Genomic DNA, 118,871 nt, shown 5'->3' with positions numbered 1-118,871 from the left:
ATTTACACCAACGGTTTTGAATACCAGTAGTTTCATCTTCAGCAAACCTGTACAATCAAATTCATACTTGGTACGAGTGCATGTCGTTTTGAGTTTAATCATTTAACAACAATTTTTAAAAAATGCATGGATCTAGTTTTTTCTTACATATACACTGATATAAACAAATGATTCACCTATTCTATCTTCTGCTTAAAGACATATTACACTGTGCTTTTATTTTATATCTCTGAAATCAACCCCCCTCCAAAATTAATTTAAATGAATGATAAAAAAACATAAACACAGTAAATGCAGCAAAAACATCTAAAACACTGTAAAAAGTAACCACAAAATATATATATATTTTTTTTTTTTGATGAATGGACGGACCAATTTATTATGTTCCGTCTTCCTGCCCCAGGTTCTAAATCAGTGTGTCTCAAATGTTCCAAAAACATAGCTCAAAAGCCACAATATGACTTGGAATTTGGTACTTGGCTGGTTGGAAAATTTAAGCAAATTGACCTATACTAAAAGAAGAAGAAACACCTTTATTGATTCCCATAGGGAAATTGCTTCTCTGCATTTGGCCCATCCATGGTAGTGAACTCACAAACAGTAGGGGCAGTGAACACACACATAGCCACAACCAGAGCAGGAGGCTGCCAACCACCTCGGCGCCCTTGCTCAAGGACACTTCAGCCGTAAATTAATTTTTCCTTGCCAGTCCCAGGAATTAAATCGGAAACCCTCCGGCCTTAAGCTAACTTCTTTAATATCAAAGCCATGGCTGCCCTGCTTTAATATTCCTACATAATACCTAATATCCCTGGTTTATGCTTAGCTGAATGCACTATTAACAGATTAACTTATGGATCTTCAAAAAATAAGGGGAATTATCAGTAGTGTGTCTCCCTCCACTCCACTCTTGAGCTCTACTCTTCTGGGAAGGTTTTACACTGAGTTTTGGGACAATGCTGTGAGGATTTGATGCATTCAATCACAGGAACTTCAGTGAAGTCAGGTACTGATGAAACTCCAACTCATCCCTAAGTCAGTGCTATATAATTCCAAGGAACATAGTTCCCAGTGCCTTATAACTGAGACTTACAACATGGTGGACTTAGATTCATGTACAGCTGTTCCAGAGACCACATTCATTTGCTTTAAATGCATTCTGAGATTATGTAAAAGTGTCTTTTCTCAGGTGAATACCTTATATTTTACTGAATTACCTCAGTTTACTTAGAATTAATTTATAACAGTTTGGAGGTGCAAACTGTTGGAAAAGAGTATGATGTCTCTCTCATTTAGAGCATAGCATGGTATACTTGGTGCTCACATAATCACGTTTCCATGCTCTTTTGCATTTAAACTATTTTTTTTATTCTGTAACCTGTTCAGAGGTTATCTGTGGTGTTATTAGTTATTTTTTGTTTGGGTATATGTGGTATATTGGTGGTGATATGTGATTGTGTGTGTTTCGGGCTTGATGTGTGGAGACTGCTGTGGGCACAGCTTTACCCTCCGTCAGCAAGATGTGAGTGACAGTGGGTAAGGGTTCTGCCAGTTTTGCTATACACCAAGCCAACAATACTGCTGTGTTTACTTGTTCTTGTTCACTACACCCTTGATAGTACATATAATAAAGAGCATTAAATGCAGTATGGCTGTGTCTCATTTCTCCACCTCTTCTGACTTCAAAATAATGTAATACTAAGTGTGTAAACCTGTGTAAAGGCAATTTTTCCCCACTTTTAGGTATTTTTATTGAATATAAGTTATATATTTAGAAGTCTTTCAGAAGGGTAATATATACATCTAGCAGAAATGCTGTAAACACATATGTGGGATGGAATTACAAATACTGCTCATTTGGTTTACTTATTGTGTCAGTTTTGGGCCTGTAATTTTATTTCAGTTGAGTAAAGTGCATATTAGTCAAATGAAAGAAAAAAAAATTAACCATATAAAGCCTGACACGAAATAATAATAAAATAAAACGTGTTATTTTATCATTATGTGGCCCTTTAACTATAAATCTAACTGTTAAGTAATAATTTTGGGTCATGTACTTTCTGGATGCATCATATTTATGCATTTACCAATATTTCTCTAATTTTTCTTTAATTGGTCTTTCATTTAGTTCACTGCATCAGTTAAAACAGTTCTTCAGACTTTTTTAAAAGAAATTCTTAATTTAGATTAATTTCAGTTAAAGTATAGCAAATGTTTGTCTCAGTTCTTCAGAACTAATCAGGAAAACGTAACATTGAGCCGATGAGAAACACTGCTCCAGAAGTCCTTCACCTATGAGTACTCTATTCTGTTTTGTGGAAGTGCACAACCGTTTTTCCATATTTAGAGGAACTACAGTTGTTTCTGTTACTGTCTGAACCTCGGCTTGAGGTATTTAACAGACCTCCAACACTCACCTGTATCTTCATCTTCCTCTGAATCTTACAAAATCTATGTCACCAACTGAGCCAACACATTTTGCACACAAAGGCTTTTGGAAAACTAAAAATACCTTTTTGTTAAATAAAAATACTTTGTAAAATGGTCTAAATGTGTCTTGCTGCTGTAAAGAACAAACTGGATCTTCTAAATATTATAAATAATGAGCATTTGACAGGTAGAATACACTACATCTAGGAAATGGAAAATGCTTAGTTTTACTAAAAGTATTCATTCATTCATTATCTGTACCACTTATCCAATTCAGGGTCACAGTAGGTCCAGAGCCTACCTGGAATCAATACACCCTGGAGTGGGCGCCAGTTCTTCACAGGGCAACACACACACACATTCACTCACACCTACAGACTATTTTGAGTCGTCAATCCACCTGCAACGTGTGTTTTAAAGGGGAGAACACACCAGCTCCTCACAGACAGTCACCCGGAGAGGGAATCGAACCCACAACCTCCAGGTCCCTGGAGCTGTGTGACTGCAACATTACCTGCTGCGCCACTGTGCCACCCTACTACAAGTAACATCATACAAATCACACATGGAATTGCTTCAGTTTGGCAAAAAATTAGTCTTAAAAATTTCTTGTGTTTTCATAAAGATAGCAGTAATTTTGTAATGGTTTGGTAATGGTTTGTAATGGAAATGTTACCACCTCATTCATAGTTCAGTAGGTAACTCAGTACACTTGCCCCAAGAGGATGGAAGTTTGTTTCTGTATTTCTTTTCTTTAGATGATGACAGAGCCACCTCTAAAGATCATGTATCATATTTGATACGTTTGGCTTCATAGGGTTAATTTATAAATAGATACGTTTTGCAGATGACAATGCTGATTTCCCCTAACAATAGTAAAAAATAACAGTAGACTTAACAGTGGGTATTTTTTATTATTTATGTTTTTCTAATATATAAAAAGTTAAAATCTGAAATAATTTGTACTCTCATTATATATATATATATATATATATATATATATATATATATATATATATATATATATATATGTGTGTGTGTGTGTGTGTGTGTGTTTTATGTCAATGTTATAACATCAAATGTTTGAGTAATTTATATTTATTTAATACAATTACTAATTTGTATAATTAACATTCATTCATTGCCTGTAACTGTTTATCCAGTTCAGGGTTGTGGTGGATCTGGTCCAGGAACCGTGGTCCATTACCATGTATGTTAGTTTAACATTGGGGGGTTAAGAGCCATTAATTCATTAAGTCATTATCATTTATACATAAAATAAAATCTATTATAAAAAACAGCTCTCTTGGAAAAGATATCTAAGGGAACTTAAAGTTTCAACACTTAAATTTTCTCTATTATTACATGCACTAAACTTAACTATTCATCAAAGTACATTTGTAGCAATTATTATACACTATATTCTAAAGTGAGAGTACAGGTATTTCAAATTATTTATCTTCAGCTACAGTTTGAAATACCACAGACACTCGTCTGTAAATTGAGTTGTTTAGTTTTGTAGAACTTTCGGTTATGCAGTGAGAACTCTCCTGTATTTAGAGTCAGTTGCATACACAGCAAAAATACTTCAATATTTCCCACGTATGGAGCAGGAATACAGCAATATGCTCATCTCTGTTCATGCTTTACAATCTTTGGTTTACTGCCAAAACCTACAAAACCTCCATGCAGTTTTTTTTTGCCATGAGCAGAGAAAGAGGAAATCTAGCCTACTGGACAGAGACACTTTTTTACTCATTTACAGACACTGGGGCTTCCTAAACACATTATACCAGTTTTGAGCATGCAAACAGACTGGAGAGCAGCAAATGGCTAATTTAAAAAAAGTGTTTGTTGATTAAAATCATGAATTTCAGCAAAACTATATTTCTTTACTCATTTCCATTGAATGATCAGTACCATATTGTGTGTGGTTGCTAATATCCCAGTCCTAATTACATAAATGTTACAATAATAAGTCAAACTTATAGTGTCACACATAAGGACATGTTCAACCTGATTTATTTTGCAGTATGTCCCAGGTTCCTCCTTGCATGTGAGGGCCCTTCATACCCATGTGACGGGGGACCTTACCACTCATCTGTCTACAGTCCACATGTAGATTTATGAATTAGGAATAATCTACGAAGTCTACTATCAATCTGACATTACTTGCAATATGTCTTTTTGTCCTAAATCCAAACTGTGTCACAGCTATAATGTAAACAAGAGGTTTTTTTTTTTTCCAAACACAAATTTCTTGTATTTTAATTATTATAAAGTAAACCAATATGATGCCAGTTATCAGTAACACTAATTAATTTTTAATACGTTTTTAAACAAGTCTAAACAGGGCGGCACAGTGGCGCAGCAGGTAGTGTCGCAGTCACAAAGCTCCAGTCCGGGTGATTGTCTGTGAGGAGTTGGTGTGTTCTCCCCGTGTCCGCGTGGTTTTCCTCCGGGGGCTCCGGTTTCCTCCCACAGTCCAAAAACACACGTTGGTAGGTGGATTGGTGACTCAAAAGTGTCCGTAGGTGTGTGTGTGTGTGTGTGTGTCTGTGTTGCCCTGTGAAGGACTGGCGCCCCCTCCAAGGTGTATTCCTGCCTTGCGCCCAATGATTCCAGGTAGGCTCTGGACCCATCTCGACCCTGAATTGGATAAGCGGTTACAGATAATGAATGAATTAATAAGTCTAAACATCCCCTGAGTTAAAGTTGGTGGGAGAACCCAAGAATGTAAACTTAATTTATAAAAACTCAGTAATGTGACCATTTTTAATATTTCTGAACTGATTCCATAAATTCCAGGGGACTAGTTACTTTTAAGATTTTTAACAGAGTCAAGTATTTCATTAGCTCAGCAAACCTAACACACTGTCCTTGTGCACATGTGGGTCAGTTTAGGAATGTGATCTGTTCAGACTGATATTAGATACAGGTCACATTATATAGATAGTGTTTAGCTTCCAACATAAGGCATAAAAGACAAAAAAGTGTTAATTTAAAAAAAAAGCAAGCATATTAACAGACATCAGTTATTAACACTGTTAAAGCTCTTAAAATATTATCATTCTTTCATTCTTTGAGAAAACATCCTATTTTTTTGTCTCTGTCTTGGTCTTGTGCTTTCTGTTTTGTTTCCTTAGTGGGTTTTCTGCCTCAATGTAATCTCTTTCCACAACTTACACTTGCATTACATGTCTAGTTTATGTAGTTTTGTTCTGTTTATTAGGATGTGTTCAGAGCAACACATCTTAATAAACACTGACAACTAATTAATCAGAATGAAGAAGGATTCAAACTGTGATTACACACATACTTTATGTACTAGATAACCTCATAATGTGACCAGTGAGAGGAAGTACAATACACAGTGTTGGAATATGAGAAGGGAGAAGTGTGAGAGGTGTTGGAAATTATATGGTGTGGTTGTTAACATTCATTATTTCGTAACTCAATGCCTTGTCTTGATGTGGGTGTGGAGAGGGTATTGGGTGTACAAGAATATACAGTCCATTTGACTTTCCTTCAAAAACTCCACCAGCACACATTTACATTCAGTTTAACAAACCCTAAAGACCCATACCTGAACCTACACTTTTATGCTTCACTTTTGTAATTGCATTCCTAACTCACCTAGAGCTTGTCCTGTCACATGTTGGAATTCTATGAGCAAAAATGTCAGTTAACATCATGCAACTGAGTGAAAAGCTGCACTCATTGGTTATTAACTTATCCCTTAAATTTATTCCATTATTTTTTAAATTTGAAAATGATTATATTCATTCATTGTCTGTAACTGCATGTCTAGTTCAGGTTTGGTGTCGTGGTGGGTGCGAAGCTTACCCAGAATCACTGGACGTAAGGCAGGGACACTCCTTGGACAGAATAAATTTGAATTAGTATAATAAACCATTTTAAATCAACTAAATTTATGTCAAGTTGATTTTATTAGGCAGTGTGTTTTGTACAGTTTCACTTTTTTGTACAAGTTCAATTTTATTTAGGTTTAAACTGTTCAGGTTTTATGTAGTATGCATTTTATGTATTATGTATTATACTTATCCAGTTCATGGTCATGGTGGGTCTGGAGAGTACCTGGAATCACAGGGGCGCAAGCCAGAAGCACACACTAGAGGGGGCGCCAGTCCTTCACAGGGCAACACACACTCACACCTACAGACACATTTGAGTCACCAATCCACCTACCAACTTGTGTTTTTGGACCGTGGGTGGGAAACCAACATGGACACAGGGAGAACACACCAAACTCCTCACAGACAGTCACCCGGAGCGGGACTTGAACCCACAACCTCCAGATTCCCGGAGCTGTGTAACTGTGACACTACTTGCTGAGCTACCATGACAACTAATACCTGTTAGTTAGTTCAATATGGCTAAACAACTAAAAAAAGAATTTATGTCTCTTTGAAAAGGGTGGTTTTCTCAAAATTGTGTTCATTAAATTTGTTCCTTCTCAAAAACTATTATGTCTGATTAACATAATTAAATAATCAGGTATGCTGTGACTGCTTCCTGGCAGGTGCTTGGTGGGTTTAACTCAGAAACCTATTTAAAAACAAATGGTAAAATTCAAATTGAAAAACACAAAATTTTCTTTTAAATATTTAAGAATTTAACTTTAATCAAACTCCTGTGGAATGCTTCTTTAGATCGTCACTTCCGCTTGTCACTTCCACTTGGAAATAACTCAATTTCAGAGTTCCTATTTTTAAGCTAATAAGTCAATCACTTTGGTTAAGCTGAAACGCACTGGAAAACACAAACAGTTTCTAAATGCACAAGCAACAGTTTTAGGTTTTAGTTTTGTTTCCTCAGTTATCACTGCAGTCATGCACTGATTCATACCTTATCTTTATTTATATATAAACTATAGCTGCATTCTTCAGCTGTTACATTATTGTAGTTTGTGTCAGTTTGAATGCCCCTTCATATGCAGCCCTTGTTTTGAGAATCTTTCACATCTTGCACTGACACACAGTTCATATCACATGTATGTCATAGAGCGAAACAAAAAATCTGCTCCTGTGCACTTTAAAATGGGAATCTGAATCCTATCAAGACATACAAAAATAAAACGTGAAATAAAACACCCAGTCAGTTTCTGTGATCTGTTTAAATCTGAAAATGTGATTAAATTATTTGTTCTGATTTCTGCTGCATCTTCTGTAATGTGTAGACACTGTAGAATTGTTCCACCTCCAGGTTGTTGTCTCTCCAATCACAGAGCTGGACCTGTGTTTACAGGAAAGTGCAAATACGAAGCTAAACAGAGCAAAACAAACACAACCAGCACAGAGTAATACAAGTACTAATTAAATGTAATGAAAACCAGAATGAAGAAATAGAACGAAGTGAATATTACTAAAAACCAGAGCTTCTGTTTGTTGCTTCTCACTCCTGGCCTGTCGCAGGAGTTGCTCCACATGAATGGACACAAGCAGAAACTCCATAGTTACGTCATTTGTCTCTCCCACCTTCTGGACACTGACAATGCAATCAGACCGCGAACAAAACTGTTCATTCCGATTCGTCCTCACCTTTATTTTACGGAATTGTGGGTAATAGGTTTTCCCTGAGCTCACATCCATGTAGTTCTCACTTAAGGCCTCACATTCTGTGCATACAAACCCAAATTTGGACTGACAAACAGTAACAGCACAAACTGGGCTTGGCATGAGTCTTCAGAGGAGTGTCTAACTGAGGCTGCTGTCTAGGCTTTTAGAAATACCCTAAACATCGAGACATTGTGAATTAGAAGCTGCAGAGAAAAACAAAGAAGCTGGCTTCGGAATTAAACAAATATTTTTTTTTTTAACTTTTTTTTTTTTTTTACTTTTTTTTTTAAAAAAGTTGCAGAGATTTATGCACTGCACTGATGTTCAAGTGAAAAGTAAAGAGCAGTACTTACATCCTGGAAAATTCCTAACCTGTGCATGGGGGTGGGAGTCTGGTAAAAGTCCATTTAATATATGTTTGAAACTTCCAGTTTCAGATTTACTGTTGATGAGGAACTGGTTCCATATAAATAATACAAGACGGTTCAATTTCAGTTCGTTCACATTTTCACATCAGGAAGTTGAATACAAAGAGGTGAGTAGCATTGATTGCTAACATTCCTATAATTTGACAGAAGTAAAATATATATTGAAGCTGATATTTTTGTTTTTATAAGTTTTATATTTTATTCTCTCTCACAACTGTCACCAGCATTTGTTTTTCTTGACCATGGAGAATGACCAAAGTAGTGTTGAAGATGTCGATGACTCTTTTTCTGTTGAAAACTGGTGGGTATACTTTAATTTGCTCAAGAACCAGAATTGTAAATTCTCATTTCCAAAATTTGTCAAGCATACAATTAAATGCCCTTTCCTCGTTGACAGTAAACATGCACTGGAAGGAGTGTTCCACAGCCATTTAGAGGAGAGAGTTCGTCCTTACATCGACCTGATTGACTCTCTGAGACTGATAGGTATTGATGACGATTTAGCTCTTCCAACTATAGCAGTGATTGGAGATCAGAGCTCAGGGAAAAGCTCAGTGTTGGAGGCGCTGTCTGGAGTGGCATTACCCAGAGGGAGTGGTGAGTAGCTTTCCAATTTCCTTTTTTAATTTAACATAATAATACAACTCAAGAAAGGATCAGTAACATCAAAATGATTACAATTTTTAAATATCTGTTTTATCTGTATTAAAATTTCTTTTAATTAATTAAAAAAATAAATAATGAATGAATGAAAAGTCTTATTCAGACATGTCATCTCAAGCCTTTCATGCCTACATACTTTTTGATACAAATTTCTGATACAAAATAAAATTTTATCAATAAAATCTGATACTGTCCAGGCACCCCTGAACAAATGACAAGATTAGAAAGAGATAAACACAACCTCTGCAGCAAAATAACATATGCCTGCTATTTTATATTTGATGAAATTAATTGTAATTTAGACAATATTTTAGACTCCCTTCTAAGTGTTTAGTAACTGGACATTTTCACATCTTGTAAATGCTTTTTGTGGTAAGCTAGAAATATTTCACTTCTTGTTTCATCCATTTTAGCTTACTGACTTATATCTTGCAGAATACTTTTAGTTCTGCATGATGATCAAATCAAAGAAACTTGAGGACCTTTGTGTCAAACAAAAATTCCTATTAATACTACTTGTTTATTATTCTGACTTAATAAGTAAATGTGGTAAATGTGGTATTTCACACTTAAACAATTGACTTTTGTAATGGAGTCTCAGGAAATGTTCCTTCTTATAAGTTTCCATCCAAATTATGCTTATGAAAGCAATTCGGTACAGTAGTACAGTTTGTGACTACTCCTTTGTCATGAACTGTACTACTGCTTTTAAAAAGCAAAGAAATCAGAATAGAAAAGTCATGAGGTACAGTTCATGACTACTCCTTTGTCAGCTAAAACTTACTTCAGGTTTTTTGCGGTTATAAAAACATCACTTATATAGCAATGAAGGTCTCTTTAAAATTCCAATATACACCTCCACGCCAACAAAATATTCGCACATGCATGTCATCCATGCCATCGGCACTGATGCACCCCAAACCAAGACAGATGTTGGCATTTGCACATATCACTGATAATAGTCTGGATGGTGCCTTTTTGCTGGACACAGAGGTGACATCTATATTCCCCAAAAACACACTGGATATTGGAATCTTTTTTTCTTGTCTTCTGAACCATCTGAGATATGCTTGAATCCAGAAACATGCTAGCGTTTCTGCATAAGATTGATGTATGACATTTTCCTTCCATAATATTCAGGTCACATTTTTGAATGCAGCAACAACAAGACAACAGATTCCCAAAGTACTCTCTAGCCCTTGTGAACATATTTATTACAGTACCACGATGGTTTCTCTTGCAGTGCTATCTGAGGGCTAGAAGGTCATGGTCATTCCACAGTCCTTTCTAGCCTTTACCTACATGGATAGTTAATTACCCAGATTTCATTAATTTTTCAAAAAAGTAGTTAAAGTATATATTCAAATTCAAATTCTTTGCAGTCTTGCATTGAAAATTGTATTTGAAATGTGCAACAATTTTCCCAAGACGATTGGCATGAAATGATGAGCCATGAACTATCTATACTTTTATATCTATCTGCATATAGTGGGATGTTTTCAGTCTTTTGCTGCCCAAGTCCCAGTTTATTACCATTTTATTTGGTTTATTGTAAAAAGAAATATATTTAAAAATAACAATGCATTACATTTTATAGAATGTGTTTGTTTCTTTTTGCTTCACTATTGATCCAAATAAATCAGTAGGCAAGAGACTTCCACAATCCGAATCACAGGTTTTTTTGATGTTGTCTGTCCACTGTAGGTATTGTTACCAGATGTCCTCTGGAGCTTAAGCTGAGGAAAATCAAGGGTGGGGTTCAATGGCGAGCGGTCATATCTTACAAAGAGAGATACATTGAGTTTGATGACCCCTCACTAGTTGAAGCTTATGTGGAGAATGGTAGGTATCAGTGGTTGGTTACTAAACAAGAAACAATTTTGCTATTTATGTTATAGTTAAACTGAGAAACTGTACTTTCAGCTATAAAGTTTTTCAGTTACATAAGCATAAATCTGCTCTTCAATGAATAAACACAATAAAATTCTTCAATTTTTCATGTGTCTAACAGCTCAGAACGAATTGGCTGGAGATGGGGTTGGAATATGTGATGATCTCATCACTCTGGAGATCATGTCTCCTGAAGTGTGTGACCTCACACTGATCGATCTGCCTGGAATCGCCAGAGTTCCTGTGAAAGGTCAACCTGAGGATATTGGAGAACAGGTGAGTGTAAAACTAGAACTTTAATTAGAGCTGGAAGATGTGGCCAAAATTGATATCACAATATATTTCTTAATTTCAGTAAATGTGATTTAATTCCAATATTGATATGAACAATAAATAAGCTACAGAAAATCTGCCAAGAACTGGAAGGAAGATGACATCACCATCAAACAAAAACCTCTTGGCTTTGTCAATATTAATATTTTTTAAATAACTTTAAAATTATGTGCAGTGAACTGATGGTAATGAGACCAGAGTCTCAAGAGTCAAAGAGAGATTCTGTAAATAACATACAGAAATATTGAAAATGTGTATAAATGTTTAATTGTGATCAAAACATTTTATAATTTGATATATATTGATATTGAATTACTGACCAGCCCCAACTTTAATATTTTAAACTTAAATGAGGGTTTGCTTGTTTATTCCTGTCATGAAGATTAAATATCTAATTCGGAGCTTCATTGAGAAAGACGAAACCATCAATTTGGTTGTTGTCCCATGCAACGTTGACATTGCAACAACAGAGGCACTGAAAATGGCCCAAGAAGTGGACCCTGAAGGGAAAAGAACTCTGGGTAAAGAACAATTCAATAAAAGCAACATATAGCGTAACATATGTGTAAGATTAATTCAATACAATATTTAAAATATACAAATGTGTTTTCCCTATCAGCTATTCTTACTAAGCCAGACCTTGTTGACAGAGGAACAGAGAGAAACATACTTGATGTCGTCAGAAATCAGGTAATTCCCTTAAGCAAAGGATACATCGTTGTTAAATGCCGTGGCCAGCAGCAAATTGATAATAAAATCTCTTTGGAAGAAGCTACTCGAGTTGAGAGAGACTTCTTCAAACGACATGAATACTTCAGGTAAGCTTCATATGACCAAATCGTCTGTATAGGATAGATTAATTACTATTTATAAAGTTTAACCCACTCATAAGGTGTCTTTTTTGTCAGTTGCCTTTTGAATGAGGACAAAGCAACTATTCAGTGCCTTGCCACCAAACTAACCCAAGATTTGGTTGACCACATCAAAGTATGTATTCATTTACTATACTCTACATTTCCTTTTTCTGAACATGGTAAAAAGTTGTTTTTTAAGTATTCAAAATATGTGTTTACAGTCATGCTTATGTCAGTCAGTAACATCAACGGCTATTCTACCAACATATAGGAATTACTCGATTATTCAGAGAGGTTTTTTCAGTTTTTGCGGTGGTTTGTGATCATATCTCCATACTAAAAGCTTCACTTTCTGGCCAAACACAGACTTGCCCATACTGCACAACTAACACAAACTCACAACAGTCATATACTCACAACAGCTATAGTAGACACAACACGAGGAATCATAAAATTGTCCAAACATTCATACCTCATGGATTCTTTTCCTTTCAGAAATCACTGCCTCTGCTCTCAGAGCAGATAAAGAAGCAGCTGTGGGACTTGAGAAAGGAGTTGGGGGAGTATGATGCTGGACCACCACTGGATCCAGTGATGAGAAAAGAGTTTTTCATTACTGTGAGTGACCACTTCTTGTTCTCAAAATTCAGTTTATTAACTTTAAATCACCTTGGACCAACTGATACTGGCCATTTTATCAGAACCCCCTACCATATAGGTATTTAGGTTTACTGCTACTAACTGTGGCACAATTCTTTATTCCATTTGTACCCATCGGTCAAATTACTACCATGGGTCTATTTGGGTGGTGAAGCACTATAGCATGGTACTATGTGTGGTTTTGGTACAGTTAAATCAGACAGCACAATAGCTGGGTTTGGAATCTCTCCTTGCCATTTTTATTGTTTTGTTCGAATTCTTCCTACAGTACAATATGAAAAGGCTCTAAACGCATTGCAAATTACAATGTACAGGCCATGTTCCCGACACAACATAAATATTCAATATTCAAAGCAGTAGGTGAATTACTAAGAGTTTTTTTATGCAAACAACTGAGTTCATGAACCAGTCATTTTTAATATAGTGTCAAGTTTTTTTAAGCCATTTTCCCGTTTAGTCTTAGTCTGATTATTATGTAGCAAACACTATGTAGTGAAGAGTGGAACACAGCTAATCAGAACAACATCCAGTGATATAGTGATAAAAGGTGGTTAACCCCAAACTCTCATTGCTAATTCATTTTTAAAAAGGAATTTATGTGATTTTAAGCTCCACAGCATTTTGTTATTTTATTTCTTTTCCCCCTTGATATTATTCCACTGTTGCTAAGGAGATGGTTAGCCTAGCAGGCTAAATCCACACAATAGACATATTTGCTTTAATTGTTCATTTTTTCAAAGTGAAGCTGTAGTAATCTTACGTAAATTCAGATTAAACACCACTTTACTGCAGATTTTCTTGGTAGACTTTTTAGTCCCCTCTCTGGTGAGCGATTTAAACCCTTTAAAACTCATCTCAGTTTATCAAAATCACATTCATAGAAGATATTACATACCTCCACCCCTTCAAATTAATTCATAAAAAATATTGACTTAACCACCATGTCTAAACCACTTACCCCTCCACCCAACACATGCAGCTTAAAAGCCCTGCCAACTTAGTGTGCACGCTTACATGATTAAATCCTGTGATACTGGTCCTTGTTTTTGCAGACATTGATGAAGTTCAATGACACGATCAATCGCTTGGCAACAGGGGCAGTGGGCGATGAGGACAACTTGTTTGTTGAGCTTCGGTCAGAATTCAAAAAGTGGAAAGGCCACCTAGACAGCACAAAGTCATCATGTAAGTAAAGGCTCAACATGCAGAGAAGTAGGCAAAATATATTTTTTTCTTTTTGGCTTAGTATTAAAGAGGTTTTGCATGAATTTGCATAAAATAAACAGAGGTTCTGAGTAGTGGAAATGTAAAATTTATAATAAAGCATAGCTTGTCAGGAACCAAAGTAATTTCAGTATTTAATACCACACAGTTCATGAAACGGTCCAGGCTGTGATGCAGGAATACGATGTGAAATACAGAGGAAGGGAGCTGCCTGGCTTCAGTGATTACAGTGTTTTTGAGATGGTGGTTCAGAGGCTTGTGATCCAGCTGAAGGGACCAGCCATAGAAACACTCAGGGTCATAAGAGGTATGTTTACACCTCATACAAGGTCTCTATTGCTTAACATGTAAATTGACAGGTTATTAGGTAACCTTGTGTCCATACTAATTCTCCATTTTAACAGAAACAGACTTTATGATTCTAATATGTAGACACACCGTGTGGGTTGTTTTTTATGTGCGTATCAGGATCAGTTTAACTGCTGAGACTTGTGAACAGTTCAACAGAATAGTCTCTGCTCCAAAAGTAAAATCAACTACTGGTTCTTGAAAGCTAGGGACTGACACAAACTGTGAATGAAATATGGTAAATGTAAATACATTACAGCACATTACGGCTGTACTGAGAATGGTCCACCAAATAAAATCACAACTATATATAATAATAAGATATATTGGACCTTTTGCACAGTAGCTCTCTATAAAGCCATTGATAAAACATCACTGCCTGACCAGTTCTTCTCAGTTCTATATTTGTAGAGAGCCACAGAGTAACTGTGGTCTAGGGTTCCTCAGTCCTGGTACAAGAGTAAGACTGTCCTGCAAAGTTTCTCCAGTTCCCAACATACCTACGCATTTATGAGTGAGTTTTTTTATGAGCAGGTAGTGTCACAGTTACACAGCTCCAGGGACCTGGAGGTCGTGGGTTCAAGTCCCACTCTGGGTGACTGTCTGTGAGGAGATTGGTGTGTTCTCCCTGTGTCCGCATGGGTTTCCTCCCACGGTCCTAAAAACACACATTTGCCCCCTCCAGGGTGTGTGACCCTAAACTGGATAAACAGTTACAGACAATGAAGGAATTCATTAATTAATTCTATGATGAATGAACTGTGATATGGGCCCTAAATAAAGCATTCACACCATAGTTTCCCCTGTTATTGCTTACATAAATTATAAATGGAGTCAGGTTTGATTTAATTTAGCTTTTGACAAAAAAGTAAAAAAAAACTAAACTTTAATGAAATTTCAAAATGAAAACATATTTCTAATAATTAATGTTGATTAATTAAAACTTACTATTTTAAAAAGTGATAAATGTTAAATAAGATTGATGTATTAGAAAAATATTTTCCACTTACTATGAATACAATGAGCTCTACATAAACCCATCTGAAGCTTAAATTATCTGTATATTTCCATTTAACTTGGTAATAGTATATCACACAGTATCAGAAGGCAGAGTAACAAATCGGTCTGAAATGATTTCACAACTTCATGTGGTGACTGTCAGGCTGAGGTAGAAACTTCCATTATTCAGACACCAAACATGTCTTCAGGGTCACTACATGCGGCTTGTGGACAATTTTGAAAATTTAATTTGTTTGTCAGAGTATCGGTTTGAAGGCTTTGATCACAGTTCATAATTATTCATGCATTTCAGCGACCATACAGAAGCAGTTCTCTGATGTGTCCAGATCCTGTTTCCTCACTTATCCCTTCCTCCAGTGTGTTGCCGCGGTAAATATTTTTAGAATATGAATGAAAATATAGAATACAATATTTAACTCTTCAACTTAATTTGGGTATAAGAATATTAAAGCAGCTCTGGTAACACTCCGTTAAAGCTAGTCTTACAATTTCTACATCAGAACAAGATCGACAACATTCAGTCAAAACAAGAATCCAAAGTGGAGCAGAGGATCTTGGAGCAGTTTGAGATGGAGCAACTGGTCTACACTCAAGATGGAATCTACTTCAAATCCTTGAGAGAAACTGGGGATGGAGAAAAAGTGTCAGAGGATAACTTCACTGTACTGGACACCAGGAGCAAGTATCCTGAAATGTTGAAGGCTTATTATGAGGTATATACTAGTCCAGTGACAAATTGAAGTCATTATTGCTCATGAGTTGTAAGATAATTCAAGTAAAATCTCAAATAATTTCCCAGGCAATACAGGGAAAACTTAAGCGCAGTACCCAAGTTAGCCGTTAGATGTCATTATAGATATTTTGAAGTTGGCCTCAATATATATATATATATATAAATTTTTTAATTGTTCGCTAACCGTTATCGATGTTCTATTCCACGACACCATGAAACACAAAGAAAGATAAAAGTGAATGTGACACGCTTAATCATCATTGTACAACCGTAACAACAAATTTTACCCTGCGTTTAACTCATCTGTGTCAGGGAACACACACACACACTAGTGATTGGGGCAGTGAACACACACAGAACAGTGGCCAGCCTTCCTCGACGGCCGGGGATCATATTTGGGTTTAGGTGCCTTGCTCAAATATGTTCCTGTTGGTCCTGGGAAGTAAACCGGTAGTTTCGCACAGAGAGTTGTGCTACCTTGTCAAAATGTGTTGCCACGGTATACTTTTGTACTTACAGTTGTTTAACTAAAATAGTAGGTAAGCTAAATTAAACGTATCAGGAGACGCTGCCTACAGAAGTATAAGCAGGAGATATGCACAGCCCAAACCCTCTTATTAAATGAATTATACGATTACTACGGTCATGAAAAAATGGTTTTATTGTTGTTGTTTTTTGTTATTATTATTATTACATGATTTGGCACACTCAAGCAAATAACAGTGAACTACGATTGTGTAATGCACCGGAGAAAAACATATTTAACACGAGAAACGCAAGTTAACGTTAAAAAATTTGTTCTGAGCATGCGCAGAGCTGCAAAGTAGCACGTTTCGACAAGGTAGCACAACTTGTCAGAACACCAGTGTTATGCCAAATTCTGTGTTCGTCTAGTTCTGTGACCCTAAAGCGACCTACTTCATAACCTTGGCATAGGGGGTTACAATTTCTGACAGCTGCCGTCAGAATTTGTGACCCCACTGAATATTCATATAAAGCTTACAAACATTCAGGTTTAAGATTTATGTAATTAATATTCAGTGGGGTCGCAAATTCTAACGGCAGCTGTCAGAAACTGTGACCCCTATGTTGGACATGAATTAGCGCCCTCTATGGTCACGGAACTCGACGCTCACAGAATTCGGTGTTACACCTGCTCCTCTAAGCGTTAGGACACGGCAGCCCCTAATGAATGGCGTATTGGTACCATCTACCGGCCAGTGTAGGTAATAAATGTTTTCCCTATTATTGCCAAGACATTACCTGAGAATATTTGTATTATGTCGAGATAAATACCCCGAGATCTCGAAATAATTGCTTTGAGGGGGGAAAAATATTTTTTTCCCATGTCACCTTAGTTCTTCATAATTATGTATGAAGAAAAATATCTTGTAATTTCCCTTTTTTTAACACCATTGCCCTTTGAGGCACAGTCACTAACGTAGGATAAATTGTACCTTGACTTTGTTAAGGATCGACAAATATAATGTAATATTTTCTCTGTTACCAGATCGTTGTGCAGCGTTTGGCGGACCAGGTGCCGATGCTAATCCGTTACTTCATGCTGAAGGAGTCTGCTCATCTGCTCTGCAGAGAGATGCTGGGATTATTGGATGGTGCTAATGTAGCTGAGGCCCTCCGGGAAGAGTCAGACGTCAGCAGACGACGTGTCAATGTGCAGAACCGTGTTGATCGTCTCACCCTCGCTCAAGAGAAGCTCAGCAACTTTGCTTGAAGGAAGAGACCCTGGATCTTAGCAAATTTCATAGATACTAACAAAAACCCGATTTAAGTTTTGTTCACTTTGTAGCTAATTTTATTTTTAAATATTATATATTCATCTTGTAACTTTGTGATTATATTTCTGAAGATCCACTTTAACGTTTAGCCGATGGTGACAGATAATCCAGTTATTTTTATTTTAATCAGATTTTGGTTTAAATTATTGCCTAAATCTAAACTTTCCTAAGTAACGTATACAAACTCATTGACATAGAATAGTTTATGGTCTCTTGTTCCCGGCATTTCTGACAGCTAGTGAACCGATTATCCTCCTTAAGTTGAATTTGTGTTCAAGCAGAGTACACTACAGTAATTTAGACAGTGACACTCTGGGACCAGAACCAAAAAACTGGCCTACTGTTATACACTGACCATTTTAAAGAGACATTTAAAAAATAAAAAATTGGGGTGTGGGTTTGGTTTGCAAACAGTATAAATGCTAATATAGGGCATATAAATAAAAAACTGCAATAAAACTAGGCATTTATGTTTAAATAAGTTTTTAAATAATTGCAAATCTAGGCCTAAACCAAAGAAAGTCATCAATCACAAAGGCTCAGATTTGTAGCATATTCTTAAATTCAAACAGAGCAGAAACCAATACCTCAGAACTGGTGCATTTTAACTGAAAACCTGCAACCACATGGCAGTACATTCCAAACAAGTGATCAAGGACAGACTTCAAAATGATACTCTTATTTAACTCATTTACCTCAATCTGATTTAGGCCTCTTTTAGCATGTTCATGTTAAATGGAGCTTGTCATGTTCTCATACATTTTAAAGATTACCTGTAATGAATGTTAAATTTTACAGATCCTTATTTTCTGTGGTTTTTTGTCTGTTCCAAGGGAACTGGGCCAATGGCATATTTAGATTTTCCATGTGTGTTTATTCAGAAATCTTGGAATATTTCCTAAGCATTAAGGTTTAGCTGTGGTTATGTTTTATGTTTAGATTGACAAATTAAATGTTTTACAACTTCCATATATATTTAATGATTTAAAAACACTTAAGTGGTTCTGGAATAAATACTTGTAATTACTGATGCAACACAATGTTCAAACATGAATTGGGGAAAAAAAAAAAAAGGCAGCAAAATGTTTCGGTGATTATTTTATTTGTACACAAACACCAGACAAATTTAGCGCTTGCCACCAACACGAGGAGCGCTAACTTTCATGGGCTTAGCGATCTTCTGTTTGGGTGCAGCCTTGGCAGGGGCCTAAAGTGAAAGAAAACGACAGTTTAGTGCATGATCACCTCAGGTGTACAGACTTCATATTCATGGAAAACAAAAACTGCAGTATATTACATTTCAAAGTGATTTGAAATCAGTGCTGTCTGGAAAAACCTAGATTTCAACTTTGCACATTAGAACACACAAACCAGCCCTTCCTTCACATTAAACTACAGGAACAATTTAGAATATAATCCCAAAAGCAAAACTTGTAGGACTATATAGACACCGAAAACCCATGTATAAGTGGGTACTTGGCGTAAACATAGTACTTTTATTCTATGCCACCTTATGACACAGTAATGACAGAAGTCAAAACTGCAACGCCTCAAGGGGCAATAATGAAATCATCAGAAACAGAAATCATTATCAGACACACTGATAACATTTTTTATCCCTAACAACGCTACATCAAAACCAACTTCACAAGCACTGAAGTGCAACATTGATTCATAATACTAAACTAACAGGATCATCAGTTCTCTAAATCACATTCATCAGGATCCAGAAATTGTTTGCCACCAATCTAATGCCTCTTTCACACATGAATTCCAGAGAATTTATAGAGAAACAGCATCAGGTCTGTCAGTGCTTGTGCAGAAGAAACTCTAGAACATTTCCCATGCCGTTCTCACATGTACTGATTTCAACCAGAGACTTTACAAAGGCGCAATGAGTGTAAGGTAATGGGTGGACACATTTACACAAACATCTCTGGGTAAAGGCCGGGACATTTCTGGATTAGTGTGCATGTGTGAACAGGGCATTAAAGAGTAACTTTAACATCATTAAACACATTCCGTTCATTAGCTAATTAAGAAAAATTACCTTTGTAAATTTAGAGAAACAAAGTTCCACAAAATTTTCCCAAAACAGAAATCCAAGGTGAAGATTTGCTTTTTACCTTGGTGCTCTGAGTGGAAACCTTCTTGGTTGCCTGCTTTGCCTTCTTGGCCTCCTTGGCAGCCCTAGAGTACAAAAAACACATTGATTTTAAATAAAAAGTCACTCAAACAACATGATCAGAAGCAGCACTAGCTTGTGCCCTCAGCTCTCCATATCAGTGGATTCTGCATTTTTACTTTGAGGTACCGGGTGCTGAATTTGCCTAAATATGACATTAAACTGCAGCTTCGTGCCCCTGTGCAAGAGATTTCTAATCAGCTGGTTTACTATGTCAATGAGCAATTTGGCCAATTTAACATGAAATATATACACCGTATGTGGATAATGTCCATAATATTTACAAGTCCAATTCAAGGATCTATTCAATTGTGATGTAGCCCTGTGCACTGGCCACAGCTTCCTGACCACATAAATTAGCTCCAACCAGTTCATATTTTAATATCATTCTTGTTTGTCAATTTGTGGCATGTGCATCAGCATATGAACACAAAATGCACACATTTCATATTGCCCTTTTTTGCGCTTCAGTTGTAGCAGCTAAGGGAACACAGACAACACCCTGTACCACACCTATATAACATTATAACAAAGAGAAATATCTCTGTTCAAGCCCCTTTATCAGACAGATAGACTGAACTGTGAAAGATATATAGATCCTGAAGGAAACTTCAGGAAGCACAGAGCTACTGGAAAGGCCGCACCACACAGCACTTTTCCTCCAACAAGGAACCGGAATGGTTCGACAAACTGGTCTGCGAACCAAAAAAGTTCTTTCCCAACTTTAACCAAAGAGGAGTAGGCTTTTCAGCACAAACTGTGACGTTGTCCATGGGCACATCAAGGTTCAGTAACCCAAGAAAGTGCTCAGAGCTTCAAATACAGTGTTATCACGCAGTGGAGCTGGACTGGGTATTTGACAATGTTCCATATAAATAAATAATAGGAAATAAAACAGGAACATACTCTGTTTGTGTGCATCTCTGGTACAATACCAATGCGCGTTGCTCAGAGCCACAGCTCTTGGTTACATTTCTCTGTTGTTCACAAGCTCAACAGGACGGCTCTGAACTCAGCAACATTTACTGTTCTGACACCATGGTTAAAAAAATAAATAAATAAAAAATAAAATAAAATAAAAACTAAATGACACCATGGCTCTGGTGCTGTATTCAGCCAAAGCGATGCTGGCCGCTGGTAACGTATTCCTGGTTCCCCTCTAAATGTCTAGAAATGCGGGCTGATTCACTGGAAAGAACCAAGGTTCCAAGAATCAGGAACAGAACCGGTTCAAGAACCAGAGTTCCTTTGGTGGAAAAGCGCCAACAGTGACATTGAATGCAGGTAACGCTCTGTACAACATAACATTATAGCACAAAAGAGAATGGCCAATGTTCAAGCCCCTTTACTAACCCAAACAAAACTTTACTACCAAAGATGTGGGATGAATTCCTAGCAAGTTGCAGAAGCTACATTTGAAAAAGCCAAGTGTCCCATCAACACAATCAGATCACCGTTCAGAACGGCTCACACACAACCTCAAATCACACAGGATAAATAGCAACGTGGTGATTTATAGAGATAAACAATTCCATTTAGCTTGTACAATAATTAGAAATACCCATGTGGAGGAAAAATTAACAAATCTGTCTGTTCTACTCACTAGCAGCTACTGAATAGTGGGGGGCACGAATATGGCCCAAATTCTCAACTACACTTACAAGTAAATAATCAGAAAAATGAACAAATTCTGAATTCTAGAAATGCATTTTAGCACTAACCTGATGGCCTGCTCCCTCTGGGCCTTGCGCACTTCAGGTTTCTGGTTCCTCTTGGCCAGGATTTCAGCCAGAGAAGCACCAGTGATGGCCCTCTGGAATTTGACAGCACGGCGGGCACGTTTCTTTGTCACTTCTTCCTGTAAGAGGAAAAAATAAATAGGTATCAAGAAATTACTAAAGTCTTCTGGCACTTCCAACAAGGTATATTAAAAGTAGAAATACTATGTCAAAACATGTCAAGTTAGAAATTAGTACATCTGACATTATGTAACATGACTGAAGAGAACTCAAACGAAATCAGCTTTAAGGTCTGTGGGACTATAATGACTCTGAGAACCCACTGTATAGAGTCCTAGGTGTAAACATAGCTCTATAATTTATGCCACCTTTTGACACAAAAACGACACATCAGCCGCATTGCAACGCCTATAGGGGCAACTTACTAAACAGATAAAACTGCTTAGCTTATGTACACTGTATCATAGCAGTCAGCCATCTTTGACTCAACTCTTATTTGAGAGAAAATAAGAAAGAACTTACAGACTGGCCCTTCTTGTGCTTGCGCCTGTACAGAACGGTCCAGTTGATCTGTCTGGGATTCCTTTTGGTCAGGAAAGCAGACTCACACTTGGCATTCAGAAACTGGAATACCTGAAACAGAAAGAGAGTCAATACTGCAGATTGAAATATCAATATCAAGTTTTTTCATTAGGTTTTGATTAATTACTGCAACAGGATTTTGCAGTGTAAAGTGACTTGCTCAAAACACTTAGTGGTGGTTGTGGTCTTTCCCAGAGACACATGGATTTCTGAAGTGTTCCTTCCCAAGCAGGGAATCAAACCTTGGTCTACCTGAACGGCAGTAACTTTACCTACTACAACATGCTGAGTTTTTTTACGTGTTAAATGCCATCAATTGAAGTTTTGCTCCCATTCCAATTATATCATTTATGGAACCCTTATGAACGGTCTAGAAAAATCTAACTAGCATCACATTAAGTAAAACATTTCAAAAGTATACTATACAATAGCCCGCTGGGAGCCACTAGGAGACTCCAATTGCGGCTTTAAGGCACAATACATTGTATTTCTGTATAAGACACCATTTATTTCAGTCCTAAATCCACAGAGAGCTGCTTTAACGGGTGAAGGCTTCACCAGGAGAACAGGCCGAGGCTAAGTGCTTTACTAACATTGACAATACACCGCCAAAGTTTAATACTACCCTCTACAGAGCAACAACACCACGCCGCTAACAAAGCAGAGACTTGGACAAATACACCACATTGAGAGTGTCAAATCTCGGATAAAGAGCAGCGTATTACCTTTCCGTCGATTCTGGCATATCGCCGGCCATGGCCGGGATAGATTTTGTAGCCACTAAAACTGCACAACTCGACCCTGCAAGTCACAAATAACAAAAGACAATGTACATAACATATTTAATTCACATTTCTAATATAGTTACGGGTATAAATGAATGATATAAAGGCAGATGTTTGTTGATAAACCAGGACTACGCTTACTTCATGGCGGCGAGTCAGCTAGAAAAGAGGAAAAGGAATTGTGGGTAGGCGGGTTTTAAAGTGAGACGTTTAATGAAGACGTCACATTTTCGCAAATGTTTAATACTATCGGGGTTATGTTTTGAAGTAGGACCTGGAAAAAATATCCAAAAATTATTTTTAAATTATTTAAAAATAATTTTAAGTTAATTATATTACTGGCCCAATCAGATTGGTCGGCTGGTTGCCCGGCGGTGAGAGGAGCGGGAGACATGGCGGCGGTGGGAGAGAGCTGTTTCAATACAGAAGACTCTCAATTCACTGGTTACAGAGGTATGGAGAGTCTGCTTCTGATTTTTTTATACGACTTTCTGAGTAATTATTTCTTCACCACTGTGGCAGAAGGGGGGAAAGTGTCAGCTGCTCTCTTTAATGGTGGTGAGGATCCTTTACGGCTCCTTCACTACAGCTGCTTGCCTCTATTTGTCTCTAACGTCAACATTCAGCACAACCTCTGTTACTGTGTTACCGATTACACTATGTTTACGCATATAATCAGGTTCTGACGAGATATACTTCACTTCTCGTGGTTTATTAGACCGTGCCTCCAATAAATATTTTTCTGCCTACCGCGTAGAACTCCTTTCTGTTATCGGTCATTGTCAGGGTCTTTTCTGTTGAACGTTATTCAGCTGAAGAAAGTTGCTGAGACCTTACTGGACTGCTATTGTCTGGCCGATGGTTGAGAAAAGAAAGCAGCAGATTAACCTATACACTATGTTGTGGTTTCCCAGACAGGGATTAAGTCTAGTTCTGAACCACACAGCGTTTTGAATTGTGATTTTACACTGAAAGGAGGAACCCCCTTCTAATGACTAATTTTAGATCCAGGGTAGATAATTTGTAGTTCAAGTTTTAAGTGGTCTTAGTATCATTCCTCAATATGCCTTGTATACTTGGAACAACAAGTCATTCTTCAAGCCCATGGTGCACGACACTACAGTCCACCACAGTGTGAAACAAGTGTAGAAGATACAATAGATACACCATACAATAAGCATATAATAGTAAATATACATGAGAGTGACAAGAAAAACATTGTAAAGACATAATACATAACCAGATTATGTATTTGAGTACTGATGCTATGCCCTTAAAACCCCACTCTGATCGTCAATTTAACTCCTTAAATGTCATCTCGGTTCATCAGTGTGACATATTTTTAAGTCATTCATCAGTATAACTTATTGTTCCAATGCTTTAAAGTTGTTTCCAAGAAAATAACATGATAAAGTGATGTGTTATCATCATTGGTTCCTTAGGTTCATGATATAGGAATCTCTGACAGTTTGAATGATCCTATTTGATGATGGATGTTATTTGGAACACTGCAGTTTCAAAGTGGAAATGCACAGCCATGCTTATTATATATATTTTCTAGCAAGTAAAAAAACCCTATATGGTGTCCAGTGTAAAAACATAATTTTCAAGGGAGGGGGGTTTTAAGGTAGAAATGAGTAATATGACTTTTTTTCTCTCCCTCCTCTCAACTCAAGTGTCAAGTGGTCTTCAATAGCATTCCTCGTTATTTAATGGTATTGCTCATTTTAGAGCAAAATGTCCTTCTTCAGGGCAATGGTGAAACATCAACGTGATACACGTATTACAATGGTGAAGCATCAACATTTTACACAGAACTAAGTTAGATACCCCACAGTGTGGAACAAGTGCAGGGAATATAATAAATACACTATAAAATGGACAAAGAACTATACATAGACAGGAGAGGAAATAAAGATTGACAAGATAGATTTTGTCAATATAAACCATGATAGCCCATTCTTAAGGAACACTGACCAAATTAATTTAAGTAGCATAAACAGTCAGCTGCCTATTACTTTCCAATTGAGCTCTTTTAATTCTCATTATTTAAACTGACAACTGATATGTCACTGACATTGATTTTGCTGCATTAAAGACACATTATTAATATTTTTTTTGTAAACTGGCTTATAGAAAGAGTTTTTGACGTGTTACAGTTTGCTGTTTTTCATTGACGGCTACTGTCCTGTTTTCAATTTTGGTGCAATAAACTATAATATAGGGCGGCATTGGTGGCACAGCAGGTAGTGTCGCAGTCATACAGCTCCAGAATCCTGGGGTTGTGGGTTCCAGTCCCAGTCTGGGTGACTGTCTGTGAGGAGTTTGTTGTGTTCTCCCCGTGGGTTTCCTCCCGGTAGTCTGGTTTCTTCCCATGGTCCAAAAACACACATTGGTAGGTGGATTGACGACTCAAAAGTGTCTGTAGGTGTGTTGCCCTGTGAAGGACTGGCGCCCAGTGATTCCGGATAGGCTCTGGACCCACCGCAACCCTGAACTGTATAAGTGGTTACAGACAATGAATGAATGAATGAATGAATGAATGAATCTGTAATATTTTTTTCCTTACTCCAAAAGTTCTCTGATGAGAAAGCATTAATAAAAAGCCACAGTCTAGTGTAAACCCTTCCAATAAAGTAGAGACTGCTATTGCAACAAAGAAGAGACAAACCTCATATTAATATTTTTAATATCGGGTATGTGCATAGCTTTTGAACATAAGTGTGTGTGCTGATTTGCTTATATTGTACATGTCTGTTTAGCAGACTGAGGCAGTTTACTGAAAAGGCAATGCACTTCCTGCCTATTGACCACTGTTAATTGGTGTTTTTTGTTTTACAGGTCCTGATTTAGTTGACTTTTCAAATCAGGACCTTCACAAGCTGGATGCAAATTTCTCCTGTTCACCGGATGCCCACACTCTCATCTTAGACCAGAACCACATCATCAAACTCGAACATTTGGAGAAATATGGAGCACTTCAGCAGGTAACTTTTTAATATGTATTTTTCTACTCGGCTGTGTGTGTTGCTGGATATTCATGAGTTAAATGCATTTTCATTACTCTAGTCTTCTACATGGTCTGACCTCTTTTAAATTTCCTCCCTATGAACAGTTGTCTGTTGCCTGTAATCGTCTAGTTCGCATGATGGGGGTGTCAAAGCTCACAGAATTAAGGGTCTTGAACCTGCCTAACAACAGCATTGGCTACATAGAGGGACTAAAAGACTTGGTGCATCTGGAGTGGCTAAACCTGGCAGGCAACAACATAAAGGTATATATTTTAAATACCAGTTGTGGAAGAATAATCTGGTGACAGTTTGTGGTCTCTAATCCTACAAGTCTGTATTCTTTAAGGTGATAGAGCAGCTGAACAGCTGTGTGGCTCTCAAACATCTGGATCTTTCTGACAACAACATTTCTAACACAGGAGACCTCTCAAAGCTGACTGCCTTAAAGGTGGGTCACAGATATTATACTGTAAAAGTACTGTTATAAAATATTGGAGGTTTGACACATTCTATTATGTAACATTTAAAACTTTGCAGAATGATAATGGAGTATAATGCTAATTAAAGAAGGGATATTTTAGACATCATAAGAATTTAATTGTACATCCCTTCCAGACACTCCTTCTCCAAGGGAACATCATCACAACCCTTCGCACTGTCCCTGCCCATTTCCCTCCAAACCTAACTGTTCTCTCACTGGCTGAAAATGAAATTCGAGACCTTAGTGAGGTAGCTATCTTATCCACTAATGTATATTCTTTAAGTGTGTCATATATCCTATGTGTACTAAGGGTATTTCTCTCTCAGGTGTCCTATTTAACACCTCTACATGACCTTGAGCAGTTGTCTATCATGAGTAACCCATGTGTGATGGCTACACCCTCCTTGCCTGGGTTCGATTATCGTCCATATGTTGTGAGCTGGTGTCTCAGTTTGAAGGTGCTTGATGGATATGTGGTGTCTCAGAAAGAAGGGTGAGTGGAAGACACATTGAAATGCAATACAAATCAGTCCTAAACATACCACTGTCTGTCAATATATTCTAAAACTACATTGCTCTATATAAAATTTTAAAGCTGAAACATTTTTAAAGCTTTATAAATCTTCTTGACTTCTAGTAACTACACTAAGTTTTGTTGTAGCTTTCTTAATGCTAGTTTATTCAGGCTCCTTTAACTCATTCCTATCTTTGATCTTAACTCTAGGCTTAAGGCAGAGTGGCTTTACAGCCAGGGTAAAGGCCGAACCTATCGTCCTGGGCAACACTTGCAGCTTGTACAATACCTAGCTTCCACATGCCCTTTGACTTCCACAGCAGCACTACAGTCTGCAGAGGATGCCAAGCTGGAGAAGATTCTCAACAAACAGAGGTGCCTCAGGGACCCATCTTACAATATATATATATATATATATATATATATATATATATATATATAAACACTAAGCTAATAAAGCTGTCAACTGTTTGTTTTTGTTTTTTTGTAAGCAACATGAAATTTTCTGTTTAAACTCAACTTTTTAAAATTGAAACTGTATTAAAAATTCCTATAAAAAAAGTCATATAACTGTACTTTTTCACCAATGTGGTCTCACAGGCAACATCAGAGACAGCTGCTTGAGGCAGGTAACATTGGCTCTGCAAGTCCTCCTCGGCCAACACATCTGAACATGGAAAAGCACTTACCTGATCCAGTTAAAAATGGAGTGGCCCCAGTTGAGGCTCTTACTGCCATCAGTCAATCCGGTTGGTAGCATTTCAGATTAATATAAACTTTGGGTCTTAGTTGTCTTTTATTTTATTTCTTTTCTGACCATAATATAGATATTTTACATTATATATATATATATATATATAGATAGATAGATAGATAGATAGATAGATAGATAGATATAATGTAAAATATCTATATTTTATATATATATATATATATATATATATATATATATATATATATATATATATATATATATATATATCAGCATTGCACAATGGCAGGGATCTGTGTAATTAATCTCTTATGACTCACACTGTCAACACTTTTCCACATGGGAAAGATTGTTTTCACAGCTACCATGATGCAGCATTTAAGTAACATGAAAAGCAATACAAAAATGACTAGGAATGTGGGATATATTGGGAAATAATTGATTTAAAATAATTAAATGTTTTAAAATTTAACCAGACATTTATTTAGATGTTTTCACTATCTCAAACGAGTATTTGACAACATATGTTATACTTCGGACAACCAGCATTTAGGCAATTTTGTTCAACTCTGCTAATATGTTTGCAGTTCATTTATTTAATTTTGCATATATCTGAAATTTATTTGTAATGAAAATCCACATAGAGTTGTTCTCAGTTGATATCAGTTTTTTATGTAAAATAATTTGTAATATAAATTAATTTTTATATAAAAAAAACATTTGCACTCCCAGAAATGATCACTATCATGATCAGCCCACAGTTCCCATTTTAGTGTGTCCTTACAAATGACAGTACATTTTGTTAATGATGCATGGAAAAAAATCACAAATATTGACTGAAACATACAACTTGGTTGTAGAAGCACAGTTCAAATGCCAGCATCTGGAATGGTATGGTGTACATAATTTCACATGGTATGTGAAGGCACTGTTAATGCTGAATGATAGGTACAGTTTTGGAGAAACATATACTGCCATCCAGATAATGTCCTTTTTTCAGAGAATACCTTGCTTATTTTAGCAAGACATTACCAAATCACATTCTGTTAACATTGGCTTTATGATCTAACATGAAATGTCAAGTATAGTGCCCTTTCATTGTAAGATATCTTTACTGTACGCTGAATCTCTTTTCTGTACCTTATTTGTTGTGACAGAACCCTCTGAACCAGTTCTTCGGGTGAACACTTGGATGGGCTATGCATCCTCAACCAAATTTACTGCTGTTCAGGCCCCTACTTCTGGTGAAGTAAGTCTGTTTCTAGAGGACGTGCAGACAGATGAAGAGAAACTACATGGCAGCCTACTCTCCTCAGAGTCCTCTTTTCTTCCTGTCAACTCGGCGGTACACTCACCACCACCTCCTGACAGTGAAGAAGAAGAAGAGCTGGATGAACCTGATTCGCTGGCTCCTCCGAATCCCACCCACTCCCACCACCCCAAGGTGGAAAAAAACTCTCAGGTGAAAGTCAATGAAACTCTGAAGAACAGAAGCGAACATCCATCACCTGAAGCACAAACTGATGGTTTCCATTTGAAAATTAACAAATTTCAAAGCTGTCTCCATAATGGAGAGTCTGTGATACAGAACGGCACAGAGGTGGACACTGAGCAGATGAAGCAGCCCGTTAAGATTGTGCGTTGTCAGCCAAGTGAAGCAGCTGTGAAGATTCAGGCATGGTGGCGAGGGCACTGGACTCGACAGCGGCACCCACAGGCCAAAGAGGTTCGCTCCGAGATTCGCCTGCGCAGGATGCAGGATCATATCCTCTTCTTGACCAGTGAACTGGAGAGGTAAAAAAATAGATTTTTTTAAATCCCTTTTAAAGGTGAATTCATTTCATTCTCACAAGGTTTTAAAATATATTTTCTCAGTGACTGGATGTGTGAATGCAGTGAATAATATTGTTTTGCTATTGAGCATCTTTGAGCTCTGTCATTAATAATGGGGAATAAAGCCTAGGAATACAGAGTTATAAGCTGTGCTGTTTTTGATACTGAGTGCCTTTCATCTGCCATGCATTCAATTAATTCTTGCTGAACACAAAAATTTTAATTAATAAGTAAAACTGCCATAACTTCTTCTTCTGAATAATCTTTAATGAAGATGTTTTGGTCCACTTTAAAATTTACTTATTACTTTTTCAAACACGATACTTACAATTTACAATACTTGACTTTTGTATTGTATTCAGTAGGTCTATGTACCCAGAAAACTGCAGTGAATTAAAAAAAAAAAGATTTAAGACAAACATTTGGACAGGAAAAAACTAAAGATATCTTCCTCTCTTGTTTGTATTCTTACATGTGTTTGTTTAGGGTGCGGAAGCAGCAAGAGGAGGATAAATTGCAGAGGATGGTTCAGGAAGAAGCTGTAAAGTTCCTCTGGAAGCAAGTTAGTGATAGCATATCTTCAAATACAGACATGGTTTCTCTTTTAACTCTTTGTTTAGTGAAATCTAAGCCCAAGCTCAATTAATGAGTTACTGTTAGCAACCACAGTCAGATCTGTGATCATTTCCTGGAAAGGAGTAAACACTGACTGCAGAACTGTGGCCTAGCAACCACCATTATCTTCGTTTACTGGCCGTCACTAAGTATTCGGACAGCTGCAGTAACATTGAATGGTGGTGAACTGCTCACGTTTACCAAGAGGGTTACCTGCCAACGTTTTCTATGATGAAGTGATTACAGAAATATTTTTATGTCGTTATTCTTAAATAACTTATGGTAAAAATAGTAAAAAGTACTTTCCACACATTAGTCTGTGTTAGTGAAATTATATTAGTCACAGTAATTTTCATGATGTAAATGTGGTGAGGCAAGTTACATAGTCACGGTCAATTAGAATGTTGTATAACCTTTTAAAAATATTCAGTCACACTAGACTCACAAAACCACGATTAACGTGACAAGAGGAACATTTTATGCAGTATAGGACAGCAGAGACTGCAGTGAACTGTCTGAATTTCTGACGTTGCCCTTCCACTTTGTCTGTCCCTTTGCCTGTGGTTGTTTTCCCTCCGTTTAAAAAAAAGTCATTAAAAACAATAACCTATATGGTGCATCCATTCGTTTTCAAAACACTGTTAAGCATAAACCAGAACCTGTTACTCACTAGTATTAACTTTTCTTCTTACAGCTTCAGTCCGTGGTGGAGTGGCAGTCTTCGGTGAAAGAGCAGCTCAGCTGTTTGTCCCATTCGCAGAGCCCTGTCGTGGGTCCTGCTCACTCTGTCCCTAAAGGAACAGGCTCAGCACCTCCTATGCGCAGTGAGCTGTCCATCCCCGAATCAGGCTTCCACTCCCCGGGGGAACGGCAGGGGGCGCTGGAGGACAGTCTAAGCAGCACGGCCACAGCAGGCTCTCCTGAAACAGTGCGGTCAGCAGGAGTTACCCGTTCTCCCGGAGTAGTTAGGGACAGTCAGGACGGCAGTTTGCTGGAGCAGTATCTGTCATCTGTGCAGCGTCAGGAGGAAGAAGAAGACGAGGCCGAAGAGGAAAGGGCATCTGACAGGACAGAAACCCCACTGGACAATTCAGTCCTCTCTCCACTTAGAGGATCTGATCTCTACGCTTCTCCTGATGCAGAGGCTGAAACTAGTGGCCCCTGCTGAAGACGGACTTGTATAAACAGAAGGAAAGTGCAAAATTAATTTTTTGTAAAGAATACTCCAGCATATTTTTTTTTCACCCTAATCAAGTCTACCACATCTGTCCCATTAAACTTTGACAAAAATAAAACACTTACAGAAGCTGTTAGGAAGTTGATTCAGTTTATCAATAAACTACATAATACAGGTTAACAACAAATTACACTGGAAAAAAGATCTCATGATGATTAAAAATATTATAAGTTTATTTACCTTTACATCCAGGCAATTACTTAAACCTAGTAAAATGTTATTTCATAATATTCTACCAGTTATTACAGAAATATGAGAAAATTAATTGTTTCAAGTTTAGACAAATCTCCCAAAACCGCCTTGATATTTTGCACTATAGTCACATTTGTGTTTATATACAGGATTCAATAACTGCCGAATCATTAGCTCCTGTAATTAGCAAGTTTAAAATACTTTTCTGCTTATAAGAAAAAACTTTTTTTTTTTTTGGGTCAGTGGTACCCAGACATGGTTAGGTTGGATATAGCTGGAATGTTCCTTTAAGTTTGTCCTGTCCTGGCGGCATTTAAAGTCATACTCCACCCTGAAGAAGCTCAAATCACAAACACTGAAATCTATGATGGGGTAAAAAGTTTTGTGTCAAATGTTCCTTGGTGATTCTGTCATTGAATCCATGACCACATCTGCTTTATTAAAAAGCTGAGATTGTGAGTGAAAATACACAAATGGATTTCTTGACATTTGGTGACAGTCCTAGTTGCCAAAACAGATGCCCATTTGCTCTTACATTGAAGGTGCTTGCATCAGCAAATGAAGGTAGTTGAAAGATAACATTACAATATTTCCAAATATTTTTTAAAATAAACCTAGCCTTCTCTTCACCACCAAGCCAAGAAATTCACCAAGCATAGCCTTGACCTTCAGTCAGACAAGTCTACATTTTTTGTTTAAATATTGGCTTAGTAATACAATCTAGTGAATGTAGAATGACAACTTTTTTTTATCCAAATATACCTTTGTACAGACACATAAATTTAGCAAGTTATCAAAAAATATGCCTAATCACTTCAAGCCACACATTTTAATCAGTGACATACATAGCACCCTTGAAAATTGCCAAATCCTTGTAGCATATTTTCTGCATAAAGTTTTCCCTTGCTGTGACTTGCAAAAGCTACATTGCTGTGAATAAACTTTAAAAGGATGCTGTAGGAATGTAACTTTGAAAATATTTTTCGTTCTTGCAGACTCCGAATATTGAGATACATTTGAAATGCCTTCATTGTACATATTGGTTTTGTGTAAAATCAGTTGTTTACCACAATAGATCAGCTAAATGGTATGTCCACCCTTTTGAATCAGTTTTTATTTATATCAGATGTTTTTTTTATGTTTTATGAATGCACTTTTGAAAATAAAATGTTTTGCCAAGCAGTTTCTTGGTTACTTAAGTTTTTGTCACTAAATAGAATTTAAAAGTGAGTTGCATCTGTATTTTTCCTACATATTTAAATCATTGAGCTGTAAACAAGTTTCAGAGGATTTTGATATGATTTAGTGTACAGAAATATGTCACAGAGGTCTTGTTCTCCCTTTTACAGGTCGGCGGAGCATCAATGATTTTGAAGTTGTAATTTTAAGGTACAAAAATACTACATGATGTTGCTTTAATACCCAAAAAGTGCTGGTGATTCTACATTTTCTTTCTCCTTTCCAATTTGTAAAACAGTTAACAGTTGTGTACCCAACTCAGCCACAGGATCGCTAGCTCTTCACAGGAGTTGTCAGGTAGGCACCTTCCCTGGCACCATTAACGCATGTTCCTTGTACTCATAACACATTTACAGTGTATTTCCCCAACTATTCTGTGCTCTGGCTATTCACATCCACTGTGACCTTTCAGCTACTTTTGGTAACTAGTTATCATTCACTTTCTTTCTGGCAATGTGACCTTACCAAATACTTTCAGCGAATCACCTGACCCAAGATCTGCTGTTCTGCATTGCACTTGGCCACATTCCTTAGTAATAATGGCCTACTAGCTACCTGCACTGCCACTCACTGCTTCCACTTCCTCCTTTTGTGACTGGTGCTGCTGCTTTTACCAGTTCATCTTTAGATTCTGACCCATCTTCGCACATTTGAATTCCTCAACTAAACTTGCCACACTACTTACACTTAGTGGCAATCCTAGCTACATCTTTATTCATGAGCTTTGTTCATGACTCTTTCCATCCAGGCAACAAGCCAAACAGCAGACACCACAGTTTCAGCTTCCATGGCAAACATGATCTATCAATGCCCTCACCGGTTCGGCCTTTAGGCACACGGCTTGCTCTATATCATTTAGTGCTGCACTGTATCATATACCCAATCTCTTCACTGGTCTCTCCAAAAACAGAAGGCATCAGCACTCCTTCCATTAAAATCTATCGAAAAACTTCTAACATAGACTAATAAATTATTGGTTTGTAGTTCCTACATGAAGGTCTTTGTCAGAAATGTATTTAAATCAATTTTAGGCCCAGGGCTTATCTCATATTATTATAACTATTATTTTATTATTATAATTATTATATCTCAAACTATTATAAAAATTCACCTTATAAAAATCACCTTTAAACTTTATGGATGTTGACTTTTACAGGAATTTCTTTACTTTACAGGTCTCTGCTTTGTAACATCACCACAGTAAACAATTCTGAGCATTTTACATCAAATAAGTGCTTGACTTGTTTACATCATATCTACAGAATTATGCAAACCTATTGATAATTTTGGTGAAAAATCATTCATCCATCTATAAAACTAGCTAACACATCAAGGTGGAACACTAATGTTACTGATAACTGAAGGTGGAATAGAAAGTGGGGGTTTTAAAGGAATTGAAATGCAAAAGCATGCCCATTGTGTCAGATGTGTTAACATATGTTAAACATAAATAAATCCATTTATAGAACATAGAATGACACTCCCAGCATTTCACACGTGAAATCTTTTATCAAAAGATATTCCGATTGACTTCTTGTTTGATGGGGGCCTAGGGACTTCCCTGCAGAAAGTTCCTGAATAACCAGGCAAACTATCCAAAGTTGACTCATTAAATTACGAAGTGTCATTTCTTCTCAGATGTTCTCTCGGTTCTGTGCTAATAATTTTGGACCTATTGTAAGAGGATTTTAAGCTGAAAATGGCATTAATCTTGAACAGAGCCCAAGCATAAGCCTTCAGGTAGGCCTTACACACCTGTTCTTCTATTAAAAGTTCTATGATTTCAGATGCAAAACAAGTGGTCAATTGTGACCAGAAGTCAGTAATGACAGCTTTGTTTGGCAAATGTCAGAATTTGCATAGATGCCAACAAACATAGTATTGACTTGCCATAAACCATCTGAGAGTATCGCGTTATTATTTATTACATGTCAAAAATAATAGGTTTAATAAATCCTGCTACCATCACTGATCCTGGAGGGCATATGTGGGACCAGCATTTACCCGCATGGGCAACGTTTCCTGTGAAAAACGTTGTGAAAAAAAAGCTGTGAGACCATTCAGACTACTCAGTCTCAAATTCAACACTCATACTCATGAGATTTGAGTTTGAGACTGAGTGAATCCGAAAGACAGCGGTGTGAAGAAATGACCGAATATCAAAAAAGGAAACCCTCCAGCTGAATCACTGCCTTGTAGAGAATGTGAGAATCGGTCTTTTGAATCAGTTCTGCTCTATAAATTACCCGAACACATTCTAAACTGAATCTAAACGATAAAGATTTAGGTAAACGAAAGAGTTGGAATAATAACCACCCGTTAATGTCACAGTCCGCACATTGTCATGAATTAGCTCAAAATGTGTAAGATGTACTGTTCTTTCTATAGACATTTCTCTCTTGTAGACTCGTGTCTAGTGAGTCATCCCGTGGAATCAGTTCTGTTCTATAAATCACTCGATCAAACTCACACGTGAATTCAAGTATTTTGTATTGATTGTAGACGTTGTAAAGCGTTTTTGAATTTTGAATAGAACTAATAGAACTCTCTCACATATTACCGTCTTAAATTCACAACCTAACAATTCAATCCCCAAACTGAAACTCAACCCCAATTGTCAATTGTGAAGGGGTTCGTTTAAAAAAACAACAGTCCACTTTCAATCATGTTTCCAAACGGTTATATATGGTGTTCGTTTATATTTCGCCTAAACATGCGATCTTGTAATGGTAAATGGTTCAATATCTTAATAGAAATTAACACAAATGAAACCGTCAGCAGCCTGACACTGTTAGCTGTTTCTTCTGCTTGCTTCTGTTTTGTGTATTTTGAGCGTTCTGGGTCGAAGTATATTAGTGAGTAGCCACTCGTTGAGTCATTGTCTCATTCTTATTAAGGAGAATTTAGAAACAAGTCAATCACTGAATCATAGCGGACCGTTCATACAAATCGCTGATGGTTGAACACAGTGGGTGTGTCGTCAGCACTAGGCGGAGTAACCTGTAATTTCTATTGGCCAACAATGCTGTCAGTTACTCAACTCGCGTCTCCCATTGGTGAACTCTTGTAGGCGGGTTGTCTATGAGACGTGTACCTGTCTTTTTGACTGAGGTACGTTTTCCTTTCGCTGTAGTTCGTGTTGAGTTTAGAAGAGTTGTGTGTCTGTGCTATAAAAATGATTATTGACCGTATTTCCGAGGGCTATTCTGGCCTGTGGGACAAAGATTCAGATGTAATGACCAGTCCTTTGCACCTTTGGTCATTTTACGGCAGCTGTTCTCCGGACGGAGGAAACGGGCAGCAGGCTGTCGTCTCTCCGGCGGGGAGTGAAGGAACCTGGGACACGGGAGCGGAGAGCCCGCCGCTGTCGTTCAGCGATAACGGTAAAGAAACTGGGCTTTTATACTCGCATACACCTATACACCGCAGAACAGAGTTAGGTCGTAAATATAGTATAAATAATATTAATAAATCGCGTGGTTGGAGTAGCATTAAACTTAAAAAGTGGAACTCTAAATCAGGCGTTAAAAGATAACTTTAAGAACCATATGAACACGAATGTTCATTACATTATTTATTTTTTTTTTGTATAAAATAAGTTAATAAATATATCCCAAATTCCACTATTCAAATCTATCAACTGTGTGTAACAACAATAATAAATATTAATATCAAAAACCAAATTTTTATTGTTGATTGATTTAAATAATACAATTATAAAAACAACGATAATTATTAACCATAACTAACATTTATAAATGGAGTTATAAAAAGCCAAACATAATTTCACCCACTTTCAACAACTTTTTTAAATTGTCATAATTTTAACTAATGAAATTTTATCAAGTGAACAAATGAATATAGAAATGTGGACAGAACCAGATTTTGTGTAGAGAACTACAGATTACTCTTATCGTGATTGTGGTGTATGGCCATGTATAAAGAAATTATATTTCAGCTACTTATGGTGATGTGTCCTGTTTGCTCTGCAGTGGAGGCTATCCAGGACGGTTCACGGAGTCGGTACCAAGGCGTACGAGTTAAAAACACAGTCAAGGAGCTCATTATGCAGAAACGGCACAATGAAATACAGGTATGTACAGTGTCTAAATTAAAGCAACATTCGGTTTCTCATCAGAGCACAGGCCTCTTCTTAAATTCAGTGTCCCATATTTGGACCCTAAAACACACACATTGAAACACAATTTAGTTATTACTAGAAATGTAGTATGTCTCACCTTGTCAGAAAGTTGCTTGTTGTCGAATGTTCCTTGTATCTTTTCAAAATCAAATTTTATCTTTTTACAGGTACAACAGCATAAAAATGAAATTGAATTCCCAGGTAATTGTTTATAACACAAACCACATTATTACTCTAAAGAAACTGTGAAGATGCTGAATAGAGTATATTAATAATATGAAAGCTAACATGGTGGTTTTTATTGTGTTTTTAGCAATCACTTCTTTGCTCCAGTGTAGAAAAAGGACTTCTGAGATTTCATCGCCTCAGCCTGTGGCTAAAAGGCCTGCTGTTGAATACAACAATGTCCTGGTAAATATTTCTATTAGACATTAGGTGTAGCTCTTCATTTTCAACATTTTACATGGACATCAATCACTAGTTGACAGATGTAATTTTTGCCTTGGTGAAAAATACACGCTACCGACGATCATTTTTTAGCAAAGTATGTCTTTCCTGTGGACATTTGTGCAAAATATAACAAAACATTTCTTGGCATGCCTTCTCTAGTCTTCATGCTGTGGAAACATCCTAAAAGAGCAAAGCACCTGTGACGGCCTCGGTGACCTCTTCCTCAATGGAGGGCTATCTATTGAGTCTGTGAAAATACATGACAGCTCACCCCCACCTCTAGAGCCACAGGAGCCCATGTCCACACTTTATACTTCAACACCCAGCCCCGTTTACCCCAGCTGCCACCTCTCTCAGGTTCCAGATAGCCCCTACATGTCCCCATTCCAAAGTCTGAGTCCACAGCATGGATTTGGGCCTATTGGGACAACATCCTCTCCAGTTTCTTTCTTCCAGTGGCAGATCCAGCAAGAGGAGAAGAAGCTGGCTGGTTTGACCTCCCTGGATCTCAGTTCCATGGATAGTGATGGAGACACGTGAGTTGCAGAACTAACCATTAAAGCTTGATAGTTTTACCTAAGCACTTACAAATGTTCAAATTTTTTACCATTAATAAAGGAGAAACCTGGTACTTAGAGAGAAATAAACATATGGAAACTAATGGTGAAAATTGTACTTATATTGAAACTACTGTGATTTTCAGGTTCCTTCACATTGCAGTGGCCCAGGGGAGAAGAGCTCTGACCTATGTCCTTGCTAAGAAAATGTCTGAGATTGGCATGCTTGACCTGAAGGAGCATAACAATCAGGTACTTAATTACATCTTTTCAAAGAAGATGTCTTGATTTTCCCCTCACCTTTCAAGCTTTAAACGGGTTGCTGAACTCACAAACAGACAGTAGTTCTGTTGTGTCTGATCCACTTATACCAGCATAACAAACACTAACACACCACCATTAAGTCAGTGTCACTGCACCATTGAGAACCGTCCTCCAACCAAATTATACCTGCTGTGTGGAGGTCCTGAGCATTGAACAATAAGGTGAAGGGGGGGGGGGGAGTATGCAGAGCAACAGGTGGACTACTATCTGTAATTGTAGAACTACAAAGTGCTCCTGTATGGACTGTGATTGTAAAAACAAGGATGTGGTCATAATGTTATACACCAAATTTGTGTTTGTGCACATCTCTATCTTTGTTTTGGATACTACAGCACCTTTAGAGGGCAGTGGTGTTTATTATTTGTTTACTTGAGCTTGAACTGTTTCAGCAGCATCAACCATAACAACGCAAGCCAGTCGATTTCCCTACTTTAGACTTTCAAAAATAGACGTATTTACTTGATAATTAATAATCAGTTACAAAACATCCCAGGCCTAATGTACAATATGGTGGCAATTTTTAATCTCACATTGAGTTAGATTTAAGTGCTAAATCACTAGTGACCTAAGGAACATGAATGGTTGATAGAGGAACTCATAAAGTGTTGAAATACACACACCCACACACACATCTTTTTGTGATACACAATTTAGCTTAAAGCGGGCATTACAGGAAAAGGCTTAACTGGATGTAATGGTTTTAAATGTATTGACGTCTTTGTATTTTTTTTAATCACAGAGTGCATTCCAAGTAAGTGTGGCAGCCAACCAGCACCTGATTGCTCAAGACCTCCTGTCTCTGGGAGCCCAGGTGAACACTGTAGACTGCTGGGGCCGATCCCCTCTGCATGTGTGTGCCGAGAAAGGCCACACCCTAACCTTACAGGTGAGGCTTTTTTACACTAGTATAAAAATGGACTGTATTGGAAAAATAAAATAAAACTTTTTGGGGTATCAATATTTTTATATATTGATACATATTCCGTATTATTTATGTTTGTGTAAACGCTCTTTTTCGTGAAACTCAAATACAATTCAGTAAACCCCCATCCTCCCATTTCCTTAGTCTTCTTTTCTCTGAATCATCAGTCTGTGAGTCAGCATTACTTCCCACCCTGTCTGTTTTCAATATCTAATCATATACACTGTTAAGAGACTTTACTAAGCATTCAGGGTATGTATTTAATGTCACATTTCTCTCTATTTCTCTATTTGTCCATCAATTTGTCTCTTTCTCTGTCTTGTGTCTCTCCCATACACTTTCCCTCATTCCTCATGAATCAAACACCATGAAAACCCACCATATTCTGTATATGTTATATTCAAATAATACAGAACAAATATTCTGACATCTGCCAGCTCAGGTAACATGTAAACATAAGGACAGCATGAGAAATATAATACATGGAAATATCACACTATGGTATTAAAATAGTGTAATGTATAAAAATATTAAAATTTATTTTAAAATATTTAAAATAACTTATTACTTTATATAAAACATGGCAGTGTGAAAAGTTCTTTCAATTAATACAAACCAATTTTCTTGTGGACACGTATAAAATGATTGTAAGAAGCTTTCAAGCAGTTTATCTGGAAACCGTATAGAAGGGAATTCCATAATAATTTAGAAAATTTTATGTTCTCAACAATTCATTTATATGTAAATTAATTCATACATTACCTCATGTTAAAGTGAGGTTCATAGATATTTTATGTTAAGGACGACTATATTTAATTTCCTTTCACATTTGTTTTGTTTGTCTAGTTTGTCTAGTAAAAACCTTTTTATTACATTTAATCACATTTATATTATTATTATATGAGAAATAAATTTTGATTATAGTAATATCTTTAGGAGTAAAGAAATAACATGTGAAACTGAACAATATGTAATTAAAAATGATATTATTTACATTTTCAGTTAGTATTCTTAATATGGGATACACCTCAGCAGACAGTATCTAAAATAAAGACCCTTTGTCTCAGCAGGACACAATGGTTGCCTTTTGTTCGGCATGCAAATCTTTACTGTTGAATAAAAGGATGATTAAGTGCTACAACTTTGAGTGTGTTTACATGCACTTAAAAATCCGATAAGATTTTGCCAGCTGCAAACTGCTTATAAACTGTTGCCCCAAACATATTCCATGAGCCCAATTTTAAATGTTTTTATTTAAAGTTTAAATTATATAACCTGAAATAGTCCCAACTACGCCTGTATCCAAAACACGTTTAAAAATATTTATAAAATAAGTGGTTTGAGATGTTAAACCCATAAATATATTAATGTATTTTGCTTTCTCTCTCTCTCTCTCTCTCTCTCTCTCTCTCTCTCTCTCTCTCTCTCTCTCTCTCTCTCTCTATGCCATTTACTTTACTTTATCAACATTTTATCGCTGTTTTTTTACCATCCCAAAAATAACTTCCTCATAACTGCTAACTTGAGTTCATTTCCTCAAAGCAGCAGTTTGAAAATCCCCTCATCCTGTAAAACGAGTTCCACAACACAACTCCCTTTCATACAGCTCAGAGACAAACATCTCCAGAGCTATCAACTATTAACTGTGTGCTGAACTTGGCACGCAAGCTCTACTCCTAATCATTAACTCTTTTTTGTTTGCCCAATTTGCTAAAACAACAAAAAGTAAAATTCCCACTGTTACATGTTTTGTTTTTGTTATTAAATTTGTACCATTCTGTAATTTATATTACAATATTTTAACATATTGGTTTACTTTACTATACTTTTATGCCATTTCTCATTCTGATAAAGTGTATTTTAGTTGGAATTGAGTGAATTCGATGTTGCTTTTCATAATGAAGTTTTGCGATTAGTCAATCTCAGACAGTCTTATGTCATACACTGTTACAATGATTCAGTCATTAGACTTTCAAAAGTGTTCATATCCTACCTGGAAATGTAGTCATATCTTCATGATTGTGTCTCCCCAGGCCATTCAAAAATCTGTGGAGAATAATGGGCAGAAGGTGAATGTTGAGGCAGTCGACTATGATGGTACGTAATTAGGTTAAGCCCATGCAATATACTGTAATCTGTATTAAGATGAAAATAATTTCTTGAAAAAAGCAGTTGTCAAATTGGTAGAACTTCATTTATCTACTTGAGTTTTGCAGATTACTGACCAACTTCAATTTTTTTATTATTATTTTAGGCCTCACCCCTCTACACATTGCTGTCCTCTCCCACAATGCAGTGGTGCAGGAGCTGAGTCACATTGGGGCATCCCAGTCCCCACAAATGACAGCCCTTATGCAAAAACGAAAACTTCTTGGAGAGTGTATCAACATTCTGCTGCAGATGGGTGCCTCCTGTGGCACAACGGTAAGAAATGCTTCATCGGTGTGAGCTAATTAAACTCTTAACAGCATGAACTCAAGAGAATGGTGTAAAATTATAAAATATGTCAAATGTTCACTGTTAATTTAATATTGTTTTCTTGTTCAGATTGGTAGTTTTATATATCTCAAACTCATTTCTGTTCAAACTAATATTCTTTGCTTAACAAATCATTGCAAGGGCAGTGTTCAGAAATTTTGACATGAATGAAATGGTATCAATTAAAAAGCACAAACGGCCATTTTTGATCCTGTATTAGGATAGCTTTAAAAACAAAATGCTGTGCCAGTTGCCTTTAACTCAGTATTTGTGTTTCCAACAGGATCGTAAAAGTGGACGCACCGCCCTGCACATGGCTGCCGAGGAAGCAAACATTGAGCTACTGCGCCTTTTCCTGGATCAGCCGAACTCGTTCTCTGTTATCAATGCCAAGGTGAAGCAGCATTATGATGTTAAGATATGAAGACGTTTGGTTATTTGGTGCTCCTTTAGCTGTGATAGCATAAATGTATTGTAAACTTGGAAATGTTGATCTTCTCAGGCCTACAATGGGAACACGGTGCTCCATGTGGCTGCTGCACAGCAGGATCGACAGGCACAGGTGCATGCGGTGCAACTGCTGATGAGGAGAGGAGCTGACCCCAGCTCCAAGAACCTCGAGAATGAGCAGCCCATTCAGTTGGTGCCCGAAGGACCCATGGGGGATCAGGTGAGACCCGGCACCAGCTTTGCATCTATGTTATAGAACATAATACACATAATAGACATTTGTTTTTCAAATATTTTTTCGTGAGCAAAATGGTTGACACCTTTTTTAGCTATTTGTACTAGATTTGATGGACAATATATAAAAAAAATAATATGATGGGCAGTGTGTCTGAGGACTAATCATTTCCCCTCTTTTGTTGTTTCATCCTTCAGGTGCGTCGGATCTTGAAAGGCCGCGTCGCTCAGCCCCGCTCTTGTCTGCTGTAGTAAGGAGCCGACTTCATGATCCCTTTCGTCAGAAACACTGTCAGTCAGGCAGTCCAATCAGTGTACAGTTTCATTTGCCGGTATAAGGCAGATGTCAGTTGTTTCTATGAAACAATTACATTCGTTCACTACCATGTAGTTGAAGGAAAAGTGAGGTTGAGCTCAGCGCTTAAGCGATGGGCTCCAGTCAGTATAGGTTTGTTTTGTATTGTGTTCGTTTTGTATTCTTAGCTCTGACATATAGTTCTGTATATATCTTTGGATATTTTGGTTTTGTTTTGTTTTGAATTGAGTTAAGGCAGGAGAAGGAAAGGGAAGTTTGAACATTAAAAGGTCAGGGTTGTTGCCATGATCACACCACTTCTGCCCAGACACTTTCTGCTTGTCATCAGATATGGGCAATGTGCCAACTTCTTACTTTTATTTATCTGCTGAAGTCTCATCTTGTTTTGTAAAGAATTTTCAAGCAATTCTGGATGCCTCTCAAACAAGAAAAATGCTTTATGCAACCAGATGTTTTTGTGTCTTTGGCAACACCATGAATCAGTCTGGAATGTAAGCAGATAAGCTTGAATGTTAAGTATGGGGATGGCAATTGCTCATCTCTCGGCTCCAGACCAATTGTTATTTTCCTAATTTTGTATTACATTTTAAGTTTAATGAGTTCTCACATTTAATTAGGTTCTGTGGAGTTGAATTTAAGGCTATTTTAATAGCCAGGGTCCACTGTGTGTTAGGCAAAGTGACTACTGTTTATAAATACTGTATAGGAGTAATTCTTAAAGGGCAATTCTCGAAATAGTGATGAATATTTATTTACATTATATTTTTTTGCATGTACTTATTGAATTATGAATATTAAGGTGCACTTCATGTCTTGCAAAGCTCAGGTTAATTATACTTCATCTAGAATGTGTTTGAAATACTTATTTTATGCAAGGTGAAGGGAATATTTACAGGGTTTATATTGTACATCATATCTAAATGCATGAATAATATGACTAAACTGAAATGTCCTACTTAAACTGTTAGTGAAGTGTGACGTATGTCTAATAGACAGAGATTTAAATGTCAGACAGTTTTTTGTTGTCTTGCTGATTCTTCCCATGTATAAACAATCGTTTGTATACTGTTAATTAAGGGTGAATAAAGGCCACATTAAATTACATCATCTGCCTCCCTGTGGTTTAGCTGAAAACAAAGACCCCCTGCATTCAAAGACCCCCTGCATTCATAGATGTTTAATAGGTTAACTCCTCTTGGGTAATAATAATTAAAAAAAGAATACTTTGCATTGATATGGTGTTTTTCAGTTACACTAATGTGCTTACATAATCAGAACACAAATCAGAGTATATACAAACGAAAAAGTACAATATAGTAACAGAACCATGAAGATACACATGATGAGCAAACCGAAGAGAGATATAAAGATAGATTATAAAAAATAGTTAATATTAATGATATAAACTGGTGTTCTTTTAGAAGCACAATCCATGTTTTTCACTGAAAACCATATTAGTGAGTTTACATTTTGATATTTCCTTTATCCAGATTGTATTTAGATTTACTATTGCATGGATTCATTTAACATTGTTCACAAAAATGCAAGCATCTGCTTCAGTGCAGGAGAATGCTTTGTTTGGCAGCTGCTGTCATTTCTACAGTGCTCAGCACTACTACAGTCCAGTGAAAGTGTTGGGATATTACAGCAGCCAGGACAGGTGGGGGAGAATTGTGGTTGGTTTCGCAGTACACTTGTTATTTTTTCTCACACAACGCCAGACATCCTGTTGAACTGGTAGGAAAGCTGCAATGCAAGAATGATCTTTTCTCCTCTCTGCCCTACGTTTTGGTGTAAACAGAATTGGGCAATTAGAATTCTCCACATGTAATGTTCAAGTATATAAAGATAAAGCATGTAGGGTAACTGAGTGAGACAGACATTAGATTCACATGTGGGAGAATGGATTCTTAACAGCAGTAACTTTCCTAAAAAGGCACTAAACCAGATGGTGGAACATTTCTGTTAGGACATGATTTCATTCAGCCATAGACATTGACATAGATCAAGTGCATATGCTGGATAATTACTTCTGGATCACAAATGCCACTGTAACTCTAATTCTGTACAAATGTGACTCAAGAGAATGCCGTTTAATTTGCTGAAACTAATGCTGGGTGGGGGTGGTGGTGGGGGGGGGGGGTTGTTTATAGCCCTCTAGCTGTTGCTTGGTATTGTGCAAGCTAACCTTTGCTTCATTTGGCAGCTCCAGAGCATTGCTTTACAGTTCATCTTGCTCCACATTTACAAACATCATGTTTGTTTCATTATATGTTTTACAAACAGCCAGAGGCCTAGAACATGAAGAGGAGCTGGCTGGTTTATTTTTCAAAGAGGAAATTAAATTACAGAAATACCCTGCTCTGATTGGTCAAAAAGCTGGTTCTGATCTACAAATGTGTATTTAAACAGAAAACAGCCTGGGAGCATACTGGGTGTGCAGCATAAATTACCGTATTAATGAGTAATCCAATGTCAATCCATCCAAAGTGAGGTTAGATTAAACCAAGTGTAAACTTGCTAAAGAGTACATCCTGCTTTTTTGAAACAGGTCCATGCACCTGTGTCTTTTCTATGTGCTGTTTTGTTTGTTTACTTTATTATTATTTTTTAGTTTCTGTTTTTTCTGTTCATCAGGTACATGCAACCAGTAAATTCCAATATGTCATATGGCAAGTGAATATCATGAGTTATATAAATGTGATAGACCTGCATTTTATATCAGTGTTCAACTGAGCATTGAGTATAATGCTCAAAACAGTCTGACACCTGACATTCAAGTTCTAGCATTTCCCAAATAGCTGCCACCCTGGGCTGTTCCATTTCCATTTGAGGTGTGTCAATAAACAAACCGATCATTAATTAATCTACGTTTTATAAGTACCATCATGTTTCCTCAATTAATGTTTCCAAGAGATTAATCACGCCAACTATATGTAGCCAACAGATTTTTCCGGCACAGCACATCAATTTATAAAGTGCATACATTTGCGAGAATAATAATAAAAATAATTTAAAAAGTTTCAGTGGGAGTGTGTAGTTTCTGTAGTGTGTTTTAAGGCACTTTGACGCCTTTCTTCTGAACTGTTTCCCTTCACATATTTTTAGATCTCAAATGTTCCTCTAGATTACACCACATAATTAATCTGAGATTGCCATTATAAAATCTCTGTTGTTTAAGCTAACACATTGCATGACATGACTTCTTTTGATTTTTAGATCACAGTGAGAGTTGCCTTCAGTACCAATGCCCTTATACAAACAGAATTTCATGGGTCTCTTAATGACTGAGGGACAACCAGGCCATGAGCAAAGCACAGCCTTAAACTACCTCCATTATACTTCACATCAGTTAGGTTCAGGTACTGGTACTTTTTTATTTTTCCAAACATAATACTGAGAACACTTATAAAATAATAAGCCTTTGCATTCATAGAACAACGTACCAGCTCAGGAGTTGCCAACAGGTGAACCTACTTACCTGGGGCCCTCCTTGGTAGGGAACATCCAACAGCCTTGGAATACATTTATTATACTCTCTGTTATTATAGAAATAAATGATACCAGACTGCATATTTCATATTTATTTTCTGTTCATCTGCTTACCCCCTCCTCCTCCTCAAAAGCAAATGTGGTTTGACCCGCCTGCACGTAAATCTATCACAGAATGTAACTTGGGTGTTGTTAGTGTAGTGCAGACCTAGAATAAATAAAAACAATCAGGTTTTCAAACATGTAATGAACAAAGAGAGAGAGAGAGAGAGAGAGAGAGAGAGAGAGAGAGAGAGAGGGCAGGCAACTTCTGACTCATTTCTCAATTTCTCTCAGAAAACAGATGAGCTTGACCTTTTCCAAATTATACTGTAGTAAGAGCAAGCAAGTTAACAATTATATAACATTTTCTAGTTACAGAACAAGCTCATATAGCAGAACAGACATAACTCAACGATTTAGCCTCAGCCAGTGGTGGACAGTAATTTGTTACTGTACTTAAGTTTTTTTTTTTTGTTTAAGATTTGTGTATCTCTACTTTACTGAAGTATTTCCATTTTGGGCGACTTTTTGCTTTAGCTCCACTATATTTCCAAGTCAAATATTGTGCTTTTTACTACACTGCATTATGAAAATCTGCTGTTGGTTTAGGTTTAGGCAACGCGGCACCATTGCCAGAAGACAGACGGATACAGTTGGAGTGTTAAAACAAACAAACATACCCCAAGTTTCTCCAACTAAAACCAAGTAATAACGCAAGATTTTTAATTTTAACTGTTGTGTGAATTTGAGGTTGTAAGTAATCACTTGGTTCAGTTCTTAGAACAGTTATGAATTAACAAACGTATTTATACTCTGTAGGGGTGGCACGGTGGTCAAGGACTTCTACTTTTACGGGAGTAGTATTTCACATTGAGTATCAGTATGTATTTGTCCACAGTGTGTATTTTGTCCACCACTGGCCCGAACCCACACTGTTAATTCCAGAAGCAGCCACAGTCCCTGAGGAAGACATAGCTTTTCCTTTTCTGGTTCAGCAGGACATACGAGACAAAGTGAGTTCTAATGAGAAAATCTTGGCCCAATGCCCAAAATCATACCCCCGGACACCTGGAACCTTGAGCTGTGTGGCACTGTTACCATGTCTTGACGTGCAACACTAAAATTATGTTTTATAAAACTTTACCATGTTGCACTCCATCTGCTTCGTGACTTAGATAATGATCAGGCCACATTTTTCATTCATGCAGAATGATCATAGATTAGACCATGTCTTACATTTGAAGCCATGCAGAAACGTAGATAGTTCCAAAGGCTGCCAAAAACATATCATGGTCATCATAGTAAAATACCTGTACAAAATTCATGAACACCTGCTTATCCAATATGGCTATTTTAGTCAAGTTACTTTTACACATATAGACAATTTATTAATTATCATCTGTCATTTGGGGACTCCTTACAGTTTTTATTACACTCACTATTTGTCCATGCATCCTTAGACTCCATAATTTTATTTTTTCAGTTCCTGTAACTTGTAGCTTGTGTAGCATAGATAGTGTATGCATATATTTTTTTGTTTACATATATTTTTGTATTGCTTATATTTATACTGAATTGAATTACACTCATCTCTAGGGGAGGCTAGGAAGAGAAATATCAAATCTTACCTAGTATCATTTTAAAGTAGTGGCAATCACTCATTCTAAGGGATAGCTACTCTATGGTGTAAGTCAGAATGGAAAAATAAAGTGAAGAAGAAAAAAAATTTATGGCTGTTTTAATTATACCTGCAATCATGAGAATCATTAGCATATAAATATATATAACTAGAAACTGAAACTAGAGACATTTTTATGCAGATTTTCAGTCTACTCTAAATGTTGGCATAGCCTATTAGCTGCATGAATTATCAAAACAGAAAGAAGAAACAGGCGCCCAAAGCTCAGGTTTCTTGTTTGAGAAGTGTGGTTAAATTTGAGAAAAGCATTTGGTTTCTGTTCATTTCAAGCCTTTGTGTCTCAAAGGCGGAAAAAGATTATTCAATGTCAGGGTGTCTAGATGGCTGTACAGATAAGGATGTTTCATAACATAAGGTACATACTTTTATTTATTTGTTTATTTAATTTTTAAACCAATTGCTGATGTTCATTCATTCATTTTCTGTAACTGCTTATCCTGTTTGGGTCATGGTGGGTCCAGATCCTACCTGGAAATTCTGGGTGCAAGTCAGTCCTTCTCAGGACCTTCTCCCACACATTCACTCACACCTACGGACACTTTTGAGTCCCCAATCCACCTACCAACGTCTGTGGGAGGAAACCGGAGCACCCGGAGGAAACCCACACGGACACGGGGAGAACACACCAAACTCCTCACAGACAGTCACCTGGAGCGGGCCTTGAACCCACAACCTCCAGGTCCCTGGAGCTGTGTGAGAGCGACACTACCTGCTGCTCCATCATGAAATACAAATAAACAAACAAAAAAAGCGTTAAGAAATTACATAATTTTTTATAATTTCTGTATTAAAAATATTTTTTTCTATAAATATTCAATATTCATTTATTAACTGATGTTTACAGAACTTAGTTTTGATTAATATATATATATATATATATATATATATATATATATATATATATATATATATATATATATATATATATATATTTTTTTTTTTTTTTTTTTTTTTTTTTTTTTTTTTTCCATAATTCATTGCTTTGTGCTATGAATTTGAAATTAATTTTGTATTTTATATTTTATATAGTTTCTTGCATTTTCAGTGTATCTTGTGGTCTTTTAGGGCGGCACGGTGGCGCAGCAGGTAGTGTCGCAGTCACACAACTCCAGGGGCCTGGAGGTTGTGGGTTCGATTCCAGCTCCGGGTGACTGTCTGTGAGGAGTTGGTGTGTTCTCCCCGTGTCCGTGTGGGTTTCCTCCGGGTGCTCCGGTTTCCTCCCACAGTCCAAAAACACACGTTGCAGGTGGATTGGCGACTTGAAAGTGTCCGTAGGTGTGAGTGAATGTGTCTGTGTTGCCCTGTGAAGGACTGGCGTCCCCTCCAGGGTGTATTCCCGCCTTGCGCCCGATGATTCCAGGTAGGTTCTGGACCCCCCGCGACCCTAAATTGGATAAGCGGTTACAGATAATGGATGGATGGATGTGGTCTTTTCTGAGCTTTAGATCACAGACTTAAAATCCATTGTACTTCATAGGTTCCTTTTCCAAACTATGAAGCTGTCACATACATGTTAATAAATCATGCTTCAGTTAATATCAGTTTTAAGTGTTGCTGTGCATGGCCTTCTTTAAATATAACACTGTGCACATGTTTTCTTTCTGCGCAGAACATTGTTTCGGTTGTTAAGTATACGTTTTTAAGCCTGCTGGGGCAGCTATAAAGTCACCATGCCTTAGGCTAAGCATTGGAGAGTGGTGCAAAGCATCCAGCATTAGGTTGTGAAGCAGTTGAACAGAATAGTTGCATTTTCTGGAGAGATGTACTGCATGGGGGATTGTGAGTCAAAGCTAATTATTCAAAATTATTCAATTCAAATTATTCATTACCTGACCTCACTAATATATTCTCATGACTGAATACTATCAAATTCTCACAGAAATGTTCCTTTATTCTAATGTGTATGCTTCCAAGAAAGCTGGAAGTTTTTACAATAGACAAAAAGGCTGAATTATTTGAGCAGTCAACAAATGTCAGGAAGAATGGTATATATCATGAAAGCCACTGACAGTTCTGAATGCGATTTCGCTTCAAGAAGAGTTTTACGTGACAAGTTGCAGGTATCTTTAAAAAAAAATCTTTATTATGTGAATCAATGTCCTAAACACAACAGATAATAGCAACTGCAGACAGCTTGTTTACATTTCCTGTTGTACCTTAAATTGGACTGCAACCATTGTTACCATTTAAGGTGGAATGGAAAACTTATAATAAATCCAGCGTACATGATGCTATCTGGCTTGCTCCAGATTTTTAGCTCTTTTAGAGTATACAAATTGAAATACTGGAGGACTCTCTGCCAGTTTCCCAACCACCAGTTGAGGATAGAGAATTTTTCTCTTAAGTTTCTCCTAAGGAATATTAGGAAAACCATCATTATGATTCCTGTGCCATTCCAAAGCAACCTATAAGTAATAAAATTGCCCCGTGAAGTTAACTAAACTTCAGCAACCCAATTACAATACATAGCTCTTCACAGAAATGTATAGGGTTAAAGGATTTGGTTTGCTGAAATGTAAATGTTTGCTATACAAGTAGAGTGATTCAGAGTATTTGAAATGTGGAAGGGTTTGTTGATTCATGAGTTCATGAATATCCAGTGCAAGGTAGCTTATGATTTGTCAATTAATGTTTTCCTTGATATCTAAGATCATGCCAAAAGTATCGTTCTTAAAGATTAGTTGAGGGGAAATGAAAAAAAAAACAGTTGTCATTTTATGCTATACACTGCCAAATAAATGTAGAAGACAGACAGAAATAGAAATGTTGATAAATGAATTGCTTTCTGTTAACATAACCTTTGGAAGAGGAAAAATATGCTGCTGGGTCTTGAATATCTCTTACAAGGAAGTCGTCTCCTATTCTTTTGCTTTGTTGCTGTTTAAAGAAAGTTCTACATCTGCATGGTTATGTAACTGGGATTCAAGTGACCACACCTCACTTGCCCTTTTTCTCATTAATTTATTATTTGTTCATTAAGGCCCCTGCAGCTGTGGACACTTCCTTGCGAATCATGGGTTCTCTGCACGTTTTGGTTACTAATAACTGAATGAAAGCTGACTTTGAGTCTGTATATCAATGTGGAATGAATACAAAGTCTCAGTATGTAAGCTGACCCAGCAGAAACAAAAGTGCAAAAGATACAGGGTTGTGTAACACGACAGTTCTCAAGTGGGTGAGGCTTAACAGACACAAAGCCCATGATGATACCATGGCTATTTTAGTCTTGCAAATATGAAGTGAGAACAAGTTTATATCATCAAGTATATCATCTAACCTCAGCTTATGATTTTTTCTCTCATATCTCATCTCTGTCTCTCACTTTTCATTGAACCGGCCAAACTATATTAAGTCTTATGCTAATAATCAATTATTATAATAAATATATAAATAAATATTATAATAAATATTTTGTCCACTTTTTGAAGTCCATACTTTTTTTTGTGGAACCACTACTACATGAAGAAAAAACTTTTTATAATCATGCAAATTCATGTAGTTCAAATTCAAGTAATTATAACACCAGTAAATATTCAACAATTAGCAGCACTAACTATTTTAGCTTTGGTACTTAAAATCTTGCATGTTCTATCATTGGTCAAGGGTTCAAGAGAGCATAACTGTCCTTTCCCTTTCCTCCTTCCACTTAGCAAGACGATGACCAACAATAGCATGTATTGGCTATGATAGCAGCACAGGCAGTTAGTTGTCTTCTCTGAATATGTTTGAAAAGACTGAGGGCAATCTGACCACATCGTTTGGTGTATACATATATGACTGGACTAAAAGAAGCATAACAGATAAGTCACTTAGATTGAAGAAAATTTTATTTCCAGGAATTAAATTATTGTCCTGGACAGACCAGTAAAAGCCAGGAAACACCCTGGATGAGCAGCACCACTAGTGATAGTGGGAGACTTTCCTTGAAATCTCTGGCGTTGCAGGGGGACAAAAAGGATTAATAAAGCCTCTCTGACCAAAAATTCTTCTTTGACGGAGATGTACAAAATGGCAGGAAAAAGTGAACACAAACAGTACTCCAGCAAGCTATGGATGAATACTTTAGATAGCTTACACTTTATTGACATGCTAAAGGAATATGCATGCATGACCTTGTAATGTTGAATCAGTGGTGTATGTGTATCTTTGTGTATGTCTGAGAAGGAGAAAGAAATGGCATGATATTTATGGCTTAGTTAAACCTTTCTTTAGGCTGATGCATTAAACCATGAAGTGTGAAGTTCACTGAGCATTGAAGACATTGAATCAACATAACCCCAATGGCTTCTCTCTCTCTCTCTCTTCCAAATCAAAGAGACAATCCAGCCAAATGTATTATATAACTTCATATTTCACTCAGTATAATTTTATGGCTAGCTGTAATGTGAGTGATGTGCAAAACATGCTGTAAAATTTAATGAAAGATAAATGTAAAAAAAATCTTTTCATTCAATATATTTATACTACCTATCATTTTTTGGGACACTTTTTGCACATTTAGTTTTTTTTTTTTTTATTATTCTAAGCTGTCCCCTATTCCCATTTCTAAATACCGTCATAGATTATGGGTTTGATCCTTGTTTCAGGGCCCTTTCTGAGAAAAGTTGTTTAACCCCATGTCCACAATCCAAAACCGCTTAGTGGTAGTTGAGTTGGGTGTAACCGAGTGAGTGTGTGATGGCTGCCGATGGAATGAATCTCTCTGGTGATGTGTTCCTTGCTCTTAAAACTTCCAGGCTTGGGACCTATCATAACCTGGATTTTAATCAGGATGAACCAGTCACAGAATATCAATGAATTAACATGTCAGACATAAGACATAACAAGACATAAATATAGGTAATCCAGTTATATAACTGAAAAAGAAGTGGATGTAGTGAAATTAGGACTCCTAACAACCATGCAGTTCAAGGTAGGCCATCAAAGGTATCGCAGTCAGATCAACAGAACTTATTGTTCAGAGACCTGGGAGAAAATCTGTTTTTTATATGAAGAAAAAAACTTGAATTTGTCCATTTTATATAATAACAGCAGATGCCGGTTGAGCAGATGTTAACGAGTTTTAAGACAGAATAACTGTGTGGTAACAGCTGTCTAAATATGTGAGATTTTATTGTTTGACCGGGGTAACCCAATTGCACCCTTTAATTTTGTACTCAGGTGAGCACATATCAGAGTTATGCAAATGTCCCCATGAAATGTGAAGTTATGCTTAAACCTCATTCAAATGTTCGTTTGCCATACAGTAAAGGTGTTCAATGTCCAATTCCAATGAACGGCTGTTTATCTTACTTATTTGGTTGAACACGCATACCCATCTCACTCAGTGACTGATGTACAGACTATCATTTGACTGCACTGCTGTATGGAAATAAAGCTATAGCTCAGTGTTAAAGGGTCTTTGTGCCATCGCGTGATTCCCTCCCCCTTATTTTATACAAAACAAGAGCTTCTGACCAGGGTGTTTGCATAAAGAAAAAGCAAAACATGGCATAATCCCCAGTGACTCAGCCTAGAATTTTCCATCTGATAAAAAGCTGCCAACCGGCCTAATAGAGCAGAGGTGACCTGTCGCTAGGCCTGGTCTACGCACTGTTTAGTGATCTTTAGGTTTTTTTTTTCTCATGCTTTTCTTTACCAGTAAGGTCTTCTCTTCTCACATTTCATGTTCTGTTCTCACACAACCCTCAGCTTCTAGGAAAACAAAGTGAATTGCCTTGAGTTTCAGCAGGACACTAATTCAAGCAGGTGACTAATAATGCGAGTCTAAAGTCGTCATCACTCATAATGAACGCCTCATTAAAGCTTAACTCATTAGAGGAAGTGTTTTTACCACAGGCAAAACCGAAAGAGAGAGGGAGAGAGCAGAGTGGCGCAATCTAAGATGAAACTGCTGTAAATAACCCTAAAGTTCTGTTGTGTTTTCATCATCCTCATCTATATACACTGATCAGCCATAACATTAAAATCACATTCTTGTATACAGGCTGTTGTCCAACTGTTACTCTGCATACTTTCCTAGCACCCATACACCATGTACATTAATGGTCAGGACCTCCACAGGAGCACAAAAGAGTAGCTCTTTGGGTGGTGGATCATTCTCAGGGCATGCAGTGACATGACATTGTAATGCCATGTTAGGATGCTTTGATAGTATGTAGACAAAAAGTTACTCACAAAAGTAGTAGACAAAAGTTACTCACACAAACTATAGTATTAGATCTGTCAGTATTTTTTGGTTCAATCTTTTCCTTCATGCAAAGCACTGCCATCTTTAATTGTTCTGCCATCTTTATCAATAATGTCTAATTTAACATGATTAAAAGTAGAGATTGTTCTTAAATTACTGTGTATTTCTACATAAGAAAAATTATGACAAACTTGAATCTGTGGGGTTTTGGCTATTTCCTCCATTCTCACATCTATTTCTTGTTTACTTCAATATTTGATCATTATTTTCATCCATTTTGTTATCAGCTACACAGATGAATACTTTTAATAATGGTTCTTTCTTTTTTAAACATGTGTCTCATGGCATTTATAAACTGTAACATGTAGCTCAAAAGGCTTCATTACAAATAACCTACAGAAGAAAAAACATTGAATGGTTTCTTGAGAAAAAATCCTAAACATAACTAACTGACAACCATAAGACAATATTTGAGAACTTCTTAAGATTTTTTTGAGAATTACTTTTAAGAACATTCTTATGAACTATCTCCTTATCCTTTGTAAGTTTTTTCTTATGAAAGCATTTGATAAAACAGTTTTTCCCTGATGCTTGAAAACAAAACAAAATTGTACTTTATGGCCATTTGGAGAAATACAAGTTGTCTAGCTGTTGCGTAGGACTATATATTTACAAACATGAAATATAAAAACGGAACTATCAGTATCAGTATGCCTTAATAAAACAAGTTCATCATTTAAACACACTTCTCTATTACAATTCTGTTTAATTCAATTGTTCAAAAAGTGGGAAGATTTTTCTCTAAATGGGTATAAACGTGTGAGAGGATAGAAACAAAAAAACTGATTTTGTTTTCCCTTCAATAGAAAGATCAGATTATAAAAAAGAAGTTTAAAGACACTCTCCAGTGAAAATCAAGTGTTTAACCTTGTTGACCTTTCTGTGTTGCGGCAATTTTTACTTCCACGTTGACTCGTTGCAGACGCCGTTGGCTACACAAGAGCCCAGGTCGCCACAACACTAGGGCTAAATCTCTAACATCTTCCTCTACACTATGTAGTACACAATGTAGTGGTGTAGTAGTATTAGTTTTATAAATTTTTAAAGTGCACTATTTAGGGAGTAGGTTATTGTTTGAGACAGAGAATAGTTTACATGAAGTGTCAGGAAAGAAACAAATACAAAGCCAGCATGCTTTTCCCCACGTAGTCCCATTTCTCATTGAGTTATTTTTTTTTCTTTTAGACGTCCGTATTTTTCCTTTGTACAAACATTTTATTCATCATGTCCATGCCAAGACCTCTTGCTATGAATTTGCTGCTTTCTGCAGTCTGTAATGTGGAGCAGAGGAGTTAATGTTTCTGTAATTCTGTGGTTCAACTTAAACAATGTCCATCCAACTATTGACCAATCACAGTTGTTGCGGTCTGCGTCCAAGTGACACATAATTACATTTCTCGAGAGGTGCCCATCAGACTATGCCAAAATCTACAGTGCGTTCACACATTGCCTACAGTGTAGGTTTGATGCAGGAGTATATGTTGGGCTCAAATTGAACCCAACGGAGGGATAGGGTGTCTCAATTCTTGTTGGGAAAGAGGGGTAGGGCAGAGGTAGAGGGTTATATACCACCATAAAATGAAATTGTTCAAGGGCACACTTCAAACAAAAGACTAATGGCGTGTGAATCAGCAATAAGATGGCAGTGCAAGGGATGAGATTAAGCCACATTTTTCTCCTTTAAAACTATGATAGCCATTGTATTATCTTTGTTTAATATTGTGTCAATGAATTCCACTCCTTCATAACAAGCATAAAACACTGTTATGTTTGCCACTGTATCCAAATCTCCAGTTCCACCTTAAATGTCAAAGCAATTATGTTCTAGCACCTGTGGCTACTGCTAAATGTAAGGTGGAACTGGAAGTTTCAAAATACACAGATTAAGCATGTGAATTCAGTTTCAGATCAGAGAGTTAGGAGTGTGAGATAATATATGATTGCGGAAGGCTATTGAAGGCATGATGCCCTAAATTTAGTTACATTAAGGTCCAGAAGTTCTAATAGAGCTGCAAACTCACAGCAGAGTGCAACTGATGCGCTGCTCTTTTTTGTGTTCTGTTGATGTATCAGGCTCTTGTAGGGTCGTCCTGTTTCATAGGAGAAGATTTGAATCATTACACCTTATAATCCAGTTCCAAAGGTCAAGATAACATTAGAAAACAAGGGGTTTGGGTAAAATGAAGAAATGGGATCCACCCTAAATGTGTAGATATACATTTAAAGGCCTATTTGGACAAGCTAAATTGAGTGGCTGCTCAATTTAGTCATTGCCATAACATACACATAATTTTAATTTCATAACAAATAATGTGATATATCATAAAAGCTATTATATACTGTTTAATTTTAGTAACTTAATGAGTGGAATACACATTCATGACATATATGTAGGCTGCTGTTGTGCATAAAACATACCTATAGCCATAAGTTTCTCCCCTCTGGGTGATTATAGGTTGTCTTGTGGACAAGTTTGGTGCATCGTTCACCTGAGGTTCGCCACATACTTGAACAACCCATCTGAATTATGCTACACATTACGTCACTGAATGCCTCTTCAATTCTTGAGAATAACTGCAAAAAACTTTCTACCCACAGGATATTATGGAATACTCACCCACGTGTCAGTTTACACAGGATTAATATGACCTGGGGTCATATTTACTGCTTGTTTTACAGTATGTATGGCTCTCCTATCTTTCTAGAAGCATGAGCATTCTCCAGAAGATTCAAAATTACTAAAATGGTCTAATCTGATGGAATAAAAATCACTTTCAAAAGATTTCAAAAGATACTTTGGATTAAGCTACTTTTAGGAATTAGGGGATTTTTTATTTAATCTAAATATTACACTTGAAGGCCACAACATTGAATCCACTAGCAGGTAAAATAAATATTGGATAATTGTATTTGGAGCATTTCTATTGGTCCAATCATCATGACATGTTCACACAATGTGATAGACAGCTGCTGTGTTCAAATGAAATAGAAAACTTATAATTGGACAGTGAGGATATACTTGTCAGCGCTCAGTTGTTGAATTTGATCTGGGTCATTTTGACAAGTGCCAAACTTTGATGGCAATAATGTTTTGGTCAGGAGATTTCCAAAATGGCATGTATAGTGGGGTGTTCCCTGTATTCAGTGACAAATACCTGCCACAGCTGGTCCAAGGACAACTGGTGGACTGGCAACAGGGCCATGGGCTCTCAAGGTTAATGGAGAGCGAAAGCTAGCCTGTCTGGTCTGATGCAGCAGAAGAGCTACTGTTGAGCAGAAGATATTAACGCTGGCTATGATAAAAAGCTGTGAGAACAAATCGTCCATTGCAACTTGCTGCACATGGGGCTGCATAGCTACAGACTGGTCAGCGTGCCTTCTTAAAGTGTCCGTAGGTGTGAGTGCGTGAGTGAATGTTTGAGTGTGTGTGGGGGTTGCCCTGTGAAGGACTGGCACCCCCTCCAGGGTGTATTCCCACCTTGCACCCAATGATTCCAGGTAGGCTTTGGACCCACTGCAACCCTGAACTGGATAAGCGGTTACAGATAATGAATGAATGAAAACCTCCCCCTATGAAATGGAACCCTTCAAGGGCCTGAAATATCATCAGAAGACAGAAACGAGCAGTGCCTCAGTGTCTGCAGCAGCACAGACCTTCTGGATTTTATAGTAGTTTTACGTGGGACCTCATGCCTTTAAAAGCGTTTCACAATGTTACATTATTGTAATAATGGGGGTGTGCCAGAGTGGTCAAGGAGTAAGAGATGGAGGTATATGCAGGAGATTTTATTAACAAGAAACAAAAAGGTAACTAGACAAAGGGAAACAAAACAAAAAGGGCAAAACACAGAAGCTAAGGAAATAAACAAAAGGGCTAAATACAGGAGGCTAAGGAGTGAAACACAAATGACTAGGCTAAACTATAAACAGAGCTAAACACAAAACAAGGCTCAATGCTAAACACAGCTAAACACTAAACAAAGAATCTAAACATAAAACACAAGGGCTAAACCCAGAGCAAGGCTAAACCCAGAGCAAGGCTAAACCCAGAGCAAGGCTAAACCCAGAGCAAGGCTAAACCCAGAGCAAGGCTAAACCCAGAGCAAGGCTAAACCCAGAGCAAGGCTAAACCCAGAGCAAGGCTAAACCCAGAGCAAGGCTAAACCCAGAGCAAGGCTAAACCCAGAGCAAGGCTAAACCCAGAGCAAGGCTAAACCCAGAGCAAGGCTAAACCCAGAGCAAGGCTAAACCCAGAGCAAGGCTAAACCCAGAGCAAGGCTAAACCCAGAGCAAGGCTAAGGCCCATCAAGCAAACAAATGTACAATGACCCACAAACAGGAATCCCTGACAAGGACTATATAAAGACAACACCAACAAGAAACACCTGGGTACTAATTAAGACACATGACACTAGAAACACAAGGGAAGGGTATCACGTAACCAGGGAACAAATAGGAAGCAGACACAAGACAGGGGGAAACAGTCACATGACAAGGGGAGCACAAAACAGAAACATTACAAAACAGAACACAAAACATCACGTTATAATTATTACCCACTCTTAACTCTCTGTTGTGGTATGGAGTTAAATTCAGCTTTTTATTTGAATATTGAAGTTCCAACTTAATTGTTGCAGTAGCCACAGGTGATAGAATGTACTTGCTTCTCCATTTAAGGTAGTATAATGTACCTTATACTTTATAAGATAAAGTGAGTTTTTGTTCATGTTGGATTGCCACCTTGCTGCTGATTCTCAAGGCATTCATATAGTCTTTGTTTAAAGTGTGCCCCTGAGTATATAGCCCTACCAGTCTTTCCCAACAACAATTGAGACACCCCTCTTGGCAAAATGGAGTGATAGGGCCAAGGGGTGAAATGGGATTCACTTTTACATTTTTGAAGTTGTAAATTATAGCAAGCCATGAGAGGCTAAGCTAAGTTACGGCGTTATCTCCAACAGGGACAGATTCACAAATTGGTGTGCTTAAAACTTCAAGTCCACATGATTACATCACAGTAAAACCCAGTTTTGAGTGGCTTTTTGCTCTTATACAATGGTGTGAACATGAAGGTTCAGTGTGGTTTTAACGTGGCTTAGGCAAAGTTTTTAAGTTGTGTAGGAATGCATAGATTTGTTGTTTTTGAAGTTTTGTGTTTCCTTACTTTGGTTGTTAGAAGAATTCTACAGACACAGGTTTTCCTGTGGTTTTGTAGGCGCTAGAGACTACAATAGAACCATCAACATCACCAAACACACCCTGAAATGTTTTTGAACTCACTCCCTAGGTAATGAAGTTTGCATGTTTAAGAACTTGTAATCTCAGACCTGCTGCACATACAATAAACTTCAAAACATGCTCTTCCTCATACCTACATGATCAGAGTCAAGTTAAACTCCTTTTCACCTGTGTGAACATAAGCACCTGGGGCAGTGTTAATGCTATAAATAGTTTTGCCATCAAGGCAAAAAGAGACAATCAAAACAGGTGGACCATCAAGGAATGTGTTTCACAGACACTTAAGCTAAGCAGTCCAACATGTTGGTGTAACATTATATGTCACTGCTACATAGATGCATGGTTTGTTGGTTTCTAGATACTGGGCTCGATCCACAGCTTGGTGAGGATTTTCATTAAAAAAATGTCATTGATATTGTTTTCTGAACTGTTTGACCATGCAAATCTATTGAAGCAGAGCACAACAACATTGACAGTACAAAATAATATTGTTGCTAATGCCTTAATGTTTTTGTCTTCAGCATTAATGCATTCTTGCTTTCCTCATTGTATTTGCACTCAGGAGTTTTTGCTCAGTTTTTATTTAATAGAAATCCATAATTTGGCATACCTACCTGGTTCAGTTTCATTTCATAGCTTTTTTGTTACGGACTATGAATGAGCATGTTCTTTCTATCTCATTTCTGCTAGTTGTACCAACTGTAAAAGATTAGAAAGTGGATTTTTTACCAATTCTTGCTTGATACAAGATCTCAGCTGCTCAAAACTTTATGGTCCTTGTTACCTGATTCTCCTCTTCCAGATGTGCTATAGTAGACATATCAGAATTGCAGCAGGCCAGTCAAAAACACACACTCTGTCTACATGATTTTGTTCAAGGCATTTTGTTGTAGCAGGTATATAATGAGGCCTAGCTTTGTCTTGCTGAAATAACCATGGACTTCCCAGGAAAAGATCATCTTGATGGTAGCGTATGTCTCTCTAAAAACCCAATGTTCACCTCCATATCAGTAGAAAAAATTATATGTTTTTTTTTTTTTTTTTTTTTTTTTGCTAAGACTGAGCCTTTGGTGAATGCTCCTTTTATGACTTTTATACTCACATGCTAATGTTTTATTGCTCTTTAAAAAATGTCCCAACATTTCTGCAAATGGGGTTTGTATACATACACACACACACACACACACACACACACATACACTGTCTTTCTCATAGGTTCTCATAATTTTCCCACTTCTCCAAAGCCTAGTCTTTGGTATCATTGTGTATCATTTTATGTTCTTCACAGTCCAGACTATTTTGAACACATTCAGAAATGTCAATATCTCAAATGCAGTTTCTTAATTTGATTGGCAAATGTTCTTCTTTTAAACAGCAACATGTTGTTTGGAGGGGCAACAGGTAGGGTCTCTGTCACACAGCTCCAGGGTCCGGGGGTTGTGGGTTTGAGTCTCGCTCTGGGTGACTGTCTGTGAGGAGTGATGTGTGTTCATTTCTTTTTGGAGTCTTTTGGGGTGTTTACAAATATAATATCGATAATATCCATCCATCCATCCATTATCTGTAACCGCTTATCCAATTTAGGGTTGCGGGGGGTCCAGAGCCTATCTGGAATCATCGGGCGCAAGGCGGGAATACACCCTGGAGGGGACGCCAGTCCTTCACAGGGCAACACAGACACACACACATTCACTCACACACTCACACCTACAGACACTTTCGAGTCGCCAAATCGATAATATCCACAGTTATGAATTGTTCCTTGTGTTCCACCCCAGTTATGTGACCTGTACCACTTCTTGAGAGTGTTTCAGCTAAGTAACAGATGCGGGGGTTGTTTAAGCAGAAGTAATGTTTATTTATGTGTGACACAGTGAAGTGATAGTGGAAGACTAATTGTTCCCCAAAGTTCTACCAGGGGAAGTTATATTTAAAAAGCGAGGTCTTCTTTTGATGCTTATCCTTAATCAAATCACTCTGTGAGACAGAGCACATCATGGTGTTGTGGTCTGTTTTTCCCCCCATTGTAATGAACATGCAAAACTGATCTGGGAGCCAGCCTCTCTGAATCATTGGCCATTTGTTCAGAGTGAAGCATGAGTGAGCGATTTTAAAACTTCAGTGGCTTTTTAAGGCCGAGAGTGACCGGGCGGCTGTAGTCTCTGTGGTTAACTTGGGTCAACTTTGAGGTTGCATAGGGTGGGAACTCCCACTTCTTCTTGTTTTAGTGTTTCCTCTCCCAGCTGAGGTTCCCAGCAGTGACGTGACATCCACCCAGAATTATGGCGTGTCTCTCTCTCTCTCTCTCTCTCTCTCTCTCTCTTTCTCTCTCTCTCTCTCTCTCTCTCTCTCATGCCCTATCACTTACACTATGTGTGATCTACTTTTTATTCCCACAGTACAGATAAGGACCATATGATATGACACTATAAAAAGAATACATCACATGAATGCAGAGAAATGGCACTCCCACCAAGCTTAATGGGTCACTGGAATTTGATATGGGTGCGTTATGAGTGATTCCTGCTAAACCATTCTTCTCAGGATCTGAATTGCATTTACACACAATAACTTTTCTCAGTAACTGATTCACAACCTTTTGCTTTCATTCTTTTGTTTCACTCTCTCATTCTGTCTCCCTCCCTCCTTTTGGGGCTTTGCTGATTTCCTCATCCCAAATAATATGAGGATGCTTCGGGCCTCTTGCTCCACAATTCATTCCCCTTTTTGATCATGCAACTGCATTTCTGGTCTTTCCTATATCAAGACCCAGAAGGAAGTTGTGGAACTTTTTTAGAGCTGCTAAGCAATTCTAAGTACACTTTGTACAGCGTGTTGAGCCACATCAACACTAAAGCTGCTGTCTCAAAAAGAAGGAAGGAAAGACTATTAGCTACATATTGACCTTTCAAACACCACTGGGCATTTTGTTACTGTGCCTTTAAGCCTTTACAGGTAATTGTAATTATACAACAGATAAGTTGTAAAATATTCTATGCCAGTTCATTACAGCTTCAAATAGGCCCCAGACAGCAAGCTCCTCTTAAGGGTCTTCAGGTAGAGACCTCCATTTGTCTGTGTGTTGTTGTGGTAGCCCACTTCCCTCCCAAGTCACTTTTAATCTAAGTTACACCTCTTCAAGTGTAAAGCCAAACCTGTGATTCAGGTGACACCAAGCCCCTCCAAAATTACTTGGAAATAAACCTTTTTACATTGACTTTCAATGAAAGTAAAAAAAAAAAATCCCTTCTCCTATAAAGTAAGTATTTTGGACAAACATGTTTGTCTCAGGATCCCCTCAGGAAAACATGCAAACTAAGCTATGATATACAAACAAGACATGTGACACTATTCACCCTCACTTAATGCTTTAAGTCATGTGTCCCCAGCAGGGATTTGTCATGCTATGTTCTTCTGTTTGTTTCAGGCCCTCATGTCTTCTTTCCTCAGACCCACACCTGTGAACTCGTAGGGATCATGTGACTAAGCTCACAGATGCTGCATGTTATCATTGTCTTTATAAGACTTGCATTTCACACCACATATGATCAGCCATTTTCTTGCTTTCTTGTTTGTCTTACCAACTGCTGTATTATATATATTCTAGCGTTCATATACGTTCATATTTCCTGTTCACAGAAAGGCAATGATCACGATTGTAATAAAAAAGCACTTTTTATGAAATTCAGAAAATGTTTTCTCACCATTTGTTGGTCTCCAGCCTGTCTGCATGCTGGAAACAGGTCTAAGGTGTCTACGAAGCCCCAGTGTCAATAAACGTGTAAAAGAAAAAGAAAAAGAAAAAACTCAGTCAGATGTGCTAGGTTTCCTCTTTCTCTGATCACAGCAAAAAAATGGTGATCTCAAAATGTTGAAAATCATAAAGAGAGATGAGGTCCAAAGGTGGGTAATATTGATATATTTTTGTTGTTTTAGATAATTTAGGTAGGAACCCACTGTAAATTCTGGAGACTTTTAACTGCATGAATGTAAACAAGGTAAAAGAGCTAAAAAAAAACTGAACAACTCGAGTTACAAATAAGTTTCTGTGGTAATTCAAATTGTGTATTAAAACTACAGTCATTTTTCTCCTCAAACATACCATCTTAAAAGATGTGGAGTTTCTGAACTTAAACAAACCAGAGAGACCTGCAGATCACCAAAATTGTATACGTCACCTTTAAGTGTTTATTAAAACTACCTAATTTTATTCCCACATTTTGTTACAATGTATAGGGTATTCTCTTGTTATTGTAAAATAAGTCTGAACCCTTAAGACCCTTAAGGTTTTTGTCTCACCTTCCCATCATGGTGACATTTTTAGTAACTGGGGGCATCTTGGCTAATGGGAATAATTGTCAGTGACTAAAATTGAGGAGAACAGTGGGTAAAAACTAAATAAACAAGCTAAACACATTTTGTTTATTTTTGTGGGGGAAAAAAGAGCATACACTATGCTCATTTTATATTAATAAAAATGGTTTGGCACATAAACCTATACATATGTCATGAACAAAATATGAATAAAGATTATTCTAACAAATAAAGCAATGCTAAGACACCTTTTATGCTTTTATGCACATTGTGTATAAATGTTTTTTTTAAGGTAAGTTCTCAAATATATTGACTGGGGAGTTTTATGGAACTGTTCATTTCTTTTAGAACATCTTGAACTTTTGACTTGAAACTGTGACGCTGCACAAATCCTTTCCCAAATGTCATTCTTTGTTGTTGCTAATTCAATAATAGAATCTACACATTTCTAATCCTTGATCCATCCATAAGATGTTGGAAAGTCCATGACTACCGGAGGTGGATAAGGACATTGAGCAAGACCCACGTTGCTCAACAGGAGCTTTGAGAGTTGTGAAAAGAAAGTGAGATGGGCTTGCCCTTTTTTTTAAACACACTTGAAATATCTTTTTATCTGCAATACCAGTGTCTTCAAGTTTTCCAAATCATTCAAAGAGTCTTTAAAAGACATCAGCTATATAAACAGCAAATGTTATTTATGATTAAAATTTACATTTATCCAACAACTGGGGAAAGTCAAATTCAGGTTATTTCTTTCTGATGTCATGTTGTTTCATGTGAAATATAAAAAATCCTTCACTCATTGTTTATCATACTGACATAATACTGGTAACATGATACAGTTTTTCAAGGCAGACAGGATGAAAGAAATTGAGCTTTTTCTATGGCCTTATGGTATCTATGGTATCATTTCCCTACTGCTAACATTTAAACTACATCATCAGATTTATGTCAATGTATACAAAAAGCCACAAAATCCGTGGTTCTAACATGTTATGTAATGTCATTTCACCCCTCAGTATAGTGCTGTGACAATTCAGCATCTGAATACATTTCTCACATGACGTGTTATCTTACCTGACATCAAGTTTGACAAAAGCAACCCTCATTACAGATTAATTCTGATTGGACTAAGCCTCTTAATCTATCTTTAATGTCAGACAGTAACACCCATAAATGTGTTTTTTTTACTTGGATTGTGAGAATCAGAAACTGCAAAAAGATTCTCAGAATAAAATATGTATGAAAAAGAAAAAAAAATCCCTGCAAATTTTTTTGTTATTTAATAAAAACTAAAGGGTGGGACACTCCATTCTAAAACTGATATAAATATAGTAGTTGTTGTGGATTTTGTGTAATTTTCAGGGGTAGATAAAAGTTACAGAAGTACGCCCCTGGACTGGCAGGAAACCAATGGGGTAGGGATGAGTGAAGCAACAGCACTTTCTCTTCCCCAACTGTTCCTGCTTCTCTTACATTTAGGCCACAGTGGCCCCCATAAGTAATATAAGGTAACAACCACACAGTAGTGTTGCTGACATTTTAAATGGTAACAAGGTTAACTCCTGCCTTAACGTCAGTGCATAAAAAGATTCTTTCTTTAAAAGATGAAAACTTCAGATCCTGTTTTCTCATGTTAAATATCCAAAAAGTTATAATCAAATATCAGATTTATAAAGGGTTCATTGAATTCTATGAAAGTAAATTGAAGAATTACAGACTGTGGGAATGGCCAAGTGAAAATCCCAGGTGTACAAGACAACAGTTCGAAAACAGCAAAAAGAGTGAAAATTATATTCTGATGTTGGAAAAAGTGAAAACTATGTTTCTGCCACTTTGGAAAACACCAATGTAAAGCCAGCTGCTCTATAGTAAATATCATATTTTAAAGTTTTAAAATAATTCTGCAGATTTCCTCTTTCTCTTTAACTTCCACTGAAAATTTTTGAGGTAAGGAACCACATTTTTTTTATTACTGTGCCATGAGTTCCTGATCCTCATTTCGTTCTTCTCTTTTGGTTCCACACCTGGAGTGAACTTCATTTCCTGTGCTGATAAATGGTTCATCTACAGAAAAAACATCTGCGGGTCATTAGGGAACTCATGATGTTGACCTGATATTTACTCCGTGTCATATTTAGTCAGTTTAGTCAAGTTAATCTTTATTTCTAAAGCACATTTAAAAGACCACAGAAGCCCTTTAAAGTGCTGTAAAATTTTAAACAAAAATATAAAACAGTGAAAGTGAATAATAAAACAAACTAAAAGTGAAATAATAATAATGTAAGTTAAAATGTTGAAAAATATTTCCAACACATAAAACTAAAAGCAAGAAGAAGAAAAAGCCTGAGAATATGAATAGGTTTTAAGTTTGAGTTAAAAATTTCAATTGTGGATGGCATCCTTATGTAAAGGGGCAAGCCATTTCACAATTTTGTGGCAGCTACCGAGAAAGCTCTGTCATCTTTAGATTTGAGTCAAGAATAGGGAGTGGCCAGCAGCAACTGATCTAACGATCCTGAAGTTGAATGTCGGGCCAAAATGTCAGTGACGTAATTTGGAGAGTCACCATTTACTAATAAATAAATTCCTGAATAGTTTGTGGGTAATGTGGGCCACTGGGCTGCAGACAAAGAAACTGTATTCTGGAGTGACAGCCCTCCGTCCATGTGTTGGAATGGCGTTTTGTGATTCATAACACAGATTCTAGGCCACTACACTGAAACGATGCTGTTATAGCATGATGTACCGTTTAAAGGAATTTAACTCTTTATATTCTCCATGACTTTATTTACATTTTCACTTTTAATTATGCAGAATTTTTTTAGTTGTATTATTTCCCTTCAAGCTTTTTAAGCCTAATATGTGATCATGAAGTTGACAAGTGGTGACAAATTGACAGTTCTTTAGAAAGTCAACCTCATATCCACCTTGCTGTGTAAACTTGCCCACAACTCCCTCTCTTTCACACACACACACACACACACTGCACAAACACTCCTACATACAGTTTTGTTCTGAGGTGAGTCACGATAAAAAGGACTTTCAGTTTTCACAAGGATTTCAATAGGATTCAAATTCTGGGATCTGTTGGGACCTGTGTAAAAAGAGCTAACCACATTTCAAGTAAGAAGCCTGTGGATTGCATAAGGCTTACCGAAACATTTCATAAACATAGATGAGTTTCAAAATGCATGTGGATAACCAGCATTCAATTATCCACAAATAATTTTATAATATTAAAAAATAAAAATAATAAATAACAAAAAATTTTTTGTTATTATTATTTTAATTAGTTTGTAATTAAATATGGTGAAATATTATAATAGTTTTAACATATATATTATGTTCGATTGAAAAATGAAAATTTCCACTTTGTTAATACTGGTAAACTGGTTGTAAAAAATACAAAATTATGTTTATTGCCACCTTTGGTAAAGTTGGAGTGGGTGATATTGTAGAAATTTGTAAGTATGAGCCAGATTACGAAAAAGTCCTAACTGAAAAATTCCTACACCCTACATTCAGCCCTTATTCCAAAGTCAGTCCTTTAAAACATGAACATTAATGAGGCTTACACAGTAAGTCACACATCACACTCAAAACATCATCCACCTGCCTCATGTCTCATTCACATGTAAGACAGCTCTCGATGTTCACAGCTTCACCAATATTCACTCTTGTTTGCCCTCGTGTTTCATCCCGTCTCTTTTTGTGTGAAAGCCTTCTGTCTTCATCCTTTTACTTTTATTGATATCATCAATTTGATTTTGTGATTCCTGTCGAGATGTAAAGAGCACTTCAAGAAATAGAACAAATTGACAAATTGTCTACTCCTACTCTAAGTTTGTAGATAACACATATAATGAGTGAATTTAACTTATTTAAAGGTGTATCCACTGCAGGTCCATCTGTTCAAAATGGTCAGAATAATCAAAAGCATTGCTAGATAAAACAAAACAAAAAATAGCCCCTGCCACCCTTCACAGTGGAGTAGTGACACTGTGGTCTCTGGAGAAATAGGGCACCATCCAGTACAAGCTAAAGAGGGGTTTGTGACTCAGAACTGAATATTTTACATGAGTATATGACCTCTTAAATGCTCTCATGCCTGAATGACACCAAATATTCAAAGAATTTTTCGAAATCTAGTGTAAGGCCTTCCTAGACCAGTCAAAACTCTCCAGCACAGTAAGGACAAACTCAGTATTAAACCCTTGATTTCAGGTGAAATGATGAAGCAGTAGTCAGTCACAAAAACAACTTGCTAAAGCCAAGAGGTCTTCACATGTTCCTCTGTATCTGTGTTTATTTGAATTACAGATTTGGCAAGATTTTTCCATTGGGCGTGAATGTGCCAGACCTTGTTTGTTCATGTGTGAATGAACTGCATTTACCTGAAGACTTCCTTATGCCCATATATGGCTATAGGGAGAAGCAGCTCTAAGTGTGTTGTAACCAATGCAGTTTTATGGGTCATGTGTTGGATGATAATGAACTGAATTCTTCTCAGGTACATTTGTATGAAAGCAAGCAACCTTTTTACTAATTTCAATACATATTTGTAATTATTCATTAATTCTTTCTTTGGGTCTTCTCCTCCCCAAATGGTTTGTTTTGAGGTTTGTTTATTCAGCTCCTGGACTGCTTTTAAAAAAAACACTTGTTTGTATTTAGTAACAGTATGTAAACCAAATTACCCCAGAAATTGTAGATGCAGGATGTAGAGATGTTTGTTTAAGTTCTTTCCCTTCTGTTTTATTCTTTATTATTTATTCGATTTGATATTTGCTTGAGCGTGGTTTAAACTTAAATCGAGGAAACATTCTCATATAAAACTAAAACAGACACTAGCTGAAACATCAAATCTAAACTTTTATCCTATTACAAACATGCCATATGTCATAGAGTATAAAGACACACATTGGAATTAGCGAATTCGAGTCATTTATGTTGGGCAGAGTCAGATGTTCAGTTGTGGAGGCACAGGTTGTAAAATCTCCATAAAAAACACTTGAGCCTAAGGCCCTTATGCTCAATACAAAGTGTCAGCTAGAGGGATATAAAATACCTCAGCACTAGGCTGTAGAGTAGCCTGTGTTCTTTGGAATAAACAAGCTCCAAATACTATGTCATGAGTTGAAAGACCAGACTTTGTAGCTGATTGTCATCAAATTTTCCATGTCATGTCACAACATGTAGTGCTTGCCCTTTCCAGAAAAGTACAGGCTGTTGGGAAGGTGTCCACAAACTTTTAGCCCTAGATTGAATCTGTTGTATGTGTTGAATAGAGTCTGAAAAGATAAGAGCATTTATTGTTGGTTACTTACTATGTACAGTATTCAACACGAAACAGCACAGTGTTTAATTAATTTTCGTATCATACAGACATCAAGGTATAACTGACATATTTCAGTCTGTTGTTTCTTTGGCTTCATTTTTTGACAGTGTTCACATGGAATCAGAGGCTCTTGATGTGTCATGTCTTAAAAAGGTGGTTTGAACCAGGCTTTCCACTTGTATTTGTGACTTTACCACTCGAGGAGAATACAACTTCCTCGGGAAGTTACAGGTGAAAAAAAGAGGATGTTCAGACACAACAGAAGTACAGAGCATATTGTATAAAACACATAGAGTACAAGGCATTATTATCACTATCATAACCATGCACTGTTGTGTCAGTTTCATTTTTAGCTGTTTGTGGGAATTTGGGGAAGTTACATTGTTAATGTATCCTGCTTTAAACAACCAGTCAAATAACACTGCTGAATCTCCCTTTGTCAACCAAGATATCTACACTTAAGGAACACACACACACACACACACATATATATATATATATATATATATATATATATATATATATATATATATATATATAGATAGATAGATAGATATAGATATAGATATTATCACAGGAATTTGAGTCTTAATAAGTTCAGGAAGTTCCTATACTTAATGCTACAGAATACTACACAATGCAGCAGACAAGTGGAGCAATTGGGAATTACATTTTTGGGTGAACCATTAAATTAAACTATGAGTGAAATTTTACTGCTAAGTTACATAGTCCTACATTGATATGTACATTTAAACTGAGCTGCAAAGTGAAAACAGATTTCACAGGAAGCCTACACAATATGGTTTAAAACAGTGTGTTTTTGGGATCTTTTCCTCCTGTGGCTCCCCCTAGTGTAAGACATTTTATAGCACTGTACTGAAATCATTGATGACTGGGAGAGGGGAGGTGCCCTCTCCAAAAGGTACTTAGTAAAGTTTCTGAAGTGCTGACCCAGCAGTAGCAACAACAGAGACACTATACTCACAATTAAAGCTCAGTGAAGAGCTTTAAGCTAAAATTTAAGGTAAAAAATATTAGGAAATGTTCCTTTAAGGGGAATCCCTCCATTTTGGTAGAATTAATTGAATGTACAACATTGTTAAATGGTTAAGATGCACTAATAATTAAAATGATTAAACATATATATATATATATATATATATATATATATATATATATATATATATTAACCTGTTTCTACACCTAACCACTAAGGTTGATGTGGCCATTTATGATCCAATCATCAACCAAGTACATCTAGCAACATTTATGTATAAAACACATAACCACTAAGGTTGCTGTGGTTGTTTGGTTGTTTACGATCTGATCAGCAACCAGCTACCCTTAACAACCACGGTTACTCATTGAGCCCATCACATGAGTACCCAAAGTACCCACTGTATAACAAGCTCTTCACAGGGGTCTTCGGGTAGGCACCTCACCTCGTCAGTGTTTCGCTAAATTAAGCCCAGGACACCTCCAGAAGGCTCAACAGTGAAGTCTGGCCTCCCAGACCAGCCCCCTCAGAGCCAGCTACATGTAGCGAGCTACACACATACATCACGGAAGCTTTTTTTTCAGAATGCCTTAATTTCTCTGTTAATCATCATTAAAAACCTAGAGAAACACTATATGTTTCTCAAAGATGTAATAGTTTAAAAAAAAATTCATTTTCATTATTGGCGTCACTTACCAAACCTCACTTGTCCGAAACCTCTTATTACTTTCATTCAAGACAGTAAGCCACCAGACAGTGTAAATTAATAAATACAGTATAGTTTGGAATATATATATATATATATATATATATATATATATATATATATATATATTCTTTTCTTGAAAATGTGCCATTTTGAAGATGCAAGATTTTATCAAAACAACCATAGTACAATAAATTTTAGCACAGCACCATATAGTACAACAGAACAAAAAAGCAACACAATATATTATTAAGTACAGACAGTACTGCATAGTACATCACAGCATAATGTAATACAATGTATGAGATATAATAATGTACAATACAACCGTATATTATAGAGAGCACGTTTAGCATAGTTCAGTAAAGCACAGTGTTACACAACGGTTTTATATACTACATTACATTAGATATAGTAATGTGCAGTATAATACAGTATTGCACCTTATTTAATGTTTTGGTAGTAGTTCCCAGGGCCCTGAGTCAATATTTGTCAGTCAAACAGCGCCCCCTGTTGTCTCGTGTCCGTTACCGCTCTTTCTCGGCGGAGGGCAGTAGTGCTGTTCGAGGCTGTGTATCAGCGTCGTCGCCGTGTTTTCCGCCGAGGAAGAAGATGAGGGGGAAGATGTCCGAGTCTCATTCCGAGGCGGGAAACGAAATGCCGGCAAAGAAGCAGAAACTAAGCAGCGACGAGAACAGCAACCCGGACCTTTCTGGAGACGAGAACGTGAGATACACAGCTCCGTGATTTCGTGCTATTTTAGTGGCATAGCGACTGCTGCGCGCTCCCGAAACCTGGCCATTGTTGCCTTGGCTCGCGGCGGAGTTGGAGTTGTGTGTTTGGTGAACGTCTCTAAACCGAGGCTGTGTTTAGTGCGGCGGGATGGTGTTTGATTTATATCATCGGTCTGAAATGTCAGTTTGTTTTTAACTCCCTCCGCCTGCTTTTTGCTCTCCGCGAAGATTCATGTGCTTTGTTTTTACTGAGACTCACAGTATTGTGGTTAGCCTGTTAGCAGCCTACACTGCTTGTTGGAAAATAAACGTCCCCGTGATGCATTATAATATTTGTGTGTAGTTGCCGAACTCTTGTTGTTTTTAACATGTGAAGAATAGCAGCAAGCGGGTCTTTTCGTTAACTTCATGTAATTTGTGTTGATATTCAGACTAGCTGCACACTAGGCCATGTTCTGTGTGTGGGTGGGTGTGTGTGTTGTACGGCGAAACCTGGCAACCCAAAGAAATTTGTGTTTTATCTTTGCAACTGTACAACTAAATGAATGCCCTTCAGCTGTGTAAAACATGTATTTAGAAGATCTGTCCGGCATTGTATTTAAATAATTGCCAAAGCCTCTTGATTAAATTTTACAAATTAGAATTCCCTTACTTATTTTTGCAGCAAAACGCCAGTCCTTAATGGTGCACCCACATCAATTCTAAGAGGATGACCTAGCATTCAATCAAATAAAATGTGCTTATTTTTCAGGATGATGCTGTCAGTGTTGAGAGTGGCACTAATGCAGAGCGCCCTGACACCCCCACCAACACAGCCAATGCCCCAGGCAGAAAGAGCTGGGGCAAAGGAAAATGGAAATCAAAGAAGTGCAAATACTCCTTCAAATGCGTGAACAGTCTGAGGGTAAGACTACCTAGGTGGCAAACGAAATCATATGTTTATACTGAAACCCAGTTCTTAAAAGTTTGGCACTGTAGATATTCAACACAAACAAAAACAAGTAAGCAGTGATTTATAAATTGTCTTTGCACAAAAAGTGCAGTTTCAGTCAATAAAATTTGTGAAATGTTCCAAAAATATCTTGCACAGGTGATGTAATCATGTCTGGCAATGAAAACACCATCCAGAACAGGCCTTTTCTTTAGGAGCAAGGATGGGCCAAATCTTAGCATTTTATTTAATTATTTATTTAATTAAAAACGGCAGGAAAGTCTGCTTTCAAAACTGGTTAATTTAGTGTTTTTCAGTTGCCATACGAATTTTAAATGTTGATAAAACAAAAGGTGATGAAACAAGGTGGTAAAGATGCTTCTGACCCAACTAATTTGAAAATGTTGAAGAAAGATGTGCACATATTTACAAAAATATAACAAAAAATACATTTAATATAAGGAAAAGACCTATTGTGTGACCTTTATCATTGTAAATAATTCCTGAATTGTGTTTCTACTAGAATTTTACATACTTTTCTGTCTCTTTTTGGAATTAAGGTTGGTTGTTCGCTGAACATGGTGTCCATCATGATCTTAATTTTGAAAATTTTTATTAATTTTTTTTCCTAGGAAGACCATGGTCAGCCATTATTTGGTGTCCAATTCAACTGGCATAGTAAAGAGGGTGACCCCCTTGTCTTTGCAACAGTGGGAAGCAACAGAGTGAGTATCTCTGTGCCTGAAAAAAACATTTCCTCTAACACTCCTAAAGCAAGTTTAGACCTGAGCATACATCTACATGTTACTTCTGTTTCATGTAGATTAAAGCGCAAAAGCCAGATCAGTGTAAAATTGTGTTGCCATTTGTAAATGATCAACATTTATGTGGACATTAGTTGAATATAGATCTTAAGTTATTGTTTAGCTAGGGCTAACTGTGGCTGTCACTGGTTTTGTTAGCTGTTGGCTAGACTCAGATATTTACTCTTGAATATCAGTAGTATCTTATTTTGACATTCATAGATCTCATAAGTTTTTTTTTTTTTTTTTAGTAGGTCTGTCATGCAGATCAGCTGCAATTCACACTATCGATCTGCCATAGTTTTTACACCAGATGCCCTTTCTGACACAATCCTCTCTATTTATCCAGGCTTTGGGATTGGCACTACATTTATTTTGCAAGAATAATGGTCTTTATGTTCCACAGGTCACATTATACGAGTGTCATTCCCAAGGAGAGATCCGGCTCTTGCAGTCTTACGTTGATGCAGATGTATCCTTGATTTGAGTTGGCTATTAATTCCATCGTCATTGGGCTAGGTCATATCTGTTGGGGAAAGGGAAATAATGTTTACACTCTGATTGTTTTTTTTTGTTTGTTTTTTGTATTTTTTTATGTATGGGGTTTTCTTCCCATTAACATTTTAATGGAAAAAAATACAAAACAAAACACCAGCTCCTTAACTGCTTTACTGACCAGGCAGATGAAAACTTCTACACCTGTGCTTGGACATACGACACCAGCACCAGTCACCCTCTCTTGGCTGTGGCTGGATCCAGAGGGATCATCCGTATCATCAACCACATCACAATGCAGTGTGTGAAGGTGAGTGAGCCTTCGAAATATACACCAGTCAGCTGCAACACCACAACCACTTGAAGTTGAAGTGAATTACATTATTTTTGTCTCATTTTTTTGTGCTACCTCTCAAGGGGTGGAATATATTATGGAGCAGGTACTATATCGTGACGTGTAAACCCTGCAGAGCACTGATTGGCCAGAGAGACGTGTCAATCTCGAAAATGCAGAGCTCATTCAAATCCATTACAAACTCGCTGCTTGTAAAATCTCTTTAGTTACAGCAGCTTTCACACTTATTTTTATCGGACTCACAACGGCAGCTCATAACTTTACCTCAAGGTGTTTTGAAGAGGTTTATGTGCTCCTTGGTCCGATGGCTATCAAATTTCCAGTGAAAGCAGAACATGCATGCAACAAGTAAAACTGATCTGTGAAATCTGGGACGCTGAGCTGTGTTCAGATAAAAAAAAAAAAAAAAAACAACACACGAATCGTCTGCATCCTTCTGTCTTCAGGTGATGGTAGTGTAGCATATAAGAGTTTTATTTTCTGCACTTCTGCAAGTGGCTAAGCAGTCCTAGTCTGGAGTGGAAATCTCTGCTGTTCTCCTTCTGGCTCTCTTTTGAGCAAGGGCAGTGTTTCTCACCTCCTCTGCTTCTTGTACGCCTCGCCTGACAGTAAGATATCAGCTTTAAGCAAGTCGAGTCGTGTAGAGCCGGACCCATTTGGTGGAAAAGCACAAGAACACTGAATATGAGCGAAAAGCATCAACATCACATGGATGGCTGAGTGCGTGTTACCTGGGAGAGGCATAATACGAGGATGCATTTTGAAAAAGCAAGCTGGCAGGGTCAGTGTGACTCTGGGCAATGTTCTACTAAAAAAAACTTGTGTTTTGAGTTTCACGTGATGGTTTCTTTGACATGTTGCCCTTCATGGAATGCCCTAATGGCGGTGGCCTATTTCAGCAGGATAATTCACCTCGTCCAGATTGTTAACGTATAGTTTGAGTTACATGGCAATGTGTTTAAGGTTTTAAGGTAGATATTGCCTCCAAATTTCACATATTTCCACCCTATCAGTATCTGTACAAAACAGTACAACAGTATTCATGACTTGGAAGGTCAGAGATGTTTTGGCAGAATGAGATTGGCTTACACAAAATTAGACAGATGGTTTTAATATTTGTGCTTGTTTGGTGCATAATGTGTTATCAGAATCAAGCTTTTTTAACCATGTATGTTCACACATGCAAGGAATTTGGTTTGGGTTACAGTAGCTGACAGTGCACATAGATTGACAATAATTCACAATAGTACAATAACACACATTCATACCATACATACATACATACTATCACACACACACACACACCTGTAAATCTTAAATTGTGCATGTTTTATTTTACATGCACCGGTTGAGCACCAGTCTTCTTCTCCACAGAACTGATGATGTGCCGCAGTCTGTGAATGTATTTTATAATTTACAGCAGAATAGGCTCTTACTGTAAGGTTTTGGTTGTTTTTGCAGCATTATGTGGGGCATGGAAATGCAATCAATGAGCTCAAATTTCATCCAAGGGATCCCAATCTGCTGCTGTCTGTGAGCAAAGGTAACCATGCATTAACCACATCTAATACCAAACATGGCTCTAACATGGAGTTGGTGCTAATAATAATTCTGTTCATCAGATCACGCATTACGTCTCTGGAACATCCAGACAGACACACTGGTAGCCATATTTGGAGGTGTGGAGGGCCATAGAGATGAGGTCCTGAGTGCGGTGAGTATGGAAATAATTGAGTTTAATTCGCTTTTATATATTAGAACTATTCATAATTAAGCGTCTTCAGGCAGCTTTCCGCGACAGCGGCTCAGTTCATTCAGAAGAGGAAAAATATATATATATTTGTTGTGTGAATTTTAGGACTTTGACCTCCTTGGTGAGAAAATCATGTCCTGTGGAATGGACCACTCACTGAAGCTATGGAGAATCAACTCTGAGAGAATGCAGAAAGCAATACGGTGCTCTTATGAGTACAACCCCAGCAAGACCAATAGGTAAGACCCAGCAAATCACAGCAGTCAAGTGAATGAAGGAGTTGGTTAAGCTGGAATACAATTTACAGAATTTTCCTCCTAATGTGAACCAACAGCTGGTTCTCTACTAAAGAGAACTACATTAGTTTTGCTCTTGAAGTGCAAGACTAACAGAGCAAACAATAATTGCAATTGCAAAATGTTATGCAATCATTGAGTGTGTTTACATGAACTTAATAATCCGCTCTTAATCAAATTTCTGCAGTTATCTGATTCTTTAAGTGGTCATGTAAAGAGCATACTCTGATTTCTGAGATCGGATTAAAGTCTGGAAATCAGACCTTAAATCAAGAGAGCTGGACTTTAGTTCTATAATCTGATTTCTCAGTGCACATCTGCATATAACCTGACATCTTTCAGATTTTGACCAGAGTGGAGAGCCGCCTCATCGTTCTGAAAAGTACAGCTTGTACCTTGGTCGATTAATTATTTTTGGAGTAGAACAGAAACTGTGTAAATCTGACTTTTGATGCCATGTTTCAGGCCTTTTGTGTCTCAGAAGATCCACTTCCCTGACTTTTCCACAAGGGACATTCACAGAAACTATGTAGACTGTGTGCGCTGGCTTGGAGACTTAATTCTTTCTAAGGTAAGATTAAGGACCATATGTACATAGAAGCAGATACAGTGCAGAATGCCTTCCCGTGGATCTTGTATGGTCTCACAACACATCATTTAAACCCCATGAAGAGAATTGCAAACTGAGCTTTCTGCTAATTGCCCACCTCTGCTGTACAGAGTGTGAGGATTAGACAAATATTGAAACTGTTAAGTTAGTGTCCAACAAAGTTAACAGCTTTCTTGTATTACGTTACTTTGTATCAATATATTCTCTGTGGATATTATGATTACTGTACTGTATTGAAGAAAATTGTGTGAGAAACACAGATACTGAGTGCATTCCATGTTTGTGGGTTCCAGGATTTCTCTGCTTAATTCACTCTTATGTGTCTTCTAGCATTTTAAAGAACACGACATGAACATTTCAACATGGGGAAAAAATGTTTTTCACTTTGTAAAACTAAACAATTGTTAATTAGTGGTCACATCAGGACCGATAGAGGGCTACACACAAACACGCTGGACAAAAGTATGAAACATATATACTTTTATTTTCTTTGCATATCCTAAAGCTTTGGACATTGTTTTACAAATACTTTAGACAGTCCTTTTCAAAAACACAGAGCACTTTTTATTAGTAGAGGCCCCAGTTTCACAAGTAATGAATTGCAATATAAAGGGAGTAGGGAGCCATTTTGAGGGTGATGCCCCTCTCGAGTCTTTTCTCATTTATTCATGCACACAGCCCTTTAGCTTTTCATTAAGGTTTGCTTGCCTGCTTCATACAAAAAACACAGATTCCCTCTGATTTAAAAAGCTTTAAGCATTGTTTTACATTTTTGTTTTATTTCCTTTGTTCTTTCTCAATTGAATGTCTTTCTCTGCCTTAGTCCTGTGAAAATGCTATTGTGTGTTGGAAACCTGGGAAGATGGAGGACGATATTGACCACATAAAGCCCAACGAGTCTAACGTGACCATTCTGGGCCGTTTTGATTACAGCCAGTGTGACATCTGGTACATGCGCTTCTCAATGGACTTCTGGCAAAAGGTGCTTAGGAAAAATTACAAATTATATTTACTTCTCTGGTACTGGAATGTTCTTGAAGTATTGTTTATAACTTCTGGTACACTGCCGTTTTCCTACAGATGAGTGATATTATTTTCTGTTGATACAGATGTTGGCTCTGGGTAACCAAGTTGGAAAGCTTTATGTCTGGGACCTGGAGGTAGAAGATCCTCATAAGGCAAAGTAAGATTAGGCCTGTTCCCTTTTTTTTTTTTTTTTTTTTTTTTAAAACCTCTTTGTTTTAACCATTCAGCTTGATGTGATATTCTACTATGTCTTCACGTTTCCTTCTTTAGGTGTACCACCCTCACCCTACCGAAATGCACCTCAGCCATCAGACAGACAAGCTTCAGCAGGGACAGCAGTATTCTTATAGCTGTGTGTGATGATGCCTCTATCTGGCGCTGGGACCGACTACGCTGAAAAACTTTCAGTTCTTGGACCGGTAGAAATGACTGCTCTGCTCAAAGTCTGTGTGTCTGAGGAACCTGGACAATGGATGCTCTGTTGGTCCAATCTGCTTAGGCTGTGGAACTTGCTTACCTCAGATGTGCCGCACCTCTGCTTTTGTTTTGTCTTTGTCACCAGTTCTCTCTTTAATAAAACCCTATTTTGTACCAGGTTTTTCTTTACTTTTTTTAAACAGGACTTTTCGGGATATTCTCTTACTCCCACATAATTTTACAAAACATTTTTGGTAATCCAACATAATTGAAAGTTTAAAATCCTTTGAAAAATCACACAACCCCCTCTTGAGGAACATCAAAAGCCAATTAGTCTTTTTTTTCCCCTCTTCAAACTAATCCTTAATTTCTCAGACACCTGCAATATCATGTAAAAGGCACGAATTTCAACAAAAATTTGTAGTTCAAATACCAATGGGAAATAACAATTGTCTAGAAACAACACCGATTTTTTTTAATTATTATTATTTTTATTTATTTATTTTTTGGGTCATACAAGGTCTGGACAAATGGGATGATTTTGCCTGATTTCCACTTAGGCTGTTTTTGGCTGTGGACATTTCTCAGGTCAGCGGTGACCAGCAGCACTGCTGTGTCTGATCCCCTAGTGTTTTTCATGGTTCGCTTTCTGTATTCACGGCCGGAATCTGTTCCTCAATTCCAAGTGCTGGTAAATTAGGAGTCGATTCCTCACTGCTCCCTATGTAGTGCTCTATCTAGCTCAGTCATGACCTAGCCTAGCTTCTGTACCTTCGTAATGCATGCTGATTTTAGTATAAATGTTTAATTTTCAACTATAATTTTCACATATCCCTGTCTTATTAGACCACAGTTTTTGAGTTGAAGGTTTAGTTTCACTTTTGACGTATGAAGGACGTTATAAAGGGAGTAGGGAGCAATTTGAGATGGATCCTGTTCAATGTGCCTGAACTCAAAATAGCTCCACAGTCCCTAGGTAGTGCACTGTGAATACGGAACCTTTGGTCTCTAATGCTTAGTAGTGGACCGTATATATCCAGAATACAAGACATTACACATTCCTCGATGGACTATGGACCTTTATTTGATGTATTTAGCAGTGTCTCAGTGCAAAAACTGGTAGTTTAAGACCTACATAGTGCACTAGGTAGGGAGCGAGGAGCCGTTTGAGCCTGACGCTTTGTTATCAGTGAACACGCCTTTCGTTTTGATTCCGGGGCTTGTTTTCTGTCCAATCATCTTTCTCTTTTTACTGCCTTCAGCTCGAAGTTTCTAGCAGCAGAAATCCTTGGTACTGAGAGAGAGCGAGAGATAGCGATCATCACATACACCCCGAAATGTATGTGTTTCCCTCGACCCTGACAGAGACACGTTAAAACAATGCGCGTGTACCTGGCTAATCTCCAGAGGACTGAGAGAGTGTTGCATTAGATCGACTCCGGAACGAGCTGCTCATTACAGTATTGATCATGTTTGGATGCCTAGTAGCAGGCAGATTGGTAAGTAATCGAGTTTGACCAATAACCGTTGACTGGACCTTCACGAGTACTTCAGGTTTTCATACAATAGTGTGAGCAGTTAACGTCACACCCACTTTCACTAGGCCCGTGTAACAAGAGCAGTGCAAAACTTTTGACATTCCTGCACGAATGAGATGTTTTGTTATTTTTTTTTTTTGAATGAAATAAGTTAAAATATTCTCTCCAGAGAGCACGTTTCTTTACAATTTAATGCACAGTCACTGCTTATTTGTTCAATTGAACTTGTGATCTGAACACAAGTTATGAGATGTTTTCTATTTTCCTAATATGTTATAGTTACATTGTTCCAATTTTAAGACTCTTACAGAGAAAATGAAGTTTTTAACCTGCTGAAATATCCTTTTTTAATGAGCGAAATAGACACTCCATGGCTAGTGTTGGTCAGTCTTCCAATGACTGTCTCACAGGCAAATTCAGACAGACAGGGTTTCTTACATCATATAGAAACAATCCTGTCAAATTGCAGGTGGGGCTTTCAAACTACAAGTTAGCACAGCAGAGGTGAGTGGGTATAGAGGCAGGGACTTATTTGCACTTATTACTAAATGAACGTGAAAGTGTACTGTTACAGCTAAGCCACTTTTAAGGCCTCAAGGGTTTTATTTTTTTTTTTTACAGATATATTTTTTAGACGTTTAAGTGATGGCCAGAGCAGGAGAATAGGAGGTGTGCATTAACATTAGAAGTCAATTAATAACTTAAACATAGGAAGAGGATGTGTCCACTTCTTTTCACTTAGAGAAGTAGCAGGTACGCACAAACCAGCCGTGTAATCTCAGTTTTGTTGAAACATCTATGAGTTGAAGCAGAACCATTGAATTGTTCTGACTACACTGTGAAATCCATGCTTTTGCCCACTCCAGGTCCAGACAGATGCTCAGCAGGTGGCGAGTGATAAGTTTGTTTTTAACCTGGCAGATTATGAGAACGTGAACCACGTGGTGGTCTTTATGCTAGGGACAGTGCCTTTTCCTGCAGGAATGGGAGGTGCAGTGTACTTCTCTTTCCCAGACCCCAGTGTGGGGCAGGTTTGGCAGCTCCTCGGCTTCATCACCAACGAAAAGCCAAGTGCCATATTCAAAATATCAGGCCTCAAAGCTGGTGAGTTCATATTCTTGACTCTGTGTCCTATAACAGAATGATTAATGGTAAAAATTTTGATTCACAAAATTCTCACAGAATCTAAGCCCCCTCGGAACCTTCCTTCCTCTGTTAGGCCATGGAAAATGTGCAGTAAAAAGGTGGTGGTGCGTCTGTAGTGGCAGAAACAAATGGAGATCAATGAGTGAGATCCACAAAATAATGACACAAAAAGGCTTACTGTGCTGTTGGGTGCCGGAATGGAAATATAAAAAAACCTGCATTCGTTTTTATAGAATTCCTTTGTGAAAGATGCCCTTTGAGGCAAAACTCATGCGTTTGTGGTCATTTTTTGGAACCATTAAATTTTTGGTCCACATTTTAGCTGGAACATTAACACTGACAATGTGTCTCTTGCTAACAACCCAGTATAGGCTAAAAATGTTTTGATATATGAATTATAACATCTAACAGTTCTTAATAGTAAGAGGGAAAAGGATCATGTAGGCTGATCAACAGCTCATTACTCATAAACACACAACTGAAACAAAACACTTTCCTATCTGTTTGTTAAGTGTGACGCGATGCGTTACATTTTACCGTTTCCTGGTCCAATTGTGCCTTTGGTCCTATGTCATATAAATTTGCTATTTGAATAAAGCTTAATTTCTCAATCAATTCTGATCAATCAAACAACATTGAGCAGCAGTTTGGAGCCAGACATTTTCATAAGAGCAAAAATACCTTTTGCCCTAACCAATGTAGTGAGTAGTTTCTCGTTTTTTAAACCATGTAAGAAGATCATCACAGACATCTTGTGGTAGTGAAGTTATCAGAAATCATCTTAAGATTTGAAGTGAAATGGTAAAATATGGAGAGTGGAACTGGTTGTGTTTATTAGTGCAGGTCAGAGCATTTCCAGATAGTAATGAGTTGTATTCACAGTTTTTCATACCATCATATGGTCTAAAAAATTTTCACCCAGTATACGGTATTACCAGGCGATGGGGTTTAGGAAACGAGAAACATTTCAGGTCAGCATAGAAGCTATACAGCTTAGCATACAACAAGACACATGATGGGAATAAACAAAATTGTGTCTAAGAGAACGAACTTGAGTGATGGTTCTGGGCTAAAAGAAACACACCAAACATAGACCATATTTCAGCAAACTGAGGCATACACCACACACCTTAAGAGGATAAAGCCTTGTATCTGTAAACACAATGTAGACTGAAGTGTGATCAGAGGGTTTTTGTCTAGTTTCAGATTTGCTCCTACTGTATATTGGATCACAACTTCCATGGACTAATCCATATTTTTTACATTATCTTTTTATACGTTAAACCTCCCAACACTATTTCTAGACTTTAAACACAGGTGTGGTGTATCCATGTTTTCTATCTACTTAATTTTAGTCTATGATACTTCCCTTTCCTTTGTGCATCCCTAGTCTATTGATTGCATCATAATTAATACAACCTATCCTATGGTGTCTTTGTAAGGTGAGGGTGGGGCTCATCCCTTTGGCATGATGACTGCCCCTCAAGCTCCCTCAATGGCCCAGGTTGGAGTGTCCGTTGAGGCCTTGGACCAGCTAGCTCAACAGACACCTGTCTCCAGTGCTGCCGTTTCTACCATGGATTCCTTTACCCAGGTAAATACAGGCAAGAACAAAATATGTGTAAAGAAATTTGATCCTAATCTCAACCTGCCACGTCCATACTGTGCTTCTGATTACCACAGACATAATTGTAGTGAATGCCCCTCTATGTATGCTATTTTTGACTTCAGTTCAGAACTCTAAATTTCTGAAAGGTCAGGGTAGTGTATTCATCTGAAGGTATGATGTCAAATGGACAAGACTGCTCTCTCAGTCAGTAGTAATAAAGCACTGTTATTAAATAAGACTTCCTTTAGATTAATCAACATCAGTCAACCCTCAGCAATTTTTAAATCTGGAGGCAGCCTGGGTGCCATCATATATGATAAATGTTAATTTAATCACTCATGTTTGCTGGTTAGTTTTTCCTAACAACACTCTCATTGGAAACTGCATCCATATTTCATGAATTATATTATCCTGAGTTCTGCTTTCTCACCTCAGAGCCAAGTTGTGCACAGCATATTGACAAGAGAACCTTCTCACAGTTGAAATGCACCCATTCTCATGCGGCTCCAGGCTAGTTCCCTCTGTAGTTGTGAGCAGATAAGAATGCTTACGTTAAAACCTGTTCACAGTTCATAAACTGGTAAGATTGGTAAAGCATCCCATTTGACTGTTCAGTAAATAATAATTATTTGTTTGCAGTCTGTATTGTTAATGCCATAGATAACTTATGATTAAATGATGATTGGTTGAGGAATTGTTTGTGTGAATTTGTGGGTCAGTGTGTCACTCTAACAGATTTTTGGACTTTATTGTCAAGGTCCTTTTTTTATGTTGTCCCTTCATGAGCAACAGCTGTTGTGTAAATCTAATGGAAAATATCCTGGAGTGAAGACAAATACTGAAATATTAAGAACAGGGTAGAAAATATGCAGAGCAACAGTAATTGTAGATTTACAAAGTCCTCTTGTGTGGTCAATGGAGCTGAGAGAATGGACAGTGTAGAAACAAGGAGGTGGTTGTAATATTATGGCTGACTGGAATACGTTTCTTTTCATTAGCTGTGTTTTTGGTACCCTGCCATTTGGCTCTCATAATATGGAGTCATAACAATAATTTGGAGACCTGCAATTCTCCTAAACCTTCAGTGACATGTTATAGGTTTTGTATCTGTGTCCTTGGAAGTTTTGGCAGGCTGGCTGCTTCTGTGAATATGTAACAATATTAACACATTGTGAGCACTCTAGGAATAATGTCCTAGAACCTCACATATGACTGTAACATTTGCAGTGTATAGGTGCTAATTAAGACACCCGAAGAGTTATTTTACATATGAACTAGTGAGAATGAAGTCAAAATATGTTCTGGAATGATCCTTTCACACACTTAGCATGCAGCCAGAGATCAGACAGGTTCTCATTGCTGGAAATGTTCCACATGCTTTAGGCATAGGGCTGCACCTGTGTAGCTCATGCAGTAGATACAGTGTGATCCTCTGGAACCTTACCGGCTCTTTCCCTACATGCTCTCACTTGGACTTTTGCTGGACTAGGGGGTTGGCAGGATGTAGTCCGGGTAATATCCAGAACAAATGTTACAGGTATTTGCGTTCACACATACAGATATTCTCTGTGAAGTCTTGGAAAATTCTGTATATACTATGCATGTGTGAAAGGGCCTTTTGGCCTTAGGCTCACACTCCCTCTCCTCTTCCCTCTTTTTGTAGTGATTTGTTAATATGTAGGAGCCTGAAACTACATGCAACTATTTTGTGTTATTAGAGCAAAATTGCACATTTTTAAGCTGCCTGTGTAAGCTTGCATCACTAATTAGAAATACATATTTTAAACATTATAGCTACCAGTTTCAAGTATATATGTCTCTTCCCATTCAAAGATATAGGGGTCTGGTCTTCTATGACTTGAAGTAACTGCATGGAGGCACTGAAAATATGGCTACTGAGTGGTTAGACTTGGCTGTAGAGTCAGGAGCAGGGTGACCATATTTTAGTTTTTAAAAAAGTGGACAGGGATGGCACTGTGGCACAACAGTCAGTGTTGCTGTCTCTCAACTCCAGAGCCCAGGGGTTGTGGGTTTGAGCCCCACTCCGGGTGACTGTCTGTGAGGAGTTTGGTGTGTTCTCACCGTGCACATGGGTTTCCTCCGGGTGCTCTGGTTTCTTCCCACAGTCCAAAAACTCATTGGTAGGTGGATTGGCGACTCAAAATTGTCCGTAGGTGTGAGTGTGTGTTTCACCCTGTGAAGGATTTGCCCTCCTTCCGGAGTGTGTTCCAGGGTATAAGCAGTTACAGACAATGAGTGAATGAATGAAAAATTGGACACTGGGGACACAGGGGCGTCCATCATCGTTAGGATGTTGTGGCTGGGGGCTTTAAATAGGCTTAATTTGTAAGACCATAGCTCGCTGTGTGTGTGTGTGTGTGTAAGAGAGAGAGAGAGGATAATGGGGAGTTAAAAATCTGTTATCTTCCCTCTCCCGTCTTGTTTTTGCCATCCATTTATTTATTTATTTATTTATTTATATTTTTATTTTGCACGACCACATACGGGCAAGCCTAGAAGACGTATTTTCTCTTACAGACCGAGTCCTAATATTGAAACACACATGTGCTTTACAAAGTTTCATATGAATAAATAATAGGAAATAAGACAGGAACACGCTTCGTTCTGTGTGTTTCTTAGGTCATGTTTGGTGCAACACCATGCGCATTGGCCAGAGCTTCAGCTCGTATTGCTTACATTTCTCCGCTGTTCGCAAGCTCAGCCGGATGGCTCAGAACTCGGCAACATTTACGTAGGGTGACCAGACGTCCTCTTTTTTAGACTTAAAAAAATGTCCGGGTGGAATCTCACACACGTCCGAGATTTTGTTTTTCTAGAGCTTACATAGAATTTGGAGAAGCGTTTCGTTCACAAACTAGTCCCGCCCTCCCCTACTCCGATTGGTTCGCTTAAGTGAGAAGGGGGGCGTGGTGAAGTAGCCTAAACTTTTCTGATTGGACGGTCTGACTGTAGAGCTACAGTTATTGGTTGAGAACCTTCTCTGTAGACATTTAATTGGTCAGTCTGCACGTCAGTAGTCTTTGTTTACGTCAGGCAAAGCTCATGTACCCTACCCTCGTCTCGAGCAGCTATGCCGAAACGTAAATGTTAGCTCTCGGATGATTTAAAAAAGAAATTCCCATGTTTTGTGTAGCAAATAAAGGTGTAAAGGACCTAAAAAGCACACACAGGTTCAGTTAAGCATACCCCCCTGCTTATCCTATGCATATCCCCCATGTCCTCTTTTTCACCATCACAGATTTGGTTACCCTACATTTACGCATATTATATCACAATAAAATCATGTAATAAAAAGACATTGATATGACCCACCAAAGCTTCTTCAGACCTTCCTATGTATTTTAGGCTTTCCTGTTTTTGAAATGCCAGAAACACCTCTGTGACAATGGCTAATTTTTATGCTCTTGCCTAAAGGCTGGTTATGTGCTGTAATACGAGATACTCACACAAGGGGGCGTTTCCACATTTGACATCGGAAGTGAAGCAAAATCAGAATGGCTTGTTTTATAACAAATTTTTCAACTTGGGCAGCCCACAAAAAACTGTCTGGTTCCACAGTTGGTGGTTTTGTACGTGCTATAGATTTAAAAATTAATGTGCACAAGCACTGAGTAGGTGATATTTTCATAATTTTTTTTTTTGGTTTGGTTTTTTCTTTTGTTTTGTTTTTTTCTAGTTCAAATTCTCAATCCATGTATATTAAAACTAGCTGCCTCTTAGCTGCTTGTTGTGTTGTTTATTGCTATGATAAAGTCCACTGTTAGTTTTTAAGTCTACAGGTTTGTTAAGAAATTATTGTCTTTAGTAACTGACCATGTTCCACTTGCCTGAGAGAAAAACTGGCTTGCTGTAAAATTAACTTTCCTCACTCATGGCAGTTCACCCAGAAGATGCTGGAGAGCTTGTACAACTTTACCTCCTCCTTCGCTCTGTCCCAGTCTCAGATGACACCAAATCCATCAGAAATGTATGTTCCTGCCAGCTCCATTCTTAAATGGTATGTGTTCAGTAAAGTCACAGTGTCTTATTCCCCTCCTCTGTCTTAAGACATCTGCGAATATTATAAATTCGTAATTGTTCTGTGCATATGACACAAACATAGACTATGAATTTCATTGCCATTCTGAGTTTGGATTTGTTTGTTCTTGTCCTCTCTACCCAGGTACGAAAACTTTCAGAGACGAATGGTGCAGAATCCAAATTTCTGGAAGACGTGACTAAACTAATAATAACCATTAGAGCTGAAAGTTACTGATTATAAATTCATATCCCGGCTTGCTTTGGAACTCTTCATGGGCAATATTGGCCTAATTGTTGTACACTAAAAATGAATGTGTCATTTTGTTTTACCATCATGAGCAGAAAGCATTTTCTACAGCCCTGCAGACGACTTAACATAGCATTATTGAAATTCTTGGTGAATCCTTTTAAAATTGAATAAATGTTTTGGGTTTTCATTTTGCCTAATGATGGCAGTCTACGAATTTCAATAAAACACTGAAAATATTTGTTTGCAAAATACCCTCAGAGTCTGTTGCGGTTATTTTATTTATTCTGGTGCAGTGGATCACAGTTCCAGAGTCAGTCTTCCCAAAAAGCCATTATTTTATTTATCTCATTTATATGTTAAATTTAACTGTAAACTTGATGAGGACATTTGTAAGACGGTATCTGGTCACATCTCTAATATGTATGCATTTTTGAATAAGATTAGTTATCCTGGTAATAGTGGATTAGACACATCATTGCACTTTGAGTTTTTGCCACTGCTGGACTGAGAATATTCCAGCAACCAGAATATCCAGTTAACAGTGTCATTCCACCACTAATGAAGGACTAAAAGGAGGACTGACAAAAATGACCATCACACACAGATACAACAGCAGCAGATAGGCTACTGTCTCCGACATTACATTTACAAGGGGAACCGACAAGGTAGGTATGTGTAATAGAGGCACCAGTGAGTGCGCAAAACTGCTGTGTCTGATCCATGCATATCACAGCATGAAACACTTACTAAACTACCTTAATACCATAAGTGGCCAAAAATATCTTCTTAAGGTGAACTCAGTAATCTTAGTTCCATCCTAAACTCATGTGTTGCTGCTGCAGAGAATCCCCCAATTCTTTTCTGTGGAAATTATACGAGCTCTGAGTAATTGAACACTTGCTCTATGCTGTTCAGGCTATGTGTTCTTGGTAAGCTGCTTGTAACTATGTAAATCAGTGACTTAAGCCCGCTTGAATCCTACAGGTTCTGGACATGCTGCACTTTTATGAATCTAGTAAAAAGGGCTGAAATTGTCTGATCTTGAGGGAATTAAACCCTGGCCGCTCTATTGGGGCAGTCATCTCGTAGCAACTACAACGTTCAAAAGTTCTGCGTCGCGAGGAGGAGACACACCAGGAGGCAGCATGGAGAGCTGTATTCTGATCTGTTTTTACTTCCTGTTTCTGATGTCTGTGTCAGCATTTCCTCTGGTGAACAGTTATGCTGCGGACTCTCATCCGTAGTATTGAAATGTATCTGCTCTCTCTGAGTCTCAGTGTCCTCTCCTATTAACTCTCATGCAGCTGTTGGAAATGCATTAGAACTGCAGTGCGTTGTAGATTGTGCGGGTTGCTGTTGCAGGACTCAGAGGTGGCCAGGTGTAGGTGCTTCTGTTTTAATAAGAGTTTCAACATCACTCCGGCTCTTGACAACGTCCCTAGAAGAAGGTGTTCATGATTATGCAGATGCTCATGTATTAATCATACTGTAGCTAGTCTTGTACACAGTTGGCTTGCCTCGTCTCCAGCGCTGACGATGGAGGAATCACTCTTTCTGGTTTCTGAGGTGGGACTAGGTTCCTATGAAGGAACTCCATTCAAACACACGCTGTGGAAGTGTGGAGACGTGATTATCGTTGCATAAAGAATGAATACGGAGATATTCAGGTGATAAAAGTAAAAATAATGGGTTGTTCTTGTCAGATTGAGTTACCTTTTCGCTCTGATGCTTCCTGTTGTCTGTCATCAAGGCTCTATGGGATCTGCATGTGTCTGTGTGGTGAGACTCCACCACACAGACACGTACAGACAGGGAGGAAAGGTAGAAATATGGGATCAGATTGTGTTTCTCATCTATACACAGAACCATTCAGAATGGAATGTAGCCAAACAACAGGATCATTTATTTACAGGAGGGCGTGGTGGTGACCAGTCAGTCCAGCAGAGATGATGCACCACTGGACTGACTGGCGTTGGCTAAAGGATGGTGTGATCACCTGGTACCTGGCATTTCCTGCAAATACAGCCAAGAAAGAAATAAGGAATCACGTCACACACATTTCTTGTAGCATCTAGACATACAGTATAAACGCATCTAAGTAATATCTTTGCCTCACCTTTAATGTTCCACCACACTTAGATTACAACAAACACAACAAGGAGGTCCGCATTAAGGTCACACAGCTCCATGGGCCATCCCTGCATCGGCAGAAGACATAGAATTCAGCGAATAGATTAATCAGACAATTCAGTAATGCTCTCATCTGTAGACTTTCAGTTTAGTCCAAACACTTACAGCTCGTCTAACGCCTCAAACTAAGACGTCAGTTCCAGTGGGAACCCTGCAAACAGAGACAGCAAGAGGAGAGAGAGACTGCAAAATAGTTAACATTCAAATAAACGTGTGTATATTTACAGATCATGTACCTACCTTTAACACCTACAAACAGAAATGAAACTTACCTTAAACTGGACAAAGAGAACTAAATCAACATAGATACAAATAATACACTTACTCTACTCTAATAAGTTGCATGCATTACACTAAATTATTAATGATATTTTTATGAAATAAAGAAAAGTAAATAAGAATTGAAAGAGTGAGGAGCTGAAGGGGGCGTAGATGTTCAGACATCCTTAAGCCTGTCCAGGAGATCGTCAACGTGGCTCTCGAAGATCTCCCACACCACTCTGAACAATGACCCAGGAGCGTTGTACGCTGACTCCTCCAGTGTGAAGATGCTCTCCAAAAAGAGCAGCATGGCACTCTGAGAGACAGAGGTAGAGATTCTGCTCAAACGAGGCACAAACGGACAAAACCCTTCTGTAGAAAAGCACACCATTTCTACCCTGAACTGCTGCTACATGGGAGTGTTGTGTGGTGAGGGCTCGTGAGTGTTACCTTCACCAGGAGCAGGTAGCGGTCAGCTCTGGGTCTGCTCTGCCCGGTGACCGCAGAGACAGAGGAAATCACGGCCAACAGATGGTGGAGGAAACCTTCTGGCCTCTGTAAATGAAGTGAAAAAGACATGAGCACGGCGTACACTGTGGAGGTCCTGATCTCGCAGGACACAACATACACTAGACCTGTGCTGGCTTCTTCTGAGCATCATTATACTGTCCATGTTTTTAACAATCATTTGAAGTAACTCTTACCGGACAGATCGGAGGCTGCGCACCCGCCTGGATTCTCAGCAACACAACCTCAAAGACGACGTCCATGAAGTTGAAGTTCTGGATCTGAGAGTGAGAGACAACGTTAGTGACACACACAGTCCGGTTTCATAAGTAGTGCTGATGTTTTTTTTTTAATCCCATCTAGTTATTCCAACTCACTCCACTCTCCGCCAGCTCCTCTACGATCACTTCACGATAATAAGGAGACTCAGCCATCAGCAGCAGACGATGGTAGAGCTCCTGGAAGAGTCTCACATCCTGCAGGAGGTAAAGAGTTGCACAGAATCACATCAGTGAATCATTTAAAATACATCATATCATTTGGATAAATGTGACACACTGATCATATGTTTTACCCTGTCATTAAGGGTGGCCAGGTCCTCCAATATCATACTGCCAACGTCCCGGAGATTGTGGCGACAATCTGGTTCGCTGAGCATGATCTACAGAAACAAAGAAACAAGGGTCAGAAAGAACGGACTGGAGCGCCATCATGCCTCAAATACTCTAGTTTTATGTGGTTTCCTTACAGTGAATGCCTGGCGCAGGGCTCGAAGTTTAAGAGGAAAGCTGGTGATCCTCCTAATCTGTGAGTAGACGCTGTGGAGAAGCAGCAAGGTTTGCATGAGTTCAGTTCGGTTAATAGACGTCAATGTTTTTATTCCATGTGGAATGTAAAGGGTTAAAGCTGGCACTGCACTCACTGCAAAGAGGGCACCTCCCGAGCCACAGCCTCTGCATCTCCAGATGTCTGTAACATAATACCAAATATTCAGCTTCTGACAGAGTCCTGTATAATTCAGGATGGTAAAATTACCGTAATGACCATAGTATATCATGCCTTACCTCAGGAGTGGACTCAGGCTGAGGATCAGGGAAAGGGTCAGGGTGGATCACCTCTGTGTCAGAGCTGCTTGTGAAGTACCACGCCTCACGTCCGGAAAAGAAGGACCGGCACGTGCGTAGCACCTCCGTCACCTGTGCAACACACACTCTGTACTTCCTTTGCAAACACATGTTCTTTCAAAGTGCATTCTACAAAACTCAGGTCCAGGACATTGGGACATTTAATATAAATAAATATTCTTACTAATAACTCCATAATATAAAGCACTGAGTATGTGTTGTAAATTAAATGCAGGTGTGACAGAACAAATAGCTGCTATTTCTGTGTTTGTTTGTTTTTTTTTGTAACTATTTCTAAACATTCCCCACTCTTTTGGAACTGAGATCTGTACAAGGTCAGATGTGTTAGTGTTTTACTAGAACATGGTGAACGTACCTCAACACCTTCAGACGTTTTGGAGGTGTGTTCCTTGGTGAACAGGCAAGATGCCACTCGCGTCAGTTGGCCTTCAACTCGCTTAAAACAAATAACAACAACAACAACTCAGATCTTTATACCTGCACAATGTGTGAAAGGCTCCATAAAAAGACCAGACTAAAGTGAACACAGACATGTCTGAGGGATCTCACCTGGGCAAGAGTGACCCTCGCGGTTGATGACATCAAAATGGGGCCCTGCAAGAGACGTTCTGGTCGTCATATGGGTAATATAAACTACCAAAACTCATAACTGTAATACGGAATATGAAAGAACGGTGTTGGAAATGAATGCAATAAGAGGAGGTGGTTTGGACCTTAGAAGATGGAACATAGAAATCATTGGTGTGAATCCACCAATGATATGTACGTGCCCCCCGGATCAGCTCAACATAGTGGCGCCTGACACAGACCCTCTGGAGAATAAAAAACAAATCACACACAGACACACGGCCAAGTAAGACACCACAAAGCTACACGTATGATTAAGAGTGCCACACAGGTGGTCTTGAACTAACAGAGCGGCATACCTTCTTGTCTACACGAAGCCACTCGGTGCAGGAGAAACACAGAGTCCAGAAGGTCTTCTGCATTCCTCCATGACTCTGAACGAACAGCCGCTCCAGAAAGAGCCTGGGACACTGAAGTAGTGCAAGAATACAACACATTAGAACTAACCACTACATACAGGAGTTAAAGGGCTCTATAGGTGAACACTGCTATGTTACAGAATATACCCTTCACTCTAGTGGTGAACATAAAAACAGCACAATTTGAATTTGTAGTAGTTGTGGCAGCTCATAAACCAAAATATTAAAATACATCCTCATATCCATGGGTTGCAGTCACATGACATTTTTGGCATGGGCACCACTATGTGGAATGATCGTCTGGTGTCAGAGCACAGCAGTAACAAGTAGGTGGGAAAGATGGATAAATTTATCTTATACACAGATCCTCTCCCTGCACTGGAGAGAGTCTCACAGCACTCAGAAGCACAGACGCTCACCACCTCTTTGTGGAACAGGGCTCTTTTAAATATAACACACATCTCCAAAAAGATACACATCTTTAAACTACTTAGTGACTAAAATTCCAGTGAAATTCAGCGAAACCTTCACTTACACTGTATGGGATCATAGGGCCCGAGGGGATCACAAGTGTCCCAGTCTCATCCGTGCTGACCTGCAGTAAAGAAAGAGACAGGTAGAGATTAGTGTCTGATCATTATATCGAAGACTGGAGTTACTCTCTGCAGTTGCATTGTGTTTGATGGGAGTGCGTGGATAATCACCTCAGGCTCGTCTCTGGTGACCTGTCCGACGAAGCCGACGTACGGATGACACAAGACGTCAGGCTCCACTGGGCGGACAGCGTCTCGCAGCCTCTGCTCTGGGTCTGAAAATGTTCCACACATCACTAGAGCTGAAACAGTTCCTTTCAGTCTGAGAACTGCTCTGAAGCTCATGCACACTTTCCCTTTTTCACTTTGAATGATACTGAATCTCAAATGGCTCCCTATTCACTATCCCCTACATTATTCACTGTACTGTTTCGGGAACATGAATTCAGGAGGGTAGCGAACAACGTCAGACCCTAACTCATACGGGTTTTTACCAAACAACGGAGTATATTATCCGTATCCGCTATCCACGTGGGTTGTACACTACATGTTTCAGTGCATTGTGGGATTTTTCAGTGCACTAAATAATGTCCACTATTGTTTCGGACACTGCTACAAAATGGTGGAACACAAAGTAGTGCACTATATAGTCACAGTTTCAGTCTGATCGTTAGACCTGAACATGACCACCAGCTTCTTCCCCAATCACTGTCCGAAATGGCTCATTATTCACTATACCCTATGGTTTCACTCTTTAATGTACTATTATAGGGAAGTGAATTCAGGTGGGTAGTGAACGATTTCAAACAGTTATTTTACTAAACAATGCAGTGGATTTTGGGGTACCTGCTGTCTAAATCTTGCAATGCATTGTGGGATTGTCTGAGTGCACTGTAAATTGTGCACTATGTTTTTGGACAGTACTACAAAATGGCGGAACCCCAAAACAGTGCACTATTTAAATAGTTTCCTCGAGACTTGCCCGATTTGAACTGCGCATGCGCCGACCTTCACGCAGGTAGCTGATAGCGGCAGAGCTCTATGTGTTTTCCAAAGCAGAAAGGCACTTTATCTTCAAGAGACAGTAACTTTAAACACACACAGACATGAATTTGTCTTTCATCGCTGTCCTTTACAGATTTAAACAACTGGATCACCGTTTTACAGCAGAAGTTATCCGTGTAGAAATGATGAGGTATTCTTCTGTTTAAACAAAACATGACGAATAACGCTGTGGGACACAATTAAAATATCACCTATCAGCAAATTGCACGCAAGCATGCGCAGTCTATTTGCGCTGCTGCCCGATTTGGACTGCGCATGCGCAGAACATCATGTTTCTATGTACTGCTGATAGATCCGATATTTTATCAATTTGTCATTCGAGGATAATGAGTCATAATATTGTCAACTGTAAATACACCAATTTTTGGTAGAGGCCAATTTTCCCCAACGAGTAAAATGTTTACATTTAAAAACATGAACAAAAACAAGGCCAATGTAATAAAACATATTAGATAATATACTTACAACAAGTGTATTAAATTGGTTGCCTACGTTAAATCATACAGATTTGTGTCTGTGTTTACTGTTAAAAGTTTGAAATGTATCCTAACTGACCTTCAGCGACTGTCTGGGCGGCGGTGTTCGCCGTGGCGGTCTTCTCTGGGTGTCCAGTCCTGGACGAGAGGATAAAATAAAGTCCTGCTCCGGCTGCTGCGGCTCCAGCCACGAACCAAAGGCGGCGCCATCGCAGCTGCGTCGCAGACGAGATGATGTTGAGGAGTTGTAGAGTTGGAGTAGCAGACATGGTGAAAAGCGCAGTAAAGTCGTGTTGTCTGTGTGAGTGTTTATGAAAGAATGAGGCTCAGTGTTCTTTTATCTATCTGTCTCCAAGGTGGGCTTTTTGAATGTAAACTTGACTACGGCGTACATTGTAAATGGATAAAGTTGCGATATTTTATTTCAAGATACATATTTTTTTGTTATTTTAACGCAGTATTTTAAAAATGAAGATTGACGTTTTGAGAATCATTAATGTTTTTTTTTCCAATTAATTTTATATTTCGAGAGTTATTATTTTTCAAAATTAAAGTCTAATTGGAGAAAACACTTTTATTATTTCGAGAAGAGTTCAGTCCGTATTGTTATTAAGAGCTGTAAGATTTTGAGAAAACATTCAATTTGTTAAAATAAAATTGTATTATTTAAAATTTAAAATCTATAAATTTATAATATAGTTGTATCATTTTGAAAATAAAATCGCTATATTAAAAAAAAAAGATTTCAAGAGTATAGTCGAAATTTCAAGAAATGTCATAGAAATGTAAATAAATGTATGTAAAAATACACATGTTTATACATTTAATAATAACAGTTATATTGTTACATTACATTACATATAAAAATGTTAGGACAATAAAGGAACAAATAAAGAATATGATTTTATATAGTTTTCATGAATTTCTGCAGCTGCATTCCATACTACATCCTTATCTTAAAGTTAAAATTAATCATGAAATGCAGTTTCACAACATATGCACACTGACGCTCTATTCATATGGTCTCTTCTTCCACTTTCCAAACTGACAGAGGTTGGGGGCAGACTAACGGGCCATTACCTACGAGAATGGGAAGGAGTACATACCTTACTCATGAATATTCAATGTTTGAGTGATTAAAAATGTAAAAAAAAAAAATGTCATTTCAGATTGGTAATTATACAAAAGTAAAGTTACATAAAATATCAGAAAGCTGTAAACACCAATGTTTAGCCAACACCCCTGTCTATAAGAGCAGAGTTATTCAGTTAATTAAAAATATCATTATACATTCAAAGGTGACTGATTCGCTGCCCACATTAAAAGTAAATGAATATAATTTAGTTGACTCCAAGTGTAATAATAAGATTATCAGTGATGGTATGAGACAAAAGATTTATTTTGAATACAATAAAGAATCTTTCAAGAAACTTCCTAACACAGTTTTCAAAACCACAATGACTTTTGCTCATTCAGAATTGATCAAATGGCCCATATCTCCTAAGGTAAAGGAAACCCATTTAAAACTAATAAATATGATATATCTTGTAGCTGTGTTTCTTGAAAAATGGTTTAATTTTGATGTTGACTTATGTGTATTTTGTAAGTCAGAAAATGAATCTCTGGAACATTAGTTTTTTTTTTTTCATTAGAAATTGGATTAATCTCAAACTTAACATTCCTTCCTTTGATGTTGATGCCATTTTATTTTATATTGAAAACTTAAGTTCAGCTTTCTCTGATGCTATAAATGTAATCATACTCTTAGGAAATACCACGTTCACTGCAGTAAGTGGAGGGGAAATAAGCCCTCTTTCCTCTGTTTCACGAATGAATTTAATTCATATTATTCTGCTTTAAGTAGATTAAAAAACTGGAAAACTGCTAGAATCATCTCACACCAGATCTCTCAAAACTTTTGATTCTAAGCTTCTCTCTCTTTTTTTTAAAATCTTCCTTAGTGTGCGCCCCCTAGCGGAAAGTTTGTGGATATAATATCCTCCAGAATCTGTATTATTGTTTATTATTCTGTATTTTGTGTTGTTAAATATGATAATAGAAAGTAAAAAAAAAATCAGAGCTGAAAATAAAACTTTATTAATGTTTGCTATGTGTTTTGTCTGTTATATTGTATATATTATAGTCTGTTATACTGTATCTTCAGTGAGCCTTCCAGATTTTCGAGACACTTTGAAAATAGAGAGATAATATCCCGGGAAGGACGCTAAACGTGTAGTTTTTCCACCTTATGGAAGTTGTGTTTGTATTTTGCCATCTAGCGGCGACAGAATGCAACTACTGCACCATTTACGGTGAAACACAAAATCCTAATGAATCGATTGCTTATCCTTTGTATCCCGAAAAAAAAAGTCAGTGCTACAAATTCAAAGGTGGTGATTGAATATTAAATGGAAATAAATAGAAACACCATCTGCCACAGAAAGTACACTATGTGGCACATTGCGACAAGGTAGCACAACTCGTCAGAACAGTCGGACTTGCTATTAAACGGTGGCTGTAAAAGGGGCCAATGAAACAAACCTGAGAAATCATCTGCGGATCCACCACGGCAGTTCACTGAACCTGGGAAGACAACGGCATCCCGGCAGCTGGCTCTTCCAGAGGCTCTCGGGTGAGTATCTTAGGCTACGTTCACACAACAGGTAAAAGTGTAACAAATCTGATTTCGTCATCAATCTGATTTCACACTCCTAACCTGAGCCGCACGCACAAAGAACGAGGCTTCAGGCGCTGACCAATGTCCGTCTGTTTCATACAAATCACTTTCGTTTTTTAAATGAAGGACCGGACTGGTGTTTTACAGCAGCACTGTGTCACAAAACCTCTCCTTTCTTTATTCCAAATGAGTTCTATGTTAAAAACAGAGTATTAAGACTGATTGAACTGATTTTTCTTTCACTCTAAGCGCAGATTTCCCGGGTCTCTCTCGAACACGAGTCTCAAAAGAGAAGAAGACGAGCACAGACATAATGAGTTTAATATTTCCAGGAGCCACATTTATACAGCTTCATGCCGACATCATAAATGAGAGACAGCAACCTGGTTTCAGGAGCTTCACAGGTTTTTCGTTTCCCAGTATTTTTACCAAACGGAAATCCTTTGACCTGGTCTGTAATCACTTTCCCATGAGATGCCGTATTAGCTGCTTGTGTCGTCTTTTGTAAATGAGTTCCAAACTACACTCCTGATTACAAGAATGCTAAAAAAAAGTTTGTGTATTCGTGTGTTTGTTTAATACAGAGGTCCGAGAAGTACACTAACTTTGATTTGTAGTAGAACTGCCTAATATGTACAGTACCTGTCTGAATTCAGGGTTATTTATTTATTTATTATTGAGAGGCGGTTTTGGCCAGAATTCAAACTTAATGCTTTAACACTGCTGTGTCTACTTTGTTGTGCCTTTTCCCACTTCTTGTGTCTTTTAAAATAAACCATTATTTCAATGTCAGAAACAACACCAGCTGTGAATCATCTCTGTCCCCTCTCTGTCTCCATTTTTTGTCACTTTTTAGTTTATTACGTCATTTGAACACAGCCGCTGTCTTTAATCATTGTGTGAACATTTCATGATGAAGGAACCTATAGAAATGCTCCAAGAATTACTTGGAATAAATTCTTTTCACGTTGGCTTACACTGAAACTATAAAGTTACTACTTTGAAGGTACTTTTGTGCTACAAATACAGACTATACTCTCTGTTGCTCTGTGCATTTTGTTAACTCCCTTTTAACCTGTTCTATAATGGACAGAGCTAATACAGAGCAGGTATGATTTGAGTGGTGGATCATAAAAGGGCTAAAACCAGTGGATCAGAAACAGCAGTTCTGCTAGAATTTTATACATTGTGCACACTCACTGGCCACTGAATTAGACATAACTACACTCTCTGAAAAACTACAGTCACTGGAGTGGTACCCTCAAGGGTGCATAACCAGTACCTTTCGTTAAGGAACATAATTGTTGCATATTCTATATTAATTTTAATTTTTAAACATGTTTAGATTTCATACACCCAATTTCATCTCCAGGACTTTTCTTTAAATACATATTTTGTGAGTGTACTCTGCTGGATATTTTTTGTTGGTGGACGATTTTAAAACAATAATTTATAATTCCAGCAGCACTGCTGTGTCTGATCCACTTTTACCAGTACAACACCCTCTAGCACACCACTTCCACTTCAGTGTGATTGTGTGCTGAGAATGATCTGAGACCCAAGAAAGTGGGAAGAGGGAAGGGAAGGGATGTGGTTTCCAGCACTCCTCCAAAAGTTACATAGAGCTGTTTATGGAGACTGGAGTAGCAATGACAGGGGCTCTATCCTCCATTTAAAAAAAAACAAAAAAAAAAAAAAAAAAAAAACATACCATCAAACAGGTTTGTATTTACTCTTTCATATTCCTGATTGATGTTCACTGAAATGTTTACATTGTATTATTTTTTTATTGACTTTTTCCAAAATGTTATTACAGGTGTTGTATTTCATAAAATCTATTCAGACGTAACAGATGTTCCGATCTGTTTTTACTTCCTGTTTCTGATGTCTGTGTCAGCATTTACACTGGTGAACAGTTATGCTGCGGACTCTCATCTGCAGTATTGAAATGTATCTGCTCTCTTTGAATCTCAGTGTCCTCTCCTATTAACTCTCATGCAGCTGTTGGAAATGCATTAGAACTGCAGTGCGTTGTAGATTGAGCAGGTTGCTGTTGCAGGACTCAGAGGTGGCCAGGTACAAGTAGGTGCTTCTGTTTTAATAAGAGTTTCAACATCACTCCGGCTCTTGACAACGTCCCTAGAAGAAGATGTTCATGATTATGCAGATGCTCATGTATTAATCATACTGTAGCTAGTCTTGTACACAGTTGGCTTGCCTCGTCTCCAGCGCTGACGATGGAGGAATCACTCTTTCTGGTGAAAGATGTTTCTGAGGTGGGACTAGGTTCCTATGAAGGAACTCCATTCAAACACACGCTGTGGAAGTGTGGAGACGTGATTATCGTTGCATAAAGAATGAATACGGAGATATTCAGGTGATAAAAGTAAAAATAATGGGTTGTTCTTGTCAGATTGAGTTACCTTTTCGCTCTGATGCTTCCTGTTGTCTGTCATCAAGGCTCTATGGGATCTGCATGTGTCTGTGTGGTGAGACTCCACCACACAGACACGTACAGACAGGGAGGAAAGGTAGAAATATGGGATCAGATTGTGTTTCTCATCTATACACAGAACCATTCAGAATGGAATGTAGCCAAACAACAGGATCATTTATTTACAGGAGGGCGTGGTGGTGACCAGTCAGTCCAGCAGAGATGATGCACCACTGGACTGACTGGCGTTGGCTAAAGGATGGTGTGATCACCTGGTACCTGGCATTCCCTGCAAATACAGCCAAGAAAGAAATAAGGAATCACGTCACACACATTTCTTGTAGCATCTAGACATACAGTATAAACGCATCTAAGTAATATCTTTGCCTCACCTTTAATGTTCCACCACACTTAGATTACAACAAACACAACAAGGAGGTCCGCATTAAGGTCACACAGCTCCATGGGCCATCCCTGCATCGGCAGAAGACATAGAATTCAGCGAATAGATTAATCAGACAATTCAGTAATGCTCTCATCTGTAGACTTTCAGTTTAGTCCAAACACTTACAGCTCGTCTAACGCCTCAAACTAAGACGTCAGTTCCAGTGGGAACCCTGCAAACAGAGACAGCAAGAGGAGAGAGAGACTGCAAAATAGTTAACATTCAAATAAACGTGTGTATATTTACAGATCATGTACCTACCTTTAACACCTACAAACAGAAATGAAACTTACCTTAAACTGGACAAAGAGAACTAAATCAACATAGATACAAATAATACACTTACTCTACTCTAATAAGTTGCATGCATTACACTAAATTATTAATGATATTTTTATGAAATAAAGAAAAGTAAATAAGAATTGAAAGAGTGAGGAGCTGAAGGGGGCGTAGAAGTTCAGACATCCTTAAGCCTGTCCAGGAGATCGTCAACGTGGCTCTCGAAGATCTCCCACACCACTCTGAACAATGACCCAGGAGCGTTGTACGCTGACTCCTCCAGTGTGAAGATGCTCTCCAAAAAGAGCAGCATGGCACTCTGAGAGACAGAGGTAGAGATTCTGCTCAAACGAGGCACAAACGGACAAAACCCTTCTGTAGAAAAGCACACCATTTCTACCCTGAACTGCTGCTACATGGGAGTGTTGTGTGGTGAGGGCTCGTGAGTGTTACCTTCACCAGGAGCAGGTAGCGGTCAGCTCTGGGTCTGCTCTGCCCGGTGACCGCAGAGACAGAGGAAATCACGGCCAACAGATGGTGGAGGAAACCTTCTGGCCTCTGTAAATGAAGTGAAAAAGACATGAGCACGGCGTACACTGTGGAGGTCCTGATCTCGCAGGACACAACATACACTAGACCTGTGCTGGCTTCTTCTGAGCATCATTATACTGTCCATGTTTTTAACAATCATTTGAAGTAACTCTTACCGGACAGATCGGAGGCTGCGCACCCGCCTGGATTCTCAGCAACACAACCTCAAAGACGACGTCCATGAAGTTGAAGTTCTGGATCTGAGAGTGAGAGACAACGTTAGTGACACACACAGTCCGGTTTCATAAGTAGTGCTGATGTTTTTTTTTTAATCCCATCTAGTTATTCCAACTCACTCCACTCTCCGCCAGCTCCTCTACGATCACTTCACGATAATAAGGAGACTCAGCCATCAGCAGCAGACGATGGTAGAGCTCCTGGAAGAGTCTCACATCCTGCAGGAGGTAAAGAGTTGCACAGAATCACATCAGTGAATCATTTAAAATACATCATATCATTTGGATAAATGTGACACACTGATCATATGTTTTACCCTGTCATTAAGGGTGGCCAGGTCCTCCAATATCATACTGCCAACGTCCCGGAGATTGTGGCGACAATCTGGTTCGCTGAGCATGATCTACAGAAACAAAGAAACAAGGGTCAGAAAGAACGGACTGGAGCGCCATCATGCCTCAAATACTCTAGTTTTATGTGGTTTCCTTACAGTGAATGCCTGGCGCAGGGCTCGAAGTTTAAGAGGAAAGCTGGTGATCCTCCTAATCTGTGAGTAGACGCTGTGGAGAAGCAGCAAGGTTTGCATGAGTTCAGTTCGGTTAATAGACGTCAATGTTTTTATTCCATGTGGAATGTAAAGGGTTAAAGCTGGCACTGCACTCACTGCAAAGAGGGCACCTCCCGAGCCACAGCCTCTGCATCTCCAGATGTCTGTAACATAATACCAAATATTCAGCTTCTGACAGAGTCCTGTATAATTCAGGATGGTAAAATTACCGTAATGACCATAGTATATCATGCCTTACCTCAGGAGTGGACTCAGGCTGAGGATCAGGGAAAGGGTCAGGGTGGATCACCTCTGTGTCAGAGCTGCTTGTGAAGTACCACGCCTCACGTCCGGAAAAGAAGGACCGGCACGTGCGTAGCACCTCCGTCACCTGTGCAACACACACTCTGTACTTCCTTTGCAAACACATGTTCTTTCAAAGTGCATTCTACAAAACTCAGGTCCAGGACATTGGGACATTTAATATAAATAAATATTCTTACTAATAACTCCATAATATAAAGCACTGAGTATGTGTTGTAAATTAAATGCAGGTGTGACAGAACAAATAGCTGCTATTTCTGTGTTTGTTTGTTTTTTTTTGTAACTATTTCTAAACATTCCCCACTCTTTTGGAACTGAGATCTGTACAAGGTCAGATGTGTTAGTGTTTTACTAGAACATGGTGAACGTACCTCAACACCTTCAGACGTTTTGGAGGTGTGTTCCTTGGTGAACAGGCAAGATGCCACTCGCGTCAGTTGGCCTTCAACTCGCTTAAAACAAATAACAACAACAACAACTCAGATCTTTATACCTGCACAATGTGTGAAAGGCTCCATAAAAAGACCAGACTAAAGTGAACACAGACATGTCTGAGGGATCTCACCTGGGCAAGAGTGACCCTCGCGGTTGATGACATCAAAATGGGGCCCTGCAAGAGACGTTCTGGTCGTCATATGGGTAATATAAACTACCAAAACTCATAACTGTAATACGGAATATGAAAGAACGGTGTTGGAAATGAATGCAATAAGAGGAGGTGGTTTGGACCTTAGAAGATGGAACATAGAAATCATTGGTGTGAATCCACCAATGATATGTACGTGCCCCCCGGATCAGCTCAACATAGTGGCGCCTGACACAGACCCTCTGGAGAATAAAAAACAAATCACACACCGACACACGGCCAAGTAAGACACCACAAAGCTACACGTATGATTAAGAGTGCCACACAGGTGGTCTTGAATTAACAGAGCGGCATACCTTCTTGTCTACACGAAGCCACTCGGTGCAGGAGAAACACAGAGTCCAGAAGGTCTTCTGCATTCCTCCATGACTCTGAACGAACAGCCGCTCCAGAAAGAGCCTGGGACACTGAAGTAGTGCAAGAATACAACACATTAGAACTAACCACTACATACAGGAGTTAAAGGGCTCTATAGGTGAACACTGCTATGTTACAGAATATACCCTTCACTCTAGTGGTGAACATAAAAACAGCACAATTTGAATTTGTAGTAGTTGTGGCAGCTCATAAACCAAAATATTAAAATACATCCTCATATCCATGGGTTGCAGTCACATGACATTTTTGGCATGGGCACCACTATGTGGAATGATCGTCTGGTGTCAGAGCACAGCAGTAACAAGTAGGTGGGAAAGATGGATAAATTTATCTTATACACAGATCCTCTCCCTGCACTGGAGAGAGTCTCACAGCACTCAGAAGCACAGACGCTCACCACCTCTTTGTGGAACAGGGCTCTTTTAAATATAACACACATCTCCAAAAAGATTCACATCTTTAAACTACTTAGTGACTAAAATTCCAGTGAAATTCAGCGAAACCTTCACTTACACTGTATGGGATCATAGGGCCCGAGGGGATCACAAGTGTCCCAGTCTCATCCGTGCTGACCTGCAGTAAAGAAAGAGACAGGTAGAGATTAGTGTCTGATCATTATATCGAAGACTGGAGTTACTCTCTGCAGTTGCATTGTGTTTGATGGGAGTGCGTGGATAATCACCTCAGGCTCGTCTCTGGTGACCTGTCCGACGAAGCCGACGTACGGATGACACAAGACGTCAGGCTCCACTGGGCGGACAGCGTCTCGCAGCCTCTGCTCTGGGTCTGAAAATGTTCCACACATCACTAGAGCTGAAACAGTTCCTTTCAGTCTGAGAACTGCTCTGAAGCTCATGCACACTTTCCCTTTTTCACTTTGAATGATACTGAATCTCAAATGGCTCCCTATTCACTATCCCCTACATTATTCACTGTACTGTTTCGGGAACATGAATTCAGGAGGGTAGCGAACAACGTCAGACCCTAACTCATACGGGTTTTTACCAAACAACGGAGTATATTATCCGTATCCGCTATCCACGTGGGTTGTACACTACATGTTTCAGTGCATTGTGGGATTTTTCAGTGCACTAAATAATGTCCACTATTGTTTCGGACACTGCTACAAAATGGTGGAACACAAAGTAGTGCACTATATAGTCACAGTTTCAGTCTGATCGTTAGACCTGAACATGACCACCAGCTTCTTCCCCAATCACTGTCCGAAATGGCTCATTATTCACTATACCCTATGGTTTCACTCTTTAATGTACTATTATAGGGAAGTGAATTCAGGTGGGTAGTGAACAATTTCAAACAGTTATTTTACTAAACAATGCAGTGGATTTTGGGGTACCTGCTGTCTAAATCTTGCAATGCATTGTGGGATTGTCTGAGTGCACTGTAAATTGTGCACTATGTTTTTGGACAGTACTACAAAATGGCGGAACCCCAAAACAGTGCACTATTTAAATAGTTTCCTCGAGACTTGCCCGATTTGAACTGCGCATGCGCCGACCTTCACGCAGGTAGCTGATAGCGGCAGAGCTCTATGTGTTTTCCAAAGCAGAAAGGCACTTTATCTTCAAGAGACAGTAACTTTAAACACACACAGACATGAATTTGTCTTTCATCGCTGTCCTTTACAGATTTAAACAACTGGATCACCGTTTTACAGCAGAAGTTATCCGTGTAGAAATGATGAGGTATTCTTCTGTTTAAACAAAACATGACGAATAACGCTGTGGGACACAATTAAAATATCACCTATCAGCAAATTGCACGCAAGCATGCGCAGTCTATTTGCGCTGCTGCCCGATTTGGACTGCGCATGCGCAGAACATCATGTTTCTATGTACTGCTGATAGATCCGATATTTTATCAATTTGTCATTCGAGGATAATGAGTCATAATATTGTCAACTGTAAATACACCAATTTTTGGTAGAGGCCAATTTTCCCCAACGAGTAAAATGTTTACATTTAAAAACATGAACAAAAACAAGGCCAATGTAATAAAACATATTAGATAATATACTTACAACAAGTGTATTAAATTGGTTGCCTACGTTAAATCATACAGATTTGTGTCTGTGTTTACTGTTAAAAGTTTGAAATGTATCCTAACTGACCTTCAGCGACTGTCTGGGCGGCGGTGTTCGCCGTGGCGGTCTTCTCTGGGTGTCCAGTCCTGGACGAGAGGATAAAATAAAGTCCTGCTCCGGCTGCTGCGGCTCCAGCCACGAACCAAAGGCGGCGCCATCGCAGCTGCGTCGCAGACGAGATGATGTTGAGGAGTTGTAGAGTTGGAGTAGCAGTCATGGTGAAAAGCGCAGTAAAGTCGTGTTGTCTGTGTGAGTGTTTATGAAAGAATGAGGCTCAGTGTTCTTTTATCTATCTGTCTCCAAGGTGGGCTTTTTGAATGTAAACTTGACTACGGCGTACATTGTAAATGGATAAAGTTGCGATATTTTATTTCAAGATACATATTTTTTTGTTATTTTAACGCAGTATTTTAAAAATGAAGATTGACGTTTTGAGAATCATTAATGTTTTTTTTTCCAATTAATTTTATATTTCGAGAGTTATTATTTTTCAAAATTAAAGTCTAATTGGAGAAAACACTTTTATTATTTCGAGAAGAGTTCAGTCCGTATTGTTATTAAGAGCTGTAAGATTTTGAGAAAACATTCAATTTGTTAAAATAAAATTGTATTATTTAAAATTTAAAATCTATAAATTTATAATATAGTTGTATCATTTTGAAAATAAAATCGCTATATTAAAAAAAAAGATTTCAAGAGTATAGTCGAAATTTCAAGAAATGTCATAGAAATGTAAATAAATGTATGTAAAAATACACATGTTTATACATTTAATAATAACAGTTATATTGTTACATTACATTACATATAAAAATGTTAGGACAATAAAGGAACAAATAAAGAATATGATTTTATATAGTTTTCATGAATTTCTGCAGCTGCATTCCATACTACATCCTTATCTTAAAGTTAAAATTAATCATGAAATGCAGTTTCACAACATATGCACACTGACGCTCTATTCATATGGTCTCTTCTTCCACTTTCCAAACTGACAGAGGTTGGGGGCAGACTAACGGGCCATTACCTACGAGAATGGGAAGGAGTACATACCTTACTCATGAATATTCAATGTTTGAGTGATTAAAAATGTAAAAAAAAAAATGTCATTTCAGATTGGTAATTATACAAAAGTAAAGTTACATAAAATATCAGAAAGCTGTAAACACCAATGTTTAGCCAACACCCCTGTCTATAAGAGCAGAGTTATTCAGTTAATTAAAAATATCATTATACATTCAAAGGTGACTGATTCGCTGCCCACATTAAAAGTAAATGAATATAATTTAGTTGACTCCAAGTGTAATAATAAGATTATCAGTGATGGTATGAGACAAAAGATTTATTTTGAATACAATAAAGAATCTTTCAAGAAACTTCCTAACACAGTTTTCAAAACCACAATGACTTTTGCTCATTCAGAATCGATCAAATGGCCCATATCTCCTAAGGTAAAGGAAACCCATTTAAAACTAATAAATATGATATATCTTGTAGCTGTGTTTCTTGAAAAATGGTTTAATTTTGATGTTGACTTATGTGTATTTTGTAAGTCAGAAAATGAATCTCTGGAACATTAGTTTTTTTTTTTTCATTAGAAATTGGATTAATCTCAAACTTAACATTCCTTCCTTTGATGTTGATGCCATTTTATTTTATATTGAAAACTTAAGTTCAGCTTTCTCTGATGCTATAAATGTAATCATACTCTTAGGAAATACCACGTTCACTGCAGTAAGTGGAGGGGAAATAAGCCCTCTTTCCTCTGTTTCACGAATGAATTTAATTCATATTATTCTGCTTTAAGTAGATTAAAAAACTGGAAAACTGCTAGAATCATCTCACACCAGATCTCTCAAAACTTTTGATTCTAAGCTTCTCTCTCTTTTTTTTAAAATCTTCCTTAGTGTGCGCCCCCTAGCGGAAAGTTTGTGGATATAATATCCTCCAGAATCTGTATTATTGTTTATTATTCTGTATTTTGTGTTGTTAAATATGATAATAGAAAGTAAAAAAAAAAATCAGAGCTGAAAATAAAACTTTATTAATGTTTGCTATGTGTTTTGTCTGTTATATTGTATATATTATAGTCTGTTATACTGTATCTTCAGTGAGCCTTCCAGATTTTCGAGACACTTTGAAAATAGAGAGATAATATCCCGGGAAGGACGCTAAACGTGTAGTTTTTCCACCTTATGGAAGTTGTGTTTGTATTTTGCCATCTAGCGGCGACAGAATGCAACTACTGCACCATTTACGGTGAAACACAAAATCCTAATGAATCGATTGCTTATCCTTTGTATCCCGAAAAAAAAAGTCAGTGCTACAAATTCAAAGGTGGTGATTGAATATTAAATGGAAATAAATAGAAACACCATCTGCCACAGAAAGTACACTATGTGGCACATTGCGACAAGGTAGCACAACTCGTCAGAACAGTCGGACTTGCTATTAAACGGTGGCTGTAAAAGGGGCCAATGAAACAAACCTGAGAAATCATCTGCGGATCCACCACGGCAGTTCACTGAACCTGGGAAGACAACGGCATCCCGGCAGCTGGCTCTTCCAGAGGCTCTCGGGTGAGTATCTTAGGCTACGTTCACACAACAGGTAAAAGTGTAACAAATCTGATTTCGTCATCAATCTGATTTCACACTCCTAACCTGAGCCGCACGCACAAAGAACGAGGCTTCAGGCGCTGACCAATGTCCGTCTGTTTCATACAAATCACTTTCGTTTTTTAAATGAAGGACCGGACTGGTGTTTTACAGCAGCACTGTGTCACAAAACCTCTCCTTTCTTTATTCCAAATGAGTTCTATGTTAAAAACAGAGTATTAAGACTGATTGAACTGATTTTTCTTTCACTCTAAGCGCAGATTTCCCGGGTCTCTCTCGAACACGAGTCTCAAAAGAGAAGAAGACGAGCACAGACATAATGAGTTTAATATTTCCAGGAGCCACATTTATACAGCTTCATGCCGACATCATAAATGAGAGACAGCAACCTGGTTTCAGGAGCTTCACAGGTTTTTCGTTTCCCAGTATTTTTACCAAACGGAAATCCTTTGACCTGGTCTGTAATCACTTTCCCATGAGATGCCGTATTAGCTGCTTGTGTCGTCTTTTGTAAATGAGTTCCAAACTACACTCCTGATTACAAGAATGCTAAAAAAAAGTTTGTGTATTCGTGTGTTTGTTTAATACAGAGGTCCGAGAAGTACACTAACTTTGATTTGTAGTAGAACTGCCTAATATGTACAGTACCTGTCTGAATTCAGGGTTATTTATTTATTTATTATTGAGAGGCGGTTTTGGCCAGAATTCAAACTTAATGCTTTAACACTGCTGTGTCTACTTTGTTGTGCCTTTTCCCACTTCTTGTGTCTTTTAAAATAAACCATTATTTCAATGTCAGAAACAACACCAGCTGTGAATCATCTCTGTCCCCTCTCTGTCTCCATTTTTTGTCACTTTTTAGTTTATTACGTCATTTGAACACAGCCGCTGTCTTTAATCATTGTGTGAACATTTCATGATGAAGGAACCTATAGAAATGCTCCAAGAATTACTTGGAATAAATTCTTTTCACGTTGGCTTACACTGAAACTATAAAGTTACTACTTTGAAGGTACTTTTGTGCTACAAATACAGACTATACTCTCTGTTGCTCTGTGCATTTTGTTAACTCCCTTTTAACCTGTTCTATAATGGACAGAGCTAATACAGAGCAGGTATGATTTGAGTGGTGGATCATAAAAGGGCTAAAACCAGTGGATCAGAAACAGCAGTTCTGCTAGAATTTTATACATTGTGCACACTCACTGGCCACTGAATTAGACATAACTACACTCTCTGAAAAACTACAGTCACTGGAGTGGTACCCTCAAGGGTGCATAACCAGTACCTTTCGTTAAGGAACATAATTGTTGCATATTCTATATTAATTTTAATTTTTAAACATGTTTAGATTTCATACACCCAATTTCATCTCCAGGACTTTTCTTTAAATACATATTTTGTGAGTGTACTCTGCTGGATATTTTTTGTTGGTGGACGATTTTAAAACAATAATTTATAATTCCAGCAGCACTGCTGTGTCTGATCCACTTTTACCAGTACAACACCCTCTAGCACACCACTTCCACTTCAGTGTGATTGTGTGCTGAGAATGATCTGAGACCCAAGAAAGTGGGAAGAGGGAAGGGAAGGGATGTGGTTTCCAGCACTCCTCCAAAAGTTACATAGAGCTGTTTATGGAGACTGGAGTAGCAATGACAGGGGCTCTATCCTCCATTTAAAAAAAAAAAAAAAACAAAAAAAAAAAAAAAAACATACCATCAAACAGGTTTGTATTTACTCTTTCATATTCCTGATTGATGTTCACTGAAATGTTTACATTGTATTATTTTTTTATTGACTTTTTCCAAAATGTTATTACAGGTGTTGTATTTCATAAAATCTATTCAGACGTAACAGATGTTCCGATCTGTTTTTACTTCCTGTTTCTGATGTCTGTGTCAGCATTTACACTGGTGAACAGTTATGCTGCGGACTCTCATCTGCAGTATTGAAATGTATCTGCTCTCTTTGAATCTCAGTGTCCTCTCCTATTAACTCTCATGCAGCTGTTGGAAATGCATTAGAACTGCAGTGCGTTGTAGATTGAGCGGGTTGCTGTTGCAGGACTCAGAGGTGGCCAGGTACAAGTAGGTGCTTCTGTTTTAATAAGAGTTTCAACATCACTCCGGCTCTTGACAACGTCCCTAGAAGAAGATGTTCATGATTATGCAGATGCTCATGTATTAATCATACTGTAGCTAGTCTTGTACACAGTTGGCTTGCCTCGTCTCCAGCGCTGACGATGGAGGAATCACTCTTTCTGGTGAAAGATGTTTCTGAGGTGGGACTAGGTTCCTATGAAGGAACTCCATTCAAACACACGCTGTGGAAGTGTGGAGACGTGATTATCGTTGCATAAAGAATGAATACGGAGATATTCAGGTGATAAAAGTAAAAATAATGGGTTGTTCTTGTCAGATTGAGTTACCTTTTCGCTCTGATGCTTCCTGTTGTCTGTCATCAAGGCTCTATGGGATCTGCATGTGTCTGTGTGGTGAGACTCCACCACACAGACACGTACAGACAGGGAGGAAAGGTAGAAATATGGGATCAGATTGTGTTTCTCATCTATACACAGAACCATTCAGAATGGAATGTAGCCAAACAACAGGATCATTTATTTACAGGAGGGCGTGGTGGTGACCAGTCAGTCCAGCAGAGATGATGCACCACTGGACTGACTGGCGTTGGCTAAAGGATGGTGTGATCACCTGGTACCTGGCATTCCCTGCAAATACAGCCAAGAAAGAAATAAGGAATCACGTCACACACATTTCTTGTAGCATCTAGACATACAGTATAAACGCATCTAAGTAATATCTTTGCCTCACCTTTAATGTTCCACCACACTTAGATTACAACAAACACAACAAGGAGGTCCGCATTAAGGTCACACAGCTCCATGGGCCATCCCTGCATCGGCAGAAGACATAGAATTCAGCGAATAGATTAATCAGACAATTCAGTAATGCTCTCATCTGTAGACTTTCAGTTTAGTCCAAACACTTACAGCTCGTCTAACGCCTCAAACTAAGACGTCAGTTCCAGTGGGAACCCTGCAAACAGAGACAGCAAGAGGAGAGAGAGACTGCAAAATAGTTAACATTCAAATAAACGTGTGTATATTTACAGATCATGTACCTACCTTTAACACCTACAAACAGAAATGAAACTTACCTTAAACTGGACAAAGAGAACTAAATCAACATAGATACAAATAATACACTTACTCTACTCTAATAAGTTGCATGCATTACACTAAATTATTAATGATATTTTTATGAAATAAAGAAAAGTAAATAAGAATTGAAAGAGTGAGGAGCTGAAGGGGGCGTAGATGTTCAGACATCCTTAAGCCTGTCCAGGAGATCGTCAACGTGGCTCTCGAAGATCTCCCACACCACTCTGAACAATGACCCAGGAGCGTTGTACGCTGACTCCTCCAGTGTGAAGATGCTCTCCAAAAAGAGCAGCATGGCACTCTGAGAGACAGAGGTAGAGATTCTGCTCAAACGAGGCACAAACGGACAAAACCCTTCTGTAGAAAAGCACACCATTTCTACCCTGAACTGCTGCTACATGGGAGTGTTGTGTGGTGAGGGCTCGTGAGTGTTACCTTCACCAGGAGCAGGTAGCGGTCAGCTCTGGGTCTGCTCTGCCCGGTGACCGCAGAGACAGAGGAAATCACGGCCAACAGATGGTGGAGGAAACCTTCTGGCCTCTGTAAATGAAGTGAAAAAGACATGAGCACGGCGTACACTGTGGAGGTCCTGATCTCGCAGGACACAACATACACTAGACCTGTGCTGGCTTCTTCTGAGCATCATTATACTGTCCATGTTTTTAACAATCATTTGAAGTAACTCTTACCGGACAGATCGGAGGCTGCGCACCCGCCTGGATTCTCAGCAACACAACCTCAAAGACGACGTCCATGAAGTTGAAGTTCTGGATCTGAGAGTGAGAGACAACGTTAGTGACACACACAGTCCGGTTTCATAAGTAGTGCTGATGTTTTTTTTTTAATCCCATCTAGTTATTCCAACTCACTCCACTCTCCGCCAGCTCCTCTACGATCACTTCACGATAATAAGGAGACTCAGCCATCAGCAGCAGACGATGGTAGAGCTCCTGGAAGAGTCTCACATCCTGCAGGAGGTAAAGAGTTGCACAGAATCACATCAGTGAATCATTTAAAATACATCATATCATTTGGATAAATGTGACACACTGATCATATGTTTTACCCTGTCATTAAGGGTGGCCAGGTCCTCCAATATCATACTGCCAACGTCCCGGAGATTGTGGCGACAATCTGGTTCGCTGAGCATGATCTACAGAAACAAAGAAACAAGGGTCAGAAAGAACGGACTGGAGCGCCATCATGCCTCAAATACTCTAGTTTTATGTGGTTTCCTTACAGTGAATGCCTGGCGCAGGGCTCGAAGTTTAAGAGGAAAGCTGGTGATCCTCCTAATCTGTGAGTAGACGCTGTGGAGAAGCAGCAAGGTTTGCATGAGTTCAGTTCGGTTAATAGACGTCAATGTTTTTATTCCATGTGGAATGTAAAGGGTTAAAGCTGGCACTGCACTCACTGCAAAGAGGGCACCTCCCGAGCCACAGCCTCTGCATCTCCAGATGTCTGTAACATAATACCAAATATTCAGCTTCTGACAGAGTCCTGTATAATTCAGGATGGTAAAATTACCGTAATGACCATAGTATATCATGCCTTACCTCAGGAGTGGACTCAGGCTGAGGATCAGGGAAAGGGTCAGGGTGGATCACCTCTGTGTCAGAGCTGCTTGTGAAGTACCACGCCTCACGTCCGGAAAAGAAGGACCGGCACGTGCGTAGCACCTCCGTCACCTGTGCAACACACACTCTGTACTTCCTTTGCAAACACATGTTCTTTCAAAGTGCATTCTACAAAACTCAGGTCCAGGACATTGGGACATTTAATATAAATAAATATTCTTACTAATAACTCCATAATATAAAGCACTGAGTATGTGTTGTAAATTAAATGCAGGTGTGACAGAACAAATAGCTGCTATTTCTGTGTTTGTTTGTTTTTTTTTGTAACTATTTCTAAACATTCCCCACTCTTTTGGAACTGAGATCTGTACAAGGTCAGATGTGTTAGTGTTTTACTAGAACATGGTGAACGTACCTCAACACCTTCAGACGTTTTGGAGGTGTGTTCCTTGGTGAACAGGCAAGATGCCACTCGCGTCAGTTGGCCTTCAACTCGCTTAAAACAAATAACAACAACAAAAACTCAGATCTTTATACCTGCACAATGTGTGAAAGGCTCCATAAAAAGACCAGACTAAAGTGAACACAGACACGTCTGAGGGATCTCACCTGGGCAAGAGTGACCCTCGCGGTTGATGACATCAAAATGGGGCCCTGCAAGAGACGTTCTGGTCGTCATATGGGTAATATAAACTACCAAAACTCATAACTGTAATACGGAATATGAAAGAACGGTGTTGGAAATGAATGCAATAAGAGGAGGTGGTTTGGACCTTAGAAGATGGAACATAGAAATCATTGGTGTGAATCCACCAATGATATGTACGTGCCCCCCGGATCAGCTCAACATAGTGGCGCCTGACACAGACCCTCTGGAGAATAAAAAACAAATCACACACCGACACACGGCCAAGTAAGACACCACAAAGCTACACGTATGATTAAGAGTGCCACACAGGTGGTCTTGAACTAACAGAGCGGCATACCTTCTTGTCTACACGAAGCCACTCGGTGCAGGAGAAACACAGAGTCCAGAAGGTCTTCTGCATTCCTCCATGACTCTGAACGAACAGCCGCTCCAGAAAGAGCCTGGGACACTGAAGTAGTGCAAGAATACAACACATTAGAACTAACCACTACATACAGGAGTTAAAGGGCTCTATAGGTGAACACTGCTATGTTACAGAATATACCCTTCACTCTAGTGGTGAACATAAAAACAGCACAATTTGAATTTGTAGTAGTTGTGGCAGCTCATAAACCAAAATATTAAAATACATCCTCATATCCATGGGTTGCAGTCACATGACATTTTTGGCATGGGCACCACTATGTGGAATGATCGTCTGGTGTCAGAGCACAGCAGTAACAAGTAGGTGGGAAAGATGGATAAATTTATCTTATACACAGATCCTCTCCCTGCACTGGAGAGAGTCTCACAGCACTCAGAAGCACAGACGCTCACCACCTCTTTGTGGAACAGGGCTCTTTTAAATATAACACACATCTCCAAAAAGATTCACATCTTTAAACTACTTAGTGACTAAAATTCCAGTGAAATTCAGCGAAACCTTCACTTACACTGTATGGGATCATAGGGCCCGAGGGGATCACAAGTGTCCCAGTCTCATCCGTGCTGACCTGCAGTAAAGAAAGAGACAGGTAGAGATTAGTGTCTGATCATTATATCGAAGACTGGAGTTACTCTCTGCAGTTGCATTGTGTTTGATGGGAGTGCGTGGATAATCACCTCAGGCTCGTCTCTGGTGACCTGTCCGACGAAGCCGACGTACGGATGACACAAGACGTCAGGCTCCACTGGGCGGACAGCGTCTCGCAGCCTCTGCTCTGGGTCTGAAAATGTTCCACACATCACTAGAGCTGAAACAGTTCCTTTCAGTCTGAGAACTGCTCTGAAGCTCATGCACACTTTCCCTTTTTCACTTTGAATGATACTGAATCTCAAATGGCTCCCTATTCACTATCCCCTACATTATTCACTGTACTGTTTCGGGAACATGAATTCAGGAGGGTAGCGAACAACGTCAGACCCTAACTCATACGGGTTTTTACCAAACAACGGAGTATATTATCCGTATCCGCTATCCACGTGGGTTGTACACTACATGTTTCAGTGCATTGTGGGATTTTTCAGTGCACTAAATAATGTCCACTATTGTTTCGGACACTGCTACAAAATGGTGGAACACAAAGTAGTGCACTATATAGTCACAGTTTCAGTCTGATCGTTAGACCTGAACATGACCACCAGCTTCTTCCCCAATCACTGTCCGAAATGGCTCATTATTCACTATACCCTATGGTTTCACTCTTTAATGTACTATTATAGGGAAGTGAATTCAGGTGGGTAGTGAACAATTTCAAACAGTTATTTTACTAAACAATGCAGTGGATTTTGGGGTACCTGCTGTCTAAATCTTGCAATGCATTGTGGGATTGTCTGAGTGCACTGTAAATTGTGCACTATGTTTTTGGACAGTACTACAAAATGGCGGAACCCCAAAACAGTGCACTATTTAAATAGTTTCCTCGAGACTTGCCCGATTTGAACTGCGCATGCGCCGACCTTCACGCAGGTAGCTGATAGCGGCAGAGCTCTATGTGTTTTCCAAAGCAGAAAGGCACTTTATCTTCAAGAGACAGTAACTTTAAACACACACAGACATGAATTTGTCTTTCATCGCTGTCCTTTACAGATTTAAACAACTGGATCACCGTTTTACAGCAGAAGTTATCCGTGTAGAAATGATGAGGTATTCTTCTGTTTAAACAAAACATGACGAATAACGCTGTGGGACACAATTAAAATATCACCTATCAGCAAATTGCACGCAAGCATGCGCAGTCTATTTGCGCTGCTGCCCGATTTGGACTGCGCATGCGCAGAACATCATGTTTCTATGTACTGCTGATAGATCCGATATTTTATCAATTTGTCATTCGAGGATAATGAGTCATAATATTGTCAACTGTAAATACACCAATTTTTGGTAGAGGCCAATTTTCCCCAACGAGTAAAATGTTTACATTTAAAAACATGAACAAAAACAAGGCCAATGTAATAAAACATATTAGATAATATACTTACAACAAGTGTATTAAATTGGTTGCCTACGTTAAATCATACAGATTTGTGTCTGTGTTTACTGTTAAAAGTTTGAAATGTATCCTAACTGACCTTCAGCGACTGTCTGGGCGGCGGTGTTCGCCGTGGCGGTCTTCTCTGGGTGTCCAGTCCTGGACGAGAGGATAAAATAAAGTCCTGCTCCGGCTGCTGCGGCTCCAGCCACGAACCAAAGGCGGCGCCATCGCAGCTGCGTCGCAGACGAGATGATGTTGAGGAGTTGTAGAGTTGGAGTAGCAGTCATGGTGAAAAGCGCAGTAAAGTCGTGTTGTCTGTGTGAGTGTTTATGAAAGAATGAGGCTCAGTGTTCTTTTATCTATCTGTCTCCAAGGTGGGCTTTTTGAATGTAAACTTGACTACGGCGTACATTGTAAATGGATAAAGTTGCGATATTTTATTTCAAGATACATATTTTTTTGTTATTTTAACGCAGTATTTTAAAAATGAAGATTGACGTTTTGAGAATCATTAATGTTTTTTTTTCCAATTAATTTTATATTTCGAGAGTTATTATTTTTCAAAATTAAAGTCTAATTGGAGAAAACACTTTTATTATTTCGAGAAGAGTTCAGTCCGTATTGTTATTAAGAGCTGTAAGATTTTGAGAAAACATTCAATTTGTTAAAATAAAATTGTATTATTTAAAATTTAAAATCTATAAATTTATAATATAGTTGTATCATTTTGAAAATAAAATCGCTATATTAAAAAAAAAAAGATTTCAAGAGTATAGTCGAAATTTCAAGAAATGTCATAGAAATGTAAATAAATGTATGTAAAAATACACATGTTTATACATTTAATAATAACAGTTATATTGTTACATTACATTACATATAAAAATGTTAGGACAATAAAGGAACAAATAAAGAATATGATTTTATATAGTTTTCATGAATTTCTGCAGCTGCATTCCATACTACATCCTTATCTTAAAGTTAAAATTAATCATGAAATGCAGTTTCACAACATATGCACACTGACGCTCTATTCATATGGTCTCTTCTTCCACTTTCCAAACTGACAGAGGTTGGGGGCAGACTAACGGGCCATTACCTACGAGAATGGGAAGGAGTACATACCTTACTCATGAATATTCAATGTTTGAGTGATTAAAAATGTAAAAAAAAAAAATGTCATTTCAGATTGGTAATTATACAAAAGTAAAGTTACATAAAATATCAGAAAGCTGTAAACACCAATGTTTAGCCAACACCCCTGTCTATAAGAGCAGAGTTATTCAGTTAATTAAAAATATCATTATACATTCAAAGGTGACTGATTCGCTGCCCACATTAAAAGTAAATGAATATAATTTAGTTGACTCCAAGTGTAATAATAAGATTATCAGTGATGGTATGAGACAAAAGATTTATTTTGAATACAATAAAGAATCTTTCAAGAAACTTCCTAACACAGTTTTCAAAACCACAATGACTTTTGCTCATTCAGAATTGATCAAATGGCCCATATCTCCTAAGGTAAAGGAAACCCATTTAAAACTAATAAATATGATATATCTTGTAGCTGTGTTTCTTGAAAAATGGTTTAATTTTGATGTTGACTTATGTGTATTTTGTAAGTCAGAAAATGAATCTCTGGAACATTAGTTTTTTTTTTTTCATTAGAAATTGGATTAATCTCAAACTTAACATTCCTTCCTTTGATGTTGATGCCATTTTATTTTATATTGAAAACTTAAGTTCAGCTTTCTCTGATGCTATAAATGTAATCATACTCTTAGGAAATACCACGTTCACTGCAGTAAGTGGAGGGGAAATAAGCCCTCTTTCCTCTGTTTCACGAATGAATTTAATTCATATTATTCTGCTTTAAGTAGATTAAAAAACTGGAAAACTGCTAGAATCATCTCACACCAGATCTCTCAAAACTTTTGATTCTAAGCTTCTCTCTCTTTTTTTTAAAATCTTCCTTAGTGTGCGCCCCCTAGCGGAAAGTTTGTGGATATAATATCCTCCAGAATCTGTATTATTGTTTATTATTCTGTATTTTGTGTTGTTAAATATGATAATAGAAAGTAAAAAAAAAATCAGAGCTGAAAATAAAACTTTATTAATGTTTGCTATGTGTTTTGTCTGTTATATTGTATATATTATAGTCTGTTATACTGTATCTTCAGTGAGCCTTCCAGATTTTCGAGACACTTTGAAAATAGAGAGATAATATCCCGGGAAGGACGCTAAACGTGTAGTTTTTCCACCTTATGGAAGTTGTGTTTGTATTTTGCCATCTAGCGGCGACAGAATGCAACTACTGCACCATTTACGGTGAAACACAAAATCCTAATGAATCGATTGCTTATCCTTTGTATCCCGAAAAAAAAAGTCAGTGCTACAAATTCAAAGGTGGTGATTGAATATTAAATGGAAATAAATAGAAACACCATCTGCCACAGAAAGTACACTATGTGGCACATTGCGACAAGGTAGCACAACTCGTCAGAACAGTCGGACTTGCTATTAAACGGTGGCTGTAAAAGGGGCCAATGAAACAAACCTGAGAAATCATCTGCGGATCCACCACGGCAGTTCACTGAACCTGGGAAGACAACGGCATCCCGGCAGCTGGCTCTTCCAGAGGCTCTCGGGTGAGTATCTTAGGCTACGTTCACACAACAGGTAAAAGTGTAACAAATCTGATTTCGTCATCAATCTGATTTCACACTCCTAACCTGAGCCGCACGCACAAAGAACGAGGCTTCAGGCGCTGACCAATGTCCGTCTGTTTCATACAAATCACTTTCGTTTTTTAAATGAAGGACCGGACTGGTGTTTTACAGCAGCACTGTGTCACAAAACCTCTCCTTTCTTTATTCCAAATGAGTTCTATGTTAAAAACAGAGTATTAAGACTGATTGAACTGATTTTTCTTTCACTCTAAGCGCAGATTTCCCGGGTCTCTCTCGAACACGAGTCTCAAAAGAGAAGAAGACGAGCACAGACATAATGAGTTTAATATTTCCAGGAGCCACATTTATACAGCTTCATGCCGACATCATAAATGAGAGACAGCAACCTGGTTTCAGGAGCTTCACAGGTTTTTCGTTTCCCAGTATTTTTACCAAACGGAAATCCTTTGACCTGGTCTGTAATCACTTTCCCATGAGATGCCGTATTAGCTGCTTGTGTCGTCTTTTGTAAATGAGTTCCAAACTACACTCCTGATTACAAGAATGCTAAAAAAAAGTTTGTGTATTCGTGTGTTTGTTTAATACAGAGGTCCGAGAAGTACACTAACTTTGATTTGTAGTAGAACTGCCTAATATGTACAGTACCTGTCTGAATTCAGGGTTATTTATTTATTTATTATTGAGAGGCGGTTTTGGCCAGAATTCAAACTTAATGCTTTAACACTGCTGTGTCTACTTTGTTGTGCCTTTTCCCACTTCTTGTGTCTTTTAAAATAAACCATTATTTCAATGTCAGAAACAACACCAGCTGTGAATCATCTCTGTCCCCTCTCTGTCTCCATTTTTTGTCACTTTTTAGTTTATTACGTCATTTGAACACAGCCGCTGTCT

General features: G+C 38.1%; 9 protein-coding genes and 2 non-coding genes across 14 annotated transcripts; 5 read left to right on the top strand and 6 right to left on the bottom strand.

The window, feature by feature from the left end:
• Positions 1–8,526: 8,526 nt before the first annotated feature.
• LOC136686432 (interferon-induced GTP-binding protein Mx1-like) lies at positions 8,527–19,028 on the top strand. Its single transcript, XM_066660211.1, has 14 exons — positions 8,527–8,544; positions 8,662–8,738; positions 8,835–9,034; positions 10,805–10,942; positions 11,112–11,266; positions 11,706–11,844; positions 11,943–12,141; positions 12,232–12,310; positions 12,673–12,795; positions 13,890–14,022; positions 14,210–14,368; positions 15,722–15,798; positions 15,930–16,142; positions 17,673–19,028. The coding sequence occupies exons 2-14, from the start codon at positions 8,680–8,682 to the stop codon at positions 17,895–17,897; spliced, it is 1,899 nt and encodes a 632-aa protein (XP_066516308.1). The 5' UTR covers positions 8,527–8,544; positions 8,662–8,679; the 3' UTR covers positions 17,898–19,028.
• Positions 19,029–19,042: 14 nt separating this feature from the next.
• Positions 19,043–23,471, bottom strand: rpl24 (ribosomal protein L24). Its single transcript, XM_066660212.1, has 6 exons — positions 23,394–23,471; positions 23,193–23,268; positions 22,408–22,518; positions 21,868–22,004; positions 20,088–20,151; positions 19,043–19,168 (listed from the first exon to the last, which is right to left on the bottom strand). The coding sequence occupies exons 1-6, from the start codon at positions 23,396–23,398 to the stop codon at positions 19,088–19,090; spliced, it is 474 nt and encodes a 157-aa protein (XP_066516309.1). The 5' UTR covers positions 23,399–23,471; the 3' UTR covers positions 19,043–19,087.
• LOC136689045 (small nucleolar RNA SNORA17) lies at positions 19,392–19,523 on the bottom strand. Its single transcript, XR_010801722.1, has one exon. It is a non-coding gene; the product is annotated as a small nucleolar RNA SNORA17 (small nucleolar RNA).
• LOC136689046 (small nucleolar RNA SNORA17) lies at positions 22,177–22,306 on the bottom strand. The gene has a single exon (XR_010801723.1). It is a non-coding gene; the product is annotated as a small nucleolar RNA SNORA17 (small nucleolar RNA).
• Positions 23,472–23,617: 146 nt separating the features above from the next.
• cep97 (centrosomal protein 97) lies at positions 23,618–33,022 on the top strand. Its single transcript, XM_066662310.1, has 11 exons — positions 23,618–23,705; positions 26,094–26,239; positions 26,368–26,526; positions 26,610–26,711; positions 26,879–26,992; positions 27,071–27,237; positions 27,469–27,633; positions 27,859–28,007; positions 29,128–29,764; positions 30,290–30,365; positions 31,113–33,022. The coding sequence occupies exons 1-11, from the start codon at positions 23,645–23,647 to the stop codon at positions 31,584–31,586; spliced, it is 2,250 nt and encodes a 749-aa protein (XP_066518407.1). The 5' UTR covers positions 23,618–23,644; the 3' UTR covers positions 31,587–33,022.
• A 3,207-nt stretch (positions 33,023–36,229) lies between these two features.
• On the top strand, positions 36,230–44,046 carry nfkbiz (nuclear factor of kappa light polypeptide gene enhancer in B-cells inhibitor, zeta). The gene is made up of 12 exons (XM_066660601.1): positions 36,230–36,469; positions 37,079–37,179; positions 37,395–37,428; positions 37,541–37,638; positions 37,837–38,213; positions 38,381–38,486; positions 39,298–39,444; positions 41,514–41,577; positions 41,735–41,904; positions 42,242–42,352; positions 42,461–42,628; positions 42,841–44,046. The coding sequence occupies exons 1-12, from the start codon at positions 36,262–36,264 to the stop codon at positions 42,892–42,894; spliced, it is 1,638 nt and encodes a 545-aa protein (XP_066516698.1). The 5' UTR covers positions 36,230–36,261; the 3' UTR covers positions 42,895–44,046.
• Positions 44,047–71,555: 27,509 nt separating this feature from the next.
• On the top strand, positions 71,556–78,631 carry eed (embryonic ectoderm development). The gene is made up of 12 exons (XM_066658967.1): positions 71,556–71,763; positions 72,523–72,675; positions 73,335–73,427; positions 73,912–73,977; positions 74,185–74,310; positions 75,817–75,898; positions 75,978–76,069; positions 76,214–76,347; positions 76,870–76,975; positions 77,838–77,996; positions 78,124–78,197; positions 78,311–78,631. Exons 1-12 carry the CDS (start codon positions 71,650–71,652, stop codon positions 78,435–78,437), a joined length of 1,326 nt encoding a protein of 441 aa, XP_066515064.1. The 5' UTR covers positions 71,556–71,649; the 3' UTR covers positions 78,438–78,631.
• Positions 78,632–79,636: 1,005 nt separating this feature from the next.
• Positions 79,637–87,281, top strand: hikeshi (heat shock protein nuclear import factor hikeshi). Of its 2 annotated transcripts, XM_066660206.1 has the most exons (6): positions 79,637–79,956; positions 80,617–80,748; positions 80,862–81,099; positions 82,584–82,735; positions 86,650–86,768; positions 86,934–87,281. In XM_066660206.1, the coding sequence occupies exons 3-6, from the start codon at positions 80,949–80,951 to the stop codon at positions 86,986–86,988; spliced, it is 477 nt and encodes a 158-aa protein (XP_066516303.1). In that variant the 5' UTR covers positions 79,637–79,956; positions 80,617–80,748; positions 80,862–80,948; the 3' UTR covers positions 86,989–87,281. The 2 variants fall into 2 exon arrangements, with proteins under 2 accessions (XP_066516303.1, XP_066516302.1); XM_066660205.1 differs by lacking the exon at positions 80,617–80,748.
• Positions 87,282–89,272: 1,991 nt separating this feature from the next.
• Positions 89,273–94,473, bottom strand: LOC136686428 (uncharacterized). Its single transcript, XM_066660204.1, has 15 exons — positions 94,284–94,473; positions 92,835–92,938; positions 92,666–92,725; positions 92,071–92,181; positions 91,858–91,956; positions 91,694–91,738; positions 91,500–91,580; positions 91,064–91,195; positions 90,922–90,968; positions 90,748–90,817; positions 90,574–90,660; positions 90,377–90,475; positions 90,197–90,280; positions 89,943–90,047; positions 89,273–89,808 (listed from the first exon to the last, which is right to left on the bottom strand). Exons 1-15 carry the CDS (start codon positions 94,471–94,473, stop codon positions 89,668–89,670), a joined length of 1,455 nt encoding a protein of 484 aa, XP_066516301.1. The 3' UTR covers positions 89,273–89,667.
• Positions 94,474–98,725: 4,252 nt separating this feature from the next.
• LOC136686943 (uncharacterized) lies at positions 98,726–105,134 on the bottom strand. Of its 2 annotated transcripts, none has more exons than XM_066661056.1 (19): positions 104,834–105,134; positions 103,385–103,488; positions 103,216–103,275; positions 102,621–102,731; positions 102,408–102,506; positions 102,244–102,288; positions 102,050–102,130; positions 101,614–101,745; positions 101,472–101,518; positions 101,298–101,367; positions 101,124–101,210; positions 100,927–101,025; positions 100,747–100,830; positions 100,493–100,597; positions 99,887–100,358; positions 99,708–99,789; positions 99,305–99,604; positions 99,100–99,199; positions 98,726–99,020 (listed from the first exon to the last, which is right to left on the bottom strand). In XM_066661056.1, the coding sequence occupies exons 1-15, from the start codon at positions 105,021–105,023 to the stop codon at positions 100,218–100,220; spliced, it is 1,455 nt and encodes a 484-aa protein (XP_066517153.1). In that variant the 5' UTR covers positions 105,024–105,134; the 3' UTR covers positions 98,726–99,020; positions 99,100–99,199; positions 99,305–99,604; positions 99,708–99,789; positions 99,887–100,217. The 2 variants fall into 2 exon arrangements, with proteins under 2 accessions (XP_066517153.1, XP_066517154.1); XM_066661057.1 differs by lacking the exon at positions 104,834–105,134 and adding an exon at positions 104,371–104,583.
• Positions 105,135–109,160: 4,026 nt separating this feature from the next.
• Positions 109,161–115,685, bottom strand: LOC136686886 (uncharacterized). Of its 2 annotated transcripts, none has more exons than XM_066660952.1 (19): positions 115,385–115,685; positions 113,936–114,039; positions 113,767–113,826; positions 113,172–113,282; positions 112,959–113,057; positions 112,795–112,839; positions 112,601–112,681; positions 112,165–112,296; positions 112,023–112,069; positions 111,849–111,918; positions 111,675–111,761; positions 111,478–111,576; positions 111,298–111,381; positions 111,044–111,148; positions 110,438–110,909; positions 110,259–110,340; positions 109,856–110,155; positions 109,651–109,750; positions 109,161–109,571 (listed from the first exon to the last, which is right to left on the bottom strand). In XM_066660952.1, exons 1-15 carry the CDS (start codon positions 115,572–115,574, stop codon positions 110,769–110,771), a joined length of 1,455 nt encoding a protein of 484 aa, XP_066517049.1. In that variant the 5' UTR covers positions 115,575–115,685; the 3' UTR covers positions 109,161–109,571; positions 109,651–109,750; positions 109,856–110,155; positions 110,259–110,340; positions 110,438–110,768. The 2 variants fall into 2 exon arrangements, with proteins under 2 accessions (XP_066517049.1, XP_066517050.1); XM_066660953.1 differs by lacking the exon at positions 115,385–115,685 and adding an exon at positions 114,922–115,133.
• Between the last annotated feature and the right edge of the window lie 3,186 nt (positions 115,686–118,871).

Source organism: Hoplias malabaricus, chromosome 2 (genome assembly GCF_029633855.1).
Source record: "Hoplias malabaricus isolate fHopMal1 chromosome 2, fHopMal1.hap1, whole genome shotgun sequence".
Classification (NCBI taxonomy): Eukaryota; Metazoa; Chordata; class Actinopteri; order Characiformes; family Erythrinidae; genus Hoplias; species Hoplias malabaricus.
This window is presented reverse-complemented; position numbering and strand designations above follow the sequence as displayed.

Coding starts and splice junctions, on each gene's coding strand:
- hikeshi (XM_066660205.1), top strand. CDS start 79,927: ATGTTTGGATGCCTAGTAGCAGGCAGATTG. Junction 81,100..82,583: donor AATATCAGGCCTCAAAGCTG/GTGAGTTCATAT, acceptor TGTCTTTGTAAG/GTGAGGGTGGGGCTCATCCC. Junction 82,736..86,649: donor CCATGGATTCCTTTACCCAG/GTAAATACAGGC, acceptor CACTCATGGCAG/TTCACCCAGAAGATGCTGGA.
- LOC136686943 (XM_066661056.1), bottom strand. CDS start 105,023: ATGACTGCTACTCCAACTCTACAACTCCTCAACATCATCTCGTCTGCG. Junction 102,131..102,243: donor CGAGGGTCACTCTTGCCCAG/GTGAGATCCCTC, acceptor ATTTGTTTTAAG/CGAGTTGAAGGCCAACTGAC. Junction 101,368..101,471: donor CGGGAGGTGCCCTCTTTGCA/GTGAGTGCAGTG, acceptor GCTTCTCCACAG/CGTCTACTCACAGATTAGGA.
- cep97 (XM_066662310.1), top strand. CDS start 23,645: ATGGCGGCGGTGGGAGAGAGCTGTTTCAATACAGAAGACTCTCAATTC. Junction 26,240..26,367: donor AATATGGAGCACTTCAGCAG/GTAACTTTTTAA, acceptor CCCTATGAACAG/TTGTCTGTTGCCTGTAATCG. Junction 26,527..26,609: donor TGGCAGGCAACAACATAAAG/GTATATATTTTA, acceptor GTATTCTTTAAG/GTGATAGAGCAGCTGAACAG.
- LOC136686428 (XM_066660204.1), bottom strand. CDS start 94,473: ATGTCTGCTACTCCAACTCTACAACTCCTCAACATCATCTCGTCTGCG. Junction 92,726..92,834: donor TCACCAGAGACGAGCCTGAG/GTGATTATCCAC, acceptor TCTTTACTGCAG/GTCAGCACGGATGAGACTGG. Junction 92,182..92,665: donor GCCCTATGATCCCATACAGT/GTAAGTGAAGGT, acceptor GCACTACTTCAG/TGTCCCAGGCTCTTTCTGGA.
- LOC136686432 (XM_066660211.1), top strand. CDS start 8,680: ATGGAGAATGACCAAAGTAGTGTTGAAGATGTCGATGACTCTTTTTCT. Junction 8,739..8,834: donor TCTTTTTCTGTTGAAAACTG/GTGGGTATACTT, acceptor CCTCGTTGACAG/TAAACATGCACTGGAAGGAG. Junction 12,311..12,672: donor ATTTGGTTGACCACATCAAA/GTATGTATTCAT, acceptor TTTTCCTTTCAG/AAATCACTGCCTCTGCTCTC.
- nfkbiz (XM_066660601.1), top strand. CDS start 36,262: ATGATTATTGACCGTATTTCCGAGGGCTATTCTGGCCTGTGGGACAAA. Junction 38,487..39,297: donor TGAAGGAGCATAACAATCAG/GTACTTAATTAC, acceptor TTTTAATCACAG/AGTGCATTCCAAGTAAGTGT. Junction 41,578..41,734: donor TGAGGCAGTCGACTATGATG/GTACGTAATTAG, acceptor TTATTATTTTAG/GCCTCACCCCTCTACACATT.
- rpl24 (XM_066660212.1), bottom strand. Junction 22,519..23,192: donor ATGCCAGAATCGACGGAAAG/GTAATACGCTGC, acceptor TTTCTGTTTCAG/GTATTCCAGTTTCTGAATGC. Junction 19,169..20,087: donor TTTCCACTCAGAGCACCAAG/GTAAAAAGCAAA, acceptor CTTTCACTTTAG/GCCCCTGCCAAGGCTGCACC.
- LOC136686886 (XM_066660952.1), bottom strand. CDS start 115,574: ATGACTGCTACTCCAACTCTACAACTCCTCAACATCATCTCGTCTGCG. Junction 113,283..113,766: donor GCCCTATGATCCCATACAGT/GTAAGTGAAGGT, acceptor GCACTACTTCAG/TGTCCCAGGCTCTTTCTGGA. Junction 110,910..111,043: donor GCTACCTGCTCCTGGTGAAG/GTAACACTCACG, acceptor TCTGTCTCTCAG/AGTGCCATGCTGCTCTTTTT.
- eed (XM_066658967.1), top strand. CDS start 71,650: ATGAGGGGGAAGATGTCCGAGTCTCATTCCGAGGCGGGAAACGAAATG. Junction 73,978..74,184: donor AGTCTTACGTTGATGCAGAT/GTATCCTTGATT, acceptor TTTACTGACCAG/GCAGATGAAAACTTCTACAC. Junction 76,070..76,213: donor GAGATGAGGTCCTGAGTGCG/GTGAGTATGGAA, acceptor TGTGAATTTTAG/GACTTTGACCTCCTTGGTGA.